Raw genomic sequence first — 144,179 nt, 5'->3', positions numbered from 1 at the left:
CTTGATTTGGCATTAAGATATAATTTAATATTTTTACAACGCTAGAAAACAATCATGCTAGCTTTTCTCCAAAACGTACACATTATTCATGGATTTACAGTACAGCAATAAGTAAAAAAAACAGTTAACGCATCGTCTGCTGCGATGTCAGGTGCGTCTGTGCAAGCGTTCTGCCCCAAACATACCTCTTGTTTTGATGTCGAGTCAGAGGAGCATGACGGTGCGTCTACCGTGGCTTCACGGTCGTTTTACAGTCGATATAAATAAATGCTGGCAAGGCGCGCTTAAGAAGAAAAAAACGAGCTTGATGTAATATATTCTGCACTGCCTTGGAATGCTACATATATGCGCAACGGTTAATGAATGACGCTTCACCTAAATTGTTGAATACCACTCGTAAAGCTCAAATGTCATATTTTATCTCAAACTCAGTGCTCTTCAGCCTCTCTGAACTACAAAGACGCTGCTTCGGTGCTGTGAACCCCACTCCACTACCCACGCTGCGCGAAGAACGATACTTAAACTGAAGAAAAATTGTTTTACAGTTCGCTAGCTAACGCAGTCCGATCCGAACCCTGTACTTCCCACAATTCCCATGAAGGTGCACGATCGCCGCGGCAGATTCCTCTCTATAGGTATTATTGTATGAAACTCTATGCCCTCAGGTAATGAATGGTGTGATAGTTAATCATTGAAAATTGTTTATTGGAACACCAGTTAATTAGCCCGAATTCAAAAAAAAATGCGAACGCGGTTGCGTTTTGTATCAGTGAAGGTCGAAACAGGGAAGTAAATTGCATAATAGTAACAGCAATTCAGGAGAGTACTGTTAACACTTTAGTACTGTTACAACATTGATATCAACATTTTGTACGAAACAAGATACAAAGTTACAAAAAAAAAGAATGTGGGGCAGCATCAATTCTGCGACTAAAATATTTCGTGCCACTCCCTCCCGGGAAACACCAACTAATACATGCTCATGTATTGATATTAATGGAGACTCGTACATCCTACCGGATACATGTAGGAAGCCCACAATGATTGCTCGAGCCTAATCAATGATTTATGTGAGGGATTAATGGAACAAGCCCTTAAAATAAGCTTCTTGTCAAGCCGTTTTCACAAAGAATAAAAAGGCAGGGTACCATGTAACCTGTAGGGCGCACGTGGAAACGCCTACTTACTCAAGCTATAAAAATGCTGGCTTACTTTCTGTGCCATAAAATAAAAGCACACCTCCATAAAGTGGAATCGAGTAACGGCGATACGCCAGAGCTTGAAGCGACTGAGCCAGGAAAAGAGAGAAGTTTTTGAAACAATGGCCCAGAGCTGTAGTACGCTATTTGAAAAAAAAAAGAATGGGTGCTTAGAGCTGAGTTACAAGTTGCGTAGAGTGAAATGTGAAAGTGTCAAGCATAATTTGTTTATCTTGAAGTTGTGCCTTGTGCTCAATAAAATAAACTCAAATTAGTTTTACACAATCAGTCCTGTTTACCAAATTTGCTAAAAAGCAACATTCATGGCTAAAATTAGGCGAGAAATGCATTGAAAAGGAAGGGCACAGAAGCATAATGAGTAGCTGAAGCCAACTCTATGGTAAGCACTGTGGGCGCGATGGCATGAAGAATGCAGTTTATTTCACCTCCCCCCCTCTCCCCAAAAATTGAAATGCATGTGTAAAGAATGTCGGAGCATGTATAGTCGACCCATGATTCGTTTCAGGATAATAATATATAGCTTAACCGGCTAGTAACATTGATTGAAAGACGTTTCATGAGAACGTACGACACAACACAAAGAAAAAAGCACTAAAATCAAGTATCAAGAACAAGCTGCTTGCGCATGGCCACCCGAGTCTGCTCTCGAGCCTGGACTGCAGCATCGACTCGGCGAACTCGAATTCTCTCACGTACCTGCTGTCAGCACTGTTTCGAGAAAGATGTCTGGTGTTCGAGTGTTCATAAGATTCGTGCCCTCCCCATGTGGAAGTTGTCAGTTAAACTATGCTGCGACGCCGAACTTTTCACGCGCACGTAAGATGGTCAGGGGATGTTTGTTTAGATTCCTTGAACTTCCTGTTGACCTGCTTGGCGGCTTTTCCTGGCCCCGCCACGGTGGTCTAGTGGCTAAGGTACTCGGCTGCTGACCCGCAGGTCACGGGATCGAATCCCGGCTGCAGCAGCTGCATTTTCGATGGAGGCGAAAAATGTTGTAGGCCGTGTGCTCAGATTTCTGTGCACGTTAAAGAACCCCAGGTGGTCAAAATGTCCGGAGCCCTTCACTACAGCGTCTCTCATATACATGTGGTGCTTTTGGGACGTTAAACCCCACATATCAATCACTCAATCAAATCAGCGGCTTTTCCTCGGTGAGAGGCGACATGCGTGCATACAAATAGAGCTAAATTACGTCATTTTTCATCCTATTTCCCCTCTTTTCTAAATTATTTTCTGTCTCACTTCTCATCTCTGCGCAGAGCTGTTAGGGTGACTTCCACTGAGAGACACCGATGCAGTAGTTCTACATTTTTGGGTCTTTCAAAACCACTTCATTGAAACTAGCTGCGGAAGTTCTAGGCGGCACGGCTGCGGAGAGATGAATGGCGGTGATGACAAAGCTTCCACGGCACTTGTGCTTGGGTTCAACGTAGAGAACGATGTTAATGAGGAAGAAGCTAATGGAGACACAGTCACAAATGCCCTCGTAAAGCATGCCGAAAAGACGGACCACGAGATAAACTGGGGAAACGCACTCATCGTGGCAACGGAGATGCGAGTGACATCGAGACTCTACCTAATATTTCTAATCATTCTGACCACGAGTAAGACAATCGATAGATCATCTGGCACACTAAACCACGCGTACTTCCCGACTTTTAACCATGCACTCAGCGCTACATGAGAACCTGCTGCACAGCCACCATACCATCGTGAGCATGGTCTCCCCAATGACATTCTTAATTTGTTTTGACATTCGCCAGTGACCTTTTTGTTTTTTCAACAATGATTTTACCTGGCCAGACGATATTGCGTCAAACTCTCGACAAAAAGAGAAAGATACAGAAATGAAAATGAAAGCTCCCTCAGGCTTGGCATCACTAGAGTGTGAAGTTGCCTGAATATTCTTTATTTTGTTCATTCTTCTGGTCAAGACAAATTAAATTATTTCCTTAGATGATAGTGTGATTATGCAGCTATGCGTTCCCGCAGCGTTCTTGCGAAACCACCATTTTTTATACACTGATCACAATGAGAGCCCTCAAGCCTGAACATTTTGCGGGCCAGTTTTGTCATTTTCTATGTTCTCGTTCTGTCTTATGCTTGCACAGCGGGACAAAAGTTCAAACAAGAATCAAGTAGTAGCCAGAAAAGCTTTGCTTTCAGGCTATTAGGCAACCCTTCCTGAAAAAAGGAAGATAGATATTTTTATTAAATTACCATGCGTCTGAGCATGGTGCAACACCATTACTCTAGAGGTCAATACAACAGCATCCTTTGGAGATGGTACCTTCGCCTTTTTCTTTCGCGAAAGCAATGGCTCTAAGGAAACTATGCGTCTCAGCGCAGACTAGCAAATAGTCCAGCACCGAGTCTGAAACTCTGTGGGACTGAAGAAAGTTTGTTTTGCGAATTCTTGCCAGGAAGACACTCTGACTGCAACAATACACGAGATCTGTTTGCACGTGCGCCGCCGGGCAGTCTGCTCAGCGTGCTTAGATGACAACGCAAGCCGGCGGAGACCTCAAACAAAGGAACCCCTACAGTCACCCATGTCGAGAAGTAGGGCTCTAAGTGGCGGCTTCTTTGATGTGGCAGGCTTGATGCGTTTCTAATTAAGTTACCAGAGTACTATTCTGGACATTTCCTTTCATGTGACAGCCAAACAAGTTTCAGACGAGATAGTCCTTCTACTGTATTAATTTTTATGGTATGCAAAAGAACCCAATCCTACATGTGAGCTCAAAAGGAGCGAGCTCTCAAACAACTGGTTAACAGTTTGGAGGCTTCACATTTCTGTCCAGCTTCTTTCACAAGATGGCAATCTTTGATTGATGATTGATATGTGGGGTTAACGTCCCAAAACAACCATATGATTATGACAGACGCCGTAGTAGAGGGCTCCAGAACTTTCGACCACCTGGGATTCTTTAACGTGCACCCAAATCTGAGCACACAGGCCTACAGCGTTTTCGCCTCGATCGAAAATGCAGCCGCCGCAGCCGGTATTCGATCCCGCGACCGGTCAGCCACCAAGCACCTTAGCCACTAGACCACCGCGGCGGGGCAGTTGGAAATCTTTTGGCATTCCTTACGCAACATGGTTTTTGTTCACGTGTGCAACAGAACTGTGGGCTATGTCACGTGACAGAATGCCACGATTCTCCAAACTCAAACCTGGTAAAAAGCCTTGACTTTTTTTTTTCAAATTAATCATACTTAGCGCAAAACAGGTGGACACAACACTGATGCGTGAGTTGTGCACGAATCAGCGTGGCATAAAAAATAGTGTACCAATAGCGTGGTTGAAGAAGCTTAAATATTTGTTTAGCCATGGCTCATGTTTTCACATAGACCTTAGTTTTCGATATATGATGTAAGTAGACAAGTATACGATCTAATAACGGTGGACTCGTCGCACTGAATTGACCCTTGAATTGAAGCGTCCAGAATCTATCATTGCATATGATTACGAGATACTAAGTTTTCAAGAGAACCTCTTTTCGACGAGCCTGAGCATGACGGCCTTATAGAATGCATTGAATTATAGAAAAAAGTGGCAGATTCCACGTACAGCGGGAATCAATTATGTGAAGCACGAATGAGAATTGTTAATATGTTACTTTAAAATCAGCACAATGTTACGAGGTGCAGCTAAAATATAGCGTACATGACTTCGGTGTCATGATTATCATGTTTGAATGTGTCGTTTACCTTCGTCACCTATTGACGTCAAGTGATACCAAGTTTAGTATATGTGGAGCTAGCGAAATGGCCGCAAGCACGCTATGAGTGTGGTATATTGTCATATTCTTACATGACGCGTGTCAGGATTATCATGTTTGCACCAGTCATATTTCTTTGTCACCCATTGACATCACGTAATATTAAATTTGGAATATGTGAAGCTAGCGAAACGTCCAACCGCGCATCATGAGTGTGACTGCGGCATGTTCTTACATGACACGCATGTTGTGATTATCATGTTTGGATGTGTCATTTATCTATGTCGTCCATTCGGGCTACGTAATACCAAATTAGATATAAGTGCAGCTAGTGGAACGACCACCAGCGCATCATGAGCGTGGCATGTAGTCATGTAGTTACATGACACGAATCTCACGATTATCATGTTTGCATCAGTCACTTAACTTTGTTATCCATTGACGTACCGTAGTACCAAATTTGGCATATGTGACGCTAGCGAAACGGCTAAGAGCGCATCATGAGCGTGGCATGTAGTCATGTTGTTACATGGCACGCAAGTCATGATTTTTATGTTAGGGTCTGTCGCTTGCGTTCGCCATGCAATCATGTCATAGCATACAAGTCTTGCAACACTTCAAGTGAGCAAAACCACTGCAAGAGCAGCAGCATCGTTAAATGTATATCACGACATTCATGACACACATGTCATGATTTTTATGGTATGACTCGTAAAATAGTCGCCCTACAGTAATAATATACCATACCGAGTTTGGTACCGATGTCGTTACCGAAACGGCCACGAGAGTTAAAAGTCGTAGGCGGCTATATAGATAGATAGATAGATAGATAGATAGATAGATAGATAGATAGATAGATAGATAGATAGATAGATAGATAGATAGATAGATAGATAGATAGATAGATAGATAGATAGATAGATAGATAGATAGATAGATAGATAGATAGATAGATAGATAGATAGATAGATAGATAGATAGATACCCTCAAAGTCACCGAAGTTCGCTAAGAAATGCATCGCATTTAAAAGCTAGCAGAGCGCTGATGTGCTACAACCGTACTAAATGGATTCCATTCATTCTGGTTCTGATGATTTTAACATATGTCTTCGCTTGTGTCTCTTGGTTTGTACAGCATACCCATACGTGGCGCCTACACACAAAATGATTGATGTTACTCGCAAACGAGCTGAACCATATGTTATCGATGTTATCTCAACTCACTACGACTATTATTGAAGAGTCAGCAGGCAATATCAAATATATTCGCTGCAAATGTATTGAGGTGATTCGACTTCAACCGGATTATGTTATTTAGCATGGGTAAAAAAAGATACTACACTCCTGAAGTGCTGCGTATTGTAACAAATGGATAAACAGCAGCTTCAACAGTCGCTTGGGGATTTCACGCACACTTAGCAATCAATTGCATACTTTAGCCGCGAAATATCCCAAAGACGAGCTAAAGATACATACAACAAGGACAAGTAGCACTTTCAAATAAAGTAGACTCAGCGCAAAACCAAAAATAAATATACAACACACAGATATGTGCAGTTGTGACAAAGCTTTACGCTATCTAGTTATCGAACAATCTCTTTTACAGTAAGTATAATGTCACCAACGAGTCGCAGATACACCATTCTCCTTTATTTTTATTGTAATGAGCCTTCATCAACCCACGTGCAGTTTTATACCTCCTTATATATAACATTTTTATCTCTTTCAAACGTGGTTCACACTTGCAGGCTTTAAAATGCATAGGCGGAAGCGCCAAGCCATCCTTCATTATATTTGATTCATGCTAGTTTCTCGTTCTTTATACAGCGCCCGGTGTGCCCGATTTGCGAGTTTCCACAACAAGAAAAGGAAATTTCACACACTGCGCCTTTGGCACATTTGTCTACGTCGTACCATGTTTCTCACCGAATCTCTGACGGATCGCCTCCTCCAACATCTCGTGCACCCCTACGGAGATACAGAGCACGACGTATGTGAAAAGTGTCAAAGGTGTGGTTTATGACATCCCCATTGTGGCAAATGGTACATCAGGCCCACTGGGCGCTGCATCGGGTGACGTCGCTGGGAGGGATGCCTAGAGGATGGAGAGGGGGAGTGAGCTTAGTATGGCTACTAACTATGGCTTAGTATGGCTATCGGCATATTCAAACAAGATAGTGGGAGAGGGTAGGAGAGGATATACTGGGAGTACGGGTGCGCGCAGTGGATCGCGGACGCCATCGGATCGAGCGAGCACAAACAAAGCTTCACATTTCAAAATGTTTTTGCAAAATGCTGTCGCATTTAGTTTAGCGACAGAAATCGCGTTCACAATCAGATTGATAGCAATGGATAGTTCGCCGAAGTAAAACACTGGGTTCTGAAGGAAATGTAACAAGGTGGTGAAGTTATTTGAACACACGATATCTAAAAACTTGTATCAACGTGATAGCGTTGATACTAGTATGTAGCAGAAATTCCGCCGTCGGCGTCAGCACCGTTGGTTGTGAGCAAAAACTCAAGAAAGAAGCAAATAAAATAACGAATAAAATTTTCGGTTCTATTGAGGATCTAACCCTGGCCTTTCCCGTGGCAAGTAGGTGTCCTGCCACAAAGCCACGATGTTACTTGCACTGCTTCGGGAAGAAACACTACATAAATGTCATGCAGTGAAAGCAGTCGTCTCAACGCATTTTGTTCGACAGGCGTCACGGCGAAAACGAACACACTCTGCGATTTGTAGGCGCACTTCGGAGGCCATCAAACTACGTCGAAAAATGCCGGCATAGTGATGTATTGCCTAGAAAACACCTTTGAGTGAGTTAAACAACTTTATTGACGATCCGGCATAAAGGGGGAAGGGGTAGGGGGATTAAAGAGAGACACTAGCGTGCTCGGACGTCCCGGAGCAGCAACCTACTCGCGTCAAACCCGTGGGGGCGCCGCTTTCGGCCGCTGGCGTTCCAGGATGCTAAGCACGTGCTGGACCACGTCTCTTTGATTGCCTGGCTCTCGGCTGATAATTTCGCTGCTTATGGCAGTTGGCATTACTTCTTGGTGGAAAATTCGCATAGTAATAATGACTGGTGAAAAAAATTAAACTCGCATTGTCCCTCGTGCAATCGCGTAAGGCGGCTTGAAGGCAAAAGCGATATTCTTCTTCCTTTGTCCCAGTCGGTCGATTCATGCTGCCGAGAACCCCTCGTTGTTTTGCATTTAACGTAGTTTTGCATAGCCTCTTTTATCGGCACACCTTTCACAAAGCTACGGTGTCGTGTAATGACGGGATCATAAGACGCTCCGCCTTGTGACGTCACACTGACGTCATGTGGTTGCATCACAACATGATGGTGATGTGACGTTTCACACAAAAAGTGAACAACACACTTTATTGTTTTCGTAATGAGTGCAGAATAGTTGTCCCAATTAAGAGTATTTATTCTGCCCGTATATATTTGACTTCTTAAAAACGATAATTAGGTCAATATAGTTTATGATTAGAAAGGAAAGGTTTCAAGATTGTGCGTTATTTCTGATGCGAATTTCAGCGCGGTAGTTCAATTTACGCCCCTCAATGTAGGCACCGGCTACTCCGTATTCTTTGGTGATATCTAACATACAGCACGTCGGGCTCAAGTGTCTTAGCGTAAGAAGTCCACTGCACATACAGTAATAACGCACAATATAAAATATATAACAGGATATGAGATTTCAAAGCAATGTAGAAAACAATTTTATATACATTGATAGGCACGTGGTCTGTATTCCTTAATTTTTGCTACCGAGACCGTTGTTTTATTCCCTTTTACAAGGTCTCAGTCTGTGAAATAAGGCATACGGCGACATGACAAGTCATATTTACTCTCTTTCTTTCTCACTCTCTCTCAAAACACACACACACACACACACACACGCACACACACACACACACACACACACACATATATATATATATATATATATATATATATATATATATATATATATATATATATATATATATAGATGAAATAGGTGATCAGAGTTTCTTCCGGCTACCGTAATAAAAGTTATAAACTTCGAGAATAGTGCAGTATAGGAAACAAAACAATAAAATATTTATTTATACCTAACAGTTTCGGCTGGTGGACCAGCCTTCTTCGGAGGATGTAAGTGAAATGATACAAGTTCCCGTAGCAGAGGGTCACCCTCACAGTTTAAAGACCCTCCAAAAAAAAAAAAAAGAGAGAGAGAAAAAGACAAGCGGGCGAACGAGGTAGCAACAGACAACAAGAAGCAGAAGAAGGAGAGGAACTAGAAAGGAGCGACGGAGAGCCGCCGGAAACGAGCGGGTAATTCTGGCATTGTTGCTGCGTATAGGTAAGACGCGCCGCCAGCGGAGGCGACCAAGAAAAACGGAAAAATGTGGAACATGTTGCCGCTTTACTCGCATCCCACACATGGATCGAGTTTAAGTTCACGTGGTTCGGCGGCTGGCCCGTGGCGTCGGGCCACACACACACACACACACAAGAAGCATACGACCCGCTCCAGCTTTCGGAATATAATGGCCACGTTGGAAAGCTAATGTGCCCTCTCCCCCTCCCTCCACCTGCCCTCTCTTGCAGAAAAATGTACAACCAGTCATACTGAAAATAAATAAATGGGTATTCTTGTAAAGGATGAAAATATATAAAAATAAATAATACTAAAAAGTACTCAGAAATGAAAATAAAGTTTAATAATACTAACACACTCCGTTCGGTTTACGTAGCATCGAATTCGTTTAGTTTCGCTATATTGACTAACTTGCGTGTGCGACTTCACGTATGTATAAATAAATTAATTGAGTAATTCAATTTATGTGTTTCACGAAACGTCGCGGAGACACGTCAGTCGCCCAGGGCTCTCGTTGATTCCGTGGGTAAGTGATTTGAATTTCTTTATAAAGTATGACTCCCGCTGTTCGCGCTCCCGTGTGTTCTGGAAGCCGGATTGTAGGAGTATGACACTTACGCGTTCGAAGTGTCATACTCCTACAATCCGGCTTCCAGAACACACGGGAGCGCGAACAGCGGGAGTCATACTTTATAAAGAAATTCAAATCACTTACCCACGGAATCAACGAGAGCCCTGGGCGACTGACGTGTCTCCGCGACGTTTCGTGAAACACATAAATTGAATTACTCAATTAATTTATTTATACATACGTGAAGTCGCACACGCAAGTTAGTCAATATAGCGAAACTAAACGAATTCGATGCTACGTAAACCGAACGGAGTGTGTTAGTATTATTAAACTTTATTTTCATTTCTGAGTACTTTTTAGTATTATTTATTTTTATATATTTTCATCCTTTACAAGAATACCCATTTATTTATTTTCAGTATGACTGGTTGTACATTTTTCTGCAAGAGAGGGCAGGTGGAGGGAGGGGGAGAGGGCACATTAGCTTTCCAACGTGGCCAATATATTCCGAAAGCTGGAGCGGGTCGTATGCTTCTTGTGTGTGTGTGTGTGTGTGGCCCGACGCCACGGGCCAGCCGCCGAACCACGTGAACTTAAACTCGATCCATGTGTGGGATGCGAGTAAAGCGGCAACATGTTCCACATTTTTCCGTTTTTCTTGGTCGCCTCCGCTGGCGGCGCGTCTTACCTATACGCAGCAACAATGCCAGAATTACCCGCTCGTTTCCGGCGGCTCTCCGTCGCTCCTTTCTAGTTCCTCTCCTTCTTCTGCTTCTTGTTGTCTGTTGCTACCTCGTTCGCCCGCTTGTCTTTTTCTCTCTCTCTTTTTTTTTTTTGGAGGGTCTTTAAACTGTGAGGGTGACCCTCTGCTACGGGAACTTGTATCATTTCACTTACATCCTCCGAAGAAGGCTGGTCCACCAGCCGAAACTGTTAGGTATAAATAAATATTTTATTGTTTTGTTTCCTATACTGCACTATTCTCGAAGTTTATAACTATATATATATATATATATATATATTGACGCGTGTGTACTGGTGGACGAAAACGACAATAAGGGGATTAGGCGGGCACCAGGTAGTGGGGTAGTGGAGCTCTGGCTGATAAAAGATAAAGAAGGCGATATTGCTGTTCGGCTGCTGAGAGTCGCTGTGTCAACGGTTATCTGCCTTTGGTTCGCGCTGCACCGCGACACTGGTGGAGGTGCTGGGTAATATGGCGGCGATGTACCAGATGGTGAACGTCGCAGAGCATCGGCATAGCTCATGGGACGGTGCTCGTCACCAGGACCAGCGGTAGAAAATGCGTGGCGGATTTCGTCGCGTACCAGTTCAGCGACGGACGCAACGGGGGTTTGAGCAACTGGATTCCGGAACTTTTGCAGTTCTTCGCGAACTATCTCCCTAATGAGGTCTCGCAGGGAGCTTTGATCCTCAGGTATGGCGGCAGCATTGATTGGGGCACTGCTAGACATTCTATGATACTGCCTGCATCGTTGATGGAGCGCCCGCTCGATAGCCGTAGCCTCCTTGATGAAGTCAACTACGGTACTTGAAGGGTGGCGCAGTAGCCCGGCGAAAAGTTGCTTCTTAACGCCGCGCATGAGGTAGGTCAACTTCATAACTTCACTCATGTTCGGGTCAGCTCGACGAAAAAGACGAGTCATATCTTCAGCAAACATAGTAACGCTTTCATTGGGTTTTTGAACCCGTAGCTCTAACAGCTGATGTGCACGGTCGCGTCGATCGACATTGGTGAACGTATCGACAAGCTGTTGTCGGAAGCCGCCCCAAGTTAACAGACTGGCTTCTCTGTTCTCATATCAAACTTTCGCACCGCCGTCAAGGTAGAAATAGGCGCGTGAGAGCTTTTCTTGTTCAGGCCACAGATTAATTTTGGCGACACGCTCGTAGTGCTCAAGCCAGTCGTCCACGTCTTCATGGGCGCCGCCACTAAAGTGATACGGAACCAGCGGTTTAAAGATGGTTACCTGTGAAGGCTGTGTTGGCGGGGGGCCTTGGGGCGCCGGTTGCGGACTGGCGTTGGCCATTTGGAGAGGTAATCGGCCCTTGCGAGGTTCCGTAGAAGGCGTGAACTCTGGAGTGAGGCCTATCAGCCGCCGACTGAACCGGTGCACGGGAGTTGCAATGGGTGACAATACGTCCGATCTAGATGAACGGCTCCCAGTGGGAGTATAGTGCATTAGGTAGGGTTGCGTCCCAGCACTTCCACCAGTACACACGCGTCATTTCACGCAGTCACGCAGGCGTTCGTCCTGATCCTGAAAAGATCGCAGCTGTTGCACAGTTCCCGGTGCCGACTGATAAGAAGGCCGTCCGACGATTCCTCAGACTATGTGCGTATCATAGGCGATTCATCGCAGACTTCGCACGCGTCGCATCACCGTTGACCCGCCTCACGAGAGAAGACGTTGCTTTCCATTGATTGATTTGTGTGGTTTAACGTCCCAAAACCACCATATGATTATGAGAGACGCCGTAGTGGAGGACTCCGAAAATTTCGACCACCTGGGGTTCTTTAACGTGCGCCCAAATCTGAGCACACGGGCCTACAACATTTCCGCCTCCATCGGAAATGCAGCCGCCGCAGCCGGGAATTGAACCCGCGACCTGCGGGTCAGCAGCCGAGTACCTTAGCCACTAGACCACCACGGCGGGGCACGTTGCTTTCCAATGGAGCAACGAAGAGGAAGCTGCTTTTAAGAACCTCCGCCAGCGACTACAGACGCCTCCAGTGCTTGCCCACTTTGATGAGAAAGCCCCAACGATGCTACACACTGATGCCAGCAATATTGGTTTGGGAGCTAAGCTTGTGCAGCTGCAAGAGGGCACAGAATTAGTAATCGCCTATGCAAGCCGAACACTAACACGCGCCGAGACCAATTACTCCACGACTGAGAAGGAATGCCTTGCCGTGGTATGGGCGGTCACAAAATTTCGCCCGTATTTATACGGCCGCCCTTTCAAAGTCATCAGCGACCACCACTCACTGTGTTGGTTGACAAATCTTAAAGATCCTACAGGGAGGTTAGCACGTTGGAGTCTCAGGCTGTAGGAGTACGACATGACTGTCGTACACAAGTCAGGAAAGCGCCACGTGGACGCCGACTGTCTATCCCGCTCACCCATTGAATCGGCAACTCTATCCGATGAGGAGGAAACAGCATTTCTCGGTGTGCTTGACTCAACCGCTATTGCACAGCAACAACGTGGCGACCCTGAGTTACTTGCCCTAATTAATTACCTGGAGGGAAGATCTCAGAAGGCACCAACTGTTTTCGTAAGAGCGCTGTCATCATTTTGCTTACGGAGCGGAGTACTATACAAAAGAAACTTCTCTTCGACAGGATCTGCGTATTTGCTCGTCATCCCAGCAGCCCTTCGCTCCGAAGTACTCGAAGCATGCCACAACGAGGTGACTTCAGGCCACTTAGGTTACACAAGAACGTTGGCCAGAGTACGGCAGCGCTACTTCTGGCCAAGACTGACCATAGCCGTAAAACACCATGTTCGTACTTGCCTCGAATGCCAGCGACGGAAGTCACCGCCGACTAAACCAGCTGGCCTCCTGCAGCCCGTGCAGGTCCCAAGAAAACTATTCGACCAGATTGGCATGTATATTTTGGGCCCACTTCCTACTTCTACTGCTGGGAACCGCTGGGTTATTGTCGCGAGTGATTACTTTACCCGTTATGCTGAAACAAAGGCTATCCAGAGAGGTACAGCAGCGGAGGTGGCACAATTTTTCATCGAGAACGTTGTCCTGCGGCATGGTGCACCAAGCGTCGTAATCACAGACAGAGGAACCGCATTTACGGCAGCTCTTTTAGAACATGTCCTCATACTGAGTGGAACAACACATCGTAAGACCACCGCCTACCACCCGCAAACGAACGGGCTTACAGAGCGTCTGAACAAAAGAATTGAAGACATGCTTTCTATGTACGTAGACGTTGAACACAAACATTGGGACGAAATCTTGCCATATATCACGTTTGCATACAACACTGCCAAGCCAGCAACAACCCAGATGACCCCGTTCAGCCTAATTCACGGAAGGGAAGTACGAACCGCGTTAGATGCGATGCTAGCGCACGAATGCGACGACATCGAAACGTACGCCAAGATGTTTACAGAACGAGCGGAAGAAGCAAGACAACTAGCACGCCTGCGAATCCAGCAACAACAAGAGTACGACGCGAGCCGCTACAATTCTCACCGCAGAACAGTCGTTTACCAGACTGGCGACAGAGTATGGGTTTGGACACCCATACGGAAACGAGGACTCTCTGAAAAGCTCCTAAGGAGATACTTTGGGCCATATCTAGTACTGCGACGACTAAGTAAAGTTACCTGCGAGGTCGTCCCCGACAGTTCACATAGTACGGGGCTTCGCCATCACCGTGCTGAACTAGTTCACGTTGTGCACATGAAGCCTTATGAAAGGTAGTGACTGCGCAAGACACTTCTTAAAGAACAGAAAAAAAACTGCACTACTGGTTTAGCATCGGGGCGGTGCTCATTAAGAGGGGGGGGGGGGGGGGCAAATGACGCGTGTGTACTAATGGACCAAAACGACAATAATGGGATTAGGCGGACACCAGGTAGTGGAGCTCTGGCTGATTGAAGATAAAGAAGGCGATATTGCTGTTCGGCTGCTAAGAGTCGCTGTGTCAACGTTTATCTGCCTTTGGTTCGCGCTGTACCGCGACAATACATATATATATATATATATATATATATATATATATATATATATATATATATATATATATATATATATATATATATATATATATATATACATACATATATATATATATATATATATATATATATATATATATATATATATATATATATATATATTTATATATATATATATAGTCTAGTAGATCCTCCGTGAGCGGTCACAACGTGGTTTATTTCAACGTTTCGGCCTAGAGTCTAGCCTTCATCAGGAATAAAGATACATTTTGTCGGTGCTCAGCTTTATACAATCTCAAATCAGAGGGCAAGGAAAGAGGGAGGGAAAAAAAAGAAGAGAAAAATAATATACGGTGGACGCCCCTCGGGTGCCCCCCTTCCACTTTTCCTTCCACTTCCCCCTTCATCTCTCTCCCCCTCTCCCCTTCCCCTTTCTGATGTCAGCGGTCTGTGTATGTTTCCGTTCACTAGCGCATTCCTCCCGATCAGACGGCCCCTCCTGGCACTGGCGGTTCGGTGTTGGGCAAAAAAGAGCTTTTCAGGAAGTCCTAAGCCTTTAACTACTCGGGGTCCCGTAAACAATTCGTCGTAGAAGGACGGGGGCCGCGTATTGTGGCAGAGGCTGGTCAGCGGGCATTTTAGGAAGTTCTAAGCCTTTAACTACTCCGCGCCCTGTCAACATTTCGTCGTAAAAATAGGGGTGCCCCGTATTGCGGTAGGCTGTGCAAGCGCGTGCAATGCGAATTCCTGGCCCGCTTCTAAATTACGCGTGTCGTGGGGACCTCCCGGCTGTGCACATGGTTGCTGTTGGGCATGTCGTGCATGGCATAATTGTTTGGGTAGTAAAATAAAGCAGAAAACAAACGACAGCTGCACTTAGGAAGAGTAGTTACACTTGGAATTGTTTTGGGTTGTCCAGTGCCCTTCGCAGCTGCAGTGCCGTGAACTCAGTTACTATTTTCATTGTTGCCGTTATTGTTTTCTAATGCTTTAATTGGTGCGAGTGTACCAGGATTCTCATTTATTCCTCTGTCGGGGGTGTTAAATCGGTGGATAAGGTATGACTCTCGTTGTTCACGTTCTCGATTTGATTTAAATCCCGTCTCTAAGAGCGTTACTGATAGTTTGTCAAACGCATGGTCGGGAAGGTTGAGATGTTTTGATAGAGGTAGACTTGAGGCTGATTTCGCATGGGCTCTGTGATTATTGAAGCGAATCCTAAATGGTGTTTCTGTTTGTCCGATGTACTGCACACCACACACGTTGCATTCGAGTAGGTACACCACATTAGATGAATCGCATGTTAGGTTTCCTCGTATGTTAATCGAAAACTTGGATTGCGTGCTGGTTGCTTTGTCTGTTTCTCGCATGGCCTTACATACAAGACATCGTGGCTTTAAGCAAGGGCGGCATGAATTATTGGGGGGTGATGTGTTAATTTGGGAGTGGACAAGGGTGTCTTTGAGGTTACGTGGTCGTCGGTAAACGATGCCTGGAGCGGATGGGAATGCGCGTTTTAGACGTTCACTTTGTTCCAGAATGTTGTAATGTCGTTTAAGGATTTTGTTTACATTGGGGAAGTTTGTGCTGTAAGTCAAGCAGAGGTTTGTTCGTTGTGGGTCTTCTCGTGGTGGTCGCTTCATAAGTAAGTCTTCACGCTTTAGTTTTCTCGCTTTTTGCACAGCGTCATTAATTACATGTGGGGGGTATTTTTGTTGCTCGAGCATAAGTTTTAGCCTCTGTGAGCTCGTGTCAAAGTCAGCGTCTCTAGAGCAGATTCACTTAAACTGGTGAGCCTGGCTGTATGGAATACTGTTTTTACAGTGGCGTGGGTGATCGCTTTGGTAATGAAGGTATTGTTGTCGATCCGTTGGTTTGCGGTATTTGGTTGTAGAAAGCTTCTCTTCTTCTATCGTTATGGTAACATCAAGAAAATTTACGGTAACTTGCGAGTATGTGTGTGTGAAGTGTATGTTCGGATGTACAGCATTGTAAGTGTCTATAAAGCTGAGAAGTTCGTCCTCGCTGTGGGTCCAAATAAGAAAGATGTCGTCTATGTATCTTCTGTATAGCATTGGTTTCAAGGAACTTTGTGCAAGAAATTCAGATTCTGGCTTTCCCATAAATATGTTGGCATAATTAGGTGCCATTTGGGTGCCCATAGCGGTCCCACTTATTTGTCGAAAATACACTTGGTTAAACTCGAATGAATTTGTTTCGAGGACCGTCCTCGTCAATGTTGCAATGGCAGAGAAATCTGGGGTGTTAGATTGTCTATGGTTCGTGTACATGTTTTGTAATGCATAGCTGCCCCTAATTATGCCAACATATTTATGGGAAAGCTAGAACTTTCCCGACCATGCATTTGACAAACTATCAGTAACGCTCTTAGAGACGGGATTTAAATCAAATCGAGAACGTGAACAACGAGAGTCATACCTTATCCACCGATATAACCCCCTAGATAGGGGAATAAATGAGAATCCTGGTACACTCGCAGCAATTAAAGCATTAGAAAACAATAACGGCAACAATGAAAATAGTAACTGAGTTCACGGCACTGCAGCTGCGAAGGGCACTGGACAACCCAAAACAATTCCAAGTGTAACTACTCTTCCTAAGTGCAGCTGACGTTTGTTTTCTGCTTTATTTTACTACCCAAACAATTGTGCCATGCACGACATGCCCAACAGCAACCATGTGCACAGCCGGGAGGCCCCCACGACACGCGTAATTTAGAAGCGGGCCAGGAATTCGCATTGCACGCGCTTGCAGAGCCTACCACAATACGGGGCACCCCTATTTTTACGACGAAATGTTGACAGGGCGCGGAGTAGTTAAAAGCTTAGAACTTCCTAAAATGCCCGCTGACCAGCCTCTGCCACAATACGCGGCCCCCGTCCATCTACGACGAATTGTTTACGGGACCCCGAGTAGTTAAAGGCTTAGGACTTCCTGAAAAGCTCTTTTTTGCCCAACACCGAACCGCCAGTGCCAGGAGGGGCCGTCTGATCGGGAGGAATGCGCTAGTGAACGGAAACATACACAGACCGCTGACATCAGAAAGGGGAAGGGGAGAGGGGGAGAGAGATGAAGGGGGAAGTGGAAGGAAAAGTGGAAGGGGGGCACCCGAGGGGCGTCCACCGTATATTATTTTTCTCTTCTTTTTTTTCCCTCCCTGTTTCCTTGCCCTCTGATTTGAGATTGTATATAGCTGAGCACCGACAAACTGTATCTTTATTCCTGATGAAGGCCAGACTCTAGGCCGAAACGTCGAAATAAACCACGTTGTGACCGCTCACGGAGGATCTACTAGACTATATGCAACGCTACGGCCACTCAACCACCATGCCTGCCTATATATATGTATATATATATATATATATATATATATATATATATATATATATATATATATATATATATAACTGTGGTTATTGTAGAAGCGTAATTAGGCGCCTAGTGAGGAGGAGGAGGTAGTAAGTTTATTTACAGAAAGGCAGAGAGGTCATCCTGAGCGATAGCTTGCTCTAGCCTGCTACTCTAAACTTGGGGAAGGAAAAGGGGAAAAGAAAGATTAATGGATGACGATGGTGAGATAGAGAGGTGAGTATGTAGTGTTCTTTCTAGCTGAGACACATTTCATAGCCGCACACATAGTCCAGTTGTTTCCAAAAAGGTTATAACTGCTCTTGTGACCGCAGTTGCACTGTTGGTGTCTGGCCAAGGGCCCAACATGGTCTCATCAGTTAATGACCTACTGCAATATAGTTCAGTAGAACACATCAGTGTTTGTCATTCCCGTGTGTATGCTGGGCAGACAAAAATATGTGCTTATTTGTTTCTGGCACATTACAGTGTTCACAATTAGGACCGGTGTCACTGCGACCGATGATATGTGCGTAACGTCTGGTGTACGCTACACCAAGACGAATGCGGTGGATCATACTTGTGAGTTGCCGTTTCAATTTAGGGGGCATGCGGAACCTCATTTCCGGGTCCCATTTGTGAAGTCGCTGGTGTCGCCGTTCCGGTTTGGTCCAGTGCTGAAGTGTGTAGCTGCGTATCACGCAGCGAAGCAGGGCGTTCGTGTCAGCTCGTGAAAACGCAATGCCTACTTCAGGGGTACTGCTTAAGGCATTTTTAGCTTCAGCGTCTGCCTCTTCGTTTCTGATCACGCCGCAATGAGCGGGAATCCACTGGAAAGTTATAAGATGACCATTTGTTGAAGCAACCTGAATAGGTTCTGTGATTTCTAATGCCAAGCTGTAATACGGACCTTGCTTCATGATGCAAATAATGGTTTGCAAAGCGGGTTTGGCATCACAGAAAATCGTCCAGGCTCGAGGTCACTCTCCGGAAATCAACCTTGTGTCCTCTCGGATAGCGACAAGCTCTGCGGCAGTTGATGTGGTTTTATGGTCAGCTTTGAATCGTCGAGCGATATCTATGTCTGGGATGACAAAGGCTGCGGCGGAGGTGTTTAGCGTGGTGGATCGGTCAGTGTACACGTGCAGAGAATCACTGTACGTTGTATAAATGCGATATAGGGTCAGTTGTCTGAGGCCAACAGAAGAAATGAGCGACTTCTTCGTGATTGCAAGTAACGTAAAAGAAACAGGTGGTTTAGGCAGGACCCATGGAGGCACTGCAGGGGCATATGGCGGAGAAAACCTTGATGGTATAATATTTTCATGCCGCGATATTACTCTTGAGAAACTGCAATCTGGGTGAGTGGCGGGTAGTACTGACAGTGGGTGCTGTCTGTGTCTGCTCAGCAATCAGAGGTGAACTCAAAGTGGCTCGCAGAGCATGTATACACTGATGGGACAAGCCCGAGCCTGTGCGATTGTCCCTTTGTTGAAGTAGAGCGTGGTAGACCCAAGCATCTTCGTAAGCATTGAGTTTGAACACTCTCTATTGTCTTCACACAACTTGGTCTCATATTGGAGAGCACCGGCATGCTGTATCGAATGTATCCAACAAATAGAGCATTGTACAGTTGAAGTAGCGACGATTCTGACGGGCCCCATCTAGCTCCCGCTAGGTGTCGAAGAACAAAAGTAAAGGTCTTCAATTTAGATTTAAGTACTGCGACATGCCTCGTCCACGATATATCTCTGTGTACGACAACCCCAAGGAACTTGTGGTGCGTTACAGCAGGTATCGCTGTCCCAATAATAAATATCGGGTATTTCGACATATGCTTCCTCCTGAACGCAAGCACTGCGCATTTGTCGATTGAAAGAGTGAGCCCCTGACGTCGTAGATATTTGTATGTAATCGTCACTGCACGCTGTAGTCGAGCTCGTAATTGCGGACGAGTAGTTCCGGATGCCCATACGCATATGTCATCAGCGTATGCACTGATCTTCACTGTGCTGGGAAGTTCTGCTGCTAGGCCGATCATTGTGACATTGAATAGGATCGGGCTGAGAGCTCCTCCTTGGGGAACACCACGATGAACCTTATATCGATCGGTGTCTCCGTTATTTGTCGTCATGTAAATGGTGTGGTCCCTAAGGTAGCTAAAAATCCAAGCGTACAGTCGTCCCCCGATGTCAAATCTTCCAGTGCGTCAAGGATCGCATAATGCAGCACATTATCGTAGGCACCCTTAATGTCTAAGAAGACCGCCGCCAATAGCCTGCGTCGGCTTCTTTCCTTTTCAACGCTGGTCATCAAGTCGACCACACCATCAATGGCAGATCGACCTCTTCTGAAGCCGTGCATAAATGCAGGAAAGGAGTTGTTGCTTTCTAGAAGCCACTCTAATCTTGACAGTACCATTCTTTCTATCACTTTTCCGACGCAGCTGGCTAAGGCGATTGGTCTGTAGGAGGAAAGTGCATAAGGACATTTCCCCGGCTTAAGCAATGCAATAATGCGACTGCATTTCCAATTAGCTGGGACTTCTCCTGACTCCCATGAGGTGTTATAATGAGATCACAGGATACGTCGGGCTTCTGTATCAAGATGGTTGAGTGCAGCATACGTGATTCCGTCAGGTCCTGGTGCCGATGATCGGCGGGAGGCAGAAATCGCAGCGTCAAACTCATGCAGTGTAAAACGTACATCAAGGCGCTCGTGAGACGATGGGGGCGCAACAGTAGTAAGAAGCTCATTAGTGGCAAGACCATCAGTGGTGTCCACGATGACGCTACAGTATTCACTGGCTATCTCAACTTCTGTCCGTCCCTGATGTAGAGCAACAGCTTGAAATGGTTGACGTTGTTGGGGAGTTGTCTGCAAACTTCGTACCACCCGCCAGATCTTCGATAGAGGTTGCCTGGGGTCCAGAGACGCACAGAAATTTCTTCAACGCTGCCTTTCAATCTTGCCAAGATGCCGAAAAACATGTCGTTCAGCTCGACGACAGGCGGAAAGGTCTGAAGGAGACTTCGTTCGTCTGTATCGGCGTTCGGCACGGCAACGGATTGCACGAAGGGCCTCGTATTGGGAGTCAACTGCTGATCTCTGCATCGGTAGGTTAACCTGTTTGGTTGTGTCACGCAGTGAAGAAGCAATGATGTTCTCTACCTCGGGTGGATCAGTCGTGTGCTCACAGCCAGACTTGACAGATGCCTTGAACAGTGTCCAGTCGGTTTCACCGATGTAGCGTGTGTGCGTGCGGCGAAACCACCTGAACTGAATATAGGTTGGAAGGTGGTCACTGCCGTGATTGTCCAAATCTGTGCACCAACATGCGGAAGACAGAAGGCTTCTGGAAACGAAACAGAGGTCGAGGCAGCTGCTGTAGGACGTGCCACGAACAAATGTAGGTGATCCGTCGTTGAGTACGCTTAATCCACAGTTGCATATAAAATTGGCCAAATTGATTCTGCGATAATTCGTTGTAGTGCTACCCCAGAGAGCATGATGTGCATTAAAATCGCCGATCACAATGTGTGGCCTTTGTGCTACTTGGAGAATGGTCCCCAGGTGGAAGCAGTCCATCTGGGCGCTTGGGTGTATGTATCCACCTATTACTGAGAATGTCCGCTTTTTATGTGTTATTGTCAGGCTCACGTAATTATTGCTGGTATGCGACGTGACTTGATGTCTCAAGAACGTCAAATCACGGCGTATACAAACGAGAACTTTGCTAGTACGTTGACCACTGCGGGAGCAATCCTGGATATATCCAGATATACAAAAAGTTGAAACCATATTCGGTGCACATATAACGATAACAGGAAATTGGTCTTTAAAAACCCAATGCCTGAAGTCTGACAGACGGCCGCGTAGGTCACGAGCAGTTCATTGCATAACAAGCGACTGGCGCATGCGTTCTTCGAACATCAGTACCATGTTCACTTACTGAAGAACTAGTAGAAGAGGTTCCAAAGCCTCAAGTAGCTGCACAACCGCCTTAGCAGCGGGAGTGTTTAGGCTGCCGAGAATCTTACGCATCGAACCCATCAAATTTTTAAGCATAGCCTTGAGATCTGCGTTGTCCATCTTCTTGTTTTCTTCATTGGGGGTAGGAGCACTATGTGATGATGCCACTATCGTAGCTCTTGACGGTGGTGAAGGCCACTGAGTCTCCGACGGGGGGAGAGCCAATGACTGGTTACATTGTACTTGCGTGGACTGTATTGGCATTTGAGCATCCGTATCCTCTTTTCTGGCCGATAAAAGTAGGCTAGTAGGTGGTGAGGGCATGGTTTTGTGTGTCGAATTCGATAAGCTATGAGCACTGCTGCTTCGTTTGCGTCGGTGTCGCGAACTATGTTCACTGCGCCGTAGAGCCCTTGCAGCTTCTCTGTTAGTGGAGTGGTCTCGAACCATCTTCTTCAGGAAACTAATTTCATTCCTCATTTTGGGACATTCCTCTGATGTTGCGTCGTGGGCGCCTGAGCAGTTTGGGCATTTGGCCACAGCATTGCAGTTATCACCATCATAAAGGCCACCGCAATGCTTGCAGCTTACTGCACCCTTGCAAACTGCACTAACATGCCCAAATTTCATGCATTCATGACATTGAAGAGGTTTTGTTATGTAAGGACGTACCGAATGCCTCACGTACCCAACTTTTACATGTGTGGGTAACGTCTTCGACTGAAACACTACTTTAACACATCGTGTGCGTCCAAAGCGGTGGAAGCCAAGCACGGGAGCCGACGATGACAGCAGTTTCTCGAGACTCGAGTTTGTTATCTCCTCATCCACATCGTATATAACTCCTGTTTCTTCGTCGTACGCAGAGAATGCGCGAACCGGAATGTTTCCTAATCGAACAATCGGTTTCGGAGTGTCCAATAAGGCCTTCGTAGTGACCTCCACGGACAGTATGTTCTTTCGGGTATTTATGCGTATTTCTACGACTTTCCCTGGACCGATGAGCTCAAACTACTCTGACAGGCTCTGCCTATTTAGAGAGTTCAAGATGTCTGTCTTCGATGTCGGCACATACGAAATGGTGTACGACTGCATGCTACTCGCCTTTGTCTGTGCTTGCCGGCCAGTCGGCGATGTCCGGCTGATTTTCCTCTTCAGGCGTCGGCTTGGTACGACCACGTAGTCGCTGTCCAAAGCCATATCTTCAATGGAGGAGTCATCAGAATTCTCAACGTGGACCACGCTTGGGCCGGGGTGAGAACTTGTGTCAGACGCACTATGATGTGGTTGGCCTGGTCCCGGTCGCTGGATGGGGTTTTGATCCCCAATTCTAAGGGGGAACGCCCCTCCGATGTGTTTAGATTATTGAAAAGTCTAGGCAAAAGAATTAGAAAACTCACAGAGCTCGAAGCAGAGGCTGTTCTGTGTGACAACTTCTTCTTCCTCTTGATTCTTCCTATTGATTTTTCTCACAATCCTCTTCAACTCGAGCATCGCCTAGCACTTACTAGTAGAAGAATAAAAAAGTTCTCCACCTAGCATTTGCTTTTGATGATCGACATTCATAATATGTGGTTCATACCTGCCTGAAGGCATCATCTTCCTATATACTACATACGGGATATCCTAAAGCATCTACGATATACGGAATAAGGCACGACACTGGCGAACAATGAATTAGCTATGAGCTCATTGCATAATCGCAGAACACAGTAATCCAAGGAAGTCACTTAGTAGATGTACTGTGAACCTGCTGCTTTGAAGGCGTTTTCCTTGTTGCAACAAAATAAGACCATTTTAATTACTTCGAAGACATTAATTATTCAGAAGTATCGCTAACAATGCTGCTTTTTGCGAAAACGAGACAGAAAGAAAGTAAAAATCCTGACTACAGCGCTCCACTAAGGTGAAGCTAGTTAAGGCGATAACAATTATGCGAGGTCGTTCCATGAGCTCGTGACTCTGCGCAATTAATTTCATGAAACAGGGCCTGCAACGAATATGCCAGTAAGTAGTGAAAATAGTTTCACTTCCTGATTACGTAGGCCAGTGCCTTCCTCACCACGATAGCCCGATGACGTTCTGTTTGAATAGGGTTACCGAAATGAAAAAGCAAACAAATAGGACAACGCCTACTTTCCTTGATTACTATGCCAGATTACTAAGGAATCGCTATATGCAGCGGCGTTTATACGTTAATAAGACTAAGCTAGCGAGCATAGCGCGCTCCTTCTAACGCAAAAAAAAATTTGGTGCAGTGATACTTGTTTCAAACGCCAATATAGCGATATAATATAGGCGGTCGTAATGACAGCAGAAGGCTTGTTTCAAATAAAGATGCGCTGCGCAGCCACGACAAATAATAATGCTGCCCTCATTTAAATAACCATTATATCGGCCAACAGGTCGATGCTTCTAACTTTATATATGATTTACCTACTAAACAGCACAAATTCTTAGTGAAAGCTACCAGTATTATGCGCATCACAAATAATGAGGTAACAAAGCTAACTGGACTTCAATAACTTACTATCACAAAATGTTGTTTTCCTTCGCTTACAGCGGTAACCCAATGAGCGTTTAAAAAATGAAAAGCTCTGAAAGACTGCTTTTCTACCTTTCCCTGTGTCTGTGCTGTGCCTTCTGCACAGGCCTGGCGTTTTTTTTTTTTTCTGTGCACACAATCCTGTGCGCATGTGTTAGCCTTATGCGTTAAGGAATAGTGTATACGTGAATATTCCGACTCACAGGAATGACGGGGATGAGCTACTTAGTAAATTAATAGAGTCTCAATGTCTTTCTTGTCCCATCGTTTGCACGGCCGTCCCTTAAATCGAGGAACAGCAAATATTTAAACAGTACGTAGCTTATAGTCTCGCATACAAAAAGTTCTCTTCGAAGCAGCAGTCTATACTTGATTTAGAAAATACTGTGCTTCGTGTAAGCGTTATTTGGCATTGCAATTGGGAAGCTAACTTTTGGTAGAATGTTATAGGCTATCCAACTTCAGTCTGGTGCTATACCTTAAGGCAAATTCGTGTCAGATGAAGCGCAATATCATATTATCAAAGCGTATGCTTGCTCAATCAGCATACGCCAGAGTTGCCGGGAACACGTTACGGCAGTAAATAAAAGCCAGTTCAAGTAAAAATGATGCGAATAGTGTCACTATCGTGTCATATGAAGCAGGTGAATGAGTCATATATTATATATTCTCAACACACTGCAGCTTGAAAAATATGTATGCATTCTTTATTTTATAGTCGTACTTCGAGTTTGCTTTGACAAGCACATACATAAATATATGACATATACAAAACGGAATTCATCTAGATAAGGTACGTCCGGGACAATTGAATCAAGACAGCAAAGCAGTAGGACGGGCTGTTTTGTAGTTCAAACTTTTGTATAACTTTTTGTTTTATTCTGAGTTTTCACTGTATTAGAGGTAAGACGTCATATTTCGGCAATAACGGACTTCCGACGAGATGGCTGGTGCATTATAGAAGGTTGTGCTACTCCTGCAGTGCCCTTGACTGGTATGTGCTTGGTTGTATATAACGCATTAAATTAAGGCGCTTGCACCATAGAATAGCTTCTTCTTTATTATTGCTCATATCAGTCTGCTTTAACAAAAAGAAAAACTCTGGGATAATTACCACTCTTAGAAGTGCCAGCCGAAACCTGTAAAAATCACTCCAGACTACCTACCCTGCGTCAAAAAAGTAGGTAGGCGAGAAATGTGCAGCCCCAATACAAAACAGTCGAATTAGATGAACCGCAGACAAGTTTGTTTCGTCTAAAGAACTTTGGTCCACAGACAGCGCCATGCTGTGTGCATTCTTTTGCGTGTCGTTTGTGTCAGTCGTACTGTAGCCACAACGAAGCGGCCATCTCTTGATAACAAGATTTCTTTATTTGCGAGTGGACGTAACACCTTACTGGGTATCGTGCCACCTGAAATAGGCGAGAGACGCTATAGTGAACCTTGAAATATGTAGGAACCTAACAAGAACGTATATTTCATACGTGTACTGCAAGAACCGACTAACGCTGTCCTGTTCTGAGAAGAGCCCTAGCACAACGCAACCATGCCTGTCTATTTATCGCGAGGTACGTGGGGAATTGCACTTATGATGTAAAGCAATATTGAAGTGCCCCAAGTTAAGCCCCACCAATAGCTTCTTTTAACCAAACAAAGAAATGTTGTGCTATATGCTGAATACTCAAGCTAATCTATATTTTCTTATCAATGTCTAGAACCTCAGCTTTCAGACCAATACTTCTGTACTCAGAGTAAGACCTTCCACCGTCAGCAGTTTCTGTTCAGTGAAAAAAAAACAAGCTGCCAATAAAACGAAACTCAATCTGTGCTTCCTTTTAAGGGGCTTAAATGTTCCTTTCCTAGCGTTGTAAAAAGGCACACTTTCTTGTTAGAAGTCGTTGCTTTTGGAATGCTCTTAAGCTAAGAAACTTGAAGTCGCTGGCTGGAATCTCCATCAATATGTAGGAAGGATTTCAATCTCCCGCCTTTTGGGTATTATATAGTTCCTAAGGATCTCGTTGCCTTCCTTCGCAGTGTGCTTTGATGCATCTCGAAGCCTTTATAGTGTGCCGCTATACATATTCACTGCAACTTCATTTTTTGGTCCTATTAAAATTTGCTCAAGGTACTGAGCTGCCCACGCTTTAACTGTTTAGGATGCTCTGACTTTTTAGAATCAGCCAGATAGACGTATAAGTTACAAACAATACCACAGTTTATTGTAGCCCGCACAGAGTCGCTCCTCCAAGCGGTCTCAATTCAATGTATTACATCGTTAGAAAAACACATTTAAAATGCATTTTAGAAATCGCCACGCATATCATTGCACAGAATTGCGTGGTGCAAACTGCTGCACTTCTCAGCTTTACTCAATGAAATTGACTCGCTCCTTAGAAGTACCTGCTAACGACCAAAACTTTCACTATATGAGGTATTGATCGGTAGATTTAACTTCTTCACAAGTAAACGAAAGCTTCATTGATAGCATCATTAAAAGTTCAGCATTAGTTTATACACGTGTCACGAACTCATTATCATCAATCAGCGTTTTTGTCGCTCAAAACACCCAACAACATCATCAATATCAAAATCTATAAATTATGTTATGCAGAAAAGTTCAGGATGGTCTACATATACTGTAGACCTAAACGTACAATAAACCGCGAATATGCGCGCAGTTACTCAGACAAAAACGAGGAATAGTGACCATGCAGGTTTTATACAGCCTCAAGGCGCTACCTGTATGCAGACCCTCTATAGTTACACTAAACTAATGGCTACTTTGTAAGGACAGCCTTGAACAGACCTCAGACATCACCATCCAGGCGACAATGTAATCTCTGTAGAGTTTTTTTTAAATTACAAGCAGCAAATTCATTACGCTACGCACACAAGTGAAAACTGCCGTAATTACAGGTATTAGGCTACGGGAAATCACAGCCATTTCGTGTCGGATTCTCTCATTCATTATAATAACAGGACGTAAATGGTGGCGTTGCGCGTTCTTAGGTAATCACCACGCGCTAACGAACTGGCACCTGGATTCGTTCTAGGTGTTAGAAGTACTGTGCACCAAACCATTAGCCAGGATTGTGTGTGCCGTCTAAATGTATAGCTGTTCGCTGTTTCGTTCTAAGAAATCATGCTTGATATGTAAGGGAGATTTTGAACAGCCCTTAGCCACTCTCAGTTCCGAGACGAGAGAACGGCTTCTTTCTCACCCATTTATTTATAAAACACCTGGGCAATGTTTCCACAATTATTTGAGCCTATTAGGATTACTCGGTCTTTGGCTACACGATGTTATCTCGGTTTGCAAGGCCAAAAATGCACAAAACAAGCCATGATATCTTTTTAGCGCATTGTAACCTTTCTAGACAAAGCAGAACCCGAGGGCCACTTCATGACTAAACATGGTAATGCACAATGCAGGTAGTAAGTTATATTTTTTGTATCTGCGCCAATCGAGAGCTTCTTTAGGCATGAATTCATGTGAACAAAACAGTGACGTTATGGATCGGGCCGAAATACGTCAAGCCAACACACGTTCGTTCTTGAAATTTTATGACAGGGTTTTGAGGCCCTTTAAATATTCGACTATGTTAGCTGAAGGTGCCCAGGCATATAAATTTTATCGGTTCATTCAGGCGCAATATTTTGTATTACAGAACAAGAAAATCAGATCCGTGTAACTGATACTAGCGCAATTCAGTACAGCAGCAGACCAGTGTAAAATGCCGGAATGACTTACGTTGAGCTCCTCATTACTTCCACTTTTTTATTAAACATGATTCCCAGCGCTATATTTTAAGATTGTTTCGCACATAATTTTTCTAATGACGAAACGTAACCTCCAATAAAAACATTTATACTTTATGATTATTTTCCCTAAAGCAGCGATCGTTTGCTGAATGCATCCCTTATTGGACGCTTGTGATTTATTTTTTTACATTTGGGACACCACTGAATTGATCATGCGGAAATCCTGAGGCATTGATGATAAGAATACTAAATTTTAATCAGTGCTGAAAGTTGCAGAGCCCTCTGGGAGCTCTTCTGTTCGCAGTGCTGACAAATTGCAGCGAGATAAGTGAAGCAAAGTAGTGCCAAGATTTTCCCAATTCATTGGTCTCTTTTAAAAGCGGCATGTAATATTCACCTCACACACCCTTTGTTTAACCTGTGATTTAAAAATCTGAGTGAATAATTGACATATCAGCAAACCTGAATTGAATACAGTGAAATGTGGACAACTATTTCTTCCACAAGAGCGTTTAATATTGTGTTTAAGAATATTTTTATACCATTAGCTTTCCAATTGCTACTGAAGTCTATTCGTCGCAAAAACAATGTAGCACGAGAACACATTTCTCTACACATTCCAGCTTAGCAAACGTATATAAGAAGAATAACAGCGAAATAGAAAATTTGGAAGTACTTTCACTTACTAGTTAAACACGCAATAATGACCCGACTTAGGAGATATAATAAGGCTTGTGACGATCTCCTTAAACTACATGACTTCAGCTCACATCTCACAGCACACATTTAGTGAAGGCCCTTCCTGTGTGAGTTTTTGTTTTCTCCTGAGTTCACTTGAAATTCTTTTTTGTGTGTTTTTTTTCTCTACACTCTCCCTCTTTATTGCCTCTATTTACCCACCCCCAGTGCTGTGTAGCAAGTCGAATGCCAATATCTGGTTGACCTCCCGTCCTTCCTTTTCTTGCCCTCTCTTTCTCTTTAGTGAAAGCTGCAATGATCATTCGCGGGTGAAATATACTCCCATCTGAGGAACCACAGGTATAACCAACGTCCTTATGTCGCATAACCAACAGCCAGAATTTCGTCCTGAAATTTCACGAAGCCACTTCATTAGCAACTTCAACTCTAGCTAAAATGAAACCACCTGAAACTACGACGTGTCCTCTTCGAGTCCCACATGTATTGGCCATTGCAATGAACCCTACGCAATCTAACAGTCCCGCATAAATACGACAGGCGCGCCTTTCCATAAACGCCTGTCGGCACATTGTATTTTACCTAGTCTGTGTATTTAGCGTAGTCCCGCACGAGTGATCATTGAAAATTCGGGAACCATGCATTAGAGCAGCGGCTGACTGAATTACCGGTTGTATCGTTTTCAGAACAAGAACATTCTGTTTCAACCTAAGGTCTGTTTGCGTGGTCGATCAAACGTTTTATGAAGCACAGGCATACGTATCCCTAAAACGTGGGCCTATGGTGGTGTATTTTAATGAAGCACCATACTGACCTAAAACTACAAAAGAATTTTTTTCAAGGAAAACATTTCCATGAAGAAATACCGTGAATAAGTTTCTCGCAAGCACTATATTATGCTTTGTGCACTGTGTATTTATTGCGTACGCTACAAATACATTGAGCTGTACTTAACTTCCATCAGTCATTTATGTTTTAATGGGAGATTTCATGGACTGCATTCATACCAGGCAGAAGGTGTTGTGTGTTTCTCGCCGACAATGTAGTATTATTTTACGTTATAAATCAAACAACAGTTTGAATTACACATGTATGGCGTGTCCTCTATGGTATGCCTTTGTGCATATCGCGTGAATAGAATGCTTTTCAAAGTCAGGGTGCTCGTTGGTACGTTTATATGAGTAATTCTGTGGCATTTCTAATTTTCCAGTGGTTGCTGCTTGATCCACACCACGAGGACACATCAATCCAGCGGCCTCCTTCTGGAACGTGCAGACCCTGAGTCAGATATATTGCGATAGCTGATTCCTGCCCAAGTAAATATTTTAGAGCAATACACGAAAGCAACATATGTACCTTTCATGAGAAGCAGTTTCAGCAAGCGCTTACCAGCAACGATGACTTCATGTCCGGGCCTTGTAACAAGCGCACGTGCGTAACTCGGACACAACAATTTTTTTAATTTAACTTATGCCGTTGAGCATACCAACGCCATTAAAAAAAGTTATTGCGGGGAATAAGTTAAGAACTAAATAATGAATACTCATATGTTATCGAAAAATGGCTAGCCACCACGATGTAATACGTTATGAAAAATCAACCTGCCCTTTTGATTGTTTGCTGTGATTTATTCAAATGATCGTTTACAGGATAACGTTTGAATAAGGTACAGTAGATATATACCCATTCATAAAGTATTGCATATGACGATCTGGCGTATGACTCTCTAGCATATGACAGGGCATATCTATTTGCCAATAAAATGTGGCGCCAGGCAAACCAAGGGGTCATCACAACAAAAGCGTGAATGTGACCTAAATGAGCTTGTCACAAATGTTTATAGACACTTAATGGCACCACGAAGAAAGATACAATGAATGATGCATAAAATTTGAAATAGTCAAATACCAATTATTTCCCCATCATTTCTTACTCAGCCATGTAGTCACTTGATATTCAATCTCAAAACTTTGACACGTAGTAGTCAGTAACGGTCACAGTATAGCCAGTCATCTAGCGCTCACGAACGATCAAATGTATGTTTACAAAGATATCACTTTGCGGTCAAATAACATCTAGGCTATTTAGGTAGCTAAAGCCATGTTCAAAGGTATCGTTTTTATTTCGATGAATATGTTCAATGGGCTTTTTCGAGACGTAGGTTCGGACAGTCGGTGTCCAGATAGCAGCCTTTTATTCACAGTTAGTGCCTATATGTACCAGTTAGGCACCTATCAGATACATTTTAATTCAACACGAGCTAAACGAAAGAATCATATATATATATATATATATATATATATATATATATATATATATATAAAGAAAAGTATTAAATAACTTGTTCGCTATTCATCAAAAAAAAAATATTACCGCCCAGCAAATTATGATTGTTTATTATGTTTAGAAAACGAAACATAAATAACTGAGTGTGTCGCAACATTTGCCCTTGAGAGAGTACCGACCTCATTTTCGTGCTCAATCCTTCAATATATATATATATATATATATATATATATATATATATATATATGTGTGTGTGTGTGTACCCAGATTCTCATTTATTCCTCTATCGAGGGTGTTAAATCGGTGGACAAGGTATGACTCTCGTTCTTCACGTTCTCGGTTTCATTCAAATCCCGTTTCTAAGAGCGATTGCAGCAATTAAACTATTAGAAAACAATGATGGCAATAATAAAAAAAAAACAACTGAGTGCACGGCACTGTATCTGCGAAGGGCACTGGACAACTCAAAATATTTTGAAGTGTAACTACTCTTCCTAAGTACAGCTGTTGTCTGTCTCTGTTTTTACTTTACTATCCAATGAATTATGCCAAGCGTGGCATGCCCAACAGCAACCCTGTGCACAGTCGGGAGGCGCCTACTGCACGCGTAATCGAAAAACCGGCAAAAATTGCCATTGAATTCACTTGCCAGCCTCTGCGGTGATATGCGGCGCCCACCTTTCTACGACGAGAGGTCATCAGGGCGCTCTGTAGGTAAAGGCTTGAACTTCTTAAAAAAAGCTCTTTTTCCTCCACACCCAACCGCCAGAGCCAGGAGGCGCCGTCTGGTCGGGAACAATGCGTTAGTGAAAGGAAGGATACACAGACCGCTTACATCCTAAAGGTGAAAAGGAGAACAGGGAGAGAGATTGAGGGGAAGGGGAAGGAAGAGGAAAAAGGGGCGCCCGGGGAAGCCCACCTTATATTCTCCTTTTTTTTTCTTTTTTTCTTTTCTTTCCTTTCTTCTTCTTTATTTCTTTTTTCAATTTTTTCTTCTTTCTCTCTCTCCCCGTCTAATTTAAGATTGTATAAAGCTGAGCACCAACAAACTGTACCCTCAATCCTGAAAAAAGTCAGACTTTATGCCGAAACGTCGAAATAAACCACGTTGTGACCGCTCACGGAGCATCTACTTGACTACTTGCAACGCTACGGCCTATATATATATATATATATATATATATATATATATATATATATATATATATATATATATATATATATATATATATATATATATGTGCAGGCATGTGGGTTGCGTGGCCGTAGCGTTGCCGTAATGCTATATATGTATATATATATATAGCATTACCGTAGGACCTATTTCACTGTTTACCTTCTCTAGCCGTCATACATATAAGCTTGATAAAAAAATGAAGACGTCGACCATGCACGTGTTTTTTTTTTATGCTTATCAAGCTGTCATTCACAGGCCCAGCCGAACGACCACTTCGAGCGGAAAACTCAGAACACATCACTTTTTTTACATCTTTGCTTACTTACCTCCCCGTGTTGTTCATGTGAGACCCATTAGCCGCATTGGTCGTGAAATAGTGATAAGGACAGGCTGAAGAGGCAGAAGTCAAATATGAAATGGAGGAACGCAGAAGAGAGAAAAACAAACGACGGGAGGTTCTCTCCTGGCAGGTGCAGACGGAACTTTTTAACGCGATAGCGTCAAAGGGTTCGTTTCGCAGAAATCCCGGCGTCAGCGTCAACGGTTAAAAGTGAAAAATCATCATCTTATGCATGACACAAAAATTGAGAACAATGAAAACAAAATGAAAGATAAAAAATCACTGCATATTCACGGAGTAAATGTTGATGAGTGGGGCGAAGCTTCGAAGGGTTTTATCGGCAAACAATGGATATTTCGCTTGTCGCATCCCTCCATCCGTCCATCCATCCGTCCGCTCGTGCGTGTCTGCCTGTCTGTCTCTCTGTCTGTCCCTGTATGTCCCTCCGCCCGGCCACCTAGTGAACACTAGATGGATGCGCACTATTACCGTCACCTCGCATTTTTTCACCATATATTCTTCATATACAAGTACCGCCATCCAGCGGAAATTCCAAGGACTAACACGATAGGTGGCTACAGGAGACGCATGACTGACGCCGTAAGGAGCTTCGCCCCTAAAAATCTTGCGTCAGAGTGTGGAACGAACCAGGGCCGTTTGGGGGCGAGTAGAGATAGAACCCGTGTCGTTTCTACCATATGGTCATACCTCTGCTTTTTATTATTTAATTATATGGCCCAATTCTGCTAGTGAATACAGTGAAAAGAACTTCCTTTGCTTGGAAGTGCAGTGAAAATAGCTTTCATGCTTTACAAACGTACGCATCCACTATACACGCTTCACAATGCAACATAAAATATTGCAGTGATATTACGCGAGTCAAGCTCCCAGCGGGTGTCAGAACATGTGAATATCGTGATGACTTCGTGGTTTAAAGGTGGTCACCCACTACAGCAGGCGCACACGCTACTGTGAATATTCCCTTTTAAGGTCACGTAGTGGGTTCACAGCAAGTCCGTGAAAGTTTCATGCGCTAAGTTTTGGAGGTGCGCACTATTTCGTTCAGCTCATAAAGACTCTTTTAGGGTCCTTTAGATTGAACTCATGTAGGTTCCCCTAATTCTTGGTTCTGAGTTGGTAGCATGGAGCCCCGATGATATATATGTTTTGTTGGAAGATAAATATGTGGAATTTATCCGGTAATGTTGCCAGATTTATTGATGATAAAAGCACAAGCAAACTACCACAGATAATAATAAGGAATAAACGAAGGGGAGATGGGGGCCACCAAACAATAGCGATATGCCCCCTAAAAAGAGCATAACTGACAGCCCTGTTCAGTATCTTTCGGATAACGACTTGGAGCTACCATCTTTCTGTGACTCAATAAATGTTGTCCTGGTCAATGTAATGTACATGCATGTCTATGTGTCGTAATATAAAAGAGAGCCCATGCTAAACACACATCATTTAATTCCAAGCAGTTCACGCAATTCCAAAACAAAACAAAGTACCAGACGGTAATTCGGACCGTATTTACATTGCAATAGTACAATGCAATAAATATTTTAAATTAAAAGCTGCCACAATGAAATCAATAAAATACACATGCTAGTAGTGTTAAAAAGTTTATAATCATACTTAAAATTAAAAAAAATTTAATAATAATATATTGACAGCTCCGCCACGTAAAAATGTCAGGTGAAAGGTCACTTCAAATACACGCGAGGCAATTGATCCTTATCGGTTGTCCTGTGAGAGCCTTTTATGTCTCTTAGAAAATTGATAGAAAAATTATTCCGCAAGGTAACATATGCGGGAATATTGTGTACTTGTTCCTACCACAATTAACACACCCAAACACTAACCGGCAAATAAAAATTCCACAATTCACTGCCTAATGATATCAGTATTTTCGCTCAAGCTTATCAGTATTGGCGTTTTCTGGGTGCAGTGAAACAGCGATAATACTTGCGTAAGCGAAAACACCGGAACCACTTAAAAAGTAACAAATTATTTGCGCAGTTTAAATGCTCAGTCGTGGCACCATAAAGTGCTTTCACACGCAGTGGAGGACTGATCATTAACTACCTTGCCGGCATTATTTCCTCCGGATACACAAAAGCCTCTCAGCCACCTACATAATCTGGCTCAAATGATAACCCCGATGCTCGTTCAATATGCCTAAAATGACCATTACCGTAAGCGAGCAGTGAATATAGATTGCGCCAATTGCATTTTGAACGCCACGGCTTCAAAGCTTTTTCTCATCTTCGTAGAAAGTATAACAAGTCATAGTGCATCGCGTAATATACGCGCGATACGCCGGCTTCTTTCCGCACCTGGAAATTTTTTTTCCTGTATACCACGATGGAAATGCAATATCGCCACGCTTCCATCTCCTACACATGTTTTATTAGCCCGGTTCACTTAAGGCTTTATATATATATATATATATATATATATATATATATATATATATATATATATATATATATATATATATATATATATATATATATATATATATATATATATATATATATATATATATATATATATATATATATATATATATATATATATATATATATATATATATATATATATATATATATATATATATATATATAACGTCTAGCTATCGCAATATCACCCTGCCTGATGCTATCATTTTTTTGGAAATCGGGTGCATGGTCATTAAATAGAGACAGAGCACAAAAAAATACTCGATATTAAAATACTGTTCAAGAGCTTCTCATCTACTTTCGGGAGCCTAACTCAGCCGCAAAATACAGAAATGAAGGTTTGAAGATTTCGTTTTCTTCAAATAACGTGACAATAGCAACAATAAAGTAACGACAATAGACTTGCCATTGTTGCTGAATACTAAATAGTCTAAACAGTCATCCTAATTAGTTTTAGCGTAACACACGGCGGAGTACATCGGCAGCCATTGCAAGCTTTATTTCGGACGAAGCTTTCCAAAATATTCTACCAAGTATTAATGAGTAAAATTTATTGTTCCTGTATTTGAGGCACGATTGATTTTCATCATTATTATAATAAAACACTTCATATTGCTGCTGAAATTGTCAACTTGTATATGCAAGGATCTGCACATTGCCGAGTCAGAGTGACGGGATACATACATCAGGGGCGCAGGCAGAAAGTTTTTTTTTTTTTAGAAGGGGGGAGTGGGAGTAGGGCACCACTTTCACCTAAAGTAAAGGCCTGAGAGGCAGATGTGGTCGAGTGTCATTTTGTGCTGTATATAACCCGTTCAAAAATTCCCCAGGAGGAGGGGGCGTGGGCCCCGGGTGCCGCCCCCTGTCTACACCAGTGACATGTAGTACAAACGTCACGACAACGAACGAGCACATCACTTGTATGGCGAAGAGTGAGCTTGCCTATTTCAAGCAGGTGTCGCCAGACATAAAGCTAGAAAGTCTATAACTGGGCTACTTCGTTGAAATGCATGAAGTAACTGCTCTGGCGCACACAGGGGATGACAAAAAGGAAGGACAACAACACAACTACAAGACAGAGACTGGTCGTTTAACTTCGACGTATGGACTTGACCCACGTTTAGCGAAAATGTGTCAGTGTTCTCCATTCTAGCATAACATATAGTTGTCGCGTCAGTTTGCAACGTCCTCTACTGTACGCGCCACGCGAACTTATAGCGCGCATCACAACAACCATAAACAAACAGCCCCGCCGCGGTGGTCTAGTGGCTAAGGTATACTCGGCTGCTCACCCGCATTTCGCGGGATTGAATCGCGGCTGCGGTGGCTCCATTTCCGATGGAGCCGGAAATGTTGTAGGCCTGTGTGCTTATATTCGTGTGCAGGTTAAACAACGCCAGGTGATCGAAATTTCTGATGCCCTCCACAACAGCGTTTCTCATAATCATATGGTGATTTTGGAACGTTAAAACCCCCATATCATCATCAACAACCATAAACACCGAGGAAAACTTGCGCTCTATCTAGGTGGAGCTTGTACCAGGTGATAAATGATGTCAGCGTACGGTAAATAACACCAGTTGGTCACGGTTTCCTGGGCCTTGCACTACGGTGTCGTTCATAATCACATCGCGCTGTTAGGATGTTCAATTCCAGGTATTATTAATATTATAAAGGCGTAGAAGCCTTTTGAGGTTCTTTTCAGCCCACAAGGTAGAATTGAGCGCGACAGTTCAGATTTTTAAGATTGATCTAAGCTATTCTCACCACCGAATAATAGAAACAGAAATATTCTTCACTAGAAGTCAACGCGCACTATATTGAAATTTTATCAGTCGTCTACCTCATCTTCTGATTTGCCCTTAAACATGTGCGTCGAATTCTTTGGCGCAAACTGCAATAAAGCTGATGGGTCAGATGAGAAAACTGATAGAGAGAGAGAAAGAAAGATAAATACAATGAAGGAAGATATCTTGTGGCGCGATGAAGGATTATATCTTGAGCGTACTCTCCAAGGCAAGCACCCTGACCACTCGGCTTTCTAGGCACACCGACAGCACTGCCTTTATCGTAAAACAAGGGAGAAAGAAAGGTAAAGAGAGTGTAAGGAGGAGCGCAGTGAGGAGGGGAAAAGAAAAATTATCACAAAAAACATCAAGAAGTATATAGACAATGAAAAGAAGAAAGAAAGAGAGAAAGTAGGAAATAAAAAGACAGACAAAAAAGAGGAACACTCTGCTTTCTGCGTCCTTTCGTCCAGATTTAGGCATTATGCTGAAGGCGTCGCAGTCTCTTCGGTTGCTTTCTTCCAATCGTTAGACGACTGCTACCTACGAAGTCACTTCTGTGGTTCTCTGAACCTTCGTTTAGACACGTTGAAAAAAGAGCTGCGTAAGGTACACAAAATAGCGCTTTTGAGTTTCATTTTTTTCGCACCCAAATGTCCCCGTCTCATTTTCTTTTTCGACAAACGTCAATATGTCGCCGTGAAGTACAAACTTGCTACCGAAGGAAACACTGTCTCGCTAAACCGACAGCGTTTCATTTTCGTCCTTCTACACCCCCCCCCCCCCCTTAAAAAAAAAGAAACGTGACCCAGAAACGAGAAGTGTTCACATTTTCAGGCCGTGTGACAGTGCAACAATGTTGATGGTGTCACACTTTGCATTGCAAATATATCCCAACATATAGCGTAAATGTTCTGAGCTGATTGGGAAGTGGCAGCTATCCAAACAAGAGTGTCTTAGCAATTTTTGCTTTCCCCGCAGGATAACGCTTGTAGAGGCATTGGTAAATGCAGGAACTTACGAATACTGGAACATTCGCCTAAGAAGTGGCCCTTCTTAAGATGTTTCATTTTTTTACTTTGAATTATTCAACTCGTTTTTTTCCTATCTTTTGTGGTCTGAAGCAATGTCTGGACATAGCTGTCAACTTGCTCAAAAATCAGCAGAATCTTGACATTTTTCTTGTAATCTTTAGTGCTTTGTAGGCCTATTTCTCGCTTATGATATATATTGCCGATTCAACGGTTCGAATGTGTGGGATGTCAAGTGCATCCTAGACGACAAAACACGTACAGGTATGCATTCGCACCTCAGTGTGAGTGTGTTTTCGTTGTCGTGCAACTTCATGTGTTTTATTATTCCTCACAATGACTGATCTATATCTGAGGTTCAACGTCTCGAAATCACGACGTGTATTTGAGAGACACCGTAGTAGAGGACTTCGGAATTTCGCATACCTGGGGTTCTTTAACGTGCACCCAGATATAAGCTCACGGGCCTACAACATTTCCGCTTCCATCGGAAATGCAGCCGCTGCAGCCAGGATTCGATCCCGCGACCAGCGGGTCAGCAGCAGAGTACCTTAGACACTACATCACCACGGCGGGGCTCCTCACAGTGATTCACTGCGTAGTACAAGTGTTACGTTAAAAAGAGCTCCATGTAATCACTGTATTCACGCAGAACACCTGATTGAGGAATTATCTGGGTGGCACATCACTTTTACCTGCATAGCTACCTTTTTTGAGCCATTTACCAGGCGAGGAAAGACGATGCATGCACGAGGGCCGAGTTATTAAAGTTGATATATACTGCACAACATTTTAAATTGGCTTTATGTATTATGCTATTTGTCTATTTGCGATAATTTCAGAGCATGTGTAACACTTATAAAACAGTTTGGGAGGTCTCTCTCTTTACCGCTAAAAAGACCTAAACACTCGAGCTGGAGTACCTCAAGTACTGAAACACAGCGCCGGTGCTCAATAAGACATATTGCTTCTCGTGGCTGAATATGGTGCTTGTCGAGGCTCCTCTAATTTCCACGCAATGTACTCCGCTTCGCACTTTTCTCATGGTCTATTTGTTATTAACACGTCTGAAGTTCATTTAGAAATTCTTCATAGCATCAAAGCGATAAAATTTGCGTTGCTATAACAAAGCTGCATTTAAGTTCACTAAAGGAAAAATATAAAAGCGCAGTCACAATTTCAAAGCATCCTGAGGTTTTGATTACGGCTCAATACATGCCTACGTAAAAGACTGCTAGTAAGAAAGGTGGTCGTAAGCAAAACCCTTAGGGATACAGACAAAAAAATGTCGAACAAGTAATCAGGCTGCGGTGCCGACGCAAGAGTGCTCCCCTTAATTATCCCCACGCTAATTCACAGTGTTATTGAACTATTTCTGTACACCTCCAGAGTTCATATTCAATGAGACGAAAAAAGCGAACGTGCTTTGTAGTCTAGTGGTCACACAGAAAACGAGGAGCAAAACATTAGAACACGAGCATTTCATTGGGAACTTGGCATGCGGCATCAGTTAGGTAGAAAACAAAATATTATGCGGATTTCGAAGCGCAGAACCCATGCGCTGCAGCTGTTAGGTGTGTTTTGAAGTGAAAACAATCTGTGTGTGAACTACGGGTTTGCAAACTCCTGCTTAAAAGTGCTACTAACCAGGTAAAGCGAATATTACCATATTACCTGAAACTTCTGAAAAATATCAAAATTAGACTGGTTTGCTTTCGAATGAAGTTGAATGCCTCAGTGGTTCAATAAATTTCACTTCCATGACTATAAATACGATATTTTTATATAAATTGTTCACATGAAAATACGGATAAGGAGAGAGAGCGCATATGTTTCTGGGGGGTGCGCCAGTGATTACATTACTGCAAAAAAAAAAACGTTGCTCATTCCTCTTATGAAAATTGGTATAGCATGAAAGTGAAACGTTTCCCCACAAAGGCAGCTGAGTGCTTTGCTATGTGGGGTTTAACGTCATAAAACCACCATATGATTATGAGAGACGCCGTAGTGGAGGGCTCCGGAAATTTTGACCACCTGGGGTTTTTTAACGTGTACCCAAATCTGAGCACACGGGCCTATAACATTTCCGCCTACGCTCTATCGGAAATGCAGCTGCCGCAGCCGGGATTTGATCCCACAACCTGCGGGTCAGCAGCCGATTTCCTTAGCCACTAGACCACCGCGGTGGGGCGAGGTAGCTGAGTGTTCATTAAGCATTGTTTTGTCCCAAGGGCGAAGGAGTGAGTGCTACAGCATTTAATTGCTATGTCGGGCGAAACACGGTAAGCAGCTGTAAACTTGCAGCGCACACCTCAAACAAAAAGCTTGAAGCGAAATGATTATACCCAGGAAGAGCGCGCAGAAACAACTGCAACAGCGCTACAATCAAAGCACGGCGCTCAGAGATACAGAAGGGTGCACAAAATGAACGCACTGTTACACGCAGGATGAGTACGAACAACTGTCACAATTCTTACTTCGTGTGGGAGCAGAGCACTTTTTTTCATAAACGCAGCCGCGGCAGCAAGACAAGTGATGTTCGTTAACTACTAGAACTTAAAAAAAAAAAAACTTTTGGTGGGAGCACAAGTGGTACCAAACGTCCGAGCTTCGAAGTAGGCACACGCGCGAGTGAGCCACCCCGTTAGAGAACGTCTATAGACACTTTCACTATGCCGTGTAGAGGCGCGCTCGCATAGCGACGCGTGGGATGGCGCCGCACTACGACCTTTAAAGCGCGCGCCCAACAGGCGCTCATCATACCATCTGGCTACTGATGACGAAAATGTGCTGAAGTTGCTGAGTTCTGAGGACCTCCAGTGGAACATGGTGTATATAAATAGCTTCGCTTTAGAATGTTCGAAAAGGCTCGCGTGATGGCCGAGTGGTTAGCGTCGTGCCCTGAGAAGCGTGAGGTCGCTGGTGCGACGCCACGTCATGTAACAACGTCTTCTCAATTTTTGCTTGCAATGTGAATGTAAATATTTTACAACCTCATATACATGACGGAAATACATCAGCAGAACCGTGGTGAACCCCTGCACAAAACACTTCGGTGTAAAAAAAGAAATGTAAAATGTTCCTTCCCGTAAAAATAACGCTTACCCAATCTACCATCAAAAACCTTTCTTTAGGTTACAGAAAGCGTCGGGAAATAGACATGTGATTATTTTGTTGTCACTTTAACACCAGTCACAAAAGCAACAAGATATTGCGATGTTCGATAACACTATGTAAAGGATCGTTAGTATACTGGCATCGATGGATGCATATACGCATGCCTGAATCTTGCCGGCCATAGAAGCAACCAGCTATATTTACGTTCGTACTTTTTGACGAGAAATCCTAGGCCGAAAATTGGGGTACAAGTAATATTTAGTTTTGGAACAAATAGATATGTCGCAGTGCCCTAAAATCATTCCTTGCTTATACTTGACAACGAACTTGTGCTTTTTTGTCACCCTGCTACGATGACTTTCTGAAATTAATGAAGCAAATAAAAATTATTCTCAAATTGCACAGTTATTTGAGACAGACACCAATAATATTTTTCGATGTGTGACACCTGGTACGTAGTGGTTACTCCAGAACAGAGTCGGTGCGTAGAATAATGCAACATCTTTCCGCTAATAATAGAAAATTTTAAGCATGCTCCAGTTTTTACAAAAAAAATCATGTCTGAAATACTGTCGAGTAGAAATCTTTTTTCAACGCGTAACATTGAAAAAAATGGCATCTTTCATTCTAACAAAACTTTTTATGAGTCCTTGTTTTATGCTAATAAAATTTCTGCTAGGCTACATGAGAGGATCCCAAAGGCTACTCACGCTGCTGTAGATAAGTTTCTACCAAACTTCGTTCATTATACACCGCTTTGAATGAAACACCTCCAGAATACGCTTCATTGTTCGCCATGGTCTGTAAGCAAATAAAATACTGGATCGGTTGACTAACACTCTCTAATATTTATTTCAGCTGTTGTGAATGATTTTGTCTCATCATAATTGACTTATCATAATTTAAAGGTGCCACGGTACAGTTAGCGCTGGGGTTCGTTAAAGGCAGTCTTCAAGGAAATTAGGTTCGATTTGATGCCGGAAGTGAATATGACTGCAGAGTAGACTAGAGAAAATATTTTGATGAAGATGGCAACAAGTTTTGCCCAAAAGAATTAGTTCATATGCGAGCTGATGCGTGGAACTGGCCAGGCGTTGTACAATACGGCACAATATTTTCGAAAGATATCAATGAAAGCACTTCTTTAGGACTGTGAGGTGCTTTACACACAAGACCTCAATTTAGGGAATTAGCTCTACCTAAACGACAGTGCACAGATTTCGCAGTTGAATAAACTAACCATGTTTCTGAAAGAAATGCTACGTGTAGATGCTTATAGTTACAAAAGTTACGGTGGCAATAACCAAAGATTGTGAAATTAGTTTCGTAAATATGCACGAAATATGATGTGAAACCTGAGGCTGGCTTGTCCATACGCAATGTTTTTAGGCATTTATGAGAAAAATCCCGTGACCTCTATATAAAACCGCTGGTAAAGAGATACGTTTCTTGTACAGAAATTACACTGCCATTATTGTTCCCTCTTGCTTCGGACTGCCCCACTATTGAAGGGAATATCCACACATCCATTTGTATAAGTATGTGAAAAGGTGTTAACGCTACAAGAAAAAAAAAATCAAACTCTGATACAAAATCAGCATGCTTCTAGAAGCGAAAAGTAGACTTTCTTTACGTGACCATTCCTTGATAGAGAACTCATGGTAGAAAAACGTAAATGTGTAAAGTCGCTTACTTTTGATAAGTGTGGTGCTCATTGAAGAAGGATTCTATTTTTCCTGTGGTAGTTTTTGCTGTTGGCCCTTTAAATGATGCAAGTCAAGCGCAAAAATGTCAGGATAAAATCTCTCCCGTTGTCTCCTTTCGTCTTTTCTTCATCAGAGAAAAAGTAGCGTCCTTAGCATCAAATTAAAATTTATGATAACAAACCTAAGTTCCCGAAAGTGGAAAAAAAGTGAGTGCTATACCGTTTCGTTCAAATGGCAGCGAAAGCTGGTATACCGTATTGACTTTGAATTCCTAAAGCTTGCTGTCGACCACTGGTCATGTATAATTCATACACAGTTCTGTGCAGCGAGGCCGCCTATTAAAACTCTTCAAGGAGTCAATACAAATAACAAGATAAAAAGACACGGTTAAAACTATTTGTCTTTTAATGGCACCTGCGATTTTCAAAAATTACAGGTGACAAAATTATTGCCTTCTTGTTGGTGAAGTTTGATATTTTTTTCTCGTAAGTTAAGCTGTTAATCATGAAATGAAGTTGACTTGCGGGCTACCTGGTGAGAGGTGCACGAAATATAAAATACTCAATAAAACCTAAAATATCAACTTCTGTGCCCGTGTCGATTTCTCGTGGAATCACCCAGAAACATATGAAGAAAGCGTTGCCTTAAGCAGGTTGACTTGGTGCTGAAGAAGTTGGAAGAGATGGAAGGTAACGCCAAGGGAGCATTCCACATAATATTTCCTCTATGTCAATACAGATCAGCGAAGTTCGAAATGAAGTGCGAGCATCCACAGGTTTTTGGAGCACAGAGGTACAAGGCAAGCTACGTTTGTAGTTATGCGGAAGAGTAATACGGCAAGTCTTGTTAATTCCGAACAGATATGACCTGAAACTTTTTCTCAAACGGCGCTTCGCAAGCCATCGCAAAACACTGCAAAGTTTGCAATTTGTGTTGCCAAAGCATGCCACCATAGGCAAGCTTGAATCTGTGCAGCCAGCTTTCAATTTCTACCTGAGGAATATCACAACAACTCATATTCCTATACTGAAAGATGAATTGGGAATCTGGAAAAATAAGTGCCAAGCCAAGCAAAAGGACAAATTTCTCCGCTTGGCGAAGGACGCTTTAGCTCAATGCGACGAAGCCGTCTTCCCGAACATTCTCACATTCCTCGAGATATTGGCGACGCTCCCAGTAAGTACAGCTCATGCAGAACGCAGCTTCACGACATTGAAAAGAATGAAAACGAATTTGACGAACTGGACCATTGAGGAGCGGCTTAATGCTCTGGCTTTATATTGTCCATTCACCGGATACAAGTCAGTGTCGACGAAAGTATCGCTGAGCTTGAGGAGAAACCGCAAAGCATGAAAATTGTAGCGTGAACTGCTCTCTTCGGCCAGACTATTAGTCCGTTTTTTTTTTGCTTTTGCATTGACATTTACTATATGGTAAAACCATTTGCAGTACCTATAGTTTTTAAATTGTTGCTAAAACGAATGTTAACTTTTTGCCTGTTTAGTGTCAGGAAAGCATTTATGTTTTAGTTTTCTGTTGTCTAATTAAATTGCACCTTCTCCCCTTTTTTCATTCGTTTTTCCGTTGCTGACTCTGTATGGAACTTCTTGGTGCAAATTCTTTGTAGGAAAGCATTCTTTTTTGGGCACAGGCACTAGCTTTACTGCTGTGTCAAAATTTGCTTTCTATCACTGATTAACTCGCCTCTTGTACTGAATTCCACTTTCTTCGCAATTTGTTCTAATAACTAAGCACCTTCTATAACCTCAGACAAGTTTATTTCTATTTGCCATGAAAATACTTTCTTAAACAATTTTTCACTGCCTCCCGCCCCTCCCCCCTAAAAAAGTCCAATCGACGTGCCTGCCTTAAAACCATAGTGGGGTTTTAGGACGCAAAACCCCAGATAATATTATATAAGACAATTGGCGTAAAGCTGTTTTGGATAATGCTGTTTATAAGCTGGAATATATATATTTTTCTCACTGAACAGCAGCCAGGTGAAGGCGTGTCACAATCTTTTATTTGCAGCACTTGCCGTGAAGACGGCCAAAGAGGTATACTTACAGAAGCGCAGCATTCTGCTGTCTGGTAATATTCGAGCCGATTCTCTTTGTCTTGAGCTCATCAATGCCTATTTGCCTGATCGTGCTCTAACTGAACTTTTCCTAAACAAGTTATTATAGTAAAGCTTGAAAAACTGTAAGATTACAAAGTTTCTAGCTGAGTCTACAGAGGAAAGTTAGATATATTTTGTATGTATTGTCCCACCTTTATTAAACACTTCTGAACTGTACTCGTACCAAAACGTTCGCAAGAGAACTACCATGATTATCAATCATTGGCACCTTGCCCAGTTGTTAGTTCTTTAAAAGAGAACCTTATTTCCGAAGGGGTTTTTATTTCTACACACCTTGGGCATACGTATGCGCTGCTGGATATGATCAGCAGAAGAAATATGGGTGAGCACTTAGGTTTACATCTGAAAAGCATAATGGTATTGAAATGCATAATTTTCAGTTGAAGGGCACACATCAGGATCAGAGCGCCGCCCTAAGATAATCACTGCCATGCTTTCAATTTACAACGTGCAAAAATATTTGATGGTTATTAGTTCTCGATTTCGCGTTTTGATGCTTGTTGTAACATTGTGTGGCACTTCTTGAACTTTGCGTTTATTTTATCGGCCTTTGATTTAGTAGTCATATAATACTGCTAAATAAATTAAACTGCTATAGTGTTTGAGGCAAGGTCCTATCGCTTATGGACTCTTACTTATCCAGTTGAGGACAAGCTGTGTGCATAAACAGCTCATTCTCCAGTATGCAGCCTGTAATATGTGAAGTGCTGCAAGGCAGTATGTTAGGACCCCTATTATTTAACAAATATCTTAAAAATACCATAAATATTTTCACTGAGGCCACATGTATCATATATGCCAGTGATGCTAGTATGTTGTTTTCAGGCACGACATTCACGAGCTTATAAGCACTTCCAACAAAGCGATGATAACGCTAGAAAATGGTCTGCAGCGAATGCTATGTGCATTACCGAAACTAAAACAAGAGCTGTTATATTTAGAGCTAAGAACAAGGTAATTCAATCTCACTTTGATATAGTACTGAGTACTTTTGAATTGGGATAGTTGGCCAGTTTAAAGGTCTTGGCACATTTTTTTTTCAGATAACTTGACCTGAGATTATCACGTTGGTTGCGAAAATTAGCTCAGGTAACAGGTCAATCAAATGAGTTCGGTATTTGCCTTAAAAAAATAAGCTTTTGCTATGTAATTTATTTCACACTCTCATTTAAACAATTGTGAATTAGTATGAAATACGAGGTCGGCTTCTAATGTTGACAAAATTTTCAAGCCTCAGAAAAAATATAATAGGCATATAATTATTGCCTACTTTGTGGCATCCACTAGACCCTTATGTTGTAGGTCGTGAATAATTATTGTGCAACAGCTATAAAGATAGCCATTAAGCCGAAAATTTCGATGGGGAACTCTCAGGCAGGTGAAAAATAGAGCATTCTAGCTAACCTGCATGCGAGGAATCAAAACTACCTTACCCGTCAAGGAGAGAAATGGGAGTTTGATAAAAACATGGCTAAATTCACGAAAACAGCGCTTATATTACACTCTTCCAGCTCTTTTAAATCCCAGAGAGCTGGGAGGTTTTGACTTGTTTACCTGTTATTTATATACCGCGACATCCATGAAATATATGCAAATGTGTAACACTGAATACATAAAACAATAGCAGATTGAGTTACTACACTTTTTCTTTTAGTCACAAAGTAAAACTCATAGATGTTTATTTGTTTGTTGCTTTAGATTGAATATATGTACCTATGTGATTACGAACTCTTTAAATATTAATGTTGTAATCTCTGCCTTTTTTATGTCACGTATTGTGTCTTAAATTTTGTTTCCAGATGGCCCTCACATTATCATGTTTGTTTTCTACACAGTGTAATAATTTCATTTTCAGTATACAGTTTATATATGTAATAAATCACTATTACATTATGTACACCCTGTTATGACACACTGCGCGTGAGGCTCAATATCTCCGTGTTTATCGCAGTGCTACTAACTGTCTGGCTTTTTGCCTTCTATGTCTTTTGTATGGGGCTCTGAACTAGCCAAGGTGTTTTAAAACAAACCTTTTTTCACACAATTTCCTTTTTAGACAACTGAACGGAAAATAAACTTTGATTTGATTTGATTTGATTTGATTAGGTACAGATTAGTAAAAACGTGTATAATGGGATTGTAGGAAGATAGGGAGCACAGAGGCGCATGTGGTGGCATGAAAGCAGCAGTAGCTCCGTATTTTGCTCGCAGAGTGCTCGCGGAGAGAAAACGAGTGTGTCAATACTCATGGAGCGGAAAATGCAGCGGCACCATACGGAATGGTGGCGCCATCCTTCAATTTTTTTTCGGAAGTCTATCATTTGTTTGATGCTAAAGCCAAAGAGCCCCAAAACCGTCGAGCGCCAACGTAGTACCTGCTTTGATCACACGGGGGCGTAAGTAAGACTTGGCTGGTTTGTCTCGTTGACACTTTCAAATTACGTGAAATGAATCATCACAACGTACAGTCATCGTCACAAAGAGTGCACTTTAGGCACCAGAATTAGGCAAGCGAATATGAACATTTATTATGCCCTTGTAAAAATGTAGGCCAACAATATGTTTTCAGTGTTAAATAAATTTGAATTCAGAACGTTGGTCGGCTATTACGAAGACGAGTCAAATTAGTTATTTGTTGACACACGATGTGGCACCGAACATTTGCAGACAAGTAAAAGGCTACGAAATAAGTAGTACATGTTGTGAATAATATCTGGGAATATTTCTCAGCATTAAACACCACAGAGTTTTACACTCATTTCCTTCATTTCATTCCAGCTTTCATTTGATGTTTTGCATGGAAGAGAAAATAAGGAAAGAAGAAAAAAAAAACCGCTATTATAGTGACTTGACAAACCTTTCTGTTTCTGAAAGTCCTTCTTGCCGAATAGCACTGCTTCTGTTACGGGGGTTTATTGAGGTACTCAACGACCGGGAAGATAGCAGCAGCAGCAGGCAAAGCCTAGCCAGGGAGCGAACAGCCGAGCGAGCCAGGCGATGGCAATGCGCTTCCGCATGTGTCTATCTTCTTCCTCACAATAACCTGTGATATCGAGAGGTAGTCATCCTGGTGACCTAGAGAGAGGACAGAAGGTCATAATATGGCTTCAGACGGTTAATGTGAACTCTTTCTCGCTCCCGACGACACAGGTTGGAATATGATGTAATGGGTTCAACCACATAACAGGAGAGGTCTGCGCAACCACGCGGTAAGGTCCGTGATACTTTGGAAGAAGCTTAGACGAAAGGCCGGGAGCAGCAACTAGCGGGACCCAAAGCCACACGAGAGAGTCGATGGTGAAAAGATCAGGAGTGATGTCGGAGTCATGACGCTGTTTCTTGTGACACTGTTGGTCGTATACGTGAAAGAACGGCTCAGTTGTCGACATTTCTCGGCGGGTTGTAGTCGTTAACATCTGGGTGGCGTGGTAGAACCGTATCAATGGTGCTAGAGGGTTCCAGTGGTGGCTTGGGAGGGGGTGTTGTAGGCGAATGTGACAAACGGAAGAACAAGTTCCAAGTTGTAGTGGTCTGACGCAACGTACATCGACAACATGTCACCCAGAGTTTGGTTAAATCATTCTGTTAATCCATTTGTCTGTGGGTGATATGCGGTAGGGGTGCGGTGAATAATTTTGCATTCGAATAGGAGTGATTGCAACACGATTAAAAGAAATAGCCGGCCGCGATCACTGAGCAGTTCACGAGGGGCGCTAAGGCGGAGAACAAAGCTGCATAGAATAAACGAGGAAACGTCTTTGGCTGTTGCGGCAGGTAATGCAGCGGTTTTGGCGTATCTTGTCAAGTGATCCACTGCGACGACAATCCAGCGGTTGCCAGCGCCAGTGCATGGGAGAGGCCCGTGCAAGTCAATGCCGACGCAATGAAGAGGGTGGGCTGGGCAGGGAAGCGGCTGGAGAGGTGCAGTGGAGATGTGCGAGACTGGTTTGCGTCGTTGGCAGGTGAGGCATGTATCGTCACAAGTTTCTGACCAGGTAGATAGTTCGTCATTGCCTTGGAGAAGTGCGTTGAGAGGTGCGATAAAGGTAGCAAACTTTCCAACGAGGTGCCGAAAATAGGAGCACAGGACAATGAAGGTGCGCAGTGCTTTTAGGTTAGTAGGCTTCGAACACTCGAATGCGGCGTGAAGTTTAGCAGGATTTGGAAGAATGCCTTCTTTGAGGTGACGTGCCTAGTATAGTTAGTTTTCTAACGGCGAATAGGCACTTTTTCCAAGTTAAGCTAGAGACCGGCATTTTAAAAACAGGTCAAAACTTGATGCAACCGTTGTAGATGGGTCGGGAAATCTGGCGAAAAGACGACAATATTGTCTAAATAGCAGAGACAAGTGTGCCAAATCAGGCCGCATAAGATGCCGTACATGTTCAAAAGTGGTGGGCGCGTAACAGAGACCGAATGGCATTACAGTAATTCGTACAACTCATCTGTTGTTAAAAACGTGGTTTTCGAGTGTTAAGTCTTAGCCATGGGCACTTGTATGTAGCCAGAGCGGTGATCCAAGGAAGAAAAAAACTCCGCTCCTTGCAAGCAGTCGAGTGCGTCATCAATTCGTGGCGACGGGTACACATCCTTTCGGGTAATCTTGTTGAGCCGGCGATAGTCGACGCATATCGTAGTGTGCCATCTTTCTTCCAAACAAGGACAATAGGTGATGCCCAGGGACTGTTGTAAGCTTGAATGACACCGCGTTTAAGCATGTCATTCATCTGTTCATCGATAAAGCACGTTTTACTCGCCGATACTATGTAAGAACGCTGTCGAATGGGCGTAGGGCTTCCGGTGTCGATAGTATGCGAAGCAGTCACTGTGTAGCCGAGTTCCTTTTTTTGGCAGTCAAAAGAGAAATATAAATTGTCGAGCAAGCGAAGAAGTTAATGTCGTTGTGTCGTCGTAGAGTGCCCGAGAAGTTAATATCTCTAGGGTGGTCATATCAGTGGGTTCGTCCATGATGTCGAATATCGATGATGACGCCAGCGGTTCGCTTTTGTCGAGGGTTCTCCGACAGCGATGGATTGGTGATGTACACCACAGAGGTGCCTGAATGGAACTTGAGAACAAGTGGCAATGGCAAGGATCGGTGGCGAACTAGAAGTACAGACGGTGCGGAAAGCACTGAGCCGCCATCTTCAGAGTCCCAAGAGATAGAGACAAGAACAGTGGACTCGCCCCGCCGCGGTGGTCTAGTGGCTAAGGTACTCGGCTGCTGACCCGCAGGGCGCGGGTTCAAATCCCGGCTGCGGCGGCTGCATTTCCGATGGAGGCGGAAATGTTGTAGGCCCGTGTGCTCTGATTTGGGTGCACGTTAAAGAACCCCAGGTGGTGTAAATTTCCGGAGCCCTCCACTACGGCGTCTCTCATAATCATATAGTGGTTTTGGGACGTTAAACCCCACATATCAATCAAGAACAGTGGACTGGGCAGGCACAATGGTGTCGTCACAAACTGTGATTTTGCAACATGTTTCCTTCTCATTGATGACGTCGATCGAAAACGGGAACAACTCGAGTTCAGCGCAGGCGCGATCGTTGATCGCACGATGCGTGTAAAGGAAATGCCACTCTAATATGATGTCGTGAGAACAAGATGGCAACCCAATGAATTTGATCACATGAAGGACATCCTGGATGACGACACGGGCTGTAGAGGCACCAGATGGCTCGACGTGCTGCGCGTTGGCTGTATGAAGGGATAGTCCAGAAACAGGCGTCGTGACTTTTCTGATATGCCCGCAAATGTGGCCATCAATGGCTGAAAGGGCAGTGCCGATGTCGGCAAGGGCTAGCGTCCGTGTTCCTTCTATAGCTACTTCAATAATGTTTTGGAGTGAAATTTGAGGCCTTGTGCATTTCATCTCAACCGCAGTTCTAGCCTCCTGAACTGCGCTACTTAGTTTTCCTGGTGCACAGGGCTCCGCCGTCGGTGCATGGGGGAAAGGGTATGGGGGTGAGGAGAAGGTGAGCGGTGAGATGAGGGTGAGGTCCGGGAGGTAGGATCAGATCCGTAGTCGTCTGAATAAGTCTGGCGGGGTCGACGTGGCACATTCGCGAAACATAGTGGACGCACTCTGTTGAAGATAGGTGGTGCACGAAAGTGACAGTAACGGGCCACATGTCCAACAAGGCCACAATGAAAACAAGTAGGACGGTTGTCTTCCGTGCGCCTAGGGTCGTCGACTCGTGCATACTGTATGACTGTGCGGGCAGGTGGAGATACTGGCGGGTGAATAGGTGGACTTCATGGGCTGTAACCTTGCAGTACAGGCCTGCAAGCGACTGCGCCGTATGCCAGGGGAGCAGCAGTCGGAGCCTGATGGAGAGAAGGCGGGATTGCTTCGGTGACCTGGTCCCTGATAATGTTTTGGAGAGCGGGTGTCAACGGGGAATCAGACTGGTCGTGAACAACCGGCATCAGCAAAAGCTGTCGAGCGACCTCGGACGAAATCTTTAATCTGTTGCAGCAGAGATGAGTTGTCAGAAGCAACAGCCAATCCCGACATTGAAGTCGTCTGTAGATGAGAGGGGCACGTGGCTCTGCGTTGTTTGCGCAGCTCTTCAAATCTTTTGGCAAAGACTGACAAGGTCAGTCATTGTGGACGGGTTCTTTGCCAGCAGCATCTGAAAGACGTTGTCTTCCATTCCTTTCAAGATATGCCTGATCTCATCGGCATCAGCCATTGCGACATCAACGCGGTTACACAGTTCGACAATGTCTTGAATGTAGCTGGTGAATGTTTCACCATTCTGCTGCGCACGGCCACGCAACCGTTGCTCGGCTCGAAGCTTGCGAACGGTGGTGCGCCCGAATACTTCCGTCACATGCGTTTTGAAAGCAGCCCACGTCGGGAAGTCCCGTAGGTGGTTTCGATGCCACACGCTGGCGACGCCGTTCAAATAAAATAATACGTAGTTGAGCTTTGTGGCGTTATCCCGGCGGTTGATTACGCTTACCCGTTCGTATTCGGTGAGCCAGCCTTCAACATCCTCTTTTTCTGTACCACTCAGATTGGTGGGTCGCAGTGACGCGATAAGCCAAGGCAGACCAATGCGGGCAGCAGGACAGCATGTTGTTGCTGTGGTTGATATGGTACTTCATCCGACATGGCAGAGGCTGGCTTGAGTTTCCGGCTGCGAAGTTCCAGGTTGTCGCTACCCGTCAGCTCCACCACTTGTTACGGGGGTTTACTGAGGTACACTGCAACTGGGAGGATAGCAGCAACAGCAGGCAAAGCGTAGCCAGGAAGCGAACAGCCGAGTGAACCAGGCGATGGCAATGCGTTTGCTTGCTTGCTTGATTCTTTCTTTTGTGACTCTCACCCACTAAGAGGGATCGGCCAAGAAGCCGGTGGTTAATGCAAGTTAATACCTCTGATTTTTTTAGGCTAAGGGAAAAGGATTACTTTGTTTTGACTGTGAAGTTAATTTGGAACAATGTAAAAAAAGGAGGAAGAGGAGAAGAGAAATATTAGAATTTGTTTATGATCAGAAGTGTAATCGTTATATGAAATTGTTTTGAAGGTTGAATCATTAGAGTGTAACAGTTAAATAATAAATGGTAGATTGGCTAGTAAAATTCGAGAGTTAATCAATTACTGAGCAAGGTAATCTTGTGTTACATGAAAATTGGCAGAGAGCCCAACATATGTTCCTGTCGTGTCCTAATGAAGTGGCCCCAAAAGACAAAATATTAGGAGTAGTAAGTGATATTCCTGGATTTATGAATAAATTTTGAAGCAACTTTTTTTATTTTGATAACTATGACATGTGAGAAAGAAAATTGTCGATATGCTAAGGATCATTACAGCTTGAGCACAGAGAGGATGGCACTAGACCAGACCTGTTTAAGTAGAAATTAGGCGGTGGTACACAGCAACATAATTTTGTTATAAAGACTTCCAACTTACATGTGGGACACCAATTATTATTTCATGCGAAGTGCGGGTGCGAGAAATCTGGATTCGGTATCGTAATTTTCGATGAGTCTTCATGAAGGGAAAGTTTTCTGAACCTCGCTGCTGTTATGTAAGCTGTAAGAGACATGATTGGCATAACCGGATAATCAAAAGATGTTGGCGCGAGTGTGTCAGCCATCTCTTTTATAAATATACTACGATGGCCTGGCACCCATATCATTCACACTAGACGAATGTTTGCTAGGAATAATGATTTAAAAGTTTCTAGTCCTGCTGATGCCAACAGCGATGATGAAAATGAACGCACGTAATACGAATCAGTCACTATCACAGCTATTGAATAAGTCGCAGGAAGTTTACGAAGAGCCAGTATAAGTGCCGTCAATTCCGCTTCAAATATTTGTGTATAAACTGGGAGGCGTAATGAAAATGACCAAAATAATGAGAGAGAAAAATGCTCACACCTGCTCTCTCGCCATCCATAGATGCATTGATTGCAATTACTATACTAGTACCTAATTGAGACAGGTGTTGTCCAAAAAGCCAATCAAATACTTTGAGGGCGATTGTTTATCATTCATTAGGAAAACATTATCAAATTCTATTTGCACTTGGCTGATTGGTTTGTCAGATGGTGTGATTTCGAATATATTAGCATTTAAAGCATCTGGAAGTATTTGAACAAATAGCACTTGGGGTTTATATACATGGGACCAAAGCTCATTAAAAAGATACCGGGCTCGGCAAAGAATAAAAACTGTCACCTTCTTAAAGTGAATTCAGAATTTTTTTCATAGGTTTTAACTGTTAAAAAACGGAACCTCCAAGCAAGAGTGGGTATCCGAGCTTCTTGATATAAAACCCTGTTAGATGTGAATTTCGGCACACCTAAACAACTTTGAAGAGCTTCCGGCTCTAAGAGAATCAAGGGGTTTATTTGGTATGCTGGTGCACCAAAAAATAGTACACATCCGAATTCAAGAATCGGACGAACGTATATGCGATAAATCATGATCAGCGTATCTCTGCGAAGACCTGAATGAAAGTGGTTAAGCCTACTTATCATTCCAACAGCGCGTGTAGCCCTAATTTTAATATGTTCAATGTGATCACGCCAGCTCAGTTTTTGATCGTACATTACACTCAAATATTTATACAGTTAACTTGGGGAATTATTTCTCGATGGTACTGAAGAGAAATAGTAACTGGTACGTCCATTGGAAAAACTAATAAAGCACTTTTAGTTACGGTCAGATTCTTATGAATTTTCTGAAATCAGGTTTCCAATGTTGCCAAATAAAACTGTAAAGTCGAATGTAGTAAATGAATATCACAGTCAGATGCAAAAGGCGCAATATCATCAGCACATGCGTATACTTGTACCTTATCACTCAGCGGTATTGAACTTAACAAAATGTAAAATAGCACTGGCGATAGAACAGAGCCTTGAGGAACACCTCTAGTTTGGCTATACTTCGGTGTGGAAACACCTTGTTGGGAGCAATAAAATTGACAGTCTTTTAAAAATTCGTAAATCCAACTTATGTACTGTGGGGACGTTAGGTCTTTCAGGCAGGCCATGGATGAGAATAGCATGTTCAACACTATCGTATGCCTTGGTTAAATCAAGGGTTACTAGGGCCGCATATTGTCTTCTGTGGCGAGCAAGCTTTAAACGAGCCTCTAAATCAACGTGCGCCCACCACATAGAGTCACCTGGTCTAAATCCAATCTGACACGCACTGAGTATTGCATTATCTGTTATGAGCTTCGAAATTCCAATGAAAATATTCTTTCTATTACACTAACTACGTGTGATGTTAAAGCGATTGGCCTAATGTTATCAATCAGCATTCCTAGTCCCTGTTTTTTTAAGAAGCGGTATTATTTTTGCCAGTGTCCAATCGGAACGCATCCAACTATTTTCAAGTGAATGGTTGACAACGTTAAGGATGTCTTCAGGAGAGATGTCGAATAATATTTTTAACAATCCTGAAGTGAAGCCATCTGGTCCAGGACCTGTGTTTGGCAGAATACGAATGACGTGCACAAGTTTATCTCCACTCACTTTAATAAGACCATTTTCAAATGAAGGTTTTACAAAGTTTCATTGAAATTGTGATGTAAATCTCTTCTATAACATTGATACGACTTCAGTGTATATATATTTAAACTCCTTTTGAGCAAAAATAACTGAGTCACTATTTACGGGTGCTATAGTAGCTTTACGACTACGGAGAAATCAGAATGGAGCTTTCTTGTTGCCGCTCTTGGTAGATAGCTATACCAGTTTTCTTCACAATCATCTTTCGCTAATGAAACTGTTCTCTTAAACGTAGCTTTAGCAAATATATAATTCTCTAATTAGTAGGACATTGGTTGGTAAGGAGTTTTTTTCCATGCAGATTTCGGCGTCTATATTCTCTAGCACAACCCAGATTCCTCCAGGCAGATATGAATTTTCCTTTTGTTGAAGATATAGCGAACTGTGACTTTTTATTTGTACGCTTTAATGTGGAACAAAGGCTCATGGTTTTCATATTTGATTCCATACTGGGCAAGGAAGACAACGTTGACTGTAAATTCTTTTTAAATTTAGAGTAGTTTACAAAATTTTGCACCTGGCGATCTACCATCACTAAAAAAATGCTGACTTCAAATACCAGGGGGCAGTGATCATTACTTGTAGCGGTATCAAGAACAGTTCAAGACGATAATGCCACATTTGAGCTAACAAATATCAAATCTAAGACGCACCTCCAATTACATCGAATGAATGTGGGAACACTGGAATTCAAACAAATAAGGTTATTCCGATTAGTTCAGTCCCACAACCGTTTTCCAGATGAATCAGTGTAGAATCCCCACGACACGTGATGGGAATGAAAGTCTCCCGCAAATAGTATACTCTTTCTTCAAAAACTCACAGTCACAACAAGGGCTCTTTCATCTTGTATTCCAGCTGAAAAGTAGTTGTTGACTGTAGATAGTGGCTCACATCCGGCAAAGTGAATTTCCAGAACCAATACTTAATAATCATGTGATATTCGTTTGTAAACTGAATGTTCTTTATGACAAATTTTGGATGAAATGACAAAAATTAATCCTCCCCCACGTGAGTCTCTGTCCAGTCGAAAGCACTGATAGTTTTTTAGGTAAAAGTTTAGATCAACAGACTGCCAAGTTTATTGTAGCATCATGACGTCTGGAGATTGTTGAGAAATTAGGTATAATAAGTCTGTAGTTGCAGAGGAAATGGAACGGCAGCTCCACTGAAGTACTCTAAGGCACCCTATGATTATAAGCAAGCAGCAGCAACTGCTTGATCTGAAATACCGTTGTTTAAGAAGTCCGCTTTAGTCCTTGGTTCCTTCACCCTCTTTTTTGTTTTTGGATAAGAAGAATTATAAATTTGCTAGTAGGTGACCTGGTGTGTTTCTAAAGGCCAGCATCCATATCTACATCCCGACTACTTATTGATTCTGAATCAGATATACTTTCTTGCTCAGTTGTGTTAGGTCGGGAAGGCATTGCTTCATTATCGAGAGAGGCATCTATCTGTCTGATGTTCGGCAGGCTTATTGACTGAAGCACTAGGAGGTTGGATACGCTTAGTTATTCGATCAGATACGCCTGACATCCGTAAATCCATAATAATATTGAGTGAGTCGGACAGATTGAGTAAACATTTTTTTTAATAATTTTCTATAGTATTTTCTACCATAGCTGAAATGGACTTAGAAAGTGATGCATCCATAACAAGAGGCGGACGAGCTGCTATGCCGGCATAATCCTGATTCCTGCTTTGAATTTTTGCCATTGCTTCTCTATGAGAGCATCTTTTCTTTTCAATGATTTCAATCACCTGAAGTTCCTTTTATCTTGCCGGGCCATTAGGATCCTTTGCAGCATGACTCGTCTTGCACAAACAGCATATCTTATTGTCTGATTGGCACTCAGCAGTACTATGACCGGCCCCGTATATGGCCCCGCATATGCAGAATCGAGTGTCTGATCGACAACTTTTAGTACTGTGTCCAAAGCGCCAGCATTTAGCACACACATTGCACCGGAGATAAGCGGCCATGCCTTGATCTCCGAAGGGCGATCCGTTCCAGTGATTGTGGCAATGACAGTTTACGTGGGAGCTTTTTGTTCGTTTTCCTGTTTGGTACAGCGGTGAACAGGAATAACACCTGCTGGGAAAAAGTTGTCCAAGACTTCTGCTTGGCTTAGACTTGCGTATACCCCCCGAACCAAGTCTTCGCAGCAAGCAAGATGAGGCGGGATAAAAGAGCTCACCGGATGTGATGCAAAAGTAGTACACTTCAGAAGGTCTTGGATAGAAGCCTTGTCTGGTGAGCATCACGGTATCCTCCCGCCTCCAAACTGACGAACCTCTGTTATCAGTAAGGAGTGGGGTGTGATTGCACGAAATTTCGTTTAGATTGTCTTGAGATTCTTCATATACGGACGAACCCACCCGTGGTTTGCACCAAAGCAACAGGAACGCTACGGGTTGCACTGCGGAGAAACAACTCCAAGGGCACATCTTGAAGGGGAACAGAGGCTGACCAGAGGGTAGGCCTCTGGCCCGGAGAAGAAACAGACATGAAATAAGATGAAGTTACACTTAGCAATGCACTCAAAACAGTTGTGGAACAAAAGGTAGATCTAATAAAATAAAAGTAACAGCCGGCTACTTGACCGCTACCCTGAAGATGGAACAAGGAGTTTTGAGACCTGCGAAGCAGTAGCACGCAGCAATGCTTTCGCATGTGTCTATATTCTCCCTCACACTTCATATAACGAGTCTGACATGACATGGCAAGAACCTTATTTAGATCCTGAGGGACAGATAGTTAGGGGAGCCTCCTGCCAAATCAAGTCAGTGGCTCCACCCACGATGGAACCGGAAGTTGAAGTTCCGTCACTATGTCGTGGGTCCCCTGCCCGATTCGTATTTTTTTCTTGAAACCATGTTTTCGCCATTTCCTAACCGTCCGCAGCAACCAATTGAGACTTCGAATAGGCTGTAAGTTTTCTTTCGAATCCTTCTAGCATAAGAGGTTTTTAAAATGGGGTACCTAAATTGCAGAAATATAAAAGTGTAAGTGGGGCCAAGCTGTGGCCCTGGAACTGAGGTCCGAACATAAGCAGGACGATTAAAAACAAAGTTCAAGATAAAATGTTTCCAGACCTCTTGCTTGAATACAAGACAAGTTCTGGCCGAAGTTTCACCGTGATATTGGCCATTTTGACTTAGCAATGACAGGTGGAAGGAAACGTTGAACATTATGAACAGAAGATCAGCGCAACATAACGTTCGGTGACGTCAATGAGCAATCATGAATCACTACCACTGTTTGCGTTTCAAAAGTGGAGCTTTGCACATCATCAATTTTTGCTTTGACAGGCAGGTGTTCACAAAGTGTGGTGTACACGTTTTCTCATCCATTTCAATGGCATAGATTTAGGCATGGGTCATATATGTTCAGCGTTAAATACATGATGACGCAAGTAGTATATACTCGAATACTCATTGGCGATATTCTATATGTGTAATATAATCAAGTTATAGCCATATGTGGACTATGCCTTATGATGAGATTAATGGCATGCATTAGGCAATTGGAGGAATAAATGACAAGCTACACATAGACGAACAGATGGCAAACGCCGCAAAAGACTGATTTGTCATGTGAGTGTCACAACACCGAATAATGCGTGATTCTAATATATAACTCCAAGCTTAAATATGTGAATGAAATGATAGTCTTGTTCAACGTAGAAGTTTGCGTCTTATGATTGAGCCCCCTTTTTAAAGAGTGTAAATGCTAATGTAGCGCGAAAAAGTCGTTACGAGCAAAATGTTGTACTTCACATATTAGCTTCTGTCAGATTTAAAGGAGAAAAAAAAATATGCATACCTTCAACTGAGTTAACGCTCTAAAAACAAATGCAAAGCGCTTTGAGTTACACCATCAACGGTTAAATGAAGTGAAAAATTTGGGCGAAGATAAGCGTTGTGCAGCACTGAAAGTACCTCATATTCGCTTGGTAACTAGGATGTGTTCAAGCTAAATGCCGTTAGAATATCTCTAGCCATAGTATCGCGCCAAGAATCGCTGCAGCAATACCTGTCAGCGCTGAGCACCCGCTATTCACAAATTGAGTTACCACTTTCAAGACATTCAGCACCACACACGCAAAGACCACATTATTCATCGCCAAGGAGAAGAACTAGATTTCTCCTCTATGTAGATTTCATTATATCTCCGCATTGCTGTCATTTTTCAACAAACTCTAGATTGGTGCGATCGCCTCTACAGAAAGCAAACATGGCCAAAGCCGGATGCCGTGCACGCATGGTTTGAAAGATCGCATATATTTGCATTACGGTGTATGCCTAATTTTATCTATTAAAGGAGCTCCAGTGCATCTGACAATATTTTTCCCCCATCGGACTTGGACCCCGAGACCGACAATGATTGAAACATGCGTGGAAAATCGGTCAGCATTGATTTCGGCTTTGAGCCGTGGCCGTTTGCGTTTGAGTTCCAGCCTGCGGGGACAGAAACTTGTAAACTGTAAAAAGTGCAAGTATGACTAGAAGAACCAAAAATGCAACAAGTTTACTGCAAGATATGTGACATTGGGTCTTGCTTTAGGCTACGTCCTAGAACGGTTTTGTTGCATGGGGTGTGTTGCAAGCAGAACGGTTGTGTTTCAAGCAAGAAAAAAACTACTAGGAGCGAATCCCCTAAAGGTTGCTGCTTGTACGCATGATGTCGTCGTCATAGTTCATCATAAAAGGATATGCGACACAAAAAAGCATTCTTTCCTTGACTCACTCGCGGTCCACAAAACATAAAAGATGTGACAGTTAGCCTAACAAATATATGACGACGTGCCGTCAATTATTTGCATTGGGCAACAAAAATTGGATCAACAACTTCTTGAAATCAATTTGCAATGCCAAGTTTTTTCTGTAAAGCTCCTGTAAAGCATGCATCGCAACATGCTGCGATGCGCAACGCGAATTTAACTTACCTCAAGAGACCTGATAATGGGGAATGAAAAGAGGGGGCACGAGAAGAAGCATCTTACGGCAAGCCGTATTCTGACGTCATCAGTGAAGCTGAAAAACCCTTGCCTACATGCATGATTGGAAGTTCAGCCTCGTAATGCCCAACCAATAAGATCTCTCTCAAAACAATATAATTGGTTAGCTCGGGCAGGCCCTTCCTCTTCCTCTTCTGCATCTTTTTCTTTGCCTCTCCTAACCCATTACCACTGATTTTCCTATAAGAAACAATAACGCAAACTGCATGCTCCACCTTTACCCAGGTGGGGTGAGTGAAGCAACAAGGCGACCATGATAAAAGCGTGGTGCCGAGCGACTGTGAGTTCATGCCAACGGCGCGGAAGGCAGGTAAATCAGCTTATGACCTGTAGTGGCCCTTAAAGGTGGTTCGCCACGATTGGGGCACGCGTGCGGAGTACCCGGTGAGAAGATTCGTGGCTGGGAACTAGTTGAAGCAGCGGCAGACAGAACACAGCGGGCCGAAGCATCAGACGCCGGTATTCCAGGTTTTATCTAGGGAACGTGGCCGTCCACTCTGCTGCCGCCCAACCAACAGCAAGAGCGGCGTGTCCGGCACGAGTACTGCATCTCACGGCGAGGCGTGGCCTGCTACTCTGTTTCTTACCGAGAGCATGGTGGATCTCGGAGAGGCGTCTTCGTTGTCAGACGTTTAGCACAGCAATGAACGTGGCCTGGCGTAACAAGTCGTGGTTGCGCCGAGCACCGTGTCTCGAGGTAAGCAGTTTGCGTGATGGGTTGGTGATTTCCTGCATGGAGCACCGCGTCTCCAGGTTGACTACTCCGTAGTCGCAACGACGCCGTCATGCATCATCGTCAAGACAGAGTTTCACATCGAGACGCACTTCACTCCACATCGCCTGTCACCGCCTCCTAGTATACTGCGATGCAGCGTGTGCCGTGCCGATCATCGCACACTGTGAGGTCTTTGAATTATCTGCCATGAACTCGCATTCGTTGTTTTTCTGGTTAGGTTAGACAGTCTTTGTCTCTCAACTGCCTTAATGCTTTTTTTGGGGGCAAAGCTTCTTAGGGCGAGGGTCTGTCCATTTCTTGCATATATGTATGTATGTATGTATGTATGTATGTATGTATGTATGTATGTATGTATGTATGTATGTATGTATGTATGTATGTATGTATGTATGTATGTATGTATGTAGTACGTAGCCACCAGTGGCATATACCTGCTTTAGAGTGGGTATGTGCCACAGGGGATGCGAGATGGGAGATGGCTGTACTTGGAGCGTTCACTAAATGGACGCAGGGGCGGACGGACAGACAAACTAGCAGACGGATGGATAGATAGACGCGCAGCCGAACAAACAGATGAACGCACGAACAGACAGACAGATGGATGGATGTACGGACTCACGGACGGACGCGTGGACAGACGGATGGACGCATGCATGGACTCACGGAAGGTTGCACGGACGGACTGACGGACGAATTGTAGTTGATGATGCTGACACGACCAATAATTGTCTTATCCAACATGTGGCTTCTAGACATGCATTCGGATGTATATCGTATGACCATATGAAACCAACCATGATCCGAGGCACATGCATTGACCTAGTATTTGCAAATTTTCCACTCCAACCTATACAGGAACCGCTTCCGCTACATTTCACGGACCGCAAAGCCATCATAGTTAGGGACATCACAAGCCACCCATCGTCTTTAGGAACAGATGAAAGTTGATTTGTATATACACACACAGTGTTTCTAATGGATTTACACGATGATCGACTAGGCGACATAAATACGGAAGATTTACGATTTACCTATGATTCCCTCCCGAGCTTCGCCCACTCGTCATTATTCACCCCGTGTACATGCTTGGATTTTTTTCTTGTATTGTATTGTAGGTCTATTTTCTGTGTTTGTCATAGACGTCGAGTGTGTCGTCCTTGTACAGTTCTCCTCGCACTCCATGCTAAGCAAGCGCTCACGATTATAGTCCTTGATATTTTTATTTCACCAAGCTTCACGTTCAGTGAGAATGAAACACCTTTCAAAACATGGTTCACCCTTCCTCCAGATTTTTTTAACGCCTAAAAATGAGTTTCTATTTTATGAAACGTTTGACCAATGAAGCTTTCGTTAGCAGTTTTTATGTTTAGTTGATGCGACTGGCTCCTGTGTCGTACAGCGCAATTTGATGGTGATTTTTTTAGATTGGTGTAGGATGTAGAAATTATCCTCAATGACTATTGTCTTTCACGGATAGCCCAACGCAGTTTTTGTCTGCCTGTATGTCTGTCTGTCTGTCGGTCTGTCTGTCTGTCTGTCTGTCTGTCTTGGCCCACATGTTCAACTCTTCAGCCATCCGGCGAATCCTTAAGCCCATGCTCAACGACCATCCATCTTGACCTGGTAGCTGCGTTCATACTTGTTAACATTGTCAATCTAAAAGCAAACATAATCCTTGAGGTGCACCATCAGTACGTAAGTATTAGGTTGTGTGCTTAGTATTTATAAAATGCATGGATACATAATTCTAAAGTGCCAGTCATTTTTACGCTGCACTGACGATGCGGTACCATAAAATAAAAAGCGGGTGTTTCCTACGCTTCACTAAAACGACATGTTGCTGCCACCTACAATTAGTTTTTGATTGTTAAAAGCTTACGTTTGCTCACTATATTGATAGTTGGTGCCATGTCTCGTGCAGCATTCGTCAATCTCCTCACGCAGAACGGCCAAAAAAACGTATTCTTTGTCTCTGGACAGAAGACTGTCGTCTTTCTAAGTCATTCGCAGAAAAGCACGCAGGAAACAGGCCAATTAGAGGGGCGAAGATCCTTAAAGCGTGGGTCTGTCCGTCCCTTGTATGGCGCGTGTCATATGGCGCGTGTCATTAGTTGAAGGTAGTAGTTCGGCTATGTACACTAGGCGGACTGTTGTAATAAAATTCGCTCGCTGTTCGCGTGCGCTCGGAGTCATCAGATGGTGGTGTTGGTGAGTGGTTAGAACAGGAAGAAGGCACCTAATTTCTGCAGGCCGGTAGGTAGCACGAACTAAATACGGTAGATTCAAGATTTACCGAGGATTCCCTCCGGAGCTTCGCCCACTCATCATTATTCATCTCGTGGATATGCTGTGATTTCTTTCAACTGCATATGACTCAGAGCAATATATTCGATTTTGCAAAGTAACCTCAGAGTGAAATTAAAGATACCTTTGGAGCACTTATTCCTTGCATGATATGCATACTTTTATTGAATTCGAAGTAATAAACAAATATATTTATTCATAATTGGCGGTTATTTGGCGTTAGACTCTATCCTGATGTGCGAATATATTTGTAAAATCCTTGTATATCCCCTGAAAAATGAAGACATTGTCAGTAAGAAAAGAAAATATTGCAGTAGCTATAGTCTTCATACCTGTAGAACTAATGGTTTACCAACGTTATTTCGTACGTGTTGCTGAATTACATCTTAGTTTTCTCTAAACTTTGGCATTGTGTGCGCTCAGCTTAGACATTAGCGTCCTGCCCCGCCGCGGTGGTCTAGTGGCTAAGGTACTCGGCTGCTGACCTGCAGGGCGCGGGTTCGAATCCCGGCTGCGGCGGCTGCATTTCCGATGGAGGCGGAAATGTTGTAGGCCCGTGTGCTCAGATTTGGGTACACGTTAAAGAACCCCAGGTGTCTAAATTTCCGGAGCCCTCCACTACGGCGTCTCTCATAATCATATAGTGGTTTTGGGACGTTAAACCCCACATATCAATCAATCGATACATTAGCTTCATTGTTTTATAAAAAAATATACTTGTGATCGTGAATTCATTGCTACATATGTAATGCAAAAACATGTAACATGGGACTTTCAATCATACTTTCAATAACGTAATACGTTGTGCATGTAATGGTGCCTTTGGCATGCTTCACAGCAATCGCAGTTTAAACGCAAAAGCTAAGACATGACTACGATTGCAGTGAATGAAAGTGATGCAACACTCAAGCAAATTTCATTTTTCGCAAGGTGTTATCAGCCTGCTCAGCCCTTTTATGAGAGCAAGCGCCCCACCGCACCTGGCTTGTCAAAGTACGCAGATTCTGTCGGGCCCCGTAAACGCTGATGTGCTTTTCGAACGATATAGGTAACCGGTGCGTTTTAAATGCAAATCAGTTCTTTGCAGACAAATGAAATTTGGGTGATCTATCTATCTATCTATCTATCTATCTATCTATCTATCTATCTATCTATCTATCTATCTGTCTGTCCATCTGTCTATCTATCTATCTGTCTGTCCATCAGTCTTTCCGCCTGCCTGCCTGCCTGCCTGCCTGTCGATCTGTCTGTCTGTCTGTCTGTCTGTCTGTCTGTCTGTCTGTCTGTCTGTCTGTCTGTCTGTCTGTCTGTCTGTCATGTGAACCCTCTCGTAGTATGCCTAAATTGACAGTGCCCACTAGACTACGCATGAGGGAACATAAGTGTGTGCCGAAAGAGATTACCAGGTCATTAGACAAATAAAATGGGACAGATCCCATTTATTATGAAAATATATGTTATGCAAAGCGTGTGACTGTGGCGCAACTGCGGTGACTGTGGTGTAAACGTTTATCGAGCGAAACGTTACAAAACGACGCTCAAGATATGTACAAATGCAGTATGCACAGAGAGATGTAGGACATCTGCTTATGTCTACACAATAGCGTTAAAGAGGTCGTTTCGCTGATATTTCTGGCTTTGGCGTCAGTGTCGAGCCAGCGTTGTTGGTTGAGACCGCAATTTTATCATCTTGTGCGCAACCGAGAAATGAAGCAATATGTAATGTAAATCATTTAAATATTCTTTGTCCAAGTGAAGATCGCACTCCGCTGGTTTGCATGGCAAGCAGGTGTTCCATCACAAAGCCCTGCGTTCGTTTGGAATTACAGTGAAAATAACCTACTCTGCTAGGAAATGCAGTGAGGATAAGATTCCTGCTTTACTAACACACGCGCCCTGCATACAGGATTCACATTACAACATGTAGTATTGCTGTAACATTGCGTGGTACAAGTGTACACTGCCATCGGGCGTCACTACGCGTGATTATCATAACAGCTTCATATTTTAAAGCCAGCCACACGTTACGAAAGGTAGACACGTTCTCGCATGTACCCTTAAGTCCACCTAATCGGAACATAACAAGTACTGAAAGATTTTTTGTGCTTGACTCCCACAACGCATGAGATATGACATTAAATACTTCTCTTCTTTATTATCAAAGCCTTTGCCCGCCATAAAAAACGTACGATGCCTTGAGTGATTACGCTTACGCTAGTACTTAACTTGGAGCCTCAGGCGATGCTACTACCAACAGCGAAATTGCACCTCAAGTTTTTATGAAGTTATTTCCGCAATAAAAATTGGCATTCACAAAACAAAAATGAGCGTACTTAATTAAATAACGCTGTTGATTAAAAGCTGATTTTCCTTACCACAGCTGCATAAGCACTCTGTTATAGCATCTTTGCAGATAGGCATCTCAGATTTCGAGCAATGCATCTTCGAAGCTCTCAGACAATTTTCTTTATGTGGTACTAGAATTGAAGAAAAGTAATTAGCCCACGTGGTAAAACTGATACTTCGGCATTACGGTGCCCTCTTTTTGCTATTTATTCTGCAGTACTGTATAAATCTGCTAATTTGTGCAAACGGAAGTGTTCAGACATGGGTGGAGGTATGTTTTATGAGTTCTCTTTAGACTATTTCTGGCACGGTAACTTGTAAACTTGCTTAAGGCCTAGCGCGCAGTCGATTCGCAATAGAATAATGAGGATAACTTATGGGACATTTTATTTCTAATTTGTTTTCGTTAAGTGCTGAGGTAACCAATAATAAACACCATGCTAAATTTGCTATCCCGGATTTTTAAAGTTAGGTCGTGGAGAGATACGTTTCTAATATGTAACATAAATATAAGTATTTGCCCTTTCGGCGCTGCTTGATGTCATTTATTTAACAAACTCAAAAAACCTGATTGAACCAAGCGTGCTAAATGGTGCAGTTTTATGTAGTTCAAAGAATTTGAAATCTTCAGAGATTCCTATGTAGGGATACATCGAATGCTTGCAATAATTATCACAATTCCCCAGGAAATTGCTAGTAATTAATCGAGGAAAAGAGCGTAGACACTTGAAGTGTTTATGAAAAAAAACTGATGATATTCATATTACTTTAAGAATAATTATTGTATTTGGCTTAATACATGCAAAACTCATTCGTGCTAAAGGAAATCTAGCTATTGTCTCAGAAAGCATTGCATGATAGAGTCGTTAGACAACTTAAAAGTTTGAGGGGTCTTGACTGTAATATATATCAGTTTTACTGTGAAGAGTACTTACACAGATCATATTTTTAGAGGGTGTAAGGAGATGGCAACCGCGAAAGGTGGCCTTGAATCACAATACATCATGTGTGAACAAAGCCCACGGGACGATAGAGAAAATTATCTGTAAGCAATGCTGACAAACTAATAAAGCTTGTGCTGGCTAGTGTTTTTTTAAATGACCTCAATCAGGAGTATATTCAGAATATACTGTTGAAAAAGTGTTTGATTAAAAGAATACAGTGTAAGTTGGTTCAACGCACTGAAGTTTTCATCTGTAAAATGTAGCACATGATATGTGTCGGACAAGTTCTCTAAAAGTTTGCGTCATCAATAAGGAGGCCATTCTACCAAAGTGTATGATGCAAGTTGATCGCCTCTGTTTTTTTTAGAACACAGTCGTCACAAATACTGGCTCTCTGCAATAAACGAAAAGCGTCGCATATATCAGAGTAGCACGCATATTCTATTACGTAGAAAAGCTGTTGCAGGAAATGATTATATGGGAGGGTCAGCGAAGATTGGTGGGGTTGGTTGGTTGCTCCTCAGTATCCTGGAAAAAACCCAACATGTTGAATCGGGTGGGTTAGGGAAGCGTAGGAAATAAAGTTCTAAACAGTATTATGAAAGAGAATCATAGACGAATGAACAAAAATTATAAGTTTCATCGCGGAAGGGAACAATCGAATCAAATGGGAAAACACTGAATTTGTACGAAGTAACGCGTCGAGGTAACTGCATTAGTATCCAAGAGTTGTAGATTGGTCTAATTGGTTGTTCATAACTAGACCTAAAGTGTGAATTGAGGAATAGGGTTAAAGGAACATGTAAGGACGGGCGCTAAACTTCAACTCAGCCTATTTCGCGTATTCAACAACACAATTTCGTTAGGAAGCACCTGTTGGTGTTGCTTATCATTTCGGCGCAAAAATGAACGATGAGAATACATTACGTACAAAGGTATGAACCGTATGCTCATCCCTGTTAAGATAAGCCTGACGCGATCACTCGTGGTTTCTCATAGTAGAAAGTTTCCACAGAAGTCATGCAGCCTCTACTCTCTCCTTTCCATAAACCTTTCAGGCGATGTAGGAGTTCTTCACGTTTTCTCACCGCATGAGCTGCACTCGTTGGCTGCCCCAAGATTCTTCCCCTTTATCATAAAACATACGACGCGTCTGTTGATAATATAGCTCTTGAAATTTAACCAGAACCACATGACGATAGCTATGATGAAACTTAGCTTCCCGTGCCCGTTCAAATCATAAAACTGGTGTAAAAAAATTGGCAGATCCCACGTACAGCGGAAATCGATGATATGCGAAGCAAGAATAAGAAATGCTGATATGTCACTTTAAAATCAGCACAACATTACGAGGTGGAGGTAAATGAAGCCCCATATGACTTCCATGTCATGATTATCATGTTTAGATGTGTGGTTTATTTTCGTCATCTATTCACGTCACGCGATAGCAAATTTAGAATATGTGGAGAAGGCGAAATAGCCGCGAGCACGCAATTAGCGTGGTATGTTGTCATGTTCTTACATAATACGCGTGTCAGCATTATCATGTTTGCACCAGCCATATATTTTGTCATTCATTCACGTCACGTAACACCAAATTTGGTATATGTGGAGCTAGCAAAATGGCCACGAGTGCATCATGATGAGCCAGAAATACTCCAATGTAGCGTTAAGGCACGCGCACGCTGGGCACAGCGACGCTACGTTAGCAAAACGAGAGCCCTATATAGTCTGACGCCAAGCGCGACCAGCGTTCATCGTTGCGGCCCGTTGGCAATCGGCGCGAAATTCATGCCGATGCGTTACCCCGACAACACTGCGTCTCCCTTTTTACGTGACAGAGGGACGCCGCACGCGCTGAAACACGCATGCGTCAAAGCAACGCAGCGCGGCGCGCGCCTGCTGGTATATGACAGGACCGGTGCCTGGCGTGGCAACGCCAGCGTGACGCGACAAAATGAACGCCGGCGAGCACGCGTACCACGTCACGTCGAAATATATTAGGGCCTTGACTGTGGCATGTAGACATGGTCTCACATGACACGCATCTCATGATTATCATGCTTGCACCACTCACATACGTTCGTCATTCATTGACGTCACGTAATACCAAATTTGGCATATGTGAAGCTAGCGAAACAGCCGCGAGCGCATCATGAGTGTGACATGTAGCCACGTTGTAACATGACAGGCATGTCTTGATCATGTTTGGATGCGTCTCTCATAACCATAAGGTGGTTTTGGGACGTTAAACCCGACATAATATTAATCATGTTTGGATGTGTCATTTTCCTATGTCGCCCGTTCGCGTCGCTTAATACCGAGTTTGGCACATGTGAAGCTACCGAAACGGCCGCGAGTGTGTCATGAGCGTGGCATGTAGTCATGTTGTTACAAGACACACATCTAATGATTAACATGTTTGCACCAGCCGCATACCTTTGTCAACCATTCACGTAACGCAATACCAAATTTGGTATATGTGACGCTAGCGAGATGGCCGCGAGCACGTTATCAGCGTGTCATGTAGTCATCCATGTAATTACATGTCACACATGTTATGATTTTCATTCTAGGGTCTCTCACTTGTGTTCGCCATGCAATCATGTCATACCATACCAGTTTTGCAACATGCCATGTGAACAAAACCACCACAAGAACTGCTCGACCATGAAACGTGAATCATGGCATTCATGACATGCATGTCGTTGCTTTCATGTCATGACCAGTCAAATATGTTTTTCATACAGTCGTGTTGTGCCATACCAACTTTTTCATCGATACCATCATTGAAACGGTCAGGAGAGCTAGAAGTCATAGGCGGCCAGATAGATAGATAGATAGATAGAAAGATAGATAGATAGATAGATACATAGATAGATAGATAGATAGATAGATAGATAGATAGATAGATAGATAGATAGATAGATAGATAGATAGATAGATAGATAGATAGATAGATAGATAGATAGATAGATACGCTCAAAGGGTCCGATGTTCGATAATACATGCTTTGCATTGAAAACTACTCATGCAAACAACCAGCCATGGAAGCGCAGAAGTTTATGTTCGTTGCTGGTGAGCTCACGGGGTGTCGTAAATTGTCCGCTTGATTTGTAGTTGGCACGATTAGAGGTGTTTCGTCAAAATGAATTCACTCGACCAGCCTGCGCAATAAAGTTGTTTCATTAAAGGAATTTCGCTTGAATTCTAGATAGACCATGTGGTGAAAATATGCAGCTGCAAATGAAATGCGTGTTCTGTATGTTATTGGAAAGGTAAATGTAAATGGTAGCGAAGCTTGCAAAGAATCCTATGGCAAAAAACGGCAGTCCTTCAGCTGCTCAAGGGCTCTAGCGCCATCTGAAGGAGGAGGGAACACTAGATTCAAAAAAGAAGAATACCTCCATAAGAACCGAGACCTTTCCCGGCAGAAGGTCTTGGCATACATAAGGACACAAGAACCAAAGAACACTCCTCAGGAAGATCCACTCATACTACTGACTGAAAATAGCATTCCTCTACATACCAAAGAAGAAATTTAACAACACATAACTACACATTTTGAAAACATGCAAACCAATCGAGTACATCTATCACTCCAGATCAGCAATAGGAAGAAGGACAAGGCCAGTAAATCTGGAGACGAAAAACTGACGGGCCCAATTTCTCAACTAGAAATAAAAAGACGCATAAATGATCTCAATAATCAGACGGCAACAGGACTAGTTGATATACCCAAAGAATTCCTGAAAGCATTCAAAGCAGAGGCAAAGGAAGCGCTACGCGGCTGCCACAATGATATTCTGGCAAGCAAAAAAATACCGAAAACTTAGAAAGAAAGTCGGGTAAAGAAGATCCACAAGGAAAAAGAAAAAGAAACAAGTGACATTGGGGCTTATCGTCCCATAACAATATTGAGTAACACTCTAAAACTCTTCAATACAGAATTTTCCACAGAATTACTGTAGAAAAACTTTAATCTTATCAGAGTCACAAAATGGCTTTCGCCCAAACCGATCGACAAGTGACCATATTTTTACCCTAACCCAGGCAAAAGAAATGAAAAAACAGGAAAAAATCTGAACTTTACCTGGCATACTTGAATTTACAACAAGCTTATGACTCAGTGCCGCACTCACGACTGTGGGAGAAGCTAGAAAAATTAAAATCGAGGAAGACTTCATCAAATTACTGCAAGCACTATATGCAGAGTGTACAGCAGTGTATGAACTGGGAATATTCATATCTAGACACGCGAAACGGAATATTGGACTCAAACAAGGGAGCCCACTGTCGCCAACACTATTCAATATTTACATTAACAGCCTACTAGAACAAATCAATACACAAGGATCGGGGCTACGTCTCTTCAGCATAACAACTGAGCGCCAAAAAATATACACAAAATTTTCATGCTTGGCATTCTCTGATGGCAAAGTATTAATAACCGAATCCCAAGCGGACCTGTAGCACCTTCTCGACATCTGTTCTCGCGTTGCCCACGAAGATTGCCTCAAATTTAACAGTGACAAAACACAATGGATGGGCATAAACAGTGCTAACAAAGACACAACATTCACCATCCAAGGCAACGCCATCAAGAGAACAGCAACATACAGATACTTAGGCATAACAAGATAAGACCAAAAAATTATTTTGACAAACACCAAAAAATGCTACTAAAACAATCCACGGCATTCCTACAACCCCTACAGGGTAGGACGCACACTGCACACTTTGGAAGGCCCTTGCTGTGCCTGCAATAACCTACGCAGGGGACACACTGGTATACTCTACTCAAACTGTGCGATGTTTGGGCCATCACCAAAATGAGCTTGGGCGCTGGCTACTGGGAGGCAGCTTTGCTACAGAAAACGCAGCAGTAACAGGGGAGTTAGCCTGGTCAACTTTCGTAGCACGTGAAGCAATGTCAACAATACAGTATGCGGGCCAGCTAAAGTTCCCACCAGATGCAAATGACAGCCAGCGCATGTACCTGCACCTTCGATATCGGGGAATAAAAACACAGTGGATGAAATGACTGGCTTCCCTGGAAATTAAATTCAGCCGTAACGCGAAACTAGAAGAAGCAAAATCGGAACGAGAATAATGTCAAATGAAAAAAAAAACACTATCATCGAAGTCAGCACAGAGAGGTGGCACACGTGGGCGGCAATGAAACGGAGCATGCAGTTATACCTCAAATACAAGCTGGCTCCAGGCGGTGAGCCAATTTACAGGGGCGACCGAAAAAACGCCCTCCTGTTCCAAGCCGGGACGGGGTCTCTGACAACGTAGCAGTGGCGTTGGGAACTGTTCGACGCAGACCCGTCGTGCCACCTATGCGGAGCCATGGAGGAAACCATGCGACATATCATAGTGGACTGCCCGCGACTCGGAGCAAGGGAGGCCCCCAAGCTAAGTCTGGCGGAATATCTGGGTCTCTCAGAGGATTCCGTCGACATCCGTGTCAAGCACACCGAGAGCGCCAAGCCACGCCTAAAACTCTGGGAAGGACTGTGCTGGCAGGTGGACAACTACTTCGACAGAGTCCAGCGCAGCAACGACGCCACAGAACAACTACACGACGCCGACACAACTGGATAGACTTCGCTTGACTTGGCCGGGGCACGTTTTATGTGGTGGTGAAACTGACAATTTACAACCAGTACAGTGTCTAGAAAAATACTACCTAGTGAGCTGAGCGCGGGCGAGGAGATTGCTCTGTCGCTGATGACTACCGATGGGGCCCGCTTGGTGCGTTGCAGCGCGGGTGGGTGCTGCGGCGCGAGTGGGTGCATCTGCCTTCAATCCGCGCGCTCCGCAAGCGCTGCGAAGCTTTCAGTAGGCCGAGTCGCGCGAGGTCAATTTTCAATCTTTTTCGTATTTTCGGAGAGTTCTTTACAAAACGCTTTATTGTACAATACCTACGGGACTGCTTTCACAGTACTCGTATTTTGCGATATCAAATGAAGATAATGTCGTAACATATACCTCACCGTTGGCTGCCGCCCACAAAACACACACGCAAACACCACACACACACACGCACGCACACACACACACACACGCACACACAAGCACACGTGTGCACTCACAAGCACACGTGTGAACTCACAAGCACACTCACACACACACACAAACACACACACACACACACACACACTTCTTAGGTACAAGATGTGTTGGGTAATTTGCGAACACTGTAGGGACAGCATCGGGCTTCAGGCACGGCTTCTCTCGGGCGATTTCATTCACGACACCGTTCACTGAAATCTGAAAAAATCGTTCGATGCAGTCACTCTCAAAATGTGTTCGCAAACGAGAGCCTTCGGTGTCAGCCTTCTGTTTGCCCTCTTGATCCTGCTTTCCCATTTTGCAAGCCGTGCTGGGACTGTGGGTGTGGTGAACAAAGATACCCTTTCCTCGTTCAACCGATAACCACTTCGACACAGAGGCACAAAACATGTCGTTTCTTTGCATTGCCCCTTAGCCTATAACATATGAGTATGTTGCTGCTTACATCTGGCAAAATCGAACTTCACAATACGACAGATAACAGCTGTCAAACACTTATCTTCCTCGTAGCGAGGCTCCGGCAGCAAATGGATGAGAAAACTTCTTCGCACAATCAGGCACCCACCCGACTCGCAGCGCCGGTCGCGGCAACTGAGCGCAGTCATCACTTGTCGGACCACCCTCCCTCGTACAAAATGCGCGCGCTCAGCACGCTAGGTAGTATTTCTCTCGACACTGTACTACCAGACTCTTTTTTTCTTCCAAACTGTGCAGTTGAAAACGTGTGTGTGTGCTCGCGTGAAGTGCGTGTGGAGTACGAAGTTTTGGCTGGTGGCACTGTGAGCGCCTGCCTAGTGATGTGTGTGTGTGCGTGTGTGTGTGTATGGGTGCGCGTTGGAGCGCATAACATTTGTCCTGTGGCGCTGCATGCACGTGCCCTGTGCCAAAAGGAATTAAGACCACCTACTTACTTACTTACTTACTTACTTACTTACTTACTTACTTCCGGCGGAACAAATATTAACGAGAAGTGACGCAATAGTTTGTTAACAAGTGACCTCAATTTGTGTGCACTAGCACGAAATTTAATCTGGAATTACTTTTCATAGGCCCCTGATCGCTAACGGCTCGCGCTAAGGTGATTGCCGGTGAGTCATCCACGAGTGCGCTTTAAGTCGACGCCTTCTAATATAATGTGGACTCATTACTGACTAGTGATGTTTCATTGTACTACCGTTCATGTCGCCTCAATTTTACAACAAAATTCATTCTTTGAACTTTTATTTGCCGTTTGTCGCATGTTTCACCGATGAATTAAAGCCACCAACAGCGTAGGAGCGTATACAAGTGATATCTCCTGCATTGACTGACAAGTGGGTTTTAATGCCCAAAAATCACCATATGATTATAAGAGACGCCGTAGTGGAAGGCTCCGGAAATTTTGACCACATGGGGTTCTTTAACGTGCACCCAAATCTGAGCACACGGGTCGACAACATTTCTGCCTCCATCGGAAATGCTGCCGCCGCAGCCGGGATGATATCTCCGGCATAGCTTACTTGTTTCACACATACGTAGGTTCTGTACCATACACAATGCTTGTGATTTTCTTATTTAAGAGGAAGAAATGAGGCCTAGTCACGCCAAAATGTTAACACTTTAATTTTATTCAATGGTTGCAATAACTCAAATGTATTACACGCACTAAATGGCAATACAATAAAAACATCGGTGGAAACTCTCTGTGTTACGTCTTCCTTTTTTGCATTATGCTCCGATACATTACCGGTACGTATGCGAATAAACTATGTGAATTGTACCGTGATAGATAACTTGGCAATCTGCTCACCGATAACGCAAATAGTAGACAGTGCATGCTCAAGAAGGAAACTGGGCTGTGGGATTATTGATGGATGAAAGTCCAGCGAGCAGTGCATTGCAAACCATTGTGCTTCTCTCTTATCTAGAAGACCTGGGTCGCCAGGCATACGTTTGTTTCTGCTGCATCCTTCCACAGCACGTCGCTCCTGCAGCAACCGACGAAACCAGCCAGCATTAAATGTAATTCGCATCGTTCCGCTGCCCGTTGGACACTGCACTGAAGACGCTCACCAAGGATGAAACGCACCTAACAATTTCGCGTACAACAGAGTACGAAAGCAGGCGCAAAACACTAAAACACGGGAGGGGGTGTGTCTTCACAGACGAATGTTGCGAGCGAGCCTTGCCCTGTGTACACATGTAGTGCAAGGGCTGCACTGAGTAATAAGAGCATTTGCAGAGGACGCTAGAAAAAGGATTTTTCGTAATATAAAAACCATCATAAATTGTTTGCTCATTACACCTAAGTTATATTCCTGGGGAAAAGAAATCTCATTTGTAAACTGATTGCTTGGACTCTAAATAAAATTTTGTTCATAACTATTAGTGTTTGTTCGCTCTACACGTAGTCGCACTTCAGTCGCAGCTCCCATAACTCCTCATGCTGATATCGTTGGTAATAGATTTTGAACCACTTTTTGACCGAGCCTTCGCGACAATTTAAATAGCCCTTGCTATTGGCCAATCGAAGATATCAGTTGCTGACGTTCGCTTGCATATGCTGGACAGTCGCAAAATATATTTTCGAGCATTTCTGGCAACCGACAGTGACCACAATTGGGACCTGTGTCATTACAGCCAATCAAGTGGGTGTAACGTCTCGTGTAAGCCACACCGAGGCGATTGCGGTGGATAATGCATGAGATGCTTTGCTTTAACTTGTGAGGCATACGGAACTTCACTTCCGGGTTCCATTTGTGCAGCCGCTTGTATTCGTGTTCTGGTTTCTGCCAGTGCTCTAAGATGGAGTTGCGCATTACGCGTCGAAGTATGATGTTAGTTTCTTGTCGGGAAAATGCGATGCACTCTTCCGGGGCACTATTTAAAGCTCTCTTAGCTTCAGCGTCCACCTCTTCCTTGCCCATTATGCCACAATGAGCAGGTATCCATTGAAATGTTACATGATGTCCATTTTTTGTCGCAATGCCAAGGAGCTCTTCTATTTAAATCAATAAAGTATGATATGGACCTTGTGTCAAGAAGCCATCGATAGTTTGAAGATCGGCTTTGACATCGCACAGTATCGTCCATATATTAGTCGACCATTATTCGATGAGGTTGTGTTAGGTCCTTGGCCTCAGGCCAGCAGTACACATGTGGTTATACGAGCCGTCATCACTTTTATAGAAGCCACTGGACTGGATGCACGTCTGTAGAGTTACCTCGCCTAATAAGAACATATTATCTCTCTACCTTACCATCGTCATTCATCGCTCTTTCACTCCCCAGTCACCCTTCCTCAATGTAGAGTAGCAGACCAGAGCAAACTATAGCTCAGGCCGACCTCTCAACCTTTCTGTAAATAAATTTTCTCTAATTCTTGCTATTGGTATAAACGCAATCACCCGAGCATCCGGTGCAGGCAATGTGGTTTCGGCAAGGGCCTCGCTTCACTGAATGTACCATTGCTGCACTCACGGAGTCCTCCCAAGTGTGTGCTGGCAGTTGTTTACACGACCCTCTCACATGCCCGAGTTTCTGTATGAATTTCAATTGATACAAGTCTCCAAAGGAAGTGCCAATAGGTTTCTTGGCATCTTGTCAAGAAAGCAGCAATTCAATTTTCGGTGTTCCTTGCTGAATTGCCGCTACATTCACCTTCACCTAAATTTCGAGAAAATGTTGAAATTAAGCACCCATAGCAAGTGCTCTGTCTTCAGTATTAAGTAGAACGTATTCACACACTTCCAATTAATAAAAAAAAGCCTGGGTGCCCACGACTAGTTATGACACTTGCCTCGTCTCCATGAGGGTTCAGGTCCTAACTACATCTCACCAAAAATATTTCTATGGTTTTATTTATTTATTCTCCTGACTATCGAATACCAACGCCGCCGAAAGGCTGCATAAGTTTGACTAAGGTAGCTTCGCTGTAAATTAGCTCTCATGTAAACTTCCTTTGTAATTACAAGCCAAAATGCAAAATACTTACTGCAACCTCGGAAATAGATTTTGCCATAGTGCATCGTACACAGCCGTTTATCTCCAAAATTACAAGACGTCAGACTCCCGCAGCGTGGTTTTACTGGGAGGAGAAGGCAAGAATACCATGAAAAGGCGTATAGTTATAAGTGTACCATGGTATTTCATGTGCTAAACAATGATTATATTATCTCTCTCTGCGACAGCATTGAAACTGCGAGCAATCATCGCACCCGATCATTGCAAAAGAAACACGGTAGGTCCGAAAACAAATATAATAATTCAGTACCTTTACTACAAGCTGCTGATAGCAAACATATACCTCTACAATGGCAGCTGTCCTTATTCTCCCCATAGGCTGCTTCTTCCCATAGTTCAAAGACACAGGACGCATGTCTCAGGCATAAGAAGTACTAAAACACGAAAGTATAAACACGAAATTCGGTAAAAATAAATACATAAACTCACTGGAGTGGTATACCAACTATTCCAGAAGAGGTATTCTTTATAATTCACTACAAACAAAATTAACGCACTTACTTGGAGATTTCAATGACAAAGAGTGGACAATCAGAACAGCAATTATCCATTGGTAAGCAATCATTCCTGCAAAGAAGAGGCATAGATAACTGCTTGACTGGGTACTTATATCATAACTGAAGACAATTTTAAGTACACGTTGATAACGTACAAATTGCATCTTCTGTTGGCAGGTTAATAAATCATGCCTCTAAACGTAGGGGCACTGTTCATCATTGCCTTTGTCTGGCAAAGGTGCCAGACAAATTTGTCTGGCACCTTTTGTTTTGCAAGAAAATTTGTCTGCAAGACCATTTGTCTTGCAAGAGGTGCAAATTTGTCTGGCAAAGACAAATTTCGAAATCTCCTCCAAAATAAAAACAAATATTAGGATTGCGTAAAACACGCACAAACCTCGCAATGTAAGCAGCCCTCAATAAACGGCGAATTACCTGCCACGCCCTAAACTTGTAATCGGTTTGCTAAGTTGTAGAATTCCTACTGTTGTTTGCTATGTGTTCTTTTATAGAACCGCACACTTTTTTATGCTTTCGTAGATGATTATGTGGATAGTGATAGTAATGATGAGTTACGGTGGAACCAATTTTACTGATTATGAAACGAAAAACATATCTTTGATTGTCTACGAAGCTCGGAGTCGACGTGGCACTTGATAGTGTGTTTTTCAGAGGAAATTTCAAGCGTGGCCGTAGCGATTTGCTAGAATAAATGAGTGGCACACAAAATGCGTGTACCAGATTCCAGCTAGAAACCATCCGTTCTTCTCACTTCGCACTCAATGACGGTGACTGGTCTAAGCGTACAACATTGCGAGCAATATAAAATATGTTAGTTCATAGCATATTCTGTAAAAACAAGCACGGAGCTAAAAACATCAAAAGGGTTATATGCATTGCAAATAAAAGTATTTTTTGTCTGAGAGCAGCAGCCTATATTTGTTTTCAGTTCAATTGTTCAGCTTCATCATACCAATTTTAAAGCTGAAGAACATATTCATGCAGAATAGCAGTCAGACTAACAAAGTTTTAAATTAGTGACATTTCTAAAATAGCCGAAACACTGTGTAGTTTTGAGAAAATACAAATTTACGGCGCCTAAATTCAACTGAAGTGGCGTTTAAGACGTGCGGCGATGGCGTAGTGGTTAGAGCATCCGCCTCGCATGCAAAAGGTCCGTGGTTCAAATCCCGGTGCCACGCAGTTTCCAACCGGATAAAACACTAACTCCACGTGCTTATGGAACTGCATTAAGAGGCCTGGGGTGCGGCCTCACCGGTGACCACCACCGGGAATGCACTCCCTCACCAGAGAAGGATTGGCCACCCTGGTGCAGTATGTGGCCACTACCTCCCACATGCATACGTCAAATAACTCATGGCCCTCAGTCCCTAAGCAGCTGCAAAGCAATTGACCACGGCGGCGGTCAGATCTGCAACGCAGCAGAGGTGGTAAGAATAAGCACAGGACCGGGTTAACTGGCGGAACATGGGAGAAGCCTTTGTCCTGCAGTGGACGTAGTCATGCTGATGATGATGCCGTTTAAGAATATTACCACTTCTATGTTACTGCTAAATCAACAATATTCATCAGGAATACGACTAATGCTCACTCCGACACCCGCATACTGCAAGCGATTGTTATGAAGGAGATGGGGTTCTCGGAATCACGGACTTGAACCAAGACGCGTTACAAATCAGTGTAAGATACTTTGTCATAATATGTTTAACTGCTGTTTTAGAATGAATTAAACAGCCTTATTTTCATTTCTCACGCGCATGGAGCTTTGACGTTACTCAACTTTGAATATAAACATACTACTATGCTATGTACACTAAGCAGTTTCTTGTGTTATCACTTGAAATGCTCCGTTTAGCATAAGTACCACTGTCGGCGTCAGTGTAGTTGGTTGTGAGCAAACTTTTGGGGTACAAACAAATAAATAGTAAATATATTTAGTTTGAGTACGAATTGTATAGAGTTCTTCTGCATAATGACCAGTTGCTTTATTCCAGAGCCGTGCCATTGTTGCAGACTACTTCTTAAATTTTTCCTATACCAACAGTATGTAGCACCACGAGCTTAAAAAGAACTTTGACATTTTTTTTATATTGACCGATCCCAATAAGATATTAGGCATCTTTTTTTTGGGTACAGTGATGGACGGATGGTGAACCCTAATTTATAATACTGAGAGATGATTAGAGTAGCCAAACTAGACAAACATCCGTCAATCAGTTTAATTGAACTTTGTTTAGAAGACAAGTAATAAAAACAACTCATAAAAACACAACTGTGGTTGCAGCGCTTGGTACCGAATTTTATAAACATAAGAAACGTACACCTACGATAAAGCAATCAAGTCGGGTTAACGCCACATTTAGCTAAGTTCCATCCACTAAAGCTGATTTAGGTAGCTATATCCAAGGCTTCAACTCTCTCGAGCACAAGCGCATCGTATCTGCTTACCACTTCCGGTGTCGCTAATACTGGTGTTGCAGGTTGCATCATAACGCAGCTGTACACAACTGGTTATATGAAACATATGCGGATGTTCAACATATGTGTGTGCGTACATTGGGGGATATATTTAATGTCATCGCCTAACGTTTTGCTTAATTACATCGTTGCAATACAGTACCCCTCTTTCCGCATGATTCTTATGAGATTGATTCTGAAGGTATACGTGGGATATCTGCCCATTTTAGGGGCGAAGCTCCTTATAGCGGCACCCGTTCATCCCTCGTAGTCGTGGTAGTAGTCGTAGTGTGTAACCAGTCTTACATTTTGAACTCCAAGGTGGTGCTGGTGGGAGATTTCTTCTGTGCGTTGTTGAACAATAGAAAATTCGCAGCGTGCGCGTTCACTAAGAGCCGAATTCTCCTGTCTCTCATTCCCCCTAAGCAGCCATTGGCATGTACATTGAGCACTATCTGACAAGAAAGGGTTGCTACGTTATACTCGCTGGGCGTAACTTCCTAGATTTTAGAAAGGTTTAGCGAGCGTGATCCACAGTGCATATGAATACAGTGACCTAGTATATACCGTGAACTCGAGGTGGTTAAAGGTGGGAAGTAGACACGAAGCGCAAGTCTTAAGAAAGTGTGCGTGTGCCTCCTCTCGTTCAGTACATGGAATGTCCGCTGGGTGGCGGTGCTTATATATCAGGAATATATGACGAAAAGATGGGAGATGGTGGTACTTGGAGTGTTGTATAGGTAGACGAACGGACACACACACAGATGCATGGACGGACTCATGGATGGTTGCACAGACGGATGAACGCATGGATGGATGCAGGAGCGGATGCATGGAATAACGCAGGGATGGACGCACAGATGAACGTGCGGACGCACGAACAGACACACGCACGGACGGGTGGATGGATGCACGGGCGGCCACACAGACGCACGCATGGACGGACGGAAGCAAGAACGAATGGACGGACGAATGCTTCGCCCCACTCTCCATCATTCACTCCGTGGATATGCGCCATTTTTTTTCCTTCTTCGCCTACCTATCTTCCTTTTCATCTCATATCTCTGTTTTGTGTTTCTGGTGTTCGTTTACTTCTATTTTTTTGTCACAATGTATATCATTCACTTTCTTTCTATGCAACGTTCTAGCCTCTCCCCTATTCCTCAGTTTTACGTCTCTCTCCTCACCCTCACTTCCCTTTTCCACCCCTTTTCTGTACTATACAAAACTATATATGTCCTGCTAGCATGCCTGTATAAACCAGTGGTTAGGACGCTAGCCTTGCAGACGTACTTGAAATATTGCGGAGGTACTCAAAATACGGAATAAGAAATCTGTGTGCCCATCTACAGTACTCTGTTCGACCTTTGTGCTCTGCAAAGAATAACTTTTTTTTTCGCTGTTTCGAAATCATTACTGATTTATTGAAGAAAAAAGTGTAAACAAGGGCTCGTTTTCTTTGTTAGACACATCGTTAATAAAAACCGGCAGACATTGATGTCAATAGCAGTATAGCAAGTGTTATCAGAACTGATTGTACAGTACGTGTAAAGAGGAAAGAGTGGAAGGAAAGATAAGTTGCCACCGGCAGGATCAAACCTGCAACCTTCGAATATTGCCTCCGATGCTCTTCCACTGAGCCGCGATGGTGGTTATGCCCTCGTCCACTTTACGTCTATATTTATTTATTTTTTCATTTTTGTAGTAATATTGCTACTAACAACACTTTTTACGCTTTTCTTGGCTTCACGTATATCTGATGATTCTCAAAAACGTTTTGTCTAACAAAGAAACCGAGCCCTTAAATTTACAGATCTTTTCTTTCTTCATAGCGAAGGTCTCGTTCTGGCAGGCTTGTTGCCTTTAGATTGTATAGGAGGAAATATTGGACAGCTACCAACTCGTGATGAGACCACGGGTTAAGTGACACCAACAAGCAAGAAGAGTATTCCACCCTCGCCGCAATGGCAACAGGTGGCACTGACGAACGCTCCCTCATTTAATGCACATATAAACCCCATTAAGTTGATGAGGAATAACCTCCACTGTAGCTCAGTGGAAGAGCATGGAGCACGAAATTAGAAGGTCGCAGGTTCAGATCCTGCCTGTGGTAATTTACCTTATCGTCTACTATTCTTCCTTCACATTTACTTTGGTATTTCTTATATTAACACCCCCTATACTTCTCATTGCCTTCTCGTCTGCTCGTTCTTATCAATACTCACATATGGGTAACACAGGATACGTTTCGGCCTGATGAACTTTAAGTGACGTATCCAAGGTGGGCATGCAAACTTTCAACTTTGAGTATGAAGGCTCTCGCCCATGACACTATAGTAACACAAGTAAATTAACATTTACACTGAGAGGTTAGACATAAAGAAGCGAAAAAAAGCAACATTGTCTGGAAAAGCTGGTTAGACTTTGGCGTTCTTTGCCAGCAATCTTGACTATTTGTGATAGGTATTCACACACGCTGCAGGTACGTCCTGTGTATACATAACCAGAATGAAAAAAAAACTGGGCACTTAAGTGCGTTAATACGAATTACGTTGTTTGTTGCCGGCGCGCACGAGAGAGGCAAAAATCTCTATACTCTTGTGGTTGTTGGAACAATTGTTCGGAGGTTTTTGCAAAAAAAAATATTGAGGAAATGAAATTTTAAAAATTCATGATGCTTAACTGATCACACAAAATGTGGTGGCCGCTGTGTTTCGGCTACTCAGCCATCTCCACTAAGAGTATCAGTATTGGGTTCCTAATTGTAAACATTTTGTTCTCCCCTATTTTTACGAAAGTAGTATATAATCTATAAAGACTCGAGGCCTTAGAAATAGGCGACAGCTGTAAGAATAATTTCAACGTGCTTACCACACCATTTTTCAAGTACTCCTTTTATTCGTTGATGAGTCAACTATATGAACACCAGGCAGTGAAGCGAAGATAAAACTAGTCTCCGAAAATAACAAAACGAGAAAGCTAAATGCAGGCACAACATAATAGACAAGTATGTGCTATTTCGACATACGAACGACAAGAAAATTATTACATATGAGGTGCCGAAACGTACATACTATTGATGTAAAAATGACGTTCCATTGACTAGAAAACCAATTGTCTGAAAAAAGAAAGTAAAACGATCAGTTAACTGAGGGCTGCTTTCAAAAGAAAGCTGCTAAAAAAGAATGAGTCTGCAGAAGCTTCTATTAGGGTTTTGCACTTCACAACTTTAGGCAATGCACAGAAGAAGGAAAGCTGACTACGCGTGGCGACTTTGAAAAATTAATACACACGCCATTCGGAGTCACCGCCTTTCTTTGTTATCCTGTTAAGGTATTCAGTCGCTTGTCTTCTATCCTTCATCTTAACAGTATGTGACACCAACCACCTCCTCAGCATGTACTACCGTAATCTCCTCCGCATATTATACGGGGATTTGCTTGAAACAATGAGCATGATGGTGCTGCGTCAGTACAGAGTACGCACGAGAATAGCGACTTCGAAGCATTTCCATTGCTTATTTCTGATTGCCAGCAGCTAATAAATATAAGTGTTGGGGCTTAAAGCCCCAAATCCAAGAGAGGATTGTAAGAGATAATTTTGATCACCTGGGGTTCTTGAACGCTCACCAAAATATACATACGTAGACCTCAAGCATTTCTTAGTCCATCGAAAAGTGGCCGCCACGGTCTGAATTCCAACCAGTGGCCTGCGGGGAGGCAGTCGAGCACAATAAACATTGTACCACCATGAGGGGTGATTGACTACCCCACTGGCACGCGTTACAAAAAAACGGGATTTTACTACCAAATACCTGTTTGTATACCTGAAGTGCAGACGAAAGCCAGAAGGTTATAATTTCTCACGAGATTATTGCAGTGGGTGGCACTTAGTTGTAACTGTTGCACACTGATATAAAAAATTTTTATTCATGATGTAGCCGTCTGAAAGCAGAGCTTCGACGACGTCGACCGTACAAGAAAGCGCTGTGTCTGCCAATATTGAAAAATGAAGCGATGCAAAACGAGAAAGGTGACATCTCGAGCAGTAGCACACAGAGAAGCGGCAGTTTTGACATAGCGTTTCAGGTGGTCGAACAACTATTATCAACTGATTGCCATCTGGTGTCATGAGGAAGAGACCACATAGGCCAACGTGGACGCGATGAAATCACTTGGCAGGGTGTGTAAGTCGTGGCAATACGCCAGTCGAACGTATATGAGTTTTTTTGCGTTTTCTGCAGTCAGGACAGTACTGCACGAGTTTATACACAAAATTGTGCATGCCGCATTCTCAAGGGGGATGGCCAAGGCGGTTGTGGCCATAAATAATATCAAGAAGAAATGGACATGGGCTGGACACAAAGTCTGTAGGCAAAATAACCGCTTGTACTTGAGCGTAACTGATTAAAGTCCCCCAGAAGACAAGAAGTTAGGTGAGCAGATGAGATTGGAACACTAGCGGGTATCAAGTGGCAGCAGCAAGCACAGGACGAAATTGACTGGCGGAACATGAGAGACTTTATTGCCCTGCGGTAGGCGTAATTAGGCTGATGATGATAAATGCTAATAGTCATAAAGGACGTCTGCTAGCGACGAACAGTAGACGCCATCCACGTGGCCGAGACATTCGCTGGCAAGCAGTGTGACAAAAGTAAACAGTGGATTGAAGACCTGATTTATTATTGCGCTGCGCAGCAATATATAGTAAGCAGCAAGCACAGGACCAAGTTGACTGGCGAAACATGAGAGAAGCCTTTCTTCTGCAGTGGGCGTAGTCAGGATAAGAATGATGATGATGATGAATATTTTAATGATGATGATATGGATGTTATTTTGTGGCCGGCGTTAAGTTTGACTTTTGGAAGGGCACCTCTTTAAAATGGCTAATCGTAGCTCTATATACCATGGCGAAAAAATTTCAGGGTGGGGTGCACGTGCCCGGTGTGCCCCCCCCCCATGACTACGAGCCTGGTTGGAGTGTCCGGGAAGGTGACGTATAGGTAGAGTGCGATTGCTGAGGAGGAGCTGGTGAGCGCTGCGGCTGGAAGTCAGGCTGATTATCAGGTGCGTAACGTGGCAAAGAGTCAGCAACGTATCGAGCAGCGTGACTTGTTGGGCGAGTTGGTTCATTCCTAACGAGCTTATGGCACTTGTCCTTTTTTCGTAATTTTTTCGCGCCATAAGCTCTTTAAGGGTGTGAGGGCCGTCTTTGCGTCGTGTGAGATGGTTGCATAAACCTACGCATGGCCTGCGCATACGTAAAGGGCGTGGTCACAGGCTGCGCGGTTTAGGGATAGATGAAGTGGCCATAGGCTGCACTCCACGATCATAATTAACATAGGTGGCTGGAGGTCGGCTCGTGGTGCACAATGGGAACTGTGTGGGAGACTTCCTTAAAAAGGGCAGTGTGGAGCATGGTGGGCAGATGGATGGTGGACTCTTGAGAGAAGGGCATTAAAGAAAGTTGGCGGCAACTTCAAAGACGAAGTCTCAGACCACCTGAAGCAATGTGGACTGGTCAGATGGCTCAAGATAGCTAAAAAACTCGCTGCTTTGCGCTGGTTGCCGGGTCGAGGCAGGTTGACCCTTTATCTCATTATAGCTTTGACACAGGCTGACGACTTCCGAAACTGTTATGAATTTCAAGGCATGGGCACGTGAAATGCTCCGTAATCCATCCCTTTGAGAATTAGCTTAATCTTGTCATCTTTGCCCATGGTGTCGTTGGTACACCTACAAAGGTCTACAACGTCCTCCAACAGCTCATTAAGCTTTCTCCAGTTTGCTTCTGGCAAATGCGCAAGCACTGCCCTTCGCGCTGCTGGTGAACAGCTGGTCGACCGAATAATTCAGAGTACGGTGTCCTTAAAGTTGACCGTGTGAGCATGCCCAGTTTATGGATGTGCCATAATAGACGCTGCCAGGCCTAGCCTCTCGGTGTCATAGCATATATTATGTGTTCTCACCAGTTCGCAAAGGTCCAGCCAGTCGTTCATCCTAAGCTCATCTACAGCGCTGAAGATCGTTGGGCCCCTTAGTTGAGGAATCTCGTTGTAGGTGATGAATTGAGGCGAATACAACTGAGGGTATGTGTTGTCGGTTATGGTGAATAGAAGCGTCGGACTTCGCAACTCCAGTGTGTAACGACGATGTATAGAACCCTCCATCAATTGTGAAGAGGTTTATTGGAGGTCCGAAGATGTTATAGTAACCAGCGACGGTGCAGCGAGTGAAACCGTCCAGCGAGAGAGGGCAACGGTGAGCGAATGAGCCATGTGAGTCGAGCGTTGGTGAAACTGCTGAATAGAGGCGCATATAGTTCACGCTTCTAAAGTTCTCGTATCAAGAGTGCGCAACATGCATTGGTCGAGTTGTCATAAAGTGGCTAAGCATATCTTTAACTTGTTGCGGCTGTTTTCTATAGTACTCTATAAGTAATCGCACCAATTGAAGAACGAGTGGAAATTCAAAAATTTCTTTGGCAGTATACGTTATTTATACAGTCTGTGCTGTAGCAGTATAGGTTGGTTTTGGGGCTTAGGTGTTGTTTTATGGTTTTGATAATGTTCGTCTAATATGCAGCAACTACAATGAGAAATCGATAAATAGTGCAGTCGCAAACATTTCTGTTAAATGATTTACTCGCATATCACGCTACTACCCAGAATTTTAAGATTTTAGCACGACATTTCTTCTGCTGTGTAGTCACCGTAATTTGATATTAGGTGACAGCGGCCGTTATTTAGCCATCAGTAGCTGTCTATAACTATATGTATCCCCTACTCTACTACCCTGGGTAAAATAAGTCATAATTTAGCAAACAATACAGAAATACATAGCGTTGTTAGGTGCTATCAAAAAATTTCTAGTTGTCATCAGTCCATACTAAAGGACACTTACCAGTGGCATACTCTTTCCATACCATACGAGTAATTATAGTTGGCCAGATGCATGGTGGAATGTAGGTGAACGTGTATGACGAGAACACTTTTTACAGTATATGTTTCTAACAGCTTAGGCTTGTAGAAAATTGTTCCTCGTCTGAGGAACCTAAAAACTGTCACCGTAAACGACTATGTGTCCCGGTTATTGATAAATCACTTAATTTACCACTTAATCTCTCAAAATAAAGAAGGTCACAGTTAGCCTGCCAACGACTGGCTGCTGAGTGATGGCGGCCGGCAAGAGAAGGCAAGCGGATGAAGGGAAGACAGAAAGTCAGGTGGGCAGAGGAGATTAGGAAGTTTGTGGGTATGAAGTAGCAGCAGCAAGCACAGAACCGAGTTGACTGGCGGAACATGGCAAAGGCCTTTGACCTGCAGTGAGCGCAGCCAGCATGATGGTGATGGTGATGACGACGATGACGACGATGACGACGACACTAAGACATGCTTACGCACATGTGCGGTTACTTGTGTTAGCTTACTTTTTGCACCAACTCAGAAATATAGTTACTTCTCGCGGCAACTACATAGTTCACAACTGAAGTTTTTTTTTTTGCAAAACGTTTGTCTCCACGTTTTTTTTTTAAATAAGTATTACCCTCTGTTGAAACATGACTTACGTGTCACGTTACGTACGGCAGCGCGCACAGTTCTCTGACTGAATAGCCATTCATTGTTCACGAAAATGAACATACATCGGTAGGAGAAATATTCACACGACGTCCAGTAGAAGCAGTGGATGAGACCCTAAGCGTAACGCTGAATGAAAGGTGAAACTCCGAATTAAGGCTTTGACATCATGATGCTGTTTTCTGGCAAGAGTGGTGAGTAAAAGGAAGAGAACGGGTACAGTAGTGAGTGCTGAGCTCTGTGTGGTTTACATGTCTCTCTTTATACTTGCGAGTCGGTCCCAAAACCACCAGTGGCGGTGCACCCACCGGTATTTCCACCTACGAAGCGCGAATGCACGGCCTCAGAGATGGCGCACCAGCGAGTTTCTTTCCGGCCGTCCCAGATGAACGGAGAGAGAATATTTCAGAGGCGAGTGTAACTCATTCCTCCTCCGCACAGTGACGCTTGCGGCTGAGGGTTGCCTCACTGTTGGCACAACTTGCATGAAGACAGAAAAAATTGTTTTGCGTTTTTATATACCCTTCCATGATTTTGAATTGTGAAGTCAAGGTGTAAGAGATGCAAAGTGCATGCTAGGGCCTGTTTATGCTCTAATGCACATTTTGTTTTGCTGTAGATATATGTCTCCTATATCAAATACTTAGAAGTGCGGTACCTCAGCGAAAAATTCGAATGAGCTCAAAACGCACTATACCTCGAATTTTGTGGGCTGCATTATATGGGGGTGCTGGCGAAGGACAACAAAAAAGATTATCATTATTAGGTTAGGCGCAATGACATCCAAGGCTCGAGCTCGCACTTCTGCTGAAGAAGGCTTAGTCGTATCTGGGCCTAACTGAAGGTGTTTATCTCTTGGCCTCTGTGTTCTCCATGAATGTGACACGAGCATTCACGTCTCTATAACAAAACACCGCTATATCAAAAACGACTGATGAGTGACGACCCCCCCGATTGAAAGGGCAGAGGAAGTTGGAACATACGAATACACATGTGTCTGACACACGTTGAAAGGCCGCACTTCTGTGCACTCGATGGTGTCTTGTTTATTAAACCGGCGCCTCTGAGTAAGTATAATACTCAGCCCGTATCCTAGAGCGCAAGACCGTCGAGGGACTGAACACCGTAACAATAGATTGGCAGGATTGAATCGCACTCACGCTGAAAGTGCTATCCAATAATATCTCATCGCTGATCGAGGTCATGGAATATATGAAAAGCAGCAACTAAATTGTCCCTAACCTAACAAAAATTCAAAACAACTTCTGACAGTTGTAGTCAACTCAATGCTTGTGAATATCAGCGTTATAAAAACTACATTTATAGCGTTATACAAAACTACATATACAGCGTTACACAAAACTACAAAACTACACCCAAAAACCAGGACGTGGTTATGAAAGACGTCATAGTGAAGGGCCCCCACAAACTTGGACAATATAGTGTTATTTAGCATGAACTGCGATCGCACGGGGCTCTATAATTTCGCCTTCATCGTAATGCGACCACCACAGCCAAGCTTTAGGTTCTCAGCCGAGTACCGTATTGCCATTGTACCAACTTGTACCAACAAGATGGACTAATATTATTGAAATCTAACGGACAGGTATGACAAAGAAAGCATAGGTGTTGGTATCCTTACTAATTGTAATGAAAATGAGAATAAACAAAGTATACTAAAAGATACTTGCCACCACAGGACCTGAACATCATCATCATCATCAGCCTGACTACGTCCACTGCACGACAAATGCCTCTCCCATGTTCCGCCAGTTAACTCGGTCCTGTGCTTGCTGCTGCCAATTTATACCCGCAAACTTCTTTGTCTCATCTGCCCACCTAACCTTCAGTCGCCCCCTAAGCCGCTTGCCTTCTCTGAGACCCCTGTTAGTTACCCTTAATGACCAGCTGTTATCCTGTCTTCGCGCTACATGCCCGGTCCATGTCCATTTCCTGTTCTTGATTTCACCTAAGATATCCTTAACCACCATTCGTTACCTCATCCACTCTGCTCTCTTCTTGTCTCGTAAGGTTACTTCTACCATTTTTCTTTTCATTGCTCGCTGCGTCATCAACTTAAGCTTAACCCTCTTTGTAAGTGTCCAGGTTCCTGCTCCATAGCTAAGTACCGCCAGATACAGCTGTTATATACATTCCTCTTTAGGGATAGTGGCAATCTACCTGTCATGATTTGAGAGTGCTTGCCAAATGGGCTCTACCCCATCCTTATTCTTCTAGTTACTTCAATCTCGTGGTTCAGCTCTACACTTATTACCTGCCTTAAATACACATAGTCTTTTACAACTTGAAGTGGACTATTACCTATCTCGAAGCGACGCTCTCTTCCGAGGTTGTTGTACATTACTTTTGTTTTCTGCAGATTAATTTTAAAACACACCTTTCGGCTCTCATTGTCTTATTCCGTAATCTTGAGTGTCAATTGGTCCCCTGAGTTACTCAGCAATGCAATGTCATCGGCGAAGCGCAGGTTACTAAGGTACTCCCCGTTAGCACTTATCCCTAACTGATCCCATTCTGAAAACCTCCTGCAAGCACCAGGTAAATAGCAATGGAGAGATTGTGTCCCCCTGCTTTACACCCTTCTTCATTGGTATTCTGTTAATTTCATTATGAAGCACTATTGTAGCAGTTGATCCCCTCTAGAATTCTTCCAGGATGTTTATATATGCTTCATCGACGCCCTGACTCCACAGTGTCTGCATGACTGCTGATATTTCTACTGAATCAAACGCCTTCTCGTAATCTTCAAAGGCTATGTATAGTGGTTGAATATATTCTCAGCATTTCTCTATAACCTGATTGATAGTATGTATGTGGCCAATTGTTGAGTAGCTTGTTCGAAATCCTGCTTGTTCGTTTGGTTAATTGAACTCAAAGATTTTCTTAACTCTGTTAGCAATTACCTTTGTAAATCGCTCGTATACTACGGAGAGCAAGCTGATGGGCCTGTAATCCTTCAAGTTCTTGTCATCTCCTTTCTTATGTACTAGGATGATGTTGGTATTTTTACAAGACTCTGGTACTCTTTCCGTCAGGAGACACCTCGTAAACAGTGTGGCTAGTTTTTCTAACACAATCTGTCCTCCATCTTTGAGCAGATCTGATGTTACCTGATCTTCACCAGCAGCTTTGAACCTTTGCATGCTGTCCAAGGCTTTTTTTATTTCTTCTATCATTACTAGTGGTGTCATCTAGGTTACTCCTAGTTGTGATAGTATTAAGGTCGTGGTTGTCCCGGCTACTGTACAGATTTCTGTAAAACTCATCTGCTATTTTAACTATCCTTTCCATAATGGTAGTTATTTTGCCTTCTTTGTCCCTTAGTGCATACATCCGATTGTTGCCTATCCCGAGTTTCCTCTTCACTGCTTTGACGCTTCCTACGTTTTTCAAAGCGTGTTCAATTCTCTCCTTGGTATACCTTCTTACATCGCATACCTTTCGCCTATTAATCAACTTCGAAAGCTCTGCGAGTTCTATTTTGTCTGTTGTACTTGAGACTTTTTTTCATTTGACGTTTTTTAATAAGATTCTTTGTTTCTTGGGAAAGCTTGCCAGTGTCCTGTCTAACTACCCTGCCTCCAACTTCCACTTCCACACTCCGTAATGACACTCGTCAGATTATCAATCATTCTATCTACGCTAAGGTTGGTTTCCTCACTAAGAGCCGAGTACCTGTTCTGAAGCGAGGCTCTGAATTCCTCTACTTTCCCTCTCAGTGCTAGCTTATTGATTGGCTTCATGCGTATCAGTTTCTGTCGTTCCTCCTTTAAGTCTAGGCAATTTCGAGACCATACCATTTTATGGGTACTGCATCGTACCTTGCCAATAACTTCCACATCTTGCACGATGCCTGAACATGCGGCTTTCGAATTACGCGTACGATGTTCTACCACTGAGCGAGGGTGACGTTTATCCCTTCGTCCACCTCATAAGATATATGTGTATTTAAACATGGGAGTGTTAGTCAGTGCCACTTGTTGCCATTTTGCAGCGATTGTGGGACGCTCTTTTTGCATTATGTCGTCACGAGCACATTATCCTATTAGGAGATGACAGCTAACTGATAATGTCTCACAAAATACCTAAATACATCAAATCTCCGAGAACGAGACCGTCGCCATAGTTGAAGAAGTATAAATTTAATAGCTCGATCTTTTTGTTCGACACAATATTATCTAAAACAAATGAACAACGATGCTAAAAGAAGTATAGGATGTTATTAGAAGTTCCGTTTCCTTTATTCCTAGCGACGACCTCATTCTCGCTTCAGGATTGAGTCGAATAGCAGTTTTGTTGAGGACCTTAAATTTCGTACAAGTTGGTCCTTCTGTTCCGACGTGGGAGAGGTCCGCAACGCGCTAAAGAGCGTACCGAAGGACCTAATAAAATTTATGCATCCATTCATTGAATATGTGGATAATTTGGCGTTTGTTCAAATGGTATCTTACTGTACTATTTAGTAGGACTAGACTTGGATATTTTTCTCCGGTGTCAGTTGGTTTGCCACACTAAATACGTATTCGTTATGTGGTTTTCACACCAAAATGTTACGCGAGAGAATGGTTCCGTGATGTTACCCAACTTGAGTCACGTGACTAGGTGTTACGCGATTTCCATTTTATGACTAGCTCTTACGTGATTTAGGGTGAGAGCATGTCAGATGTCTGGGCGCAGCTTCATGTACGTCATTGTTGTCACGTCGTTAGCTGTTAAGTAGTGTACTGAGGTAAAATGTTTTGTGACTGGCAGCTACGCGTGCCGATAGTTATTTAGAGCCGTTAGTTACGCCGATAGTTATTTTTTAGTTCTTCTCATCATTCGGCAATGCAAAAACACCAGAGGCTCAGAACACCTACAATAAAGCGTCGCTTGACCCCTTTAAGTAATAATACACGCTTTTAGTGTCGTGTCTACCTGCTTTAGAATTTTAGTGAAATAACAGACTGGCATAAAGTAGGTGTTACATCCCACGCCAGACAAGCTGGTGCACGTATGGTGGGAATGAAGCAAAATATCACGCGGATGATAAAGCGAATGCGTGGCGGTTCACAAATGTATGCGCGCAGAGCCCGTCGTAATAAAAAGGCTAAACAATCCTGTTGTTAAAAGCTCCACGTTATCCGTGGTATACGACAAAATGGCATGCGCTATAAATGTAAAGGTCACGCACTGAAATTCGACTTGTATTTTGGGACACAGTGGTATTGAATAATACTGTTCAAGAGTCTTACCAAGAAATAATCGAATACTCTAGTTTATCACCTCTTTCCAGGGTCAGTAACTATCGTCCTACGCTCACCATCTGCCTGAGTGAGAAGCGCAGCAGACATATTTTTTTAATGTCGCCGAACATCCTTTCGTGGTTATTGATCATTGATGTTGAACTCGCAGCCTAAATATTTGTGGTTCATGGCATACCACTCAATGAAGAGATTAATAATGAGGAGCTTTGGAAATGAACATCAATTGCCGCAAGACTGCGCATAGCCTCAAAGTAAGAAAAAAGATTCTCTGGTGTTTTGGTGTTCTGAGACAATGTAGAGGATGTTCAAATATGGTCAGGGTGTATATTCAAACCATGAAATAGCGCCCTCCGGGCCTTCCTACGTCATAGATACATGAGATAAACTTTAGAGGATGACCAGGTACTGTTTTTTTTTATACTAAATTATTACGTTTAGGTTTTGTGAAGCTAGTTAGGTAGGTAAAACATGGTAATGTATATTTTTACGTACTTCGTTAGTGTGAAAGAATTGGCAGTGAAATTCTTTCGCTTTGACTAGTTTGGACACCTACCTGTTAGCTTGCCTTGCCATCATTATAAACTTCATTTTACCATGTGAATTCAACGGTCTGCTCAAGGCAATCAGGTTTCAGTTTAAATGTGTTGGTATGGTTTCGGGAAAATTAGTTATCAGTGTAATACAAAGTAAGCGTTCTCAATAACTTTATTCTGTTCACTCACAGGTTTGAGGAGCTACGGCTTAGACTTTGAGAACTTATCTGTGAGTGCTCCAAACTTCTTCTTGAGTTTCTCAAGCAAACTTGATTCTGCTTCTCCTTGAATAAAAATAAGACATTTGTCAGAATGACTACGTGGCATATCATGATGGTGGAGAAAATCTGCTCTATTATTTCAAGAGCCCGTTCTTTGATAGAAAGTTTTTACATCAACTTGGAAACAACATTAGAGAACCTTATTGCTTTTGAACCGCATGTAGATGTGAATATGAACAGAAGCAACGCGATAAACAGAATGGATTAGAGCTACCAGCATGAGACTCGCTCGCTGAATTTCGTGCCCACCGGTTGTGCCCCACGATCCCCGATGACAGCGCAGCTCTGGCCGACTGGCTCGCCCTACGCCATCTCTTGACGCCGACAGGAGATCTCACTGAGTGATGCCCCGTCCTCGGACTTCTGCGACCATGTCCTTCTTTCCTACCTTCTCCTTACTTCTGTATGTGGCTGTCCCTGCGCCTCTCTTTCTTCCTACTGCTCTCTCTATCTCTATACCTTTAGTTTCTCCCTATCCTTTTTAACCCACCATACCCCTATCTCCTGCGCAGAGCTGTGGAGCTGCCCTCCATTGAGAGAGAGACAGTAACGAAACTGCGCTTATTTCTTCCTTTCCCCTTTCAAAAGTCACTTCATCATCATCATCAGCTTGACTACGTCCACTGCAGGACAAAGGCATCTCCCATGTTCCGCCAGCTAACGCGGTCCTGTGCTTGCTGCTGCCAATGTATACCCGCAAACTACTTATTCTCATCTGCCCACCTAACCTTCTGTCTCCCCCTAACTCTCTTGCCTTCTCTGGGAATCCAGTTAGTACCCTTAACGACCAGCGGTTATTCTGTCTACGCGCTAAATGCCCGGCCCATGTCCATTTCTTCTTCTTGATTTCAACTATGATATCCTTAACACCCGTTTGTTCCCTAATCCACTCTGATCTCTTTTTGTCTCTTAAGGTGACACCTACCATTTTTCTTTTCATTGCTCGCTGCGTCGTCCTCATTTTAAGCTGAACCCTCTTTGTCAGTCTCCAGGTTTCTGCTCGTTAGCTAAGTCACTTATACACCAGCATATTGGTGTCCGAACACAGGTGAACTTTCATAGATATTGTTACTATTTCATAGGTTATATTACAGAAGATTATGGCAATGCATGTGGCCGAGCTCCTGTAAGTAAAATAAATATTCTCTAAGCTAGTGCTCAAATTTTCACGTGAAGGACGCGGCATCAAAATGAGCGCGGGGTGGATGCGTTTTCGATGGAGACAAAGGCCTTCAGATGAATGTACTTAATTATAGGCGCACGTCCAAGGACACCAGGGCGTCGAAATTTCTGTAGTCCTTTACTGTAGCGTACCTCATTATTATATCGGGGTTTCGGAACAATCAGGTATCGTGCGCGCGTCAGAGGAGCTGACGTACATGGCAAGAGCACGTTCTGTTTCCTTATAGATAGGGCGATGGCCTCGGAGCAGTGTCTCCATAATTGTTGCTTCATCAAATGCGTGTTTTTTTGCAAAATAGGTACTTTTCATTAGAAGACACGGTGATCAGCAAATGCAGCCCAACCACCCAGCTTAGAAAAAGTTCTTGTGGGGCTTGCCGCAATTTCTGAAGCAAATATTTCTTCATAGCAAAAGAGGAGGAGAAAGGAAAGACGGAGGAAAGACAGGGAGGTTTTCCTCAGTATAGAATAAGTTTCCTGGAGTTCTAAGCACATAATGGAAATATTTTTTGCTATTTGGGGTCAATTATACATAGCACACTTGTTTTTCTCGCCCCATATTCGTTTCCTGTATACGTGTACCATATCTCGATAACAGAGGTATGTTGATTTTGTTTTTCTGCTTTTAAACATTTCCTTGCTTTGTGTGACACTTGGTCGTGTATTTGCGTTTACAAATGCGTACAATACGTGCCTATACCTCTCCTTCCCCCTTACGTACTGGCTATAATGACCTAGATGATTGTTTAGGCACAAATGAAGAAATTTTGTTTTATAGAAAGCTTCAAGTTGAAACATTGAAGTCAGAACACATTTCTTCATGACAATATAAGACAGACACGGGTGGTGATGACAACATCGACAGTGGCAATGAAGGCGATGACAGAGGCAATGACAACACTTCCTAGTAGCACCCACCAGTAGGACTCAGCCTTAATTTTATGTTTCTTAACAGTCCGGCAGAAGGAGTTGGCTAGCGATTCAATGACGGCCGTTTTAGATTGACTGGAGAGGTCATTCCTATTCGTGTGAGCGCTAAATATCCGTTAATCTTACTCCGCCACAAAAGTTGGTGATCTTTACCTACTCCAAGGCAGCCCTACAATTTGTGCGATCAGCACTGCGTCACGGCCATATGAGCAGCTCGTTTTAAAAATTTGGCATCTTCTTCCCAGATTACATGAGAAGGGGCACCACGTGACGTTTCTGTGACCTCGAAGTCACTGCAGTGTCATAGAAAACGAACGAGCTACTGGTGTTCGAGCTGCTCTTGACGGCTCACATTTGGATACCATACCACTTCAAGATCTGACGTGGCGAAGAGTCTTCAAGGGTTTGCACAAAAAATCACGCTCACTTTTGATGCTCACCAAGCAGCCAGACCCACCTGATCAATCAACATCACCACCTGGGCTTTTTGATGCAACACTGTAGGCCAAGTGCACTCCATCGAAGAGAGGCCACTATTCTTTACCGCATATGGTTAGGAGTGGCATTTACGAAATCGTTATTTGTCCGCAATAGAATGGTCGACAATGCTCTGTGCGATGCCTGTAGTTGCGACGAGACGCTACGCCACATCCTGTGTGACTCTCCAGTCTATAATAGGCGGAGACAATCATTGAGATCTTTATAGCGTGCCTCGACAGTAAACAAATGCCTGTTGAGTCTGTTCAAGCATGTCATTGACAAAAGACATTGCAGCTGAATGCTACCAAAGAACTGCTGAAGTTTTTGAAAAAGAAACAGACCTGGACAAGCAGCTCTGATGGTGACGACGCATTTCCAGCATGATAGAGGAACTGTTACTGACAAGATGCTTGTGCACTTGTTGTGTAATGTGCTATCCTCTCTTTTCTCTCGTTCTTTCAATCTCTCCCATTCTATTTCCACGTGTAAGGTAGCAAACCGGTTATCTTAGACCTCGCAAAGCCGACGTAGGTAGCGTCTGCTAGTCTAAAGCCACCTGCTCGTGCTGCGCAACCATTCACTGGCCACTCCGTATATGAAGGCGCTGGATCACGCGTTCGGAATTCAGTCAAGCGAGTAGTTACTTGGCGTTCACTTGATTACCGCCAGCGTCAACATCGCCACCAGTTCAGCCGTTAGCGCCTGCTGCTTCACATCTACACCTGGTTCCCTTTAGCAGGATACGGTCCTCTTTGCATTCGTCGTGTCAACGCTGCCGATATGAGCTTGTTTTTAAGGATCACCCTTTATAGTACCCATGTGTGTTCTCGTCGTTCCTGAGCAGATACCATGTGTTAATCACCGGCGGCACATACCCGCACCCCAGTGGCACATACCCTCTCGCGGGTTCGTGCTACTCTCTGGAGGGAATTGTTTGACGAGGCACGCGACGAGACTGGGATATTTTTTCGTGGTTTTGTTTAAAAGCACGTTGACCACCTAGGGTTCACATGAAAACAATGATTTAGACTGGTCGTGTGAGGGTAGCTCAAGCACTTCCTTACTATGAGAGTTGAAAACAGATAGATTGGACGTAGCTCTATACAGGCCATGCGTCTCAAGGGAGATGTTGGCGGGCTAGCATGTGGTTGGCGGTTCATGTGTTTGAGACGCGTGTTTTATAGTCTATCTTGCGAGTTTACTACAGCGACAAAACAGCGTACAGAATTTCATTAGGTGGTAGAAAATAATTGATACTGCGTGTCAAAAAAGGTGACATGAATATCAGTCGACTCACACAATTATAAAATACTAGCAGGTACCTTGCACGCTATTATTTCGAAATTTCAGGTAACGAAAAGCAGAAACCGCAACGCACACGTCATGTACTAAAATTTTTCAGCCGGTATTGCATCGCAAACATTTCAATACATATATTATTTATCATAGTAGTAACAACACTTACCGCAAAAGCATATACACTCAGTATGATCATCCAAACATTTTGGAACCCCATTGTTCCCGCAAGTGCCCTTCCAAAGGGTCACACAGTCACTTTGGTGTTGTACTGTAAATACAGGGACAAAAGTTGGGAAAAAAACTAAACATATTTCAACCTTTGCCTTCCAAAAGTGGCCAAGTTTGTGAACTTCTGGCCAAATTCAATATTGTTCTGTTTTTATTTGTTCTGCCATTCACCACCCAGGTTCCCTATACACGTAACTATACTGAATTGGATTGAACTTTTGCCCTATGAACAATGAATACGATTGCGTTGTATGGGCACAAGAATGAATGAAGGCAAATGGGATCCTTCCCTTTTTTGTGAACTTCAGTCACGTCAAAATTCAGGTGAACGTGTGACATTCTCAATTCTACAAGGACATTCCAAAGCCCGCTGACAGCCCAAAATGGAGGCCCTAAGCTTGGTGTTCGGAGTCAACGTCTTAGTGCCTCATGTCAAGGAGGAAAAAAAATCAAACGGTAAGTGCATGTGATACGGCAAGCACGGCATGCAAGGCTCTCCTAACCTGCTTGGCTGTCAACTTTTTCGTTGTGCTCAGTGGTGACTGCATGCTCTTTTTGTGGAGTTTGCGTGAGGAACGTACTGACAAGTGAAACAAAAATTAGACGATTATCGGAATTGTTTTCAATGACTATCTGCAGTAACTGAAGCTTCCAGGAGTGATACGATACGCGCAGAAACATTTCATGCAGTAACACTCTAAGCTCAAAATTGAAGTACCGATTTAAAGTATTTAGCAGTTATGTTTTCGTGTTTGCTACTCTGCGAGATCTTTTTTGACAATTTCATCACTGCATATTTGTGAAGAAATCTCACGAATATCAAAGTATATTATGCGAGGTCATAACGTCTACTAAACATTTCCAGCCATATTTGTGAGCATGCTCTGCTTGTTATTCTATTTGCATTAGAAAAATGCAGTAAACAATGGCCCTTCCTGTACACATTGCCACCCTCTTTTGTCAACTTTTGTTGTCACCTGATCGCACGTGTGAGTGCGGCCTCGTGCAAACTGGCCAATAAACTAAAAACTACCGAGTTAGTCGTAGAATCTTCCGATGCGATTACGCACACTACGTGAACATTACAGATTATTCTAAAACGTAGGTCACCGCTAGCGATGGCACTGGAACATTCGACGGCACAGGAGTAAATGCCTACGCACAACATCTCTTTTTGGTTGATCGACGACCAACGCTCAGTTCGCCGCTATCAGTGCCAGTGTGTACCACTGTAATCTTACTTTCCGTTAACGAGCCACGAGTTCAGCCAAATAAAACAGCTTCATCTTGCTCCCTTCGTCGACGTCAGAAACCCGGGACTTTTGGAGGGGGTGCTATGCGTTTCATATAGCAGACGACCCCATCAATTTGTGAACCCAGTGCCAGTCGTGTATACATAGACGACAACACCAAGCAGTGAACAAGGCGCAGGTAACAAGGTCTACCGCCAGTGTTCGGGCCTCTACCTGAGAAGACCCAGCTAACCAATATCCTGACCTCGGCCGCAGTGACAGTGACCGGGCGTGTGCCGATTGCACGGATCCTGCTGAAGCAGCCCAAGGAGTCACTCACCTTCTATTATTGAAGCCCTAGCACCCTCGTGTAGACGAGCGCTACGTGCCACAAAACAGCCATGTTTGGCGCTCCCCTGAATACACTCGCTCTGCTACCACAGCGGGGAGGCCGGCCACACCTACCGCCGCTGCGAGTACCAGCAGATGGAACGGCGGTGTTTCGCCATTGATACGCAGCGTCCACAACGGGGTGAAAGAGCACGCGACATCGCCGACTACCTCGCAGCAGCGTAGTGGACGCCCTGAGGATCTTTCCGTTCATCACCCGGCCGCTACATGCCGCCTCACCGCCGGCCCTGCACTGGCCCAACCCGGTGCCGGTCACCGAGCCTGTACTCGGAAAACTAAGGGCAGCAACAGACTGCGGTGCGCTTGCTGTACTACAAATCACCGAAGATCCTCCACCACTGACGAAGAAGCCGTAACAAAACTTCACAGAACCACCGCAATAATAACGTTGTCCCGAGGTCTAAACATCGCGGCGTGAAAAATTCCTGACGACGCAACGCTCAAGCAGCGGTACAACCGTCGTAACCATGATCCAACGCCACGACGTAGCTGCAACGTGAGGCGACGACCTAGCGACCTCAACGTTCTTATCGATGGCTACAGCACTACAACTCTCGTCGACACTGGAGCCTACTATTTTGTCATCATTCTTCATCACAAGGAGGATATGCATAAGTTCGAGATGGTACAGGGGCAGGCAGTAAGCTTCATATTCAACAAATACAAAAGATCAGACGCAACCTCTTCCCTAATGCTTGAAAATAAGATTTCAACCTTAGAGCAGAGCAATAAAATATAACTATGAAGAATTACTTTTATGTTCGCTTTATCACAATAGTTATACTGTGAATGCGCAGGCGTACCACCGCAGGACGAGGATGACGACTATTTCTTGGGAGCCTTAAGCGGCGACGTTATATCAAAGTAACAGCGAGGTGACCCGGAAATTAAGGCCTTCTGGAATGCCTCGAGAGTGACGCTGCCGTTGTTCCACAGGTATTCAAGGGAAGACTGGCGTCGTTTTTCTTGAGTAACGGAATACTTATTAAGAAAAACTTCTCGCCCCATCGGTCCAAACACCTTCGGAGTTACGCTCTCCATGACCACCTGACGGCTTGACACAGTAAATTTTTTCCCACGCTAGCGAGGATACAGGAAAAGTAAGTCTGCCCCCCTCACTGCCGACGTCACTCATAGAGTAAAAACCTGCCGAGAATGTCAACGATGGCAGACACTGCCAATTAAGCCAGCTGGACTTCGGAAGCCCTTAGAGCCACCACACGGGTTGTTCCATCGAATTGACATGGACCTACTGGGACCATTCTCTACGTAAAATCCCCAAAAATCTGGATTGTCATGGTAGTTACTACCTCAGCCACTGCGCCGAGACGAAGATGCTGCCCAAATGCAGTGTCGCCGAGGTAGCAAATTTATTCGTCGAGAAAATTGTCTTGTGTCCTGGTGCACCAAAGGTAATCATTACTGACAGAGGTAGAGCATTCAGTGTGGACCTATTTCAGGCTATCGCGAGGTACAGCTAACTAGTCACCACCGGACAATTGGCCACCACCCACAGATGGCCTGTGGGACAGCCAGACAAGTCATCGCCGGATGATCGCTTACCACCCACAGACAAATGGCCTCGCAGGGTGTGCAAACGAGACCATCGCTGACATGCTTGCCATATACGTCTGCTTCGAACCCAAGACGTGAGAGGGCACCCTCCATACGTGGCCTTCACATACAACATGGCGGTGCAGAAGATGACCCAAATGTCGTCATACAAGTTGCTCAACTGAAGGAATCCGACCACGAAGCTTGACGCCATGCTGCCAAACGTCGCTGACGAATAAAACCTCGACGTGACTGTCTACCTTCAGCGCACCGAAGAAGCACGACAATTCGCCCGCCTTTGCATCAAGAAAGAACAGATGATCGACATCCAACGTTACAATATTTGACGACACTTTATGGAATGGCAGCCGAGTGAGCCTGTTTGGGTGTATACGCTGAAACGCCGTCGTAGACTGAGTGAAAGAATCTGTGACGCTACTCCTGACTGTACAAGGTAGTTCGACACCTAGGCCCACTCGACTACAAGGTTGCCCCTGACGGCATCATAAACTCGCACCAGAGACGTGCGTTACCTAAAGTCATCCATGTCATACACCTGAAGCCGATTGATGCAGGTTAACGATTTGAAGGACAGTACTTTTAGTGGGGTTTGCTTTATTATTGTACTTTCATCTTTTGGTAAAGCATAGAAAGGAAACCTTTTTCAGAGGCGGCTCATGGGGTCAATGTCCCACTCTTTTGTCAAGTTTCGTCATCGCCCCATTACATGTGTGAGGGCTGCCTTGCGCAATACTCTGCGATGGACTAAGAACCACTAGATAATCATAGAACCAAGCCATGTGGTTGGTGGTTGCGTGCACAACGTGAACATTTCGGAGTGTTCTGGAACATACGTGACCGCTAGTGATAGCACAGGAACATTCGACGACACATGTATAAAAGCCGACGCGCATCACCACTTGTTAGTTGAACAGCGGCCGACGCTCAGTTCGCCGTTATGAGTGCCAGTGTGCAAGGCCACAAGTTCGGCAAAACAAAACACATTTTATATTGGACCTACAGTCCACTCCCTACGTCGATGTCACGACCCCATGACGAAATTTAATTTGTATCTTGAACCGTAAATCTTGTGTCCAATGCAGTATGCTTTTAGCAGTAAATTACTACCGTTGGGCAGCGCGCTGAAGTCGCTCGGATAACATTTTTGCACATGTGCGGTTATATTTTCATTTGTATATCATTTTACTATCTTGTGCTCGTTGCTCAGTTGTAATCCAGCGCTTGTGCTTGTCATTCTGTTCAGCATATTTTGCTTCTTTACGTTCTGCTATTTCTACTTCGTTACAGCCAATACATTAAGTACAGACTATTCTACAGATACTTCTTATAGGCTACTTGTACACAAAAATAAGAAAATTGTTAAGTAATAGTTCCCTAGATAATTTACAAACTGAGTCATAGAAATGATATGAATAGTCTGTGAATATATATCTAGAAATTTTAAGGAAGAGTAAGCAAACTAAAGTGACATAAATGTGTACAGTATACACACTCCACGGAGAGTGCTATGAAAAGCTGACTTTTTTATTCAACAGATTTCGATAGCAAATACCCTTATGGACTTTGTATTTTGGACTAGTTTTCTAAACAAAGCTGTCAATATTTGTATACAAAAACTGTTGAAGAAGTTTGGCAAAACACGGGAAAGGAAAAATATTTCCTTTAACCATCTCTACAAACTTTATATTGAGTAACTATTCTGTAAGAGTTTTAGGCTTACCACACTTCAAAGTGGGTGTGCTGGTATCTTTGAACAAGCAAGTCTGCTTCTCTCCAAAGTTGCATTTAAGGTTGTCGCTGCAGAAGTAATCCTTAGTATTTTTCCGTGGTGGTGCTTGTGAAAAAATACACTAATGCATGTTATGAAGGCTTACAAAATACAGCAGAACAAAAAAGGCAGTAGGAAAAGTAAGGAAATTGTGGTCGTCATTAAGCCGTATCAAACACAATTCTGTGATCCTTATGTCTTGTTTTTAGAGGCGAAGCTCCTTAGGGCTCGGGTCGTTCCTTTGCAGTTGTTTATTGCAGTAGCCACCTCTAGTTAGTTTTAAGAGTTGCTCACTAGACAGCACTGTGTGTAAATGTCCTGGAATATATTATCACTAGATATCCACGGAGTGAATGATGACGAGTTCTAGTAGGATAGAAGTGGATGGACGAACAGTGAGTGAGTGAGTGAGTGAGTGAGTGAGTGAGTGAGTGAGTGAGTGAGTGAGTGAGTCGGTCGGTAGGTCAGACAGACAGACAGACAGACAGACAGACAGACAGACAGACAGACAGACAGACAGACGGACGGACGGACGGACGGACGGACGGACGGACGGATGGCTGGACGGTGGGTTGCTCGGTCGGTCGGTCGGTTGGTCGGTCCGTCCATCTGTCCGTCCGTCCGTCCATCCGTCAGTCGGTCAGTCAGTCAGTCAGTCAGTCAGTCAGTGAGTCAGTCGGTCAATCATTCAGTCAGTCAGTCAGTCAGTCAGTCAGTCAGTCAGTCAGTCAGTCAGTCAGACAGACAGACAGAGAGACAGACAGACAGACAGACAGATAGACAGACAGACAGACGGACGGACGGACGGACGGCTGGACGGTGGGTTGCTCAGTCGGTCGGTCGGTCGTTCGGTCCGTCCGTCCATCCGTCCATTCGTCCATCAGTCAGTCAGTCAGTCGGTCGGTCAGTCAGTCAGTCAGTCAGTCAGTCAGTCAGTCAGTCAGTCAGACAGACAGACAGACAGACAGACAGACAGACAGACAGACAGACAGACAGACAGACAGACAGACAGACAGACAGACAGACAGACAGTAGCTTCGGCTCACTCATCATCATTAACTTCATGGGTATGCTGGGAATTTTTTTTCACGTCATACTTAGCTTACCTCTAAAGCAAACACGAGCGAAAAGCAATCATGTAGTCTGAAGTTACAAGTAAGAGAGACCCGTAAGCGTAAATCATACTTTATTTTTTTTTACGGAGAAGGACTGCATCCTTCAATTAGAAGCCAATAGCTTATTTTCTCAGAAGACCAACTTCTAAGAGCGGGCAGGTGAGCAGTGCATGCAGACCGATAAGCGCTAAATCATACACCGAGGTATGTAGGCGTTTCACCTGCGTCCTATTCGGTCCCTTTTTACCGTACATTTAATGGGGTAGCCTTCAGCGATAGATGAAGTTTTCTTGAAGCAGTAAATAAAATAGACGCATGCATTCTTACGAATGAAGAGCTTGCATATTGACACTTTAAGAGAACAGAGGTAGTACAAGAACTCTATACGCCCAATGAAAAGGGTGTTTATTAACGACGCCTGGTAGCAGGCAGACAGCCGGTACAGCTAGAATCAGTCGAACGGGCTCGGCTTTCCTAGCTCACTCACAGCGCTCGCGCTTCGCACCAAGAGGCGGCTTCACTGGCGCTGGCCTTTCTGCTTCACCACCCCACATTACTTATACGAATACAATTCCATGCTCAGTTCCGTGTCGCCGTTACTGAAATGACCATCGGCGGTGGTATTCCATACAATATGAAGTAAGGGGTACATTTGGCCCGGCAATTCGTCTGGGCGGACGCCATTGTGCGTAAGCCGGTATGCTAGGTTGCTTTCGGCCTCATCAGCGCCCAGTCTGCAACATGCTGTCCTGTAGAGGTTCCTGGTAGTGATCCGGTCTCAACGAAAGTTTTGTGAGACAACCCTTTTGTCGAATGGGCTCGAACAGCGTGGGACGACGGCGGGAAGCCAGCTACCTTAAAGAAGCCCGCCATTCCTGCCATCGACCTGCAGCCCTTGACAAAAGGAACTCTCTGGCTGCTCCGTAAAGGTTGGCGATTTCTTCCGGGTAATAATGTTCTGTTTATTGCGTAACGCAAATTTTAGCTCGGTGAATTTTCGCGGCTATGGCACACATCCTTTCAGAAGAACACAGTTTTATGCCACAGTCAAATCTATCTGGCCAACATCAAGTGAGTGAGTAAAAACTTTATTGAACATGTCCGGCGTCATTGAGTGGGGTAGGTTTACAAGCACCCCGGCCTAGGTGACGGCCTCGAGTCCTTGGACCCGGGCGGCATCCTGGGCATGCCGGACTGCCCACAGTTGATCGGCAAGGTCGTGGCTGAGCAGAGCCGCCTCCCATCGCGCCTCGCGGTTCGAGACTGCCATGTCTACCGGGTTCGTAGAGGACTGCTGCGCGTTACCGGTACACTTCCAAAGCTTGTGCTGCAGCGTCGCTCTGGCTCCGCACGCCTTACACGCGTCGGATGTATAAATGCCTGGGTAGCAGAGGCGAAGGATCACCGGATTCGGGTACGTGTGTGTCTGTAGTTGTCTCCAGGCAAACTGCTGTTTCTTGTTTAGTTTGGCAGGGGTGGTGGATATTTGCATCTGTTCAGTCTGTAGTGTTGCGTGATGTCTCTGAAAGTGGTCATGCGATCCCCCCACGTCCATTCCCGCATCGCTGTCGAAGTGTGCGAGACATCGGGACTGTCGGCAGGCGTCGCAGCTCGGCGTGTAAGTCCTCGAGCCGTGGCGTGGGCAGTCGCGTTGCCCGCAAGCGGAGGGTCCGTGTGGGCGGGGGTCCATACGAGGAAACTGTCTTTTTTGCGGCAGATGTTGTGTTCGTGAGTTTCGAGAATGTGGGCCGCTTCGCAGGAGATCCGGCCGCTGGCGTAGTTGCGTATCGCCGCCTGCGAGTCGCCTATTATCACCTCGGCGTCCGTGGTGGCTATCGCGAGGGCTATGACAGCTTCTGCGGCCGCCTCCGTCTCTTACGTGCCTATTGTCGCACTCGTGACACAAGTTCCTACACGATCCGTGATCGCAACCGCGAAGCCGCGGTGGCAGTCGTAACGGGCCGCGTCCACGTAAACTGTGTCTTTGCTATTGCCGAATTTCTTTTCAAAGTCCTGGGCGCGCCCATTGCACCGACCGATGTGATGTGTCGGCGCAACAGGCGTGGATCGTGCATGTTCTTAGGCAACGGCAGAACGACGATGCGCTCGCGAATACGTCTGGGTATCCCGACCTTTTCGCCGCGCTGCGTATGGTAGTTGATACCCAGTGTCTCGAGGATGTGTCGACCAGTTCTAGTCTTCGCCAGACGTTCGTACTGGGCGATGTTGTGTGCTTCAATTATCTCATCTAGAGTATTGTGAAACCCCAGCTCGAGAAATTTTGCCGTGCTGATATTGGCCGGTAATCCGATTGCGCGTTTGTACGCCTTGCGGATGAGACAATCTAGTTTGGTGCGTTCAGTCGCCTGCCACTTGAGGTAGGAGGCGACGTACGTTATATGGCTCATAGCGAAAGCATGTACCAGGCGAATGGTATTGCTTTCCTTCACTCCGCTATGCCGATTTGTTATTCGTTTCAGCAACCGGATTGTTTCATTGACCGCGCCCTCTACTCTGTGAACGGTTTCGCCGTTGTGGCCGTTGGCGGACAGGCGCAAGCCCAGTACCCTAATGGTGTTAACTTTTGGGATGACAGCGCCGTCTGATGTGCGTACATTAATTTCTCTATATGCGCACTCGAATGCGGAATCGGTGTTCTTGGGTTTACGGCCCCTGCGCGATGGTCTATAGAGCAGGAGCTCCGATTTAGCGGCGGAACATTCGAGGCCAATGTCGCGGAGGTAGTCCTGCACCACGTCGACGGCTTCCTGCAGCGTTTGCTCTACGTGGCCGTCATTTCCCTCGTTAACCCAGAGGGTGATATCATCGGCGTACAAGCTATGGTGGAGGCCTTCTATCTCAGCGAGTTTTCGTGATAATCCGACAAGCACGAGGTTAAAGAGCATGGGCGAGATTACGGAGCCCTGCGGCGTGCCCGTACAACCCATGTATATGTCCTGCGATTCTAGTCCGCCGATCGCTAATCGGGCCCGGCGGCCCGTAAGAAAACCCCGTACGTAGTGGTACGTTCTCTCGCCCAGTCCCAACGCTCGTATACTTTCAAGTATCGCAGCATGGCTAACGTTGTCGAACGCCTTTTTGAGGTCGAGCCCGAGTATCGCTTTGGTGGATCGTGTGGGATTGTCTACGATATCGTGCTTGAGTTGAAGCATAACGTCCTGCGTGGAAAGTTACGACGGAACCCCAGCATCGTGTGTGGGAGCATGTTTCGGTCCTCGAGGTAGTTGCTAAAGCGAGCGAGAACCACATGTTCCATGACCTTACCACCGCAGGACGTCAGGAATATCGGTCGAAGGTTGTCAATCTGTACTCGTTTGCCCGGTTTGGGGATCATAATTATGCGCGCCGTTTTCCACGAGTTCGGTATAGCGCCCGCATTCCAGCACTCGTTCATGTAAGCCGTCAGTTGTTCTATCGACTCATCGTCCAAGTTACGTAGCGCTTTGTTGGTTATCCCGTCCGGGCCTGGCGCCGACTTTGTGTTGAGCCTGTGCATCACCGCCCTCACCTGTGCAACGCTGAAGTCCTCGTCTAGCTCCGCGTTACCCTCACCCTCCCAGGCGTATGCCGAGTGCGCGAGGGGGCTACGTGACTGAAAGTAACGGCTTCGCACGTCATCTAGAAAGTCCGCGTGGGTGCCTTTGTAGTCGTGCAGCAACTTGTTAAGCTTATGTGCGTGCGATGTTTTCGTCTCCTCTGGATCCAAGAGGTGCCGGAGGAGATGCCACGTCTTGGCCCGTCCCAGCTGGTTCTCCACCCCATTGCAGATCTCTTCCCATTGCGTTTTGCATACCTGTAACGCGTGCTCTTCCATGCCCCTGCTTAGCCGTACTATGCGTCTGCGCAGCGTTCGATTGTGGCGTTGACGCTTCCACCTGTCTTGCAGGCTGCGCTTGGCTTCCCACATGTGTAGGAGTTTCCTGTCTACCACTTCGAGCTGTGCTTCTGGCGGAACCTCCCGCGTCGCCGTTTCTAAATCCCCCTTGAGCGTCGCAGTCCAGCTATCTATATCCTCAATAGCCGCACTGCCACGATTCTGCTCTTCCCGGACTTTGCGCAACGCGTCCCAATTCACCAGCCGGTGGTTCTTGCCCTTGGTACCTTCCCGATGAACGCGGTGGTGAGGTTCAGCGTCGACCTGGATCTCGATCACTGAGTGATCGCTACCCAGGTCCTCCTGTGTATTGTGCCATCGCGCGCTAGCAACGTTCTTGGTAAATGTGAGGTCGGGTGAGGTGTCTGCACATACGCTGTTGCCCCTGCGCGTAGGCGTGGAAGGGTCTGTGATGAGCTCGAGGCCCTCATTCTGCGCATCGTCCCAAAGGCGCTTACCTTTTGGCGTTTTGTAGCCGTACCCCCACGCAGCGTGGGGGGCGCGTTGAAGTCGCCCGCGATAAGCAAGGGCCCGTCGGCAGCTGCCTCGTGCGCCTCTCGCAGTAACGTGCTAAAGCGGGGTCTGGCTTTAGGTCTGCTATACACGTTCAGCACAAACAGGCCGGGGCCGTGCCCTTTCGTCGGGATGAGCTGTATGAGTACATGCGGTATGCTAACGTTCATAAGTTCGCGTTGCGCCACGGTGAGGTTGCGTCGCACTAGCGTTGCAGCGGCCGGTGGGGCTCCCGCGGTCACAGCTTCGTCTATAGATTTGTACCCCGCCAGCTTGACCGGGTCATTGGTCTCCTGCAATAGTATTACGTCCGGTCGTTGCCGGCTACGTAAGAATTGTTGGAGAAGCGCCCGTTTCCTCCTGTACCCCCTGCAGTTCCACTGCCAGATAGTGAACTTGTTCCGTGTGTTATGCTGTTGTGGGCGTTGTGTTTGTGTGGTTTCATGTCGAGCCATGGTGACTGTACGTGTTAGGATTTGCCGTCCGGCTGATCCTGCGCCTCTTCGTCGGGTAACGAGCTAGAGTACGCTTTCCCAGTCGTTCGTACTTGGCGACCCACTGCGCCCGGAAGTCGCATTTCGATATTGTCTATGCGCGTTTGCAGCGTCACGGCTATTTTTGTGAGCTGGGATATTGCAATGCTCAACTGTTTGGTTTGTGCGGTTTGCAGAGCAATTGCGTTGTTAAGTTGCGCGGTTTGCTGCGCGTGTTGGGTCATCATCGCGCCTACCTTGTCGTCGAGTCTATTGACTCATTCGCGGAGTTTCTCCTCGCGTTTCTGCGATTTGACGTCGAATTGTTCCGGGTCAAGTGCCTTACGTTTAGTGGGAGCGGGGTGCGCGTCTTGAGCCTCCATGACTTCCTCCACACTCTCGGCTATACTAGCAGCCGTGTCGGTGGCGACGGGTTTAATTGGAGGAGGAGGAGGAAAGGGAACTGTCGGGGCCTCCCCCTGCAACGTGGCAATTTCGTTTCTTAACCTTGCATTTTCCTGCCGTACTTTTTGGATTATTGATTCAAATTGATCCAATCGTCTCTGCATTAGGCTTTCTGGGTCGCTGTTGCGTCTGTAAGCAGAGCTGCCGCGTCTGTCTACATCTGGGTTTCTATCAATGGCAGTCTCGGTTCGCGTTAACGGTGCGCTGGGCGTGCGTCCGGAGGCGACGTCCACCCACCTCAATTTATGTGGTCAACCTCTCCTCCGCCTTTGGCTGCAGCTGTGTGGTTGGCTCGGGCCATCGACGTGCTGCGAGGCTTCGCCGAACGGGGTCGGGAGACGCTGCGAGAGCGGGCTCGAGAACGAGTACGGGAGTGAGTGCGGCTCCGCGTGCGGGTCTCCCTCGAGGCCGATCGACTGTTGCCACTACGTCGTCTCGGTGCGTGGCGTCCTCCGTAGCCCTCCTCCCCGTCGTTGACTGTGCTGCTACTGCTGTAGACGGCCTCAGCCTCCTCGCGCATTCTGCGTTCCCACTGTCGGCGCTTGACTAGGTAGGGTGTCTTGTACTTAGCTTTGCACTTGCGGTCTCCGGTGAGGTGACGCTTTCCGCACAGTTGGCACACCGGCTCGCACCGATGATCAACATGCGGGTTGCCGACCGCACCCACGGCACTTCTTGTCGTTCGGGTTGGGGCACACGTCGGCCCTGTGTCCCAGACGACCACACTCGTAGCACATATCGATTTGTTTCTTGTAAAGAGTGCACCTTATCACCATCCCACCGTAGTTCACGTAACGAGGCACGTAGTAGCCGCCGAAAAGGATTATCACGTTGGTCGTGTTTCCCATGCGCTTGGCATGCAGGACGTTCGGGTTGCGGTGGTTAACCAGACTTCTCACGACGTCCGCCGGCTTTTCGTCTAGCGATATGCCCCTGATGAGGCCTTTGGACGTCTTCTCCGGAGCCGCTCTGTAGGCACTCGCTTCGAACTCGCGGTCGCCAATTCGCAGCTTGCAAATGCCTCCATATCGTCTAGCGCGATCTTCTGACGGCGTGCTTACCACAATAACGTTTTGTCGCTCATTGAGACAGACGCTGTCCTCCTTGGCTACCTCACGCCCCACCCCTGCAGCGTTGCGTATGCAGCAGTGGACGCGGTCCTTCTGGTAGTGGGATACGTTGAAGCCATCCCGGGGTCGCACGATGATCTTGTAGTCATCCGTCGGCAGGTTGGGCATTCGGCTCATCATGGTAGACTTCCGCACGTACTGCGTCACTTTCTGTATAAACGCCACCTTCTCGGTAGACACTGGCGTTGCTTGCTGGTTCTTCGCCGGGTCGGCGTCTCCACCCGCCTTCTTGGTGTTTCGTTTGATCTCGCACCATCCCTGCTCTTTTCCGAACTCCGTCGGCGATATCTCCTCCCCTTCAACTTGCACGAATTCCATTTCGGGCACCGGCGCCGCGGATGGGGCACCCGCTTGCTCCGATGACTTGTCAGGCCTACCGTGCCTTGTCTACTGGCTTGAATGTCGTGCTAGCGTGGCGGTACGGGCAATCTTCGAAAAGTGACCGAAACACGGGCTCACCTGCACAAATGGTATCGGGAGAGACCGCAGGACTTTCGCAGTCACTTGGGAATACTCTGAACTGAATGGCTGGAAAGAAATCGCCGAAAACTATAGAAAATCTGCGGAGCCGATGCGACGCGCGTCCGCACACCGTGGCCCCCTAGCGACCGTCCCCTGGCCAACATCAAATAAATTTTAAAAAGGCGTATGGCTTTCGTTTGATCTGGTGTCGCAAAAGGTTTGTGAACATCAGTAAAAAAATTTCGTCGTAAAACAAATCGAGAGCGCATCGCTCATTTTTTAATAAATTCCTGTGTAACCGATGCCAACGTCAGTTATCCGCTGTAAGCATTACTGTAAAAGTGAGAATGCTAGGTCCCTTTGTGTTTCTGCGCAACTATAATGTACAAATACATGTGGGCCCGCAGTTCCCTGCGCTCTTTTGCAGGTGTCCGTGTAGTCACATAGTTTTTTTTCTCAGATTTCGCTATCTGTCTGTCAACTGGGAAACATTTGCACGCAGTTAGTTCGCTGTTCATAATAGTGCAGTTAGATGTCAATTGAGCATGTTACTGCCGTTTTGATTATACAGGGTGTCCTAAGTACTTTTAGCCAGAGTTTAAATATATGCGAGCACACGCAAATACGACGCGACCAAACGCATGTTGCTCACCGTCGGGTGGAGTTGGTAAGACTATATTTTGTATTCTGAAATATTGGTTAATTAGATATGTTTAATTAACTAACTTTACAGGAAACGAATGTTGATAAAAAAATTCAATGAGAAAGTTGTGAATCGAATTGCAAAACGTCCGATTAGGAAGTTTTGAACTTTATATCGGTTAGGTATTAGTGTTTTTCTGCTAATTGAAAATGCACTCAAAATAGAAAAACATACCACGTGACAAACCTGCTCACGCGTCAGTTCACACGAAGATTCTAGTGATCCCTAACGTTCCGCGTACAAACTACACGCTTCCCTCGCACCGGTTCATGACAGCGTAAGAAGTCACAGGGGTTATCTTTGTTGTGGCCTATAGCAAAACGTGTTCATCGTAAAGCCACCACCATCGTTGTGGCCCTGTCGAGACAGCACATAGGGGGCAAAGGCTATGGTCGTTCGTAAATGGAACGTTAGGGAGCACTAAAATTATTGCACGCACTGGCGCACGAGCGGGTTTGTCACGCGGTATTTTTTGCATTTCGCGGGCATTTGTAATTAGAAGAACACTAAAATATAACAGATATAAAGTTAAAAACTGTCTAATCGGACGTTTTGAAAACCGATCTACAACTTTCTCAATGAAATTCTTTATCGATCTTCGTTTCTTAAAAAGTTAGTTCATTAAACAGATCTAGTTAAAATATTTCAGAACACAAAAAAATCATCTAATTTCAGGCAATGGTGAACAACATGCATTTGGTCACGTCGTGATTACGTGTTCCGGCATATTTTCAAGCTCTGGCTAAATTTACGTGAGACATGTATTGAATATGCCCCACTGACATTTTGGCAATTAGATGAGCGCTCGACCAATTACATAAATAAATTTGATTACTTAGACAGACATCTTAAGTGAACATGGCAGTCACCAATCTATCATACAATACATACTAGGTTTTTCTCAAAGTAACACCAGTGCTATGTTTTAAAATATTGCTGCTGAGTAGCTGGCATATCTTACAATCATGATAACGGTCGTCGGCAGCTTTTCATTTACAATAATTAGTGAACAAAATTAGTGAAATGACTATGCGGAAACTATTTCTACTTCAGAGTCTCTATAATTGCCACAAGTGCTTTGTACCTTTAGGAATTTATATAAATATACCAACCTGAGCGCGCATAAGCCACATTGTGTAACAGAATTGAACCCAAATAAAGAAATATGGGACTACACATCGCACCTGTGAACACCAACTGCATACGAAAGAAACAGTTGTAACAGACAAAATAAGAAACTTGACAATATATATCTTTTAACATCTATGAACTAAACAGGTAAAACGTCATTATGCAGGCTTAGTTACCCTTCATCTGATACTTGTGTTTTGAAAGAGTAGGTGCACCAAACATTTAACTTGCCAAATTTTTTCTTGCGTCGACTGAGGGGCCAAAGTATTTGGAGCCTAAGAAATGTACTGCTAAGCGTGAGTGCATCCTGGAAACGTAATAACAGTGTATTTCTGTAAGCTAGTTTTGGTTCCACGCACTCGCTCTAGACATCATGGAGCTTTCTCATCCGCTGCACGATATGGCTCTGTTGGTATCGTACGAGTGAAAACTGTCATTGTTTTGGTGAAGCAGAAGCAACCATCTTCGAAGTTTCAGTACCCAACGCCATCACAACTAGCCATACTGCTGCTTAAAATCACAAAATCTTGTGTTGTATCATGACGTCAAGATAGAATCGAAGTCCGTAGTGGAACCACAGAAAAAATGGCTTTCATATCAAAATAAAGTATATTATGAGAATTTGGTGAGCCTCACACTTGCTCAGCGCTGCTTCTGTGAACAGAAGCTTTTATCGCAGTGTTAGTTCACATGTTCAAGATGGTGTCAGTATTACATTAAGGAACTAAATTTATATACTCATATTTTGTTGCTCATAGAGATTTCAAATATAATTGTGTATATGTAGATCTAACAATGCTGCACTTCAGGTAGACTTTATTCATTGGGTGTAAATAAAATATGGTGCTCACCCCAACCCTACTGGTTTAAATTTTTTGTGTGGTAAGTCCCAAGATGGCCACTTTCTTCCACAAAACTATCCCGTATGCGTAACTAGTTCCTTGTCATTTCAAGATGTCATTAAACTAGACTACGAATGAATCTGGTAAATGGTGACGTTACACTAGCATCCCTTTTTTAAGCAAGTTGTTTATTAGAAGGCCACCTTTGATGCAGTAGCCTATTAACGTCGTTGTGCGGCACTAACTTTTCTTTTACAAGCGTGACTTATTAGAATATTTAACTAATTTTTAGTCACTTGCCCCTATAAGAGCCAGTAGGTAAATTGTAATTATTTGTACTGATTGGGCCTGAACAGTCAGAACACTGATGTATGGTTGGTGACCTAGCTAAACTGCAAACTTAAAAGATAATCTCAAAAACAATACACGCCTAAAAAAAGTACTAACAGCCCTTGCTCAAGCAGCCAGCAGCTCTGTTCCACATTTTTTAGCATTCTCTAGTGGAATCTGACGGTCCTATGGTATTTTATAGCCAAGAGAAATAAAACTTTAGCAACGCCATGCAGAGTCACATCGCATTGTAGCTTCAGCTCCTTTTCGGGTCAAAATGCACCAATGATTGCGCGTTCTTTAGGCTCTTCTTGGCGTTTAAATGCAAACGCATTTCTTAGTTGAGCTATGTCAGGCGTCCGTCGGGAACCGTCCACCGCCTTCTCCCATAGCAACAGCTGCGTGCACGCTCCCCCCCCCCCAGCAACTGGAGCCCCCACCATGTTACGCTTCTGCGTCAGCAGCTGTGAGCAACAGCTGTGAGCACAAGCGCCTAACTTCGCCCCAAGCAACCGGAGCCCCCACTTTATAGACTTGAACGTGACCTGCCACCGCCCTAATGCAGTGTGTTTGAAAAGCGTTTGTAGCGTTTGTGCTGGAAGCGTTTATGTAGCGTTTGGGTTGATTAGATGCTGACTTTATGCCATCAGGTAAAATAACAGGTGAAGTGCTTCGCCACTCCTTCTCTCGCCATTTGCTCTCTCTCCTCCCTGTGCACCACTCTCCTGTTCGCTCGCGCCTCACTCCCGTTCGTTCGCTGGCTAGACGCCTCTCAAGAACATTCGAAAATGTGTGCACGAGATGCCACTGTGAAACGCCAACGCCGAGTCGAGAACGCTGGTGCCATACTCTCCAGTCTGCTCACTCCTCACTCTCTACTGTTCACTGGCTGGGCGTCTTTCAAGGTGATGGCAGAATTCGGTGAGGGCGAATGCCTGAAAGCAGCAATACTCTTTATCGGCGCAAGAAACTCGTTCGCATTTCCTCACAGTTCTCTTCGGAGAGTAGGGGGGGGGGGGGGCATTTTTTCAGAATGCATCGATATGGGGTACGTGAAAGCAACTCCTAGAATGCCCGTTTTTACACTAGCTGGTACAATAAAGATAACAGTGAGGACTTATTCAGCAAGTTAATTCGTGAGCGTGCCCGATACTGAACACATCTTTGACATCTCGGCCTGTGGTGCTTGCATGATAGCATCTACTTTTCTCTCAATTGTATGAAATCTTTCCCGATCTATGCGATACGCAAGCTACGAGACCGAAGTTGTCTGAACTTTCTTATCTCGGACCTAGGTTTCGACGCATGTTCTCTAAATTGTTCTGTAACTTCCTCGAGCCGCCTTTCAGTCTGACATTCACACTCAGCCAACAACGATTTGTCAAGGTACGCTTGCACGCCGAGTAATTCGCTAATTATCGCTTCTACCTTCCTTTCAATTATCGCCTGCACTGAAGCAATCCCAACCGGCAGCGTGTTATAACAATAGAGACCTCGATGATTGTAATGACGCACAACTTTGTGCGGTGCGTCGTCCAGCGGAAGTTGATTGTACATGCCCTTTATGATCAATGTGCTGAAAAGACACCAGCCCCCCCCCCTCCCCTATTTCGCTTGAGAACTCATCACAGAGCACGTAAGAAATGAATATAGCCTTACAGAATTTCGGCGTCGACGTCGCCTTCAGCAACAGGCTCACAGAAGGACCTTTGGTGAGCTCAATATCTGCGGAAGTGTTCGTATTCAACCATCGGGATGTTTCACTGCAAGCGCTCTAACTCCGGGCGGCAGGCAAATCTGGTGCTGTCAGCTGTTCAATATACACGCCCCTCTTTCCGAACACTGTTGTCAGGCCACGCCCACACAGGCAACGTTGTGCACAGTGAATCACCGTTAGCGTGCACATGAGGCACACATTTCGTACAGCACAGACAGTCCAAAGTTCAATCCAGAAGCTTTGGAGTGTGGCCGCATTGCATAATGGTATACGTAGATTTAGCGTAATATGACGCACACAAGAGACTCTGTGTCCATTTTCATGTCTCGTTCAACATGTTTCCAAGAAAGCGTTCACCGTATCGTCGGTTCCACTCTGTTTCGGGGGGAGGAGGAGGAGGGGGAGATTTCAGTCCCAACATGTGCCGCGCTGTCTTCCTCGCTATCGTCACGACTAGACGTGGCTTGCATGACTGTCAATGTTTTTACCCGTGAGCGATATAGTTCGCGCTTATCTTTGTATTCTTGAAACAGTGTTAGCTGAAGACTGGCCATGGTTCTCCTCTGTGTTTTGTGGCAGTAGATTGGTTTAACCACTCAATGGACCTATTTCCACCGAATGGTCCACGACTCTTGTCGCCATAGTTGTAACCCACTGCAACTTGCAGTAGCCTAAACGCCATGCTAGCTGGTGGCGAAACAACGTTTATTAATAACACTACTGCAGTATATATAGTGCAGAGGTACAAGAGATTAAGCAAGGAAAGATATCTACGATATCTCTGATATGAGTATGGACAAGTAAAGAGGGCACAAAATGTGCGCGCTCAGAGCAGACTGGCCTGGTTCACCGCACAAAACTATAACAAATATATAATAAGTGTAAGTAATTCGTTCACTTAGTAAGACATTGTATATGGCAACTTGATGCATTTTTGTCGCATTTGGTTGCTTTTTTATCGCAATTCTTTTTTTTCGCATGATGCCTCTGCAGAATCACGCCAAATTTCAAAACAATTTTACGCTTTGGCCCGGCTCATCAAACAACTGAAATTTAAGGCTTATAGCTAAAAGTGCAAAGTAACAAAATGATATATACGCTGTTTTACCAGCGCCAGAGCAGTTTTATTCATGAATCTCCTATTTCTAGGTATAGCGAGATAGAGCAATGAACACCATTTCAGCAGCTATGAAAGCGGCACCTCGTCTTCCGTGAGTTTTTGTGCATTTTACACAGCGCGCCTTGTTAATAAGATTGACTGGTAATTTCAAGGAGTTATTTGCAAAAATCTCCACGTTAAAAAATAATTAAAACCAGGTTGGTAATTACCAAAATTCAGTGTGTTCACCATTTTTTTAAGTAAATTGCACTTGTTATGCGAATTGTTTTCACTTGCACACTAGGTACGGTGAGCGCGAGCCATGGCTGCCATCTAAAATGGAAGAAGATGTTACGAGGCAGTGCGCGTTCAGCTTGGTTGTTGTCATTATTGAGCCAGCTATATTGCCACTTTTCTGTGTGTCTCCCCACCGGCTCAGTTCTTCCACGCGAAAGACCTTTCGTAGCATGTGACAATATATACCCACTACAATAATAAAATAAAATAAAGATTTCGAAAGCGTGCTTACCTAGTATAATCTGGATATGTGGAATACTCGTTGAAGTGATTCATTTTCCACAAGTATCGATGAAATAGTACGTAAAATTGACATTTTAGGAAATGGCTTCAAGTTCATACGAGAGAGGCCTTTTATTCATTGAAAATGTCGCGGTTTCTTCTAGAGCGATGCGTTATCCTTCGTCATTTCGATTGTGTTGACAGTGATTGCATCAAGCAAACGTAGCAGTGAGCTCATACACCAAAGGTTCTTGCGATATTATCTGAAAAACGGTCGGCATGCTTATTGAAACAAACAAAACAATAAATGTTTTCTTTGGCACAACGGTCATGTTTTTCAAGTAAGAGGCATTTCATAGCGGACTCCAGTAATTTTGCGAATATCAATCTACGTATCTGTCTATCTAGCCACCTACATTTGGGGGTTCTCATGATCTCCTCTTTAAGTTGGGGTGGAGAAACAATTTATACCCTCTCCCGCTGAAATGAACGATTTGTACAATGTTCCCTTTTCGCTCCTAATAGCTGAAATAAACTTAAAGCTTGAAACTTGAAACTTGCAGCAGCGAGCACTAACGTTTACTGTTGCGGCGGCATTCACACTGGTGCTCATGGCGGCGTAGCACAGGAGAGAAACCTGGAGAAGCGCGAAACGCGCATTAATGGACAAGTTTTCCCTACTGGAACAGGAAAATTTCTACTGATGAGCAATGAGTAACGCAGGACTTCGATTGGTTACAGAGAAGATAGAAGACTGTGACGGAACATAGCAACCCACAATTTACTTTTAGTTAACGCACACGCGGCAAATTTTCATTGTTGAACAAACCACAGAAAAAACCTCCCAATGACACTACCCTGTAGGTTGAATTCCAGTGCACATATAGCAGGGTGGCGGTAAATGGTGCAGCGCAAGCATAAAGAAAGAGAGAGAACTTTATTTGAGCATAACCCGGAGCATTACAGACGGTCGGGCCCCTATTCCAGGGCTCCGCTGGCCCTACCCGTTGGACCAGCCAGCGCTGATCAGCAATGGCCGAGCTGGACAGCAATGCCTCCCATTGTTCCTCTGTGTTGTTCATGTTGTGGGGTTCTTCGTTGTGATGTGTACACTCCCACGTGATGTGAAACAGAGTTGGTGTGGCCCCAAATTACAGACATATATCCATGTATGCTGTGGGGTAGAATACATGTACCCTATGTAGGTTCGTGTATGTGTTTGTTTGAATTCTGCGTAATGCCACTGACTCTATTGCTGTGAGGTTCTTATGTGGTGCTGGATACAGTTTACTATCGTCCCTGTATTACTGAACAATTGTACCAAAGTTAGGTTCAAGAGTCTTGCGCAAGCAGTCACTTTTTTTGAAGGAGGTTTTAAAAAAATTTCTGGAGTGGAAGCTCCCGCAATGCTTTGCCAGCAGCAGTTCAATCAGCTTTTGCCCTCCAAAGATCGCATAAATATGATATTTTTGGTTGTACCCACTTATTGATCAAGTGGCTTCAATTTTTCGGTTTAAATGCTACGGTAAATATAAATTACAAGATAGTTGTTTGCGAAGAAATAATTTGCAGAGACTAGTATCACTCATTCAACCTTCAATGAAATCGGCCTCGAATCTGAGGCTTACTAAAGAAAACTAGTAACACAAGGGTGCACTATCTGACCCTTCAAGGTTGCCACGTTGAACTTCTTGGGAGTGCGAGAAAAACGTTCTGCTCAATCGCCGAACGTGAATGAGTACCAAGTACTTAAAATCGTTAAACATTTTTTCTAAACACACAGCTCCTCATGCCCTTAGGGAGATGACTGCTGTGGCCGCGGTCTTACGTTTGGCACGGCTTCACCTGTGGGCAAGAATTTCCACTCAAACAATTTTTTATACATCCTTAGTTCTTCCAGTCGAGTACTGGGGTACGAAGTATTGAAAATCGTTCACCACTTTTTCTAAACACTCGCTAGCGGAGGCGGCCTGTGTCGGCGTTGATTGATTGATATGTGGGGTTTAACGTCCCAAAACCACTACATGATTATGAGAGACGCACCTGTGTCGGCGTGGCGAGGAGAGAGAGAGAGGATCATTGAATAGGAGGGGGGTTTAAACAATGCACAGCGGGGTTTAAACACTGCGTGGGATGTATAGATGTCTAGAGGAGAGAGGGGGTTGTAGGAGAAAAGAGGGGGATGCGGTGCGCATGTGCAATAAGAGTGGTCACGCCACACACCATATTGAGCACGACCATAAGATACTCCGCATAAAATATTATTATGGAAGGGTAAGAAAGCTTGACCAATATGTCTGGCATTTCTTGACATGAATACCATGAAAATGCTGTCGTGTCGAAGAAACACTTCACTATGCTCTACAGATGCAATAAATAAAAGTTGACGCTGAAGAACGTAAACAAATGTGATACTCAGATGTGCGCACGGTCAAGTTGCCGTTAACCAAAACTATTCATCCCTGTTGATTGATTGATATGTGGGGTTTAACACCCTAAAACCACCATATGAATATGAGAGACTTTATAGTGGAGGGCTCCGGAAATTTCGACCACCTGAGGTTCCTTAACGTGCACCCAAATCTGAGCACATGGGCCTACAGAATTTTCGCCTCCATCGAAAATGCAGCTGCCGCAGCCGGGATTCGATCCCGCGACCTGTGGGTCAGCAGCCGAGTACCTTTGTCACTAGAGCACTGCGGTTGGGCTGCAGGCAAAGCATAACACCACGCTATTGCCACTTAAATGCCACATAAAATGTTGCCACAACATCTAAGCGTCTTTTGCTAACCTGGTGCCATCATTTGGTGCTACAGATTTACCTCATGAAGAGCCACCGTGTTTGCAACACGGTTAGATAATGCACTGATGAGGCCAACAGCGTCACAGGCAATAAAATTTTTTTTGTAGTGTCAGTTTAATGTTTTGTGACGTTAACACCACCACAATTGATGCTTAACATGTGAGAATGACAAAGTACCTGAAATTAGCCGCCTTTTTGTTGGAAACTGTTTTTCGTTCGTTTGATGTGAAGCCTCCTATTTGTATGAGTAGTTGACGTACCGTAAATTATCTTGCTGTAAATTTGTGGTGAACATGATTGTAAAGTATTGCATGCAAAATTTGCTTGTAAAACTTAAAGATTTATTTAGACTCGTTTGAAGTTGTGGCTCTCACCGCAAGAGAACGCTAGATATGAGAAAGAAATTGTGCTGTTTTTTTGTGGTATAGATTTTGGAGCTGCAGGAGGCGAGCACATGCGAAGTTTGTATTGCGATGATCGATCAACCGTTACGATCGTGATATCGGCTGACGAAGGACATGAAGCGGTGATGGTACTGAGACGAAGAGATTCCCAAGGACCTGGAACGAGGCCTATGGGCACAAAAAAGGTTCTCGTCATCAAGCTGCAAGTGTTTCGTGCCTTCTATCTCTTCACCAGTGAGAGTGGGCGATTGCAAACAAAAGCTTTTTTTCGAATCTATTAGGTACATGCGCATTTTCTAGGATAAGTCGCTCAGTCTCGGCACTCTTTCTCTGGCTTCGTTCTAGCGAGTTAACTCAAAGTTATAAAAGGGAGATAAGATGAAATGGTAGCAGTCACTACGTCCATAAATAGCGTGCTAGGCGTACTTGATTATTTTGTTTATTTTGTTTTCAATGAAAGCGGGCGTGATCAACATCGAAATGCTGTGGGCAGTTAACGAGACCATAACGCGACGAGCGACGGTAACAATCGAGCTCAATGTGTTGTTTAAATCACCCAATGACCTTATTTTGTTGCTTGTGTGGCACAGTTTGTTTCGAGATTTTGTATCTTTCTTAGAGAACAAAGCATGCGTTCTGCAGCTGACCTCGTGAATAGCTTGACAGGGTGTAGGAATGGGCTTGCTGGTGCTAAAACGTCGTGAATATTTTGACATTCAAAAAACGCACAGACCAAGAAAGACACGAGAGCACTAAACGCATCGCCCTATCTTCTCTTTCAATCCTGTCTTTTTCGCACGGTACAAGATTTTGCGGTGTTTCTAAATACTTTTCAAACTCTCTTTGGTAAGCTACGCAATAATATTTCCTTCAGAGGTTCACAGGTGCCCGAGTACCACTTGGCATTATTTTCTGACCACGTTGAAACTCAGCCCCTCTATTATTTATCTTGCAGCCTGACAAGGCACCAACCATGAAAATCATCGACAAGATTTACTAGCCTTCTAAAGTAGGAAGGTTACTCAGTATACTTTTTTGGGCTGAGTGACAACTTATACGGACGCAAATTACAGATGCACCCTCGCAATAGTGGACTTATAAAAAAAGCAAACCAGAACGGTGACGACAAGGTGGCATTTAAAATCCGAGACACAACGACTATCGGGACCACCCTGGGCCTTGAATTGCTTGTGAATCAGTTCATTGATCCTCTCTCGGTGTGTCACTGCGCTGAACAGCATTTTCACGCATTGAACGCAGGTGTGTCACACAGACGGAGAGGTTGCATGATGTCGCATTTTCTCACAGCTGTTGCCCAAACAATATTAGAAGTGCGAAATTTATTCGTTACCGATCCACAGTTCTGCTTTCTCTTCTAGCGCTACAAAATTGTAACAGCTGCCGAATGTTGAATCGCTTAATTGGGTGCGTGCATCTCACCAAAATTTCTGCTTACGTAGGTTTGATAGATTGACATGTGGGGCTTAATCTCCCAAAGCAACCACATGATCATGAGAGATGCTGTAGTGGAGGGCTCCGCCAATTTCGACCAACTGGGGTTCTTTAACGTGCACCCAAATCTGAGCACACGGGCCTACAACATTTCGGCCTTCATCGAAAATGCAGCCGCCACAGCCGGTATTTAATCCCGCGATCTGCGGGTCAGCAGCCGAGTACCTTAGCCGCTAGATTGCAGCGGCGGGGCAACATAAAGAAGTTTCAGTATTAGTTAAGTGCACTTGCACCTTGGCTTGAATATGTATTGAGCAAAGTGGCTGAAACATGCATAGTTTTGAGATGATTTTCTGGTTTCATAAGCGATTGAGTTGTTCGTAGGAATATAGAAACCATAAAAGTATTTGAAGTGCATGATTGTTGCGTCTATTTGGCCGTAAAGTGCAGAAGGTTATCACTAAGATGACTACAATGAGTAACTGAATATATTTTTTTCTATCACTTAGTTTTGGGGTCCGCAGTGCCTCTTCTTGAAATATAATTGTGATGCTAGTGGTTAAGTGTGAATACAACCCCCATGAACTGAAATTGCGTTGCAAGTTTACGGGCCAGTGAAGGCCATTGGGACTATGCTCACACTGCAAGTGCCCTCTTGGATCATAACGCATGGACTAGTATCTATACTGCATGGAGTTGTTTTCTGCAAGTAGGAGTCAGCAGTTGTTACATGCCAAAGCTACGGTCTTAATTCATCCAAACGCCTTGATTCACAGCAGGAAGTTTATCTGTAGTCCATACCAACGCTATCATTAGATTCTGCTGGGTGTAAGCAAATCACACGCCTCAACAGCAAGACAGTTCCAGATGTAATGACCGTATAATTGCCGGGGCTGAGATATTGGCGCATGTTTCACACGTCTTAGAAGAGCCTTATAATATCCGATCAGATGCTTTACCCATTAGGTGACCCCAGCTGCGATCCTGCCGGGTGCTTTATTAAGTATATCTGTACATTTGAAGATGGCAGCGCTAATCAACGCAACTCGTAGTCAATATTATGAGTGTAGAGGTCGTTTTGTTTGCCTGCTCGCATCATGCAGCACGTGATCAATTGTACGATATAGGTACTGACCCATAATTCTACGAACACTACCTCATGGCATAGCAGTATGCTAGAATGATACCCTTGCTATGAAGGGAGCAAAGGCAATGTTTATGGGCCAGTTTTTCTTTGTTGAACAAAAACATTATTATAGACCAAGAGACGATCAAGCCAATAAAAGTATCATGAATATATTACTAGTAATTTGAACATAAATGTAATGAAGTTAATGTGAATGGAACGATAGCGTTCCGCCAAGGACAAAACTCAAAATTTGGGAATAACAGGTCTCATATTCTATGAAACCGTGTGTTCCACACTCGACGTAATGAATACTTAAGGTGCCGAAGAACAATCTGAGGCTTGTGTGCACAGATATACTCGGTATACTTAGATGAGAAGAAGACCACTGCCACGGCTCGAATGTTTGCACGATTGGTTGCTGCCGGTGGCAAGCTGTCCCATTGTCCACTTTTTTCGCGTTTATAAAACATACCTATTCAAATAACGTCGTCTTCACTTCGGTTGGCTCGTTGGTCCGTTAATCCTGATTTATTTCTGTTTGTGGAGTAACTTTAGAACGTGTTATGCTAACACGTTAAGCTCCTGCACGTGCAAGTGAGCGGTTGAAATGGCGGGTGGCGTCAAGGCTGTGTTATACTGACTATGTATATAATGGGCACATTTGCACAATATCCAAATTAGGTTTTCTTCAAGGTATAGCTGCAGAAAATTCTCCTAATATTGCTTTAAACTTCATGCCTTAAGCAAGTTTAGAAGCATAAAATGTTTATTCATAGCCGTCATCGAATGTTGACGATCATCTGCCTACAGCAATATTCCAGGTGACAAAAATACTACGTATTGTGAAGTCTTTAGCAGCGGTACCTATATATACGATGATGTCTGTTACCTAAAAAATAAATAAAGTAATATACAGATACTCTAAATCAAAATGAGGAACCTTCTAATTTCTGTTATCCCTGTTAGCTGTTAGCCTGTAACTGCTATCAAAAGTAAGAAGGAGTTAAGGTTATCTGGAATATACTAGATGACTTTCATTTAAGAGCCGAAGTTATGTTCCTTGTTGAGCAAATGGTGGCGGAGGCTGCCAGCTTTAGGTTAAATCTATTACTGCTCCATCATTTTTTGCTACTTGAATCGAGTGTTACTAAAGCTGAAAGTCCTTGTGAGTTGCTGGTTTTCGTAGGTTAAATTGAAAAGTTCACAACAGGCTTTGTTATGAGTTCTCATATTTAGCCATGAAAAAGGAAACAAAATGGCACTTTTTGTCCACGTCAAAGAGGCACCCGAATATCAGCGCAGCAAAGTAATGCACGCATGGTTCTCAAAATTGATTTGACCAAATGATGACGAAACTCTTAAATCTCCAGGCTTGACCTTAAAATCACCTTGAAGACCATATGATGAATAATAAATACCAATGCATGATGCGAAGATTATGAGTAGATGCTCTTAGATAAAGCCAAAACAATGTCTTAGCCTACGGGTCTAAATTAAGGCTGATAATATGCGTGCGCCGATATTATGCGTGAGTCAGATGTACCATCTTTTCAAATTAAGCAGTTGGGCAACTATAAACATTAGGAACGGGTAATAGCCGTGGAAGCAATTGATTAGTTCTATAGGTTCATTTTATAAAATATATATATTAGTTTTCTTACTCAAATGAGCTATGTAATATTTTTACTTTCATTCACCTTCACCAACAGCAGTAGCAATATAAGTACTAAAGAAACGTACCTCAATTTTAAGGTGCAGAGCGTACAATATTACTTAATGCAACACTTCTGCTTCACTGAAGCCTAGAAAGGGCTAGAAAATGAAAATAGCGTATAAAACTTCCACAATTTCCTGCTTACTTGTATGAGGTAAAACTGAAACGATTCGCACATGTATATAACGAATGAAAAAGGGCAAACTTTTTAAGCCTAAAATAAAGATTTAAGTCCGAACATTTGCTCATCAAGAAGCGAAAAATTTGAGTTGGGGTTGGGATCGATTCTCTAATCACTCGACAAAATATAGGGAAATCAAAAATGTAAAACTATTTCCGCCAAGTGATTAGGTGACATATGTATCGAAAAATAAGTAATACACAAAAAAACCACGCATACATTTTTATCGTCATCGACATAAACAAGAAGTGTTATTAATAATTGATATAGCTTCATGTCCCAAAGCCTTCGCATGGGTATGAGACACGTCTAACTGGAGGTCGTCGAAAATTATCACCCGCTGCATTTGTTTCACTTGCACGTAAATCTAAGGGCATGGGGGTGAAGCATTTCGCCTCCATATAAATACGTCCTTCGCAGCAAGGATGTGATCGCGAAACTTTCATGCCAGACGTCCGGTGCAAGACCAGAATTACTACATCACCGTGGTGGTCACACCAAAATTATCGTTTAACTGTATGGTCTTCAAGTGTATTATCAACTGTATGACGCGCTCTTACGGAAAAAAAAGTGCGTTAAGCCTATTTTTTTATCAGAAAGAGAAACCTGGTTTTTTCTATCGTCATAGTAATCGCTTATTTTGACAGTGAAGCGTGCCTTGTCAGATAGAATTTGTTGTTTATCATACATTGGTGGCGGACAGCTTCAACAATGACTGTTGATATTTGGAAGCTATTACATTGTTTGATCAAGATTAACCTATGTAGACGGACTGTGGTGGATGTTTTTTCGAGCCTAATGTCTATGAATATCACTAAGGCTTGTGACACGTTAAGTCGATTACATACACCTGACCAAAATATAGGCTGAGTCCCGCTTTCTGTCATGATCTAGCTGAATACTGTCAACGTACGTGGCTCTAAAACATCGAGCAAATGTGAAGAAATTTTATTCCACTATACTGGGATTCATGTAAACTTCAGCCTCGCTCTGTTTCAATCTTTTCACTCACTGTGGTTGTTGTTTTTTCACAGTTATCACCACTAGAAAATATCTAATCATCGTCCGCAGAACGAAAACCCTTAACGATATTGTTAACTAGGCGCCTTCAAAACGCTTGGTACTTTTGTTGAGTTATAAATCACGGAGAATCAGAAAAACCATAGAATCTATACGTATTCCAAACTTTTGTGCATAAATGCGTTCATTCTAACATGCTCACCTCCACTTTAAATACCTAGAAATAATTTATTGGTGTTAAGTAGGTGGATAAAAACTGTAACATAATAAGCTAATTTAGGTGAACAAAAATGTTACTAGGATTTTTCGCGTAAACACTTGGTATTTCTTCAAACTTCTTTCTCAGAATGCAGGTTGCAAAGACACAATGCACTGAAAATGTCGGAAAATCAAGAACTGTTTCGCCACACATACTATACAACGTGCGTGCCTTAAAGTTTACGCACACCAACCGATGCAGTCTAGAATAAGTCGAGCTTTCTGGAGCCTTCCCATATTCCTTCCTCTTTTTGCTCTCAACTCTCCCTCTTTTAATCTCCTCCTTCCTGTTTCCACCAGTAGGGTAGCGAACCTACCTTACTGAACTTGTTGGCATCACTGTTTTTCCTTCTTCTGTTCTCTTGCGAACCTTCTCATGTTTTAGGGGGTGGGGATGATCATTACAACATTAAAATCAAAAAATCATGATGCTTACTAAGCAGTATTGTCATGATTATATTATCCGAGCAGTTTACAGCTGAAGTGTTTGAAAAACAGCAGTCTCATGGCAATTTTATTCAGCAAAAAGTAATATAGAAATAATCTTTTCGAGAGCGTGGATTAAGTGAGCATAAGAATGAATATTACTCACTGCATCGACAGTCGCATGTAGTAGGTGCTCGAGTTTTCCTGCACGACAGTGTATGTGAAGGCTTGCGGCAGTACGCACTCCATGCGTCATGGCAATGTTCTGTTCTAGGAACTACACGCAGGAAATGAAACGTCGCAATGCAATTAGTAATTCGGTGTGGGCAGGCATGCGGTGTTAAAAGCAGAAAATGTGCATAGGATATACTGTGGTCATTCCTTTGCGAAAATTACGTCTTCAAGAGTAGAAGTGTTTTATAGAACATCGCAATCACTAAATACCAAAAAAATTCCCAGCAATTCAAAGTCTCTGATCCTCCATGAGGCAGCTTCTTATCACCATATGTACCAACAAAGTATCAAGGTTATCTGTGTCTAAAAGCTTTGTGACAAAAAAAATAAACATGATGGGAATGCCATATTATAGGGGAAAAAGTTGCTCGGGGGCTGGTAGCAAGATTTTTAAACTCTTTATACCAGATACTCCTGTTGCGTTGTAAATCCCACAACCGTAGAATTCGTCGCGCACTTCTGAGCTATTGCCTGTCAAAACAAGGTAAAAAAGTTAATCACGAAACAGGAACTGAAACTACATTCGAGAGCCTGTCAAGCCATGGCACCGATTGAGTGCACGTTGCGACACAAAGCGGCAGCTGTGTTTACCTCTCAAAATCACAACTCCGTCACTATTCCAGGAAAGACACTCGTGGATACTATAATCTGGACAATGTGTCATCAAGGTTGCTGTCTCTGCTGTGGAGGAAGTCTTACACTCTATTTTTTGAACTGAGGCTGCTCAAATCCTCTCTCTCACCTCACGTAATAAGAAATGACAAAGTGTTTTAGTTATGGGAGGTGCTACTTTCCAGCTCTAAGCAGGCACGATAAGCCAGCCTAAATGGGCGGCTAAGACCAGTAGGAGTCCTCGATTAAGGCTTCCCCATCGGAACAATTTACGCTTCAATGTAGTTTTGTATTCTGTTATACATTTGGTGACAGATTTTTTGGCAGAACTGTGATACACAACAGAAACGCCTGCCTGTACATACGCAAAAAATAGCACCAAATTTTATTGTCTAATGCCCACAGTTGCCTAGCGCAAACAAATAAACCTTTTTTGTTATCAAAACAAAGCCAGTTTTCGAAGCGATAGGAGGAAAAAAATTACACAAATTCTCACTAACGAAAATCATGTGAGGTTGCGAAGCAGCGCTGGTGTTCACTTTTGTTTACATATGTTGTCTTTTGTTTACATATGTATGTTTCGGTGTATGTTTTTTGTGGGGAATAGTGTATATGTTGTGTACCGCTTATGTTACCCCCCTCCTGTTTGTGTGTATTACCGTGTGTGCGCCACAAAGTCAACAAGCAGTCCTGCTAGGAGAGTGCAGCGAGGCAAACGCACGCAGCATTATATAGGAGCGCACAGTTGTGGTGGAAAAATAAATGGGAGCGGAGAAACAAAGTTGAGGCAGCGCTCTGCCACCTCCTCCACCCTACATCACCTCCCACCTCCACGAGAGGAGGAGATGGGGAGCAGGACCTCCGGCAGTGGGTTAGCGGATGGTCGCCGACGGAGGGACGCAGCCTCGAGTAAAAGCTGATTTGCATTTAGTAAAGTAGAAACAAAGTGGCTAACATCATGGTCTGTGATCACGTCTAAAGCCCCTCCATCGTGTCTATATGCCGCTTTTTGAGGTAGCGCTGACCACTCTTTCACCATTGCCACCTATTTCCGGTTCCGGAGCTTCCAAAAGGAAGTTATTGAACCAGTTCCTTCCGCTTTTTTTCTTCTATCTTGTTTCTGAAACGTGAAACAGTGAACAATTTTGTTTTTTTCCCCACAAGTGTTGTCTCTAGTTTCATTCTAAGCTCAGGAGGCACCCTCTTCTAGTAAATTCTATTGCTGCGGCGCATGAGGCTGCCCGACGGGGTCGATTGCGGAGCAGTGAGACCGACATGAACGAGGCGGGTTGGGGGCGTCAAGCGCCGTGAGCTTTCCTTCCTCCTCCCAATCCGTGTTCAGGGTAGCAGTAAGGTGGGTCATAAACCTAAAAAGCAGCACAAACATCTTAGCGGCATCTCCACTTCCGGTGGTCAGAGGACAGCGGTAAAAGAAGAGGGAAGAAAGAATTCGCGCTACTTAACCTAGCCGGCTTACGTAGCCAGCGGAAAACGCATGGAGGGGCTTTAAGTAACGTCAGTCGGGCCTCCCACACCACATTCCTCGAGCCATGGCTTGCCAGGGCTCCAGCACCAGTGCATAGCATATTACGCTACACCCCTGTCTAACTCGCACGATGTATTCACCACCTCACCCCAAAACTGGGGAAGAAGCCCTAGTATTCCGAAAACGGCAAACTAACACGTATACGCATGGCATTCTACTATATAAAGAAAGATTGGCAGATCCCACGTAACTTAGAAATCGACGTCATGCAAAGCATATGCAGGGAACGTGACCATGTTGTAATGTTTTATTGACATGTTATGAAACAACGCTAAATATATGCAGATATGTTGCATGCACAGACATATTTGTTCAACTGTTGTAGATGTTTATATAAGCAGTTGTTTTCACTTGCGCAACGACGCCAACAAAAACATCACTAAATATATTAGCTACACCAGAAGCGATAAGCTGATATGAAGTGCTGGTGCTCGCAAGGAGAGATAGTGTGTGAAGAGGAATGCAGAGAGGTTAACCAGATTTTGGCATCCCGTTTGCTTGGTAGCCCTGGACACTGCTACATAAATCAACTTCAGCGGATGACTGCTGAATACAATTGACGTTAACCCGACGTGATGGCTGTGTCATCGGAATCATAGGAGTACTTATATAATGTTTATAAAATTTGACTGCTAGCTATGCAACCACGACTAACGTTTCACGAACATTGGGGCCTATTCGAAAAGTAGTTCTGAGATCTGCCGTAGATCTGCTGTACAGTACTTTATAGCCACGCAAAATGCCGAGGTTTGATTCCTGCTGGGAGCGTGATATGTATTTTTGAATTCGTCGATGGAACGCAGCCGGTGCCAGCCTTTTACTAACGATCATGCACTAAAATTACCTATGTGTGTTCTCTCGTTTCTGGGAAGATAACAAGTGGTTATCACCTGTGCCACATACGCGCGACCAGCGGCACATAGCCGCCCGCAGTGTGACGACATACTCGACGCGATTGCGAATCATGTTCTTCTTCAAACTATAATCATAATCTTCTTCAAACTATCTTAGCCTCCCGTACTAACTTCCGGTCACGCCATGTTAAAGGGGTGGCCAAGAGAGCACCCAAACGTAAGTGGCTAAATAGATGTATAGATAGGCGCCAAAGTGCTCTAGATGCTTTGCATTCATTATACACCTTACCATATTTCACGCATACAAATTTCCGACATGTGACATGCCAGACACAATGGCACACCTAATACTCGAATGTACATAGCGCCATGAAGGTTACAATAACAAGTCTGCAACAACCGCACGTATCTACCTCCTGGCCAAGACGTGGGAGGCTAAAAGCACCGTACGAGGCTTCGACTAACAATGAGAAGTCATCTCTGTGGACCGGGAGGTAATTGCGGCCAGAGTTTTCTTGCGAATAAAGACCCTCCAACCTAGGATGACCTCAAGCTGATGAACTTAGGACTGTGTCCTGAAAATAAGCGTATATTTCATCGTCACACTCCTCTTTTTAAGGGCAAAGTTCCTTAAGCCGTGCGTCCCCAATGTATGTATGTATGTAGTGGTAGTAGTAATAGTAGTAGTAGTAGTAGTAGTAGTAGTAGTAGGTAGTCACCTTTTGTTGAGTCCTTGAAATACAGTTTGTATGTAGTAATAGTAGTACTTGTTGTTGTTGTAGTAGTAGTTGTAGTAGTAGTTTTAGTGGTAGGTAGCCACCTACCGTTTAGTCGTTGAATACATAATGAAAAAAGGCGAGATGGCATAACTTGGAGTGTTCCCCAGACGGACGGACGCACGGCTGGACGGAGGTACAAGCAGATAGACGGGCAGACAGATGGATGGACGGACGGACGGATGGACGGACGGTTGGACCGACAGACAGACAGAGAGACAGACAGACAGACAGACAGACAGGCAGGCAGACAAACAGACAGACAGACAGACAGACAGACAGACAGACAGACAGACAGATGAACGAATGGACAGGACAGGACAGGTAGTCAGACAGATGGACGGACGAATGAATCGACGGACACACGACAGACACGACAGATGGATGAATGGATACATGAATGGACGCACGGACGCACGCACAGACAGACAGATCCAAGAACGAACGGTCGGACGGTCGCATGAACGACTGCCAGACGCGTCTCCCCACTCATCATCATTCACTCTGTGGATATTCTCTGTTTTTTTTCCACTTCATTCACTGCGCCACATTTTGCACACGCAAATCCCCACAGTGAGCATGGTGTTCCGGATGCTGCCTGGGCCATATGCGGAGGCAACTTCTAATTTCTTGTGCGGGAAAAAATATACTGAAAATGTAGCAATGCATGGCTGTCAAAACAAGCCTAAACAAGTTACCTGCCGCGTTTGTGCCAGGGCGTGTTGTCGACGATTGTCGACAAATGCTACAACGACGCAATACTGAGAACAGTAATTCAACTTTGAAGCCAGCAGACAAACTTCTGGCACAATAACATTACAAAGATAATTAGAGCTGATGCGCATGATAGGGAGAATTGTACAAATCACCGCAGGACAAGGGGTGCATCTATTGCAGCGACACGTACCCCCCTCTCCACATTCCCATGGTATCACAAGCTTTTACTGTGCAGTGAGCAGATGAGTCATGTAAGATTAACGAACCGGGGTGCAAATCAGTACATGTGCGTGATGCCGGAAGTGACAGTAATTCTGAGTCGGTGAAGGAAGTAGTTGTGGTTTGCCAGTGAGACAGTTGTTCAGTTGGCCTGAAAAGAAGTGCTGTGTTATCATTCCAGGTCTTTGATTGAATGCTACGAAATGGCATCACGTGAGCAGCCATGAAATTTAACCGGTGTAGCCGTGTTCTCGAATATTTCTGAGTGCATGTACTAAAGTGCAAATGATTGTGTACTCGTTGTTACAAATACATCAAACCTTCATTGAGTTCAAACAAGCGAAGCGGGCTTGTGAGATATTTGCACCGGCTTAACCAAGAATGTGTTTATTGTTATAAACTCTTCATGTGACTCAGTATTTGAACTGAAACCAGGCTTTCTTGTGGCTTTGAAAGCATTTATTCTCAAGTTATCTGCGCTATCGTGGTGTGTTTCGGGGAGCCGATACGTCAGCCATTGGAATATGCCCTGCGATACCTTCCCATAATGTGGTTGTATATATGTGATACCTTGTATCACATTCATTCTGTTTCTGCATATGTCCCCACTGAAGTAGTTACGTCAGGATACGGCGTTGTGAAATATTCACTAAGAAAGTTCAAAAACAAGTCAAATCGCAAAAAGTTCTCATAGCGCCAGTCGAACCAATCACCCCTCGCTCCACAGTGTATGGCGCGAACCAACTCGGCCACAAAGCATACGTTCTTCAGCTGACTAACGGCAAGCTATTTATATACACTATCGCTGGTGGTACTCGCAGCTCAGTGCATTCAATCTTTTTTTTTGGTTATCACCAGTGACAACGCGTGAAAAGCCGTTATGGTGCGCTTTAGTTGTCATTTCGAGAGCCACAATGCACGTGTTTTTCTACTGGGCGTGATCACTCGTGCACTCGCGCTTACTCTTAATGGCGTTCAAGTTACGAAAAACACGCATGCCACTTCATTCACTGAAGCGACTGCATTTGCGAAGTGAGTGTGTTGCCAAGTGGGGCAGTTATTGGTTTCACGCTCGCGCTGTGTATTTCTGTGCATTCATTTTGTACGTTCTTATTTGTAGTTGAGAAGATCACTGATGCGCCGAGCTCTGACTGCTGATGGTACCTGCTCGTCCTTTGTATTTTCTACTGGCACGTCTACTCTGTTGAGAGGCAAGCTGCAAATTTCAAGGTCCTTGCCATTTTCACCAGGCTTAATCATTTATTACTACAGAAGCTATTCCTGCTCCCTTGGGGTAAAAAAATACGCGATAAGCGCTCAACTACCTCTTTGAAAAGACGCATCACTTTCGAGTAACGCAGATTCTTAAGACAAGGGGATCAGCCACGCTTTTTGTGCAGCTTGACAATTATCAAAGCGATAAGATATACAGTGCTTTGTAGGGGAAGTAGAACTCACCACAACGTCTCACTTGCACGCCACATTGAAGCATGCAGCTAAGTTTGTATCGAGGTGGACATCGCATACCAGTGCATATTGAGCTAACTAGGAACAGAAAGAAGGGAATGAACAAAAGTTTCAGAAACCACGGTGTGAAAACAAATTCTGCTAGTAAAGAAGCAACGATAATAATTGAGAAGTGATCATACTTCCAGAAACATTCAAATTATTGCGTACTTCATTGATGTTTAGTGTTGATGAACCAATTGCAATGCAAAGTGCTTTATCTATAAAGGGCCTCGCACCTATAAATACTCCACTCAAATACTCTAAAAACACCTTTTACGATATATAAAAGTGAATGTTGTGAGCAGCAACTCATCGAAGACTAGAGTTTATTTTTTCTAACAAATTATGACTTTTTAGTCTATTTACAAAATTGTACCGCCGCCTCAAGCGTCGGATCATGACATCAGCTTGAATTCTCGAAATGTTGTCGGTGTTTTGTTTGCCTGTTCGAATAAGCGAAGGATCTACGAGGTCAATACCACGGGGTCACTCGCATACGTAAAACTATGAAACGCTGTTTAACGACCAGTACGACAATAAGGATGATCAATCACATTTCGGCTGCCTCAGAACAGCAAAGCGTGCTCGCACTGTTTATAATAATACTATAAATTTTACTGAACGCTCGTTTTTAAGTGGCATTTTCTGAAATGTTGCTCCTCGAAGTGATTATTTTCCTCAAAAGTTTGCACTATTGCATTTTACAGCAACCATTTTCCCGTATAACATTACGTATTGCTCCTCCAAGTGATTATTTTCCTAAAAAGTTCACACTAGTGTATAACTACTGCAGTTTACAGTGATCACTTTCGCGTATTACTTTACGTATTGTTCCTCTAGTGATCATTTTCCTCAAATATTCGCACTAGCGTATAACTATTGCATTTAACAGCGATCACTTTCACGTATCACTTTACGTATTGTTCCTCAAAGTAAGTATTTTTCTCAAAAGTTTGCACTAGTGTATTACTATTGCATTTTACAGTGAAATATGTTTTGAGATCAAAACTCGGTTCACACGCGGCGCCATAGTTGTCCGCCGCCGCTGCCGCCGCCATTACCGCTGGTGTCCGTAACCACTACTGCGAATCAAGAAAAAAAACTATTACCGAGGGGTCAATGGAATTGAAACCCAGGTCCGCTGGGTGCAAGCCCAGCATTTCACCACTGAGCCACGCAGGTGCTTCGCAAACTTGCCTTTGGCAGGCTTGATGTCAGGAAACGAATCGCGTTAATATGAGTAACAAAACGTTTTAAAACTCCTAAAGTACAACCACTCGTCACACAATGCGAATAGCGTAATAAGTGAGTATTCCAATGCTCCAACCCTGCACAAAAACTTGTTTTTGATTACCTAATAACTGTGGCGCATAAGCACTTCAGGCATAATTCTTCATCGTCGTCTGCCACTGCATGAACAATTGGCACAAAATGTCCTGCAAGTTTTTAACGGATGCAATGATTCTCAGAAGAATGATAAAAAATAGAGTTGCGAATGCTGGTTTATTACCATAAAATTATTCTTATTATAGCCGTAGTGGGTATCGAGCAAGTGGACTTGCAGCAGTTACCCAATGAGTGTTTAGAAAAGAAAAGCCACTCCTTTAGCTTTCGCGGGGACTGTGCTGCACTCTCCGCCCAGACCTTGTATTTTTTTTCTAAATGCACCAGTTTTGGAAGTTCACTTTTACCAACTGAAAAGTGCGCCATACCATACGATGTATGTAGCATAGGTCGTATAACAATTTTAGAATCACCAGACAAGTGGCCCCTTTTTAAAAATCATGTTATCCCCCTCAAAAAATATGAATATTGCCTTTTGATACGGGCTGTCATTAAGCTTCGCACTATAGTTTTTCGAAATTTCATTTCGATACAATCATTGTTTCAACGTAGACACACAGAATGCATTGCACATATTAGTGCACGCTATATACTACAGTGATCTCGATAATTTAAAACAGGCCAGTTGAATATGGGTGGAACTCACAAATACTCCTCATGACCTCGTGGTACAAAAATGCGGAACTTATCAAAGAACGCATAACAAAGAGTAACAATATTCAAAGAGCAGGCAACGCAGTCAGTCAATTGCACACTCTTCATAACTTTGACCAAAATGCAGAAAAGAGGAAGCAAACTGCAGGTTGTTGTTTTCTCGCCACTTGACGAGTAACTTCTACATTGCTCAATCAAATTCTTTTCCTGGCGGAGGATGCCTTATATCTTAATTTCTTTAACATTTGTGGTTATTACAACTTTCGCATATAAGTTTTATTTACCAATTCGTGTGAAAAGAACTATCAACACAGTTTCATTATATTGTATGCGTCATTACTCAATGAAATACTAATTTAATGACAAAGCTATATACGCAATACGTAGCTGACAAACAAATACCCATTGCAAGTACTGCTGACAAGGGTCGTTAATTCACTTACACAACGCTCTTCTTGTCGTATATAATAGCAATGGAACAGATAAAAAGTGTTTCCACTGTCCCTTTTCGTGAATATAGTTGTTAAATGTTCACACGGAGAACGTAAACAATGTATAATAAGGAAAACTTTGACATGTTCTCTTTGAGCAAGTTCGGGCGGGATGGTAATCTTGACTTCCAAAAATAAATCAGTCAGGCAACATCTGTTTGACAGATGGAAAAATTTGGATGAGTTTAATTGCTAATGCTTTATGACCCAACTCAATCAGGCAACAAAGCAGAATGGGCCAACTCCGAAAAATTGGAAAACAGCGCATCACCTCGGTAAAAACGGTATCTGATTTTGAAATCGTCGCCTTGCAGAAACCAATCGCTATAATATAGTAGCTTCAAGGCGCTGTTAGCATAGGCCCACTTCTGTTAGCGAATCAGAAAAGCAGGAAGTAGGTCAAGCATTGAAAAGAAGTAAAACATTAACACCAAAGAGTAACTTCTGCGACATCTATGCCTGGAAACAAGAAAAGATACATAGTGCTAAATCATCTGTGTTGCTTAAGGACTCGATCTCACTTATATTGTCATAGGCGTCAGGCGTTAAATGCCTTAATCAACGACCCTGTGGCAGCTGCGCAAATGTGTCTTGAAGGATTATATAGGAAAATAAACCAGCTTGAGCGGGCGCTTGAAGGGATTTCTACTATGTACAATTTTATACCCCCTTCTGCTCCTTTATTAATTTTAGCTTGCCTGGCTTCCAGAAGTGAAAACGAAGAGACTATTTTAATGGCTCTGAATGACCAAGGTTCCTGATTTAGAGCAAGTGGCAGCTTTGAAAGTATTAAAAACTATACGCTTCACAAAGCCGAGTGGTCCTCATTCTAGATCACTGTATTGTCACAATCATGGCGTGTGTATACAGCTCCCTCACTTATGACCGACAGGCCCTTTGCTGTATTTTAACAGTGACTTATCAAAGCGTCAACCACCAATTCTCCGCCACAAGTTTCTCCGCGCACGCTCCGCTCTTATTGGTTGCACCACCGGATAACTCCAGAGTAAGCTTCCCTGTGTTTTAGATACTCCTCAGGTAACTCTCAGCGGCTGATTGCCGTCTTGCTTCATTCAACGCCACAACTTTTATCTGCAAGGCGTCTCATTTATAATTCTAGCCAATGCCTATAGATATACCAACGCAATCTCTGACGACAAGTCGTAGACTATTGCATCAAGTCACAAAATATACTGTGGTCTGCCTAATTGTTCATTACTAAAGTTTCATTAATAAACTTTTGGGGCATCGAAGCTACAAAAAATATTTTGTCATTTATCAGCACCAATACAATGAAAGGAGTATTTACGGCGATACATAGTAAAGAAGAAATTAGGTAAATTCATCAATCATTCTTTCATTATATTTTTTCTCTTCAGCAAGTTGAGTTCACGTGATTGAGAAAGCTCCAGCGAGCTTGACTAGACGTCCAAGCCAATCAAAGTTCAGAATGCAGTGACAGCATACAGAAATTGGCATACGCAACTGAAAGCGCAAAGAAGCATGCGCTATTCTTACACATAGTCACCGAAAGAAAAAAAACAACTACATCAAATACACGCTCCAAACTGACATTCTACTTATCTTACGAAAAAAATCATGCAGCGCAGGCCTGCAAGATGAAATCAAAAACGATTTCTGATAAAGCATTTAATACAGAGGGTAAAGTTATTCGTAGCATTTGTACCCCCAGTTTGTATATGGTGTTCTTGTTTTGAACTTTTTCACGAACCATAAGGTTAAGGGTTACGAAGAATCATATTCAGCTCCCGGTTGAAACGCATGCGCATGAAGCCTTATTGCAAAAAAAATCGTATGATATTGCCTCGCTTTCAGTATTATACACAAGATGTGCGTAAGTTGCAAATCAATGGTACTTACCAGTACGAAGAGAAAAGTGACCGCTCCTAAAACTGATGTTCTCGCAATGATGCCTTCTACAGGTTTTCGAAAAAGTGGGTCCTTGCGTACATTTCAAAGCACCTCAAATTGCCACAAAATAAAAGTGATCACTCAGGTTAACAAACATTTAGAATATTGTGCTCTCCAATGAACCTACCTATGTATAACCTATTTTTTCGGGTTAGACGGGTGAGACGAGCGAAATATAATCTGTATTGTTCTATATTCATTGTTACATTTCTTCTGTGTTTTGCGAAGCAGGTGTGCTGAATGGAAAAACAGCATGTCTCAAGGCAATCCCGAAAAATTTTTCATCACACCACTGTATTATTCAACTATACAAGATTAGGAAGCACGTATTGGCTACTACAATGCTAACGTTTTGTTTTTGTTTTCTTTCTTAGCAGAGGTGCAACTCAACTTCACCTAGCTTTTAAAGCAACCGCTATATATTGTAGGAGCTGATAATATACTATCTCCTTCTACATAATACGTGGAATTGATTATCTACCGCCACGCACCACGAAAACATTCTTGGAAGACGCATGGAGATCTCTCTAAATCGAAATTTTTACCCGTTTTTTTACAACACTACGAAACCTGTTTACTCATCTGAAAACAGCGTAAATGCACTAAAAATAGTAAAGTGCGTGCCTGTAAAGTTCTTTGTGTGTAATGATTTAAGACATTTTATAACATATATGTGTTATTTTTATAGAGGCAACGCATACTTGGGAAGGGGGAGATGAACAACTAGAGAGAAGGCAGGGAAGTTAACCAGGCGCATGGCCCGTTTGCGACCCTACGCTAAGGGAATGGGAAGGGGGCATAAACATGAGAGAGAGGGGAAAGAGAAATAGAGAGAAAAAAAGAGGATTGTCAGTCAATCGGCTGGTGCGTATGCAGTGGTGGCGCTACACAAAAGTTAAAGGTTGTCACGCAGGCCTGTAGTCCTCAAAAAGCACTAGAGAGCTTTGGCTACTTTCTGAGCCGACGAAAGGCGGGGACGGTGTTCCAGTAGCATCTGCATAGAGAGTGGCCGATCGTCCAAATGTCGCAATGCGTCCGAAAGCTTCTGTCTTTCAGAGGCAAATCGTGGGCAATGGCATATCAGATGATCCAGGTTTTTTTTAGGCGCTGCAGAATGTTGCATTCTGCATTGTCAGTCAATCCGAAAAGGGTTCTATATGCTTTTGTGAAGGCAGCCCCCAACCAAAGGCGACAAAGAAGCAAAGCTTCACGTCGACGAAGTCCGAATGGAGGTCGAAGTTGCAGTCGAGTATTTATTTGGTAAAGTCTCGTATGTCTTATGCTTGGGGTGTTCCGCTCCTGCAGACATAGACAACGTGCCAGGTGAGGAAGTTGCTTGGCAGCGTCAGTACTTGACAAAGGAATTGGAAGGATGTACTCTTCTTGGTGCGATGTGCGAGCCGCGTTGTCTGCAGAATCATTGCCAATGATCCCACAATGGCCAGGAAGCCACTGAAACTTGACCTTGTGGCCTGTTTCTGCGACGTAGTGAAGAAGCTTGACAACTTCGTAAGTTAACTGTTACTGGCAACCTCGTTGAAGGACTGACTGCATGCTCTGTAGGGCCAGTTTCGTGTCGGAAAACACAGCCCATTTACTCGGTCTCTGAGATTTGATGTACCCTAGGGCGCCACGCAAAGCCTCAAGTTCTGCCGCCGTAGACGTAGTGACGTGTGAAAGCTTGATTCGCAGAGTGAATCCTCTAGCTGAAGTCACCACCGCACCGCCAGAACCCGACGCTGTGGTTGAGCCGTCGGTGTATATGTGCACGTGGTTATTGTACATTTCGTGCAGAAGGTTCAAGCTCAATTGTTTTAGGACTGATGAAGGCAAATTTGATTTTATGTATTCCTGGAATTGAAACACGTACTTGCGGAAGTGTCAGGCACCACGGAGGATACACCAGATTCTCAGCAGGCGTAAAACCTGACGTAAACGGCGCACGATGTCCACAGACAACTTCACTAAATTTCGTGTGGGGCCTCTCAGTAGCGAGGGTTGCCAAGTGGTGGAAAGGATTCCTAGCATGTTGCCTCAGGTACGTACGCATCGTTTCAATGGTGATGTGCGTCATGATTGAGTAGTCCTGTGTAATGGCAATTGTTTCAGCTGTCGATGCGCAGCGGGGTAAACCAAGGCATACCCTAAGTGTCTGGGCTTGAATATTTTGGATTCTGCGCAGGTTTGTTTTGCACGTGTTAGATATAACAGGTAGGCCATACCGCAGGAATCCGATAAATAATACCTTGTACAGCTGTAACAGAGACTCGACCGACATTCCCCAACTTTTCTCGGCAAGAAACCTGAATAAGTGACAAGTGACGGTCAGCCGCTTTTTCACGTAGTTTACGTGCGGTGTCCAAGACAGGTTTCGGTCGATTACAATTCCCAAGAACTTGTGACTCTGGCTGCATGACACCAACTTCCCGTTAATTGATATGCCGTAAGCGTACATTGGTTTTCTGGTGAAAGCCATGACTGCACACTTTCCTCTTGCGATTTCGAGCCCTTATTCGCGTAGGTGGTGCGATGTCACTGATACTGCCTTCTGAAGTCGAGCGCAAAGTTGAAGTCGAGTCACACCTGATGTCCACGCACAGATGTCATCAGCATAAATGGAAAGTCGTACACTGCTTGGTTGATTGCCAACTAGTCCAATAAGTGTTAGGTTGAACAGCATCGGGCTTAGCACTCCGCCTTGCGGGACTTCTTGGCTGCAGTAATACTCGGGTATCGGGCCATTCTCTGTCTGCACGAGAAATGATCTATTCTGTAGATAGCTTTGAACCCACGCATATATCCTGCCACCGAGTGCCACTCCTTCTAGTGCACCGAGAATGGCTTCGTGGGTGACGTTCTCGTATGCCCCTTTAGCGTCAAGAAACAGAGCAGCAGACAACCATTTGAAGTCCTTCTGGTGTTCTACATATGTCACCAGGTCAACTACCTTGTCAATTGATGAGCGGCCTTGTCTGAACCTTGACATAGCACCTGGATATATTTCGTAAAACTCTAAGTACCATTCCAGACGCATTAAAATCATCCTTTCCACAACATTTTTCACACAGCTCGCGAGGGCAATCGGGCGGTAAGAGGAAATGTCCAAAGGTGAACTTGCCGGCTTTGAGAAGTGGAATGAGGCGACTTGACTTCCAGTCCTGTAGAACCATGCCAGTTTGCCAGGAGTCCTTGTACAGCAGAAAGAGTGCCTTCTGAGCTTCATCTCCTAGGTGACACAGAGCGCGGTAAGTGATGCCTTCAGGTCCTGGAGCTGAAGAATGTCTACACAAAGCAAGCGCAGCCTTTAGTTTGTCCATTGAAAACGAACACTCCATTCGGAGATCACGTGAGGATACAGAAAAGTCGGGCGTCTTCGTCACAGCGGAATTTGCCCCGCACGCAATCCTTCGACAGAAAGAATCTGCGACATCAATCTCTTCGCAGCGTAAGTGAAGTGCCAGAGATTTTAATGGTTAGCGCTGTGTAATGGTTGTACGAAGACCCCGGACAGTTCTCCAGGTTAGTCACAGAGGTATAGTGGGATCCAAAGACACGCAAAAAGATACCCATCATTGCTTGTCCAACTTGTCCATATCACGCTGTATTTTCTTTTGTGTGCGCCTGGCAACTCTCAGATCATCAAGTGACTTTGTGCGTCCATAACGTCGTTCTGCACGACGACGAATCGCTCGGAGTTTCTCGAGATCAATGTTCATATCAGTGCGAGATGAGCTCACCGGAAGCGAAAGCGTGGTTGACTGTAGGGCACTCTTTATTGCATCCTCTAGGTCGAAGGGTGAGGCACCAACATAGTCTTCCATGATTAACTCGTATTTTTGCCAATCAGTGCACTGGACGGCTCTGGAAGACTTGAGACTTGGAAAGCCGTCAATCTTCAGGTATGTTGGGATGTGGTCACTACACCTTGTTTCCAAGTCCGAAAACCAGTGCACTCTACCAGCGAACTAGCGTGAGACGAAAGTGAGGTCCAGGCATCTGCTATAGGCCGATCCGCGCAGATAAGTAGGGCTGCCGTCATTCACGAGGATACGTTCACATTCAGAAGCGAAATACACTAACTGTCTACCTATAGTGTTGACCCGGGAGCTTCCCCTTAAGTAGTGGTGGGCATTGAAGTCGCCAGTTATCACCCATGGCTGGAGAGATGAATTCAAAATTCCGCGCAAGCGCTCACGGTCTAGGCGGCTTGATGGAGGTAAGTAGGCTCCGATGATGGTGAATGTGGTCTTTTTGTTTTTTACTGTTAGGCAAACGTACTGGTTTCATCTCCCTGTACCCCCTTCGTCAGGGGGTACAGGGAGATGAACATAAGTCGCGCTATATGAACACAACGATCTTGCTGTGCTCTCCGTGGGTAGAAGGCATAAAGCACTCATATCCAGACAGTCTCGTGTGAGCTGACAGGTTCGGTTCACAAATTACAATTATGGAGAACTGGTTTGTGAATACATATTGCCGGAACTCGAACAGGCGCACCCTAAGTGCTCTCGCATTCCACTGAAGGACAGATGCGTTCTTGACCTCCTCTCGAAAGGATAACATGTTGTGGGCCATCGTTTTACCTTATAGCTGCAAGCACCGGACTCAAAGTGTCCAGCACCTGGAGTGCGCTCTGCGCTGACGGGGTGTTCATGTTGCTTAGGAGCATGCGCATTGCGCCCATAAGAGTCTGCACATGTGAATGACCTGGCGATCCTCAGTTGTCTTTTCATCAGTGGTTCGCGATGGCATCGAGGTTGGCGGGATTCGATGCACCTCTGAAACAGGCTGTGTTCGTGGAAGTGATGGCCACTCTTCACGAGGTGGGAGTCTTGACTCAGATTCTGTTTTCGGTGTATCTGTCTTCGCAGAGCTTGATGATGAGGGGCCAGTCCTTCTTGCTTGAGATGACGTATCTCTATCGGCTGATGTCACGTTTCGGGATAATCTTCTGTGGTGACGCCAACGTCGCCTGACAGCAGCAGCGGCTTCTCAGTGCGTTGAGTTGTCACGCACCATGCGTTTCAGCACTGCGCGTTCATTTCGCACTCGTGGACAATCTTTAGACGACGCTCTATGAGCACCGTGGCAGTTGGAGCATTTGAACGCAGTTACGTGCAGGTGTCTTCTGAATGATGTTCGGCACACCGCGGGCACACGACATTGCTGGTGCATACTTCTTTTACCTGTCCCATCTTGAAACATCTGAAGCATTGTAGGGGCTTCGGTATGTATGGACGGACCTGGTGGCGAACGTAGCCAACTTTGACGTGTGGGGAAGACTGTCTCCCTAAAAAATAATCTTGAAACAACGTGACTGACCAAGCCTTGCGATGTGCTTGATGAGGATGCCGTCTGTAGTTGGCTTTATCAGGATTAGAGAATCGTCAGCGGGAATCTAATGTCCACGTCATAAATGACGCCTACACTGCCCTTACAGTAAGTGGGGATCACTGATTTAACCGTGACTCTGTCGATTTCCGAGATGTTCTGTAGGCTTTGCACCGCACTACGCTGTAGAACATCAACTGCCAAAACATTCTTCCGTGAGTTGATCCTGACGTTTTTAATCTCATTTGGAGCGAGTCCTTCGACGTATGCAGGAAGGACTTGCCTGTTAAGCCGCCTTAGGATGGCTGAATGGTCTACAGCCATGAAGAGTATAGTGTGTGGCCAACGCTGCGCGGTAGCCTGCACGGTGGATAGACTCACCGTCGACGATGTTCGTAGCAGTCTCCTTTTTGCATTGTGGCTCAATGACGACTGTGTAGTCGTCATCCGATGACTCGAAGCCGTCGGAGTAGAGCTCCGTTGCCTCGCTGTCTGTGCCACTTGAGGTGGTCCCATGTTTTCTAGCCGTTGCCAGACGTAGCGGTTGTCCACCTCGAAAATCCTGAGAGGCTTCTTCATCCATTTTCACAAGGAGGGAGTGGTAGCTCCCAGAATTCGTGGTAAAACAAATAGAAAACTTGAGACAAGGGTACAATTGTTCTATGAAATAGATACTTAGTCGTCGTCTCCTCACTCACATATCTCCTATGCGCTTAATGCAAGACGCTAATTGTTCTTTTTAGGACATTGAAATTTGGGTTTTTTGCGCAGTGACTTGTGAGAAATTAAGCGCCTGTTTTATTTGTTGAGTTAGGGCTCTGAATTACCTCGTTGAGAAGCTAACATGGCGCTCATCTGTGAGATTTAAAAGACAGAAATTTAAATTTCTCTTACCAACGCTTTACTTAACTTGTCGTGGTTCATCAAAGGGCGGCTTGCTCAGAACCCGAAAGTTTTATTAGAGAAGCGTCAATGTTCAACCTCTGGCCACGTGATGTACTTTGTCTCTATAGTAATGTGCTCGTGCTTCCGTAAGCTGCCAATCCGCAAACTGGACCAACAATTCATTCTCTCAACTAATGGACGGTTCAGCGATCGTTTTGTGTGTTGGTAGCATAGACTGAGAAACCAAACGAAGCGAAGGGGCTATAACTGCCTGGCTTTCTGTATGAGAGATGCAGTGCATGTCTGTGAAAAATTTTGAAGTTAAGAGAAAGACAGATTATTGGAAAGTATAGATGTCCACCTAAGCAGGTGTGTTCTGGCGAGCTACAGTGAACAGGAGACAAGGAAAAGGCGAAAATTGGCAGAGGGGTGATAATGGGGAGAAAAATATATTATGCGTATACAACAAATCACGCAACAGAAAGGTATTGCTAAAGTCTGTTGTCCCGTCTTGTACTATTAGGAAAATTGATTACAGTCTTGATAGTAGTTGAATTTTTCGGTCGCACATTGCTCACCAAATGGCAGTGTTACTTAGTGTTGCCACAGCGATGCCTGGCATCATCAAAGCGAGTGCATTTAGTTCGGGTACGTGTAGAAAGCAGTCTCACAACAGATGTGTAAAAGTGCTATGTAATTGCAGTGCTCACTGTTAGAACATTCACATCAAATACAGTGTACTTAGTTTTTCGTCATTCACATCACAATCAATCTGACGGCATCCATTGCATTACAAATGCATCTGCCATATTCCGCCAATAAAGCTGCTGCTTAATTTAGCGATGCCTTTTCTCACCGCGACCTGGTAGATATGAAGTGGCAATTTGTTGTGACGCATACCATGACCTCTAGCTTACAGATATGTGTCATACGTGTCTGAATTTATGGTTCTGACAAAGTGCTCAACAGGGTTTTCAAGTTATTCATGTAATGACTAAACTGTCATATTCGTAAGATCCTCTTACGCTCCCTTGTGATTTCGGGTTAAAGAGCCGTTCACCAGAGCACCCAC

At 44.0% G+C, this 144,179-nt stretch overlaps 1 protein-coding gene and 1 long non-coding RNA gene across 3 annotated transcripts; both read right to left on the bottom strand.

Annotated features, from left to right (window-relative positions):
- Nucleotides 1-63,247: 63,247 nt before the first annotated feature.
- LOC142765005 (uncharacterized) lies at nucleotides 63,248-116,677 on the bottom strand. 2 transcript variants are annotated; one of them, XM_075865552.1, is made up of 8 exons: nucleotides 116,627-116,677; nucleotides 112,091-112,175; nucleotides 102,175-102,288; nucleotides 97,175-97,276; nucleotides 76,987-77,052; nucleotides 76,457-76,549; nucleotides 65,488-65,589; nucleotides 63,317-63,382 (listed from the first exon to the last, which is right to left on the bottom strand). In XM_075865552.1, exons 2-8 carry the CDS (start codon nucleotides 112,155-112,157, stop codon nucleotides 63,339-63,341), a joined length of 588 nt encoding a protein of 195 aa, XP_075721667.1. In that variant the 5' UTR covers nucleotides 112,158-112,175; nucleotides 116,627-116,677; the 3' UTR covers nucleotides 63,317-63,338. The 2 variants fall into 2 exon arrangements, with proteins under 2 accessions (XP_075721668.1, XP_075721667.1); XM_075865553.1 differs by lacking the exon at nucleotides 65,488-65,589 and having other exon boundaries at nucleotides 63,248-63,382.
- A 72-nt stretch (nucleotides 116,678-116,749) lies between these two features.
- LOC142765006 (uncharacterized) lies at nucleotides 116,750-132,507 on the bottom strand. Its single transcript, XR_012884009.1, has 4 exons — nucleotides 132,420-132,507; nucleotides 126,170-126,280; nucleotides 124,145-124,216; nucleotides 116,750-116,879 (listed from the first exon to the last, which is right to left on the bottom strand). It is a non-coding gene; the product is annotated as an uncharacterized LOC142765006 (long non-coding RNA).
- Between the last annotated feature and the right edge of the window lie 11,672 nt (nucleotides 132,508-144,179).

Source organism: Rhipicephalus microplus, chromosome 6 (genome assembly GCF_043290135.1).
Source record: "Rhipicephalus microplus isolate Deutch F79 chromosome 6, USDA_Rmic, whole genome shotgun sequence".
NCBI classification, from domain to species: domain Eukaryota; kingdom Metazoa; phylum Arthropoda; class Arachnida; order Ixodida; family Ixodidae; genus Rhipicephalus; species Rhipicephalus microplus.
This window is presented reverse-complemented; position numbering and strand designations above follow the sequence as displayed.

What these genes read in the sequence shown, in the direction of transcription:
- LOC142765005 (XM_075865552.1), bottom strand. Translation starts at nt 112,157, where the DNA reads ATGTGTAGTCCCATATTTCTTTATTTGGGTTCAATTCTGTTACACAAT. An exon ending in CACACCCACTTTGAAGTGTG is followed by an intron (nt 97,277 to 102,174) that starts GTAAGCCTAAAA and finishes CTGTATTTACAG; the next exon opens with TACAACACCAAAGTGACTGT. An exon ending in TGAGTGTATATGCTTTTGCG is followed by an intron (nt 77,053 to 97,174) that starts GTAAGTGTTGTT and finishes TCTTCTTTGCAG; the next exon opens with GAATGATTGCTTACCAATGG.